This window comes from Syngnathus leptorhynchus, chromosome 5 (genome assembly GCF_054491065.1).
Source record: "Syngnathus leptorhynchus isolate UIUO chromosome 5, UIUO_Slep, whole genome shotgun sequence".
Taxonomy (NCBI): domain Eukaryota; kingdom Metazoa; phylum Chordata; class Actinopteri; order Syngnathiformes; family Syngnathidae; genus Syngnathus; species Syngnathus leptorhynchus.
In genome coordinates this window covers 8,616,924-8,761,102 of record NC_141199.1, presented here as the reverse complement: position 1 = coordinate 8,761,102, position 144,179 = coordinate 8,616,924, and the positions used below count along the sequence as shown (strand labels likewise).

Sequence of the window (144,179 nt, the reverse complement as noted above, 5' to 3'; positions counted from 1 at the left end):
CGCACCGTCAGTTTGAATGGGTTGGTGAGACAGAGCTTGGCACCGATAAATGACACCCCTGCTCTTGGGAAGGGGAATGTACAAAAGTTGCAATGTCACCGTGATTTTTGTCCTCGAAGGAGAGCACGAGTCTGCTGACACGATATGTTCATTCCAACCCCATCTCCGTACATACAACAGCTCTTGAGTCTTCCTCACTTAAGAATGGGCAATTACGCAAGAAATTTGTGGTCATTGCACATAAATGACATTTGTCTCGTTTTTTTAATTGGCTGGAGACCATTGTGACATTGTTTCAGATTAAGAAGAGATAATATACTATATTTGTGTTATAAGAGTACAAAGAAACAATTTATGAAATCAATGTGTTTCATCCCAAGTAAAGTTTTGTGAGGTTAAGGTCAAGGATCATTTTCCACATGAAATGCGCCCAAATGAACTTAAACTGGATTCTTTTAATCAGAACATGTGCCATTATAATTAGGAAAACATGGCTACAGTGTGCATCAATTTCCTACAATTTGAAGTGTGCTAAATCCTATTAGTCAGCTAGTTGAGACTCCCAAATGATTATCAGGGTTAATCCCCCCGGCTCTCTTCCCTGCACCATGCAGGAATGTTGCCTGGATGAGGACTACATTTGCCAATTACGTGTTTGAAAAATTGTTGCGGGAAGAGTTGAAAAAGTCGCCATATATTGCAACATTGGCATTATTTTGGCAACATTTAAGAAACAAGTTTACAATTTATTTTGACTTCATAGAGACTGCAATGTGGCCAACGAGTCATTATTTTTTTTTTGCCCAGGTCCGGTCCAGAGGGATCATGTTGGTGTGATTTTGGATTGAAGTCAGGGCAGCCCACCAACGTCAAAACAGCAGATAATACATTTTGGGAAGTGAATGATGTTCAAGCCTCCGGCAGACGTCTAGAGATAACAGAATATATGCCAAGGTCCAGTGAAGTTGTTCTGACAGCTGCTGTTGCTGGAAAACATTACAAAATACTACTTATGTTGTTCTCTGTTTGTCACCAGTTTGTTTTCGTCCTCTGATTTTGTTGGCAGGCTTGGCAAGGTGGAAAAAAAAAAAAGTGCAAATGTTTGTCTGTTTTGCGGTTTAAAAAAGAAGAGAATTTTGACGCATAGCCATTTTAGAATAATAAACACATGATAATTGGAAACCAATATGGGCAGAAAACAAACAACATCCTTTTTTTTCCCGCAATACCAATTACACGTAATAAAATAAATAATGATTCTTGGCTTTCAAGTGAGTGGCAATTCAGTATTTTTTTTTCCAATTAATTTGAACCATACTAGCCAGAATCAAGGTTGTTATAGTAAACAACTTAATGAATTTCCGAAAATTAAAATTGAAAAAATATTTTCATTAAGGGAGTGCGAAAATATAAAAGCAATTAGAACTTCAAGTTCAAATCAAAGAAGTCAAAATGAAAGAAAAAAATAATTATCACTAAAAATACTAAGCTATTATAACCCTAGTCAGAATAAAGTCCTTTTGTGATTCTCAGTGCTTGTGGCTTTTCATACAATGTACTGCATATATTCAACCTAACAAATCAAAAAATATCATTATTTATGAACACAAAATAGAAAGATGTTTCATGAGCTCACCTTCTAAGGGGCAGTAGCGAGTGACCTTTTCTGGCATTAACTGGCCCTCTTTGTGTCTGCAGTAGACCTCTGCAATCTGCTGCCTGCAGTCTTTGCTTTTGGCCCTGGACAGAGCTGAGATGGCTTCCTTCCCACTGATTTCGCACTCGGGTGGTTGGTCATAGGTCACCTCCAGGGGCGCTGCAGTCGCCTGCCTTCTGTGCGGGTGCTGATGCCTGTGCTGGGCCTGGTGAGAGGCGCGATGGCGCGACCCTCCTGCAGCCGCACCTTGACCGGCCGGGCGTGAGTTGTTGGCGACCGCCAGCGGCTGGTGGCTTAAAGGTAGCACTTCATTGGAGCTGCGAACCAAGTTGGGGGAGTTGTCACGCCAGACTTGCTGCTGGCCATGAGCCTTCTCCTGCAGATGCTCTCGCTGCTGCCTCCTGCCGGTTTGCCGATGCGGCTGCGAGCGTGCGCCAAAGTTGCTATTGTCTATGTTATCAAAGTCTTTTGGTACAGAGTTCTCATTATTACTGTCCACTTTGCTTTTCTCCTTTGGACGATGGGAGTAGTATCCATCCTGTAAAGAGTAGAGAGAGGAATGCTTGTTAAATGCTGAGGGATTTTAAAAGCGGAGCCACGCTATTAAGAAAAACACAAGATGAGAAGCGAGCGAGCGTGGAGCATATCATACTTTGCTTTAACAATCAATGTGGCATGTTTGAGTGGGCAACAAAATGCGCTGAACTGTGTGGCATGAAATTAAGTATTGAGGTATTGAGTGGGAGGACTACAAGGTGCAACTTGACTGGAGGTGACACAGGGATGTGAGGGCTCTGTTGCTCCGTGCCATCATCAGATTAGCCCGGTTTCAATTAAATTCTCCCTCAAATGGCCCCAGCTCATCGTAAACAGATTACCCAAAGGGGATAAAGGGCCGGCGTATGACTGTGAGTTTGTGTGGCTGTTAATGCTCGAGCGTGTGTGCATGCATGTGTACAATTCTTTTCACTTGGAGACTCAGAATAAGAAGGAACTGTAGTGTGGCATGTGACAAGAAAGGCTTCGTATGAGATTGTGTGCGTGTGTGACTGAACCAACAGTTTATCTTTGAAGCAGAAGAAGCTGAATGGAGTGAGGGGGGGGGGGCAATGGAGAGTGCACGAAGTGTAAAAAAAAAAAAAGTGCAATGAGCAAATGTGGGGAATGGATCGTGAGGCGATGGAGCGCTGATATTAGGGAAGCAGCAAAATGTACTGTCATGCATCAGATGCAAAAGAAAGAAAGCTGCCTTGCTGCACACCTTGCAAGACGCATTGGGGAGAGGTGGAGGGGGGGTGGGGGGGCGAGAAAATAGGGAGTATGGGAGGTGGAACAGCAAACAGCAGCTGGGGAAAGATAGAGCCCACAACAACAAGGCTCCCTGATGTGCTTCAGCATTTACAAGACAGAAAAGAGGCGCCAAAAGAGGTGGGGGGAAAACAGCTATGTACAACAGAAGGGAAGCGGGAGAGCTGAACACAAGGGCGTTCGTTGAATTAGCTGCTATTCACGCTAGCAGGCGAGGATGGAAATGTCTTTGGACTATGAACGCTGTTTTTCTCAGGCTTTTTACCCTGAAACCAGACACATTGTCATCAACCTTTCCTTTATGCGAGCACCTTCCATGAACACAATTACACAGTTGACGCACTGTCCCACTCAGTGAAAGAATGAGAACAGAACACAAAAAGGGCAAGGAATCCTGAAGTGGAACAGCGTGACACTGTACATCAACATACATAAATAATTTGTAGGGTTTTTTTTTTTTTTTAATCGTAGATCCAGTCCTTCCGCATGAATTTTACCCTTTCATAAACAGGGATGGGAAAACCTTTGTGGAAGTAATAACGAATAAAAAAAAGAAGATCCCTTTAAGCTGCTTTTTCCAGCAGACCTGTCACAATCCAATACACCTTTGAGCTTTTACCTGTCATCTCCCCCCCCTTTCTTTTCACCTTCACTTGCTCCAATTCTTTTTTTCACGCATTTCTTCACACAATCAAGATCCAGCCCCTCTGCTCCTCTGCTTTACATTTCTTCCCCTTTGCTTAGCTTCACACCTCTTTTTCTATACCCAGGATTATTTCACACCTTCCTCCCCGTTCCATTACCCCTCCCCATTCCTATGTAAGACTTTGTTTCCTTCACTATTCCAGTTCAAAACATCAGGTTGTCGGACAGAAGGTGGTAATCCCTCGTGTAACAGCTGCTTATGATCACCTAAAAAGAAATACGGGCCTGAGAAGAAAATACATAAGAGGCTGATCTAAGCATTTTTAGTCGTGAAACCTTTGTTTAGCTGACAACATTATAAAAACCTAAACCAAACATTTATTGGGTTGCATTCACAATGTCGATCTTGATTGAAGTCATATTATAGATCATATCACGGTGATTGATTTGTTTTTATTGTAAACAGAAAGATCCAGATGTAGACGGTACTGTATAATGTTCTGAATGATCTGCCAGTATGGAGCATGCGGTCAACACTTTCAACTCTCGGCTCTGTCCTTTCTGCATGTTCTTGCTTCTGTGTTGTTGGAAATTGTGAAACAAATGTGAATGCTTGGTTGTCTTTGTGTCATGTGATTAACCGCTGACCGGTCCGGGCTGGATCGCAATACTTTGCCAAAGTTAACTGGAATAGGCTTCAACTCACTCGTGATGCAGAACACGATAAGTCGTGGAAAAATGTTGATCCAAAGTCTTTAACTGATTTCATCACGGGATCATGACTCGTTGCAATTAATTGACATGGATCAGATGAGACCAGCCTCAAGTATGTTGGAAGGAGAAGAAAGGGGACAGCTCTCTAGATGAACTATCTCCATACTGTGCTCCTTCCACCATTCCTCCTCCTCTTCGGGACTTGGTTGGCAATGTTGCTTTTTAATCTCATGCTGTAAGATGGAAGCTGTGGGGCAAAGAATTAATAGTTGGACTGGAGATGGGGCAAGGATGGATTGCTACAGGGAATTTTTTTTTATTTGCTGAATGCATTGGAACCGCAACCGAGAATTGCCTGGCATGCGTTCCAGCGTTCACACAAACAATGCAGAGGAGTGAGGAAATAGCAAAAGAGGAAAACATGAATATTATCCATCACTGGTAGGCACACTGAGAGAATGGGAGAGTGCTCCAGCCTCCCCTCTGGGAATGGTTTAGTCCATTCCTCACATACAGAGCTGGCCAATACTTCTGACTTTTCCTCATTTCCTCTGCCACAGGGGAAAATATTTCACCTGTCCCCCTTCCTTTCTTTCTTTCCCTTTGCACTTTTCTTTTTGGTTCACCCAATCTCCTGTGTGGCTAAGGGAAAGGAACTTATCTTTCTTCCCGCACCTGTCATTCTCCTCCCCTGGCCTTCGTATCATCTCTTGCTCTAAGGGAGGAAGGAATCTGCAATCCCCTCCTCCTGAATGTCTTTTTGACTTCCAGGGACAGCAAGGTAGCAGCGCATCAGTCCAACCACGCCCACCTAGCGAGATTCCTTTTAACCAAGCCATCATGTGGGCCAGCGCTATGGCGACACAAGCAAGCAGCCGTGCAGACAGCCGCAAACATATTGCGAAGTTCATTACTAAACGCATTTGGCCGTGCTATGCATATTAGTGAGGACACGGGAGTTGGATCACCTCAGATGCGTTCTGGCCTGAACGTGCTTGCCATATGGCTAACGAGCTCAGATTAATTACCTGGAGTTAATCTCTGAGCAAGATGCAGAGTCTTGTATGACACTGGAGCCTGATACACAAACACCCCTCAGTTCACAGCTGTTCTTCCACCATAAGAAAGTGCAAAGCGAATGGAATGGAGGAGGGCTGGGGGATTCTGCTCTGGGAGATGAAAACTCATTATTTTGTGTATATTTTAAACATTAGCGCTAAAATGTTTAACCATTACATTGTAATACTGCAGAACACTAAGATGAATCTCGCATACCTTCTGCAGTATGATGAAAGAGAAAATGTTTATGCTACATTGAGGTTTCAAGCAGCTACCTTTGTTTTATTCTGCCCCCCCCCCACGCAATCAAATCCGTACAGAGGCTAAAAGTGAAAGAATGCTGGTCACATGTAAGCATGTGTAGATGTAGTATGATTAGCAACAGCTCTGAATCAACGATTGACGTTAGGTATGCACAGAAGCCTCTCAAGAAGTCAAAGGGACCTTTTCGTGGTTGTGAAAATGCAGAGAAGAGCTAAAAGGAACATCTATCATTGCCATAGCAATTCCCCTTATAAATGTGCACTTTACTTATGTTTATTTATTTATTCCTTATTTATCTTGTCGCTCGATTGTGATAGCACACCAAAGTCTTTTTCTACGAAATAAATTAATGTATGTAAATGTTCATTTTTGCACAAAGTATTTATTATCAATTTTGAATGCTACTCAGCATCATCAGAGCACATATAGATCAACAAATATTCATTCTCACACTTGCCAATGGGCAATTTATCTATAGTCAGGGGATGCAGTAGGAATTTTATTTTTCTATCTTAATAAAGAAATACTTTTTGCTCTTCATTTGCTTTTCGCACATTTTTATGCTGCACTTACAACCTTGACCATTACATTTCTTACTAGCGGTTGCTGCAAGCACGGCATATCTTGCTAATTTATCTATCGCAATTAATACAATGTTGCCTTGAATGAGAGCAGCAGATAATGCTTGAAATATAAATGAACCATTTAATGGACCTAATTTAATTCAAGTTCTGCTCAGCTGTGGAAAGGAACGTGATTAAATTGAATGTTTCAGTGGGAATGTTGTGCTGGGGAAAAAATAGTAAATGAGTTGATGTCAAGATTATCCTTTTAAAGAACTTTACGCTAATCTTGATTGAGGTGAAATCGAGTTAAAGGACAACCTGAAATGACCTCAAAGGTTTCAAGAAAGCATATGTACCAACGACCCACACTCAACAATGAGCTCAAATCCCCAGAGCATGTGGAAAAAGTGAAGCCGGCCTGCCTAAGCCTCACGAGGTTTGGTTTGCTTCTCCTCCATTAAAAAAAAAGAAAAAAAGAATGCTCTGCACCCCGGTGGCTTACACAGATGGATCACTAAACCACACATTTACAGTCACACTTTTCTTCTCTTTCTACTGAACAAACCAACCTGTTTGCACACTCACATACTGCTTACCAATGGGACTCAATCATCCTGCAGTCTGTGTGTGTGTGTGTGTGTGTGTGTGTGTGTGTGTGTGTGTGTGTGTGTGTGTGTGTGTGTGTGTGTGTGTGTGTGTGTGTGTGTGTGTGTGTGTGCATGAGTGTGTGTGCATGAGAGAGAGAAAAGGGGAGGACGAGAAAATACTGTCATACTGTAGTAAATGGTAGACAGGTTCGGTGTCTCGAATGACACAATATCAGCCAGTATGGTTGTTATTATCAGACTAAATGGCTATTATCAGTTGTCAATAATTTTAGATACTGCTTACTTCCCCTGCTAATAGGCTCGATATTACTTCCGAGGGAGAGATAATCATGAGAAAATCAAAGTAGAATATAGTCGGCCTTTTGTGGTTGATAGATGACAGACTATATCAAATAACACATTTTTCCACAGGAGACTGCTGTCACTATTGCTTCGTGAGGTAAATGTTGAGTCTTAAAGCCATGACAGTTTTATGACATCAACCATCCATCCATCCACCATCCGTCTCTCCGTCCAACCGTCCGCCCATCTGCCTGTCTGTCCGTCCATCGATCCATATTTCATATTATAAATGAACAATTTTAGGAAAATGTATTTTTTCTGTTCTATATTGCAATTCCAATTCCATTTTCGACTTTCTTCAACTCAAGCTTTAGTGTAATAATCACTACAGTGACATATTAGCACGCTTGCTCCATTTTGCTGCTCTTATTTCTTATTTGTCTATTTATTTATTGTTTATTTCGATCTCTTTGTGTGTCTTAACATGTGAAGAAATTGACAATAAAGCGGACTTTGACTTTTTGACATTGATTTACAAACATGACATAAAACGACATCAAAATTTGCATTCTGATAATGCAAGGACGCTAAAACTCTGCGAGGGAGACGCTCCTTTTTTTAAGGTTTTTAAAATGGTTCAATAAAGAAAGAACTAATGCACTACTTGCTCAAGGGGCATTTAACATCTCTCAAATCAGCCATGACAAAAGGCAACGTTTTAAATTGACAGTACCCACATACCGTATACCCAACTACCTGGTCAAATTTCCATTTTCTGCTTTTACACCTAAAACTTTTTTTTTAGTATACTCTACTTTTTTCCTACCACGGAAGTTTCCAAATTGCAAGAGGAATGAAAATCACTTAGTTGCATACAATATATGATGTCTATATTGCTGAAAGGCACGAAAGAGAAACCATGGAAAGACACTAGCGGCCCTCATGCTGGGTGCCTTTACCACTTCACTGATATAGGGTGTGAATAGTCCCCCCCAAACTTTACAGCTCCAGATTTGAATGGGCCCCATCAGGCGATTGCTAAGCCATATCTCACAAAGACATGGAAATTCCGTTGCACGCCTTATCTTACATCTCCCTGTTCAGCCATGAAATGACACCCTTATTTAATCAATTGTGAATCATGAAATTTTGCACAAGAGCCTCCTTTTCTTTGCGTTTGACAGTGATTGAACTGCACAGCCATGCAATTCCATTCACCACGGCGATGAGAAGAAAAGACGGGGGGGGGGGGGTGTCTCTTTGCCAGCAGTTTATGAGAGGACAAGATGAAGGCGATTTGCCTGTGACACCACACATCCCCATTTTAGTGGCACCGCTGCATGGACATGCTGCACGGATTCTGTAGATCTGGGCAGTCACAAGTGTTGGAGGTGTATGGTTTTATGTCTGTGTCTGAGTACTCGCAGATGATGAGACAGTCACAAAAACTTTTACAAAGGCCCCCTGAAAAGGTGAAGCATAGCAGCGAAACATATTGGGGTGAACGTGATAAGTGGAAAAGGGTGAAGGGGCCATGAGAAACAGTAGCAGAGCTGTAGACCAGAGTAGTGGAGGAGGAGATGGGAGAGATTGGGGGTGGAATGGGAAAGCCTCCCCCTTTCGTCCTTTTGTGTTGCATGAATGGGCCGGTGGGAACAACATGTGAATGTATGGTCTGCACTGGGAGTGTTTAGAGAATATCGTTGGTTTTCTAGGCTGCCTTCGGAATCTGCCTTGTTACATAACAGGGACCCGGGTGTTGCACTAACCCACAGATCAGCGGTCCACCTTGAGTGTGCAACATTCGTTTAGCGGATTTCGTATTTTCTTCAACGCTGATAGTATTGATGAGATGACTGCACTTCATGATTACTTGACTGCAATGAAGGGTTGGATGGCTCATAATTTGTTTCAGTTGAATGTGGCGAAAACTGAGGCATCAACTTTTACATCCTGTTCAGAAATCTTTTATAAATGCAAATAATTTGCGCAGCACATATTGAGAATCCCTCCAGTCATATTCGATTAAGCCCATCATTTCAGGAAGACATTAAAATTATAACACGTTTTGGTTTGTTCAACCTCACTTTTAATTAGTTTTTTTTTTGTTTTTTTTACTTTGGTCCATATTATCACACAAACAGAAATGATCATTTATTCTTTTGTCTCAACAAATATTGACCATTGCAATTTTTCTGCTATCTTAACAAAACTTACACCATTCAGTCATCCTTGCACTGTCTACCAGTTCTTTTTAGATTTAGTACAAAAGTAAAAAATCACTTACTTCAATGGTTACTCTCCGTCATACTTGGTAGATTCGATGTCATTTTATTGTCATGCTAGGTCACTATGGTTTGCTGACTACCTCTGACTTACTGTCTCTCGCCCAAGATTAAGAAAGCAAATGTAATAGAGCCTTGCACTGCATTGTCCCCAAACTGTGAAATGCCAATAGTTCTCGTTTTTTGTAAACGCTTTCTTTATAGACATGTTTGCTGACTGCATATTTATATAGTGACAGAGTGTATACGAACAGCATATAGAATTGCAAATTATATAGTATTACTGTATACTGCTGTATGTAAATTACCAACAGGAAGAGGTGATGGATGGTAGGTAGGACTGAATGAAAAGCAGGCATCAAAAAGGGCTACATACTAGCACGCCAACTGAAAAGCATTTTAGGCTCGCCCACCCACATATTATACCCAGCTGCTAGTTAAGAAAGGAATTCTTGTAGAATAAGCAATTTCCAAATTGTGCTGTTCAATGTTGCTTGGGTAGGTCTATAATTTTGTCACCGATCCCCTGATTTTCATTGTATTGACGAAATGTATTGTGTGGGGGGGATGATTACCAAGGATTAGTATGGGTGTCCACTTCTAGGAGTCATGGATGCATTCATGCATGATGCATGACAGTCCAACAGAGAGATCCTTGAGGGCTCCAGTGATTTCCAGGGCAAATATTATAAATCTGCTCACAATCTTCTTCTAATCACTCGTTGTTAAGCAAACAGAAATGTTTTAGGCTGCGTATCAGGTTTGTGTAGCTTTTGGAGACAATTGTTGATGTCAGCAGAAAACACTGGAAGGGCAAATATGTCAGCTGCATAATAAATGTTTATTGACACATGAGAATGGATAGATGGACTATCTGCAATCAAACCTGAAATTTCCTGCAACACTTTTAGTAACACTATGGCCAATTGCTCAAAAAAATCAATGCGGGCAGATGTTGCAATGGTGTAAAACTGCATGGCATAGCCTTTATGGGTTTTCTATTGTGCGGTATGTATAGTGTAGTCGAGTGCAGCCACTTTGTTTCCTTCACCTAGTAACAACACGCTACCCATCATCATGATCATTGCATGCAGTGGAAACTAAAAAAATTGCAGTCCATCATACACAGAAACATATTCATCATTTGTCATCAAGTGGCACAGGACGTATAAACATTGGTCTCCTGGCAACCAACAAAGGTCCTCAATAAACCCTCAGGCTTCAATCACCAAGAATTCTTATGTGAACAGTTCACTCAAAGAAGTCTCACAAATGGCTTGAATAAAAGTAGGTGGCAGAAAGAATTTGCTATTTGTAAAAAAAGGGGTGACTGCACTTCCAGTAACTCTTACTCATACCAAACATTCACACGGTGATCAGAACGAATCAACAAGTTCGGTAACATTTCCAGTTAATCAGCTCAAACCCTAAAAGGAATCCACCAACAAGTGCAAGACTCTTTTGATTGATTACGCTAATCCCACATCAGAACAGCATGGAACCCCAACAAAATCCCAACAAATCTTTTCATGATTACATGAAAAGCTTTTTGTTAGCAGCAGGACTGCAAGTTGTAACACAATGTGGTCAAATTACAATGTTGACCTCCCACATTTCTACCCTTGAAGAGGACCCTAATCTCCTAATACTCTTAACTACCTGGATGGCATCAAAGTATCTGGACTTGTGTTGACGCATCAGCAACATTTTGAGCTTTCATGTCCTGTGTATCAGCAGATGTGCACACGAACTAACAAGGACCAACCTGAAGGAGAAGTCAGGGAGTCTATTGCAGACAATCATGTCTGTAATTTGTCCTCAGGAAAAGAAACGCCAAGACAAAGAATAGCCCTGAAAGGCCACTCATCCATTTCTATGTTTGCAGTTTTTGCGTGTACATACTTGGCAGGATTATTCCTTGACTTATTACCAAGCGCCACATGCAGATTTTGTATTTGGCAATCGACTGAATTGGACCGATGACCTTCCCCCTCATGAACACAATGTACAAAGGTGTAAAACAGCAATGATGCACTTTTAGAGTCGAAACAGACACACAGCAGAAACAAAGACAAACACTATCTCTTTCCTGCCAGTCTTGCTTGCTCGCCTTAAATGTCCTCTGCACACTACCAAAGGCTAACTGCTGGAGGAAAGAGCCAATTTGTAAACGATTTAACCTTTAATGGAGAAAATACACCGAGTCCCTTTGGATGTGATGCCAGAGACGCAAAATAAGAATTACTGCTATAATTTACATATCATTTAAAAGCAGTGTCCACTTATCTCCGTTCTTCATGTTTTGATGTTATTTGTCTGCTGTATGTAGTATGTCTGTGTTTGTGCTCGCTGATGGATTCATTCTCAAGAACAAATGTGTGTGTCTGTATGTGCGTGTGTGTTTGCGGTCTTCAAAACAACCTAGTGCCAGGGCTTAGCTGATAGGCTAATTAAGCTCACCACAGGGAATAAATGTTTCCTCTCAGCCTGCCATTTGTCACACCTGGCATGGAAATGTCACGAGGAAAAGAAACACAGTCGTGCATGCAAACACCGCCTGCACGGTTAGAAATGCTGAGGTAACAGCACCATGTAAAAGAGCGTCTTTCTATGGTGAATGTATTATGAGTAGTCATGTCATGAAAAACTAGAAGCATCATATTATTTTGGCATGCTCACAACGAATGGGGATATACAAATTTGGAATTGGGAGGTTCAATTTATTTATAAAAAAAAAAAAAATGCTCCTTGTGAGTTTCTGAAAGGTTTTTTAATGTACTTGAAATTAAAACAGATACAAGTACTTTTAAGAAAGTGCTTTTACAACACAAGAATTTGCAAATACAGCCCAGAAGTGTTTTCCTTAATGTTTTTATAATCGAGAGAAGACACAATTGAAATTGCCATTAAATTTCAATCAACTGCCAAGTCCTATCTTGCATACTTGGGCATTGGCTACAATCAAATGTAGGTTTGATGCTGAAGAAAAAAATATTGGTTTAATTTGCTAGTGCTTGTTGCTTTAACATCGGTGTGCCGTATTGTCACCACATCAGTCTGTCAAGTCTCCTTTAATGTGCCGCGTTTGCTCTGACCTACTTCTCTTTCTAACAAACTCACACAACAAACGTGCATGCTGCTTCACACTGAGGCCTGCTGTTCATTATAGGGCATGACAGTTTCAATGGCGTGCAGCCCCCCCCAAGTCATTGTAGTACTATCACTCGACAGAACCAGTACAAACCTGTCCTGTAGCACAGTGACACCCTGAAAAGCACATTGCCACATTGTTTGAAGTTCAGAAAGAGATTTAAGGGTAGCGTAATGAATGATGACAGTATTTATGTCAAACCTCACCTTGCTGACTCAATGTTTTGTGGGGAGTGGGAGGGGGATTGCGACCATCTCGTGTTGAATTGAAACTAATGACCTGCTGTTGTTGTCATTTTGCAGTGTGAGGCTCTGCAAGAAACAAATATTGCTTGGGCCAGACCACGCAGTGTGCATGAGTGCTGAAGATTGGCATGTCCATGCTTGGAGTTAATGTACTTTTATTTATCTTGTGTGAAATGTGATTTTGTTATTTGAAATAACAAACTATGTGTACAAGCAGTCAATATTGGTTCAGGTCAAAATTCAGGTTTCTGAAACATTTCAAATCATCTTTGCTTGTGTATTTTAGGGTTGCTCACCACAATCTGCACGTACAAGTAGTTCCGGTACTCAAAAGATCAAGATTCCTTGTGGATAGAGCGTGCGCAAATGAATGTTAGCTTCAAAGGAGGTATTACGATATGCGTTTATATGACCATTGATCACATGGTCAGTTAGAAAACGAGTAACCCAGGGATCTTCTTTTTGCGGCATTTACATGGTCTTGCGCAACCATAATATTTCCAACATTATGTTTTTTGAAAGGTCTATTGACTGTTTGTAAACATAGTCACAGTCTTATCAATGCAGAACGCTTTTTCGGTTAATACTGGTGAAATCCAAGTGGCTTATTGTCTTGGCATCGAAATAGTCAGGTCAAAGCCTGTGAACAAGTCAGTAATGCTTAATTAAGGATACTTCATCTAAGCAGTACTTCCATGCATCAATTTCAAGAGAAGGGCAAATATTGATCATGTACTTAAAGTAACCTGGCAACTGAAACTTTGTCAAAGTTGCCCTATCAGTCTTTCTTCTCTCTTGTTTGTCTTGTGTCAATATGTCATCTCATCATCTTTAAATAACATCAGGTAGAATGCGTCTTTTTCTTCCTCCCGCTCCCCCTCACTGTTCACCTCCATCTCTTCCCTCCACTATGTTGACAATCCACATGTCGATGTCATTTGTTCTAATACACTCTACAAGCAGTCTGACAGTGAGCGTATGCTGTGGTATTGCCCAACACAGCAGAAACATGTCGGCCCCATATGGAGCTTCCCTACAGGGCAAATTGATATGGGACAGCGGGTGAAAGTCTGTAAGCATGTTGGCGGCTCTTAAAGTGCTGCAGAACAGGAGGATGAGAAAACCTTAAGTTGCTTCAATTGAAAGGTGCTACTACTTTTTGAGCCAGCACCGGTGTATTTAATAATTCATACACATCAATCCTAAGAGGTACATTATGTAATGTATGTCTGCCTCACAATTTTGGGGTTCAAGTCCCGCTCTGTGCCGCTTGCGAGCTTCTTAAGGATAAGCGGCTCAGAAAATGGATGGATGGATATAGTTTATTGTTGGGTCTGTTTACATTGTTGTAAGAATGCATTGCATCAGTTGTTTCCAATATTACTGGAATTGAAACAGCTGCAATGAAATTTTGCATATACTATTATTAAGCCAATATCTTGGCCCTTTTGCCTCCACGCAGGACTTTTTGATAATATTACAAGCACAGTTAGTATTTTGCTCCTCTTTTTTTGGGAAAAATAGTTGCCAGAAAGGGTAGTTAAGTCATCAGCCAATACAGCGAAAATAAATAGCTTGGCAACACTGCAGGTATAAGTCGTAGATCTTGCCCACGACCTTCGCTTGTACTAGCGACCTCACGTGCACAACTTTCAAAATAAAAGCATCACATAATTTATGTTTTATTGAGACTTCATGGTCACTGTGAGGGCCTATCAAAGATTATGGGCTGATGGGATGTCTCATTAGAGCTGTACCTTGTGCAGGTCTACACAACTGAATACAAATACTCCATATAGGTGTTTTTCCACATTCTGTTTTGCAAGGCATAGAAAATCTCCTTAATAGAACAGTTTCTGATATACTAGTACATCCCTTAATGGCTCTAGACAGTCTATGTACCAAATAAGTGACCAAGTAGTGAGTGTATACTCTAATAGTTAACAATTACAAGTACCAACTTGTTCTTGTTAAAGACCAATGTTCCGAGCACCAGTGATTTATAAAAAACGAGAGAGACATAGCAATCAGACAGTAGTTGATCTTGTGCCTCTTAATCTCGCCTCCTCTGGCTCAGCCTAACTGACATTTCCTTAATTCATTCCTCTCAGGATTCTCGCATTTTAATTAGGCCACTCCAAATCTCCTCCCATACAGCTTTTTTTTCTTATTTTTTATCCTGCATATTTGTCATTTGCCTCCTTCGTCTTTCATTGTCACGACTTTCCTTTTTTCTCTCATTCAGCGGGTTATCTCGCAAATAACGTACAGTAAAAAAAATACCACTACTGCCTGCCCTACACGGTGCAGAGGTAAATAAATCATTGAACTGTGACATTTAAAAAATGAAGAATTTTTGGTTTGTGGTGATGGAAAATACTGGCAATAGAAAAACATTGTCACCTTTAAGATATGCAGTTAATGTATGCATTTGTTGTGTATGTATGGGTGTTCAAAAGTACATTTTTACATATTAGCTCTTCTGAGTGTGTTTTGGACTGCCTCATACAGATTTAGTCTGTAACCTGTCTGCCCCTGAGTATTCCTTGCTTATCTCCAGCTTCAATGGAAACATGAGGAAATTACTTTTTATAAAGTGTCTGACAAAGCCAAATCTTTTCTATGCTTTCCTTTGGAACAGCAGGAGCTTTAATTATGACCCAAGTGCTTTGCGAAAAGGATCCAAGACAACTGAGGTAGCACCTTTGAGGTTACAATTTATTTTTACAATGCATCTGCGTAATAGCAGGAGTGGTTCCGTGTATTGTTGAAAGTTTTGTATTTTGGATGTGTGTGTCACACCAATGGCTGGAGTCTAACTTTAAGGCCCATAAAGAGAATTCTTGGCAAAGTGTATACACAGTGCAAAAGAGAAATGGTTGAACTAAAATCTGAATGTATTAAATTTTGCTTTTGTGAAAATTGGCTTTCCTGAATTTCACAACAAAGGTAAGAAGAGATTACAAAATGGATAATTGTATGGCTGAAGTAAACACAATTTGCTTTTTTTGTTACGCTATTGAAATAAATGTCAGTTATTTCTATTTTTAATTTACATATAATTAAAGTCAGTTATTTATACTTTAATTTTTTTCAAACATAATTTAGGACCAGAAGTAGAAGTTGTGTTTTTTACGATGTAGTTTATGTATTGTGGCCATTGAGATTTGGCTATCTTGATTGGATTCCCCAGTAGAATGTCATCAGGATGAATGTCATCAGTATTGTGACTTTACAGGATTGGTCCACCAATGAGATATTAATATAATAATTTATTAACATAAAATTTGGTATTATTTTAATGGGCAAAAAGAAGACGGAAGGAAATGAACACCAAAGACGTGTGTGAGGGAAAAGGGGGGTGACCACTGTGACTAGCCAATGTACAAATGAAAAGAGGCAGGTCTTGGATTTTTCTTGTGGATCTGCAGATTTCACGTTGTTCTTGTAAATGATGAACAACAACAGCGAGTCGTATCAGCGCTGACTACTTTCTACCCAATAAAGCTAGTGTGTTTGAGGAGACAAATCCTGATCATGACAAAACGTCCGTAGCCCAAAAAGGCAGTATAATTTATTTTGGGATCCGTGCTGGAAAGAGAAAAAACAATCAAACGGCCAGCAGGCTGCATGTGACTGTGAATTTACACAGGCTAGCAAAGTAAAGACAGGCTAATAAAGTTAAATGTCAATACAACTGCATTTACCTTTGCTGGAATATCTCTAAACTGTGTTCATGTTGACATGCTCATATGTACGTATATGTTTTATGTAGAATACACCTTTGATGTGAATAGATTTTTGGGGGGGATTCAAGCTTTACTGTCTCTTTTGTTGTTTCCTTGGTTTCTGAAAACCATTTTTCTTTATGCAAAATTAGGATTTTATTCTCATAGTGTAATAGTCTTTGTTTCTTTTGAATGTGGCCCTAAATAGCCCTCACAAGCCCTAAAAAACAGCACTTTACTGATTAAGTGATCATCCATTTTCTCCAAAGTTTTGCAAGGTAATAGACCACACTGCTCTTAAATGGGGCATTTTAAACGAAGGTGTCATAATGCTGTATCTTTATAATTTCGCAATCACGTTTACAAAAGTATTTGGATTCACACTAAAACAGAGCCTAATATTTTGATGCTGTGGGCAGTACTCAGCAAAGCGATCTAATTATAGTCATTCTGTGGATGCTGAAGAATCCTTTGATCAAATCCAAGCAGGATGAGCTCCACCTCGGTCCCCAATGGAGAAGGAGCTTTGCAAAACTAACCACCCCTCACACAATCAGCAACACAGAGTACATTTGAAAGAAAGAAGAAAAAAAAAGCATTGCAAGCATTTCTGAGACACATTAGGGTGTCAGAGGTGAGCGGAAGGTGATATCAAATAGATTCATGGGGGGGGAATGATGTGATTGAATTGAAAACAGTAGCAGTTATGACCTCAATTTACTAATTTACCTCATTTGGTTTTACTTTTGTGGTTCTGTTAGTGTTTAATGAAACCAACAGGAAATAACAAAACACTTGGGAAGACCCCGGTTTCATCAATCAGAGCACAAATACACGCGGACGTTCTTCCTGCCTGAAATAGCCTATATGTTCCTTTCCTGTTATCCAGGGGATGATGTAAACCCATATCCTCTCTCTTACAATTGTACATCTGTACACAAAATTGAGATGAACATGATGACTTTGCCACTGATGCACATCTCTTAAACAATCATAGTTGGGGTGAGACGATTATTTCCCATTATGCTTTATTTTTCCATAACACAGCATCACTTAATACGTCAGTCGCGCTTTATTTAGATTTTATTGTTACCATTCATATCTCACCATAAGGCTGAAAGAAAAAAAACAACAGAATAATAATCCTTGTTCCGAATGTCCCTTTTGCCGATAATGGCTGGAAAAATTGATTGTGATTCCGATTTTTCTGTTGTGGCATGACTGTGCGGCAGTAAACAAAGCCTGTTAAAGACAAGCTTAGCTTGGCTGGATGAAGATGATTTCAAAGAATTTAAATCTAAACCTCAAGATCATCAAACACCGCTGGGATGTACTACAATAGAAATTGTGAGCTAGAATCAGACACCTCTGACACATTCTTCTGGCTGACAAACATTCTCTTTTAAAAAATTATCCATCTTGTAGAAAGTCGTACAAAATGTTGATGGTTTTTCAGCGTAAGATAAATGTATCCCTCCATTGTTTCATCAATTTGAGTTTTCTACCACAAACTATTACAGCGTTGCTTTGTTGACTCTGAATCATAAGAATGGATTTGACTTAGGCAACATAGCTACAAGGCCAAATGATTTCTAATCCATGACCTTCTGCAAAAGATAAGTAGGAAAAAGTCGGCTCAGGCTTCCTTACTCTGAAGGCTGAGCTCCAGTCTTGTAGTCTCATGTGCTTGAGGGTTTGCCTAAGCGTCTCCTCTGCAACTCTGGGATCATGCTCCAGAATTGCATTGAGAAACGACTCCGTCCAATGTGTGCGGTAATTATGTGGTTAGCCTTAGCGAGTGGTAAGGACTAGCTTATTGGTGCAGCTGATACTTTTGGTACTGGCCCGCTAAGTGGTGCAATGTGTGACAAACCAAAATCATTCAGGAGCATAACAGCCTGCCTCTGTTGAGGGGCTGTGAGACACACAGAGTCCCTTCTGTGAGCTGGTGGGTGTGATGCAATGAGGTGGACTACCTTGCCCACGGTTGAGGTCACATTGTGAAGGTAAAGCGTGCCTTGTGTACTTGGGTCTGGGTGTGTCATTGGGTGTTATTAAACCCCGGAGTGATGCACGGTAAAGAAGGCAAAAATGATGAATTTTCTGCATACCAATTTGGTCACAGTGCAGTTTATGAAAATGTGTAGCCGAGCTCAAATATTCTGCCTTATGTTGGGCAACCTCTTAAATCTAAAGCCCTTAAGGTTGTGCAATCTGTAAATTAACAATATATTTCTTTTTTGGAGGGGAGAGGTCATGAAAGAGTTAACTGCGGGCTATATATATATAGTTCCAAAAACAAGAGGCAAGTGAAAATGACGAGAACATTTGCAGCAAAACTGAATCATGAGATGACACAAACAAAAAAAACCTGTCTAATAAATTCCCTGCACACTTATTCAATCTTTATGATGCCTTAATTTTTGATCCTGCAACATATTCATTTATCAATCTAACTCGGAAAATAATCAAAATCCGAACAAATCTGAAAAAAATTAAATGAATTCCATTTAACTTGAAAACTTTTTCATTTTATAATTTAATAGAGCATGCATTGACACGACACACACGGAAACCACATCTAAACAAAACCAACCAGCTATTTGTTGCTGCGTGTGTTCTGTGCTCAAAGAATGTTGACTGTATTTCATCTCATACAAACCATAACGGAGCATGCTAAAAAGGACATTCAGCAACCATTGAGATTCCACGGGAAACTTGCCAATAGCCAGAATGAATCAGAACACATCCCTCTGAGTGGGGATTAGTGATTTCATCCCAATTTTAGGCTACAATTGTCCTAAAGATAGAAATATGAACAACTCAGTTTGTCACTTCTGTCTTATTAATTGGGGAATGCATATGCAAAGCAAAAGAAAACTTCTCTCAGCTATAATATTGCAGTTCGAGCAGGCTACGTGCAGATGTTGCCGGTCATAAAAGGAGCAGTTAGCCCATCCTGCAGCATCAATCTGACAAGATGTGCCAACAGAAAAGCCTTTGAGGCCCGTGAGAGCAAGAGCAGGACGCTGGAACGAGCAGTGAAGCTCGAGGTGGCCCAGCAGGTGCCGTATGCACACAGCTGGACAGCGATCAAAAAGTTACTCGTGGATTAATGTACCGCTTCAAAATGAGCACATTGTAGCGGTAATAAATGGATGCCAAACAAACCTATGTCTTACCCTTCACCCATACTACATATGTTACACAAACAAACACACAGCTGCACACTATATTAGCAGCTGCTGTCGAGGGTCAAAGACAGTACACGTCATGCACAATGTGTCCCCATGCTCCCAAGGGAACATGAACATCATCACAATTGATTTCCACACATCTCCATCTTTGGTGTTCTTGTTAAAGGGTGAAAGGTATGACTTTATTCCCATCATGTTAGTTTTGTGCACTTTCAGTGGCGCTGCTTTATACTTGAAAGAAAAATAATCAATCTTAACTTTTTGATACACAACCACGGATCCTAATCCCATCTGACTTCATGTGAATGCCGCCAGCAAATAAGAGAATGAAGTTGAAGTATGCTTCTTTTAAATCAATATTCTTCTTAACATTGTGGTCACATTATATGTAAAGTTTCAAGATGCTGATAAACAATGGCAGTTAGTGATGCAATTAATTAATTCAATTTAAATAAATACACTTAAATTTAACATAAACATAAATATTTATGTTATTATGAACATGTATTTAATTATGCACATACAATGCATAAATGATAAATTGAGGTCTCTGTCAATGAAACCACCAAAAAGAGAGTGTCCACAACACATTCACATATCAGGAACAGATCATTAGAGGAATGCTGTCTTCCATGTAAAGTCAAGGAGAACAGAAGCCCAAACAGAGTACAGCATACTTACATAAACTATTTTTTTGGAAATGAATCAAAAATTGATTCAAAGAAATTAGCTTGGAAAAAGAGTACCCTGCACATTTTCAACCCAAATTATCTTGAGAACCCAGTAAAAGGATATGAAGAAATACTACAATTATTATTTTTTAAATCACAAGACAGTTTGAGTACCAATATGGAGACGAGAATGCGTACTCTCCATAACCTAAAAGATATTGGAGTCATCGTTCTAATATTTGTAGAAAGTGAACTGGGCATGAGTAGCGGTCTCCACATAAACTTTATTGACAAATGACGGCGGTTTGTCCCACATTAAGCAACGTTTTGGCATTAAGCATTTTAGACTGCCCCCAAAAATATTGACAAATAAAACATTGTAAATTAGGCACTCTTGAGTCAAAAATGAGGTTCCAATAAATAAACTAGCATACGTTTTACATTTATATTTTTCGAGTAACTGCTACTTGCCTAGCAGTCACAAGTAAGAAATGAAATATTTTTAGCTTAACATACGATATGAAAGAAAAGGAAATGGGAAAAAAATGAAAGTCGGAAAGGGAATTCATTTGAAGGCAATAATGAACCTCACGCTCGTTAATCTTCATTGCCGCCAGTGGACATAATACCATTGTAAATACTGTCCTATTCCTTTGATTATTCAACTCACCTTGGAGCAACTCACACCAGGAAAATAGTTACTTAGTCATTAGACTGCCTTTCTATTGCCATTAAACAGCACTCATTTGTGTCTTTTAAGCAAATAGACTGAGTGCTAAGTAAGCAGACGTGTCCTGGCTGATTTATAATTGCTTCCACCAAATCTCTTCAGCAGTTTTCAGCAAAGCATAACCATCCACGTAAGCACAGTTAAGTAGAAAACAAAGATCTGTTTTTGAAGGAGTTGTGCAGGACTGACAAAGACATATTCATCGGCTCTGAGTAAACTAAGCGTTCTACAAAATATTGTCGTAGGCCAAAAGCTAAACAGATTTGCCTCCCAGGAGTTAAATGGAAACCCGAGGACAAAGAGAGTAGTCAGAGCCTCTGACTACCAACCCGAAAAAAAAAGTAGTGTTCTTTGTTTCGGGTCACACATAGACACACGTGCCAGTCTGCGGGCTTGAAATCTAGTTTGACATGCATTTGCTTTCCCTTAACTTCTGTCTCTGTTTACATCTCAGTCTGGGTTTCTGAAAGTCAATTAGAATCTGCTTTCATTATTTCTCTTCTTGTGTTTTCTTACATCCACTATGTTGTTTGAATGGGCTCACATTCTTTCACATGCATAACTAGGGGCGCCATAAGAGGGAGGGGGGGGGGGATGAATGAATTTCTAGAGGTTCATGACCAAGAAAATAGTAATTGCGATTCTGCGTTGAAGTGGTGGGCCCCAAAGTTTTTTGTTTTTTTTTTATTCACAGGGTGCCAAATCTCTGGCGGCAATCTCTGTCCATAACTGCGCTTTTACTTTTTTCTCTTCTGGAACTCAATAAAACTGCTACATTCACAAAGACCTTTTTATACCTGTGTGGGTAAACTTCATAAAATTATGGAAAATGGCTTACATTTAAATAGCATATTTCTTTCTTCTAAGCACTGAATAAAGCGTGTGCTGCCTCGTTCATTGAAAAATGACAGGAAAGAAACTTTTAGGTGATTTCCATTCATCTAGCAAGGTCTCAAACTTATGAATGATGCCAGTCGTATTTCATCACCTCCATGTTGTTTGACTCCATCTTGGAGAGATTGTATTTCACTTGATCTTTGTTCTTACAATTTCATAAAACCCATTTAGCAGTGGTGTGCTGTTACGGCCTTCAAAGACTTCTCTGCAGGCTCAAACACTATCAGAAGCACACATTTCAACGACAATAAAATGATAATGATTAATTTCCAACAGTCTTTTTGTCTTTATTTCATAGCGTGTGTCTTGGCCTCGCGGCTTGCAGTCGTTTGTGTGTTACTTTGTTTTTTTCAATCATATTCCAGCATCGACGTGTTGCCACGCACATATTATTTTGCCCAACGCCTTCAAAAATCTCTAAATAGATTTTGAGCTGTTATATTGTAATGCGGATGTTTGGAGTTATTTAGAGGCGATCTCGTAGAAGACAAAGACAATTGTGGTTTTTGCTTTAGTAATAATAGTCCTCAAATCTGTGAGACGCCTCTATCCCTTCTTGCCATATATTGTTTGTTTCATAGCATTTTTTGGATAATCTTATTAAAAGGTGGATTGCATCACTTACTCACCTCGGTAAAAATATCTGGCCGCTACTGTGAATTAGGCATCAGTCACGTGATTGAAAAATGATCAGTCCAGATTGTACCTTGCTTCTTGCCCTAAGCAAGATGGCACAAGCTTAAGGCTAAACCCCATGCAACCAACAACAGCGTTAAGGAAAGCAACGATAAACATAAGAAAGGTACATGTTTAGTGTGGAAGATCAAGTAATAGTTTCTCCATGATGATCCCGTTTACTTCTTTTCCCAGCCTCTCCTCAGTATTTTCCCAGACTAATTTCGATATCCCTTTAAGGCATGGGGTTCATTGTAATGGAACATCAATGTGAGGGATGGAAGGATTCATTTGAGAGGAGCTGCTAGTGAGCAAGCAGCCACAGAAAAGGAAAAGAGGAAGGAAATTGGAATAAAATAAGTGCAACGAAAGCAATTGAGGAGAGAGAATCGAGCAGGTCAAGTCAAGCGGCGACGTGTGACAGTGTATGCCGAGCGTTGCTGATGTGATGGCATGAAGATGATGATGATGATGCTGTTGATGACGACGGTGTTGATGATTCACCGCTGCGAGGAATTCAACAAAAAAGAATATATTATGATTATGGGGCGCTCAATTACAGTGCAATTTCTCCCCGGCAGCGACAACCTCTGCAGGGCTCCTCATTGAAGCTGATTTGGGAGGCCTGTGGCGTCTGGAGCACCACTGAGCGACTCTGCGGCGCAGCGAGACGTCCCCACTTGAGATAGAAGGAGAAGGGAGATGTGGGTTGGGAAGAGGGGTGAACGGATGAGTGGTGGCGTGCAGTTATGAAGAGGGTGAGGAAGTAGTCAAAGCGATGGACGCCGGTGTGGATGCATGCGAGTGCACTTGAAGACAAGCGAGTACAGAGCGGACAGAGCGCAAACACCTGTTTTGTAATGAGCAGGAGCTTGCTGCTTGGTCTTGGTGATGCCGTATGAATACTGAAGAGCTACTATTCATGTGGTGGGGAGTCTTCAACAATTGTATTTACTCTCAAAGTGTCTGAGTGGGTTTATGGTGAACGAGTGAAGAGGAAAAGTCCAATGTGTTGGTTTTTGAATGATCTTTTGGAAATATTGTGAGTGGCTGGATGGAAACTGGATGCCACGTAATAACGTGTGTGTGTATCTTCAGTGGTCAGATTCAAACATCATGTGTACCTTGGCCCTGAGGCAAAAACAGCCTTGGCTGAACTGCTTCACTGACCTCAATGGTATTCGAGTAGACAGAATGACCTTCACCTCGATTATCTCGTTGTATGGTCATCTTGTGAGGGGTAATATTGTGGATGTTCTTTCCATTGCCAGGCCAAGGGCACATTCATATATTTGGGATCTCTTCTTTAGTTTATGAAACCAACACGTGATGTAAGTGATATTAGGTTGGGGCAAAAGAAAAGACCCTCTGAATAGATCTAATGGAAGCTGGAGTTGAAATAACGTGTGGTGTCCAGGCATGCGAGAGCCTAATCTGCATATACGAGTTTAACGGCAGTTTCGAATGTCGGTTGTGTCCGTAGACATGTCGGTCATGGCCAAGCAGATGTAGGTGAGATATTGAAAGGACAGAGACCAATCAGGCGAAAACAAGCACCACTTGAGTGCACAACGCTTCATTAGTGATGCTTGAAATCTGTCTGCGTTATGTATACAAAGCCGCCCGTAGATTCGGACCCAGAGAGCGTTGTCAATCAACTCAGCACGTCGTCGGTGTTGAATAAAACATCAGTAGATCATATAGTTTACAAAGCTGTTCCGATGAATATGTTGAATAACTTGCCATGTCAGTCACGTTTAACGGTGACCTTAAAATACCCCAGTGTGAGTGGTACAATTCAGTTCAAGGTTTCGAAAAGAGAACAAAATAAACGTGGAGGTCAGCCAGCATTTTGCGTTCTTTCTTCTTGGCATGTGGATGTCTATTTAAAAAAAGACCGGTTTATTTTGAGCAGAGTGTTTTTGTGGTCTTCTCGTTCTGTTTCTATTGTCACAGACAAGTGGTAATTTTTTAACATTTGGCAATGGTAACACAAAAATATTTCCCTGAATCAAATTATTCTACTTGGTAGAAAGATTTATTGGTCCCCTGGACACCCTTAGTTGGGGTTACATGCGTCACAGCTCAATGCAGAAAGAAAAAAGAGGGAGGGAAATTATAACGGAAGTGCTTTTTGTTTCCGGAATTTTTAAAACCTATGTTGAAATATGTAAGTTCAACCATGCGGACCTATAATTGTGACGTAATTGCAAGGGTGGGAACATTTGAAGCAGCCAGAGGATTTAGGGGTGAAACAGCTTTGCTTCTGTTCAGGATTCAGGCCCTAAATTGGAATTGGACTATTATGAAATTGTTGCTATTGGCTGCGGTCACTGCAAGGTCAGATTTCCCCCACTGTAAAGCAATTACTGGTTTGCGTTAACAAAACAAAAGTTACGTTTATGGTTTCATTAATATTCCTTTTGAATTATTCATGATACATTAGGGCATGCCAGCTTCTTGAGTATCATGTTAAGATTACCAACGAGAGGTGAAATAAAATACATGACTGTGATGTGCAACGATTAATCGATTAATCCTCAACTAATCAGTTATCAAATTAATTGATCATTACAATAGTGAACATTTTTTTCTATTTTTGTTCATCAGAAATGCAAGTAAACCTTTCTAGATGATAAACCTGGAAAAAAACTTTTTTAAAATCTAAAATTGTCCATTGTTCAACATTTCAGAATTTATCTATTTGTTGAATCAATAAAAAAATGATAAACAAATTTACTTATTTAGAGAAAAAATGATCATTATTTTTGCCTTTTTTTGCCTGACTTGTTTTGGGCAAACTGCTAAGTAAATCGTGATTTAATTTTTGTGCATTTTCTGCTTTCCCAATCTAAAATAATATCCTGTTTTTGAATAAAAGGATGGAAATGAAAACATGCTTTTTTTTCACTTGATTCATTGATTACTCGACATAAGTGACAGATTAATCGATGATTACAAAAAGCATTAGTAACAATCCTAACCTGATTCATTTGTTCTGGGTTTATTTCAACAGAGGTTTTCTGTCCTATTACACAATCTTTGCCTCAAATGCTTTTCACTAACAGGTCTTCAAACCAAACCAGGTTTCTGTGAGGATTACTCAGGATTTGAGTCAATGTTGGATTTTTAGAAGGGATGAGACATTTATCTTTTTTTTTTTTCTGCCATCTAGCCTCTCTTTGCCCATCTTGTTCTCTCTTTCTTTCCTCTCTCACTCCTTCTCTTAATCACAGATAGATTTAAGTCTTCTGGCCTGTTGGTATTCATCTCCAGTGGTGAGGAGATGATGAAAAAAGGAAGAATAGAAGTGTCACTGTCTCTACTTGCTCCACTGGACTAGGACGACAATAAGGCATTAAATGAAACAGTCCCTACCGCCTCACCATGACATATCGTCACTGACTTCACATTACTATCAGTCCTTTTATTCTTTCCGACGCCATGTTTTAATGGAGTCCAAAAATGCACGGAGATTAGAGTATGATGTCGAAAAGAAGATAGCAACAAAGTGGCTCATGCTCAGTGCCATTATTAGCGTGTGTGGGTGGGATTACATGTCCTTGTGAATTTCCGTGTTATACGTGGATCAGCATGTTGCATGTCAATGTAGTCGCACTGCAGAAAAGTAGGCTGGCTACCGCAAACGCTTCCTCAACAAAAGGCTGTCAAGTGATTTTCAGCGTGATGCGGCCATTACAGATGAGAGATAAACATATTCCTTACTGTCTAATGATGCTAACAGAAGGCTGTTTGTGGGGAATGCTTTGGGGGACAGCGACTACAATAGAGATACGGTGATAAAAGATGAAATATTAGCTCCAAAGGAATATTACAGTCTGCAAAAAGATGTTAACATGGTGCCACATCTCTTCTAAGAACTTCACATGGAATGTTTTTTAGAACAAGACGTCAGAACTGCAAGAAGTAACCACTGCAGAACTTGGTATAAATTGTTAAAAATATCTGGCTTAATCCTAAATACTCATTGAGTGTAGTTGTATTTAATATTTTGTGTTCTGTGATTTAATAATCAGCGTCAGTTTGGATGCTTGCTATCAAGTCTGCTTGACTCGTTGGCCACTGAAAACGTGGTTTGATTTCAACTCCAGTTATTATGTTTTTAGAATTTAGTTTGGAATATGTCAATAACTAATAAATACTAGAAGGCAATTATGAAAAGCAATTGAAATAAATATGTCTAAAATATGCCCCATCCGAAAATGTTGCGTCCACATCTGTCTGAGCAAAATCAACCTGGGCACCAGATTTCAAAAAGCTAGGAAACCTACCCTCCCTATCCAAACACCCCTCCCTCCCACCCACTCACCCTTTCCTCCTCGTCTTCATATCTTTCGCTTTGTCTCTCACGGGGTTGTCCGCTAAGCCTCTTACCTACGGGATTATTGGCAACACTACGCATTATACAGCTTCATTCATCTGGATGATGTGTTATTAATGTGTTGGGAATGAAACCATCTGTAACAGCTGCAGAAGATGATGGGAGGAAGGGGGGGGGGATGATTGAGGGGGGGGTGGCACAGTGGTACCTTGCAATAGTTGGATAGATGGCCTCAGTTGTGGCGATTGATTCTTCTAGATTATAGGGTATCATACTAAACACACACACATGCACTTGTACCATCTGGGCCCATGGAAATGGAGTCTAAAAAAACAAAAGTTGTTAATTTGCATTGAGGTGCTCGTCAATCTCGGTGAATGAAAACTCTGTAATCTCATAGGTGGTAACAAGATTGTATCTTCAATCTAGTGGTTTGGTTTTGTCATTTTCTATCAGTGTTGAGGGGAAGCGCAAAATATATATATTTATATATATATATATATAGAGAGAGAGAGAGAGAGAGAGAGAGAGAGAGAGAGAGAGAGAGAGAGAGAGAGAGAGAGAGAGAGAGAGAGAGAGAGAGAGAGAGAGAGAGAGAGAGAGAGAGAGAGAGAGAGAGAGAGAGAGAGAGAGAGAGAGAGAGAGAGAGAGAGAGAGAGAGAGAGAGAGAGAGAGAGAGAGAGAGAGAGGCTAAGATGATTGATGGATGGATATTTCTACAAATACAAACAATTATAATGTATGTCTAATATGTGTTGATTTTAATTACTTCTGTGTGTCAAATACATTAAAAGTTACCCAAAAAGGTGGTAGTGTATTGTACAACAATAAAAAAAATTATATATATATATATATATATATATATATATATATATATATATATATATATATATATATATATATATATATATATATAATTCTTCACTCTTCAGCAGCAGGAAGAAGAGGTCACTGAGGGATTTGACAACCAAATGAAATCCAAAGACCCAAGCTTATTTTATAGTGGCAACAAGTGTGCAACAGCATTGATTTGGCAAGTTAAAGTGCATGACAGCAAGAAATAAATAAACAAAACTGCACCTTTCAGTTGGACAAATGTGACACTTGTCTCCACATTGCTCAACTTAATGATCCAGTAACCATGTAACCTGTCAAACATGATACTCATGAACCTTTACCCATACGCTCATCTACTAAGTGAGAGTCAACAGAGCTGACATGGCAGGGGTAAGTCATGCCAGTAGGTTTTCTATTCCCGCTTGTGTGTAGTATTTCTAACATCCTGACACCTGTTGATCAGTTGAATTCGTCAGCAAAGAAGCCGAAGAGGACCCTTAGACATGGATAGCGTACTGAAGATGACCGAAGACAGAACTTTCAGCACCGGTGCTCCAAGGAGTGTTTCACAAGTTAGTGTTTGAGCTGCTATGGATACGCAAACTTTCAGTCTGCACACTATAAATAGTTGAAAGTTTTAAAATTCCATGACAGCGCTATATGTCAAATCAGCTCCAAACTCGATTTTCTCAAGATATATCATAATAATAAAAAAAAAGGGTTTTCCCAGTGCGGGATTTGAAGTGTGATGGTGTCATGTGTACAAATTACACTTCAACATCAAAGTGTCTGAGCTTTTCGATTTGCCTCTTTCAAGTCTGAGGTGCATCCCACTTCCCTCAGATCTGAGTACGCTTCCTCCTCCATTTGAGACTTAACGGCATTTGCTAAAGAGGCTCAAAGACCCAAGATGGAGTGACGGACAGATCAGCAGGCTGCACTTTGCTTTTTCTTCATTAAAGGTTTCACGGAGAAGCACGTTATTGATGTAACCATTGTGATGTTTGATTTTTTTTTTTTTTTAACCACTCAGTGCATCCACAGAGTGTCTTTGGCTTGTAATTGCGTGTGTTTGGAAGTCCGTATAAAGCAGAATAGCTCAAATTGCAGCAACATTTACTTCCATGGTGGTGACAATTTAAAAGTCAATAACCACTTCTAAAATGGCCACGCTATGATATGCAACACTGACAGTGATTGGCACTTGAAATGGGCTGGAAAGAAATACAATTGTGTGAGAGACACAACCATGTGGTTTTGCTACTTCTTCATGTCAAAAACACATGCTATTAAGCATCACACAGTGACTGGCTTCAAATAAACTTCAAGATAATGTGACTGATTTCAACTATGTTTGAAGGTTATTTTAAACAAGCTAAATAATTAGATGCAATAAATTTAATTCATGCAGAAAAAAAATGGACTACCAAAAGTAAAAAGAGATTTTTGTATGTCGTTAGCCCAATTAGTCTTGATTGTATCAAGATAAATAAGAGCAGGCATATTAGGGGTTGTTTGTTGAAGATGCTTACTTGGAATAAAAATGTATCACTGCAACTGTGCATGTACGTTTTTGCCTTGTTGGAATGAAATAACTATGCCACATTTCAGAGCAGCGTGTGAATTCAACAGGCATTGCATGTAGGGCTGCAACTTTCGATTATTTTGTCAATTAATCGATGAATCGAATAAAAACATGTTTTCATTTGTATCCCCTTATTCAAAAATAGGAAATCATTTTAAAGTGATATTGCAAAACTGTTGATTTTTGGTTTACCCCCAAAAAGCAAGTGTTTTATTTGAATTCAACATAAAGATAGTCAGTCAGCTTTCATGGAGGATGGCAACAATCGGAACATACTTAAATTTGACAAGCTGAAATTCTGAGCATTCAGCCAATATTACATTTGAAAAGAAGTAAATGATTAATCATTTATCAAAAATCATTACTGATTAGTAATCACTTAGTTGTTGATTAATTGATGTACTAATTGCATCTATTTGTGCTGTATATCATCCAGCGATCCACTTTTATCCGTGTGCACTGTCCAGAGACATGAACATGTAAAGTCCTATCTTGAGGTTTGGTATACATCAGTCAATCACATACCCAGGCAGACAATCATTGACATGATTACCTACATTATGGGAATCCGTCCCATGTCGGGTCCCTCTCAGTCATCTACGACACTATTAGTGACCTTGCACATTAGAGATTAAACAGCATTCTACGTATAGCTCTTAAATATAATGGCTGAAATGATTCTGATTTTATTTCGCTACATTTCCTATTAACAATCAAGGAAGAAACAGGTCCCAGTTGATTGATTAACTTTGATCTAATTAATAGGGTAGAGTTCAGGACAGCAAATGTCTCTATCCAAGTCTTTATTGACCATGAACACCATTTGTCATAGTGTAATTGCAATAATTGTTAGCATGTGGACATCATAATAAGATTATCTGTGGTATATGCTAGCAAACTATCATGCAAACATGTGGAGACAGCACGGGGAAACATGACGTGTAAACCACTTTTCCCATGGGAAAGATTTGGGAATAGTTTGTGCATTAATGGAGACGGAAAAGATGTACAAAGAAGGAAATGTTACATGCTATACTATGACTAACAGGGAAAGTCTTAACAACGTGGACACCACTGGAAATATCCTGACTCTCTCCAGATGTGAAACTTACTCAGCCTCCTGCTGAAAGCAGATTGTTCAAAATTTGGAAGGTTCACATTTCCTAATGTCAAAGTCTAGATAAAAGACTCAACAATGACAATAATGTGATGCCATGTTTCGTTCTGAATTGATTTACAGAAAACAAAACACGGGGTGTCATCCGACTCGGCAAAGAGTAACCAAGGTTCACGGATAAAGAATATAGAAAAATATATGGAGAGTAAACGAAGACTAAGAAAAGAAAATACCTCCAGACACTTGCATCACTTCCCACAAGACCAAACAACCACTAATGACAAGTTTCTCTCCTACCATCTGGAATCAAACATCCAATATATTATTTTGTTCCAGCATAAGTTGCCACATCAAAATCCCGTGATTGTCATATCGTGGCTTCTGGCTTCTTCTACTGCGGATGAGAAGTGCTGCTGTCCTTTCAATCAGCTATTGTTTCTCACCGAGCGTCATTTGCCGTTTATATGTCACCCTTAAAGCAGAACTCTGCTTTGCCAAACCACATTCTCGAACACACACCACACACAATAGTGGGTAGGCAAAACTAAAAAAACAAGTACAGTTAAAAGCAGTGATTATCCAATCAAAGGGAGGCATGCATCTCGAAGACATGAATTGAATATGTCCAATGCAGGAACCAGAGTTGGACAATCATGACAGGACATTTAAATGACCGGTGGACGCTCATTAAGCTTGTCTTCAGTATCTCAAGGAAATGACTTGCAGAGAAAGCGTACATTAAAAAAAAAAAAACAATTATTCTATTTATTTTATTTTAAACAACCACAAATGAAGGCATTGGTGGAGGTCATGAATTTACGACAAAGCTAAAACAAAGCCAAGAGTTACTCAGAGCATTTTACTGTGTAATTTCATCACAGATAAGTAACGCTTCCTTGGTATAACGGTATTGTTAAGATCCCGGCAGGTGGGATGAACATGCCCACCAGAAGGAGCGACTGTCTCGGTACGGAGGGGACAGATGATACGGTGCATGGCTCAGAGGAACCGACTGTGTACGAAGGCCACAGTTTCTCATAACCCACCCTAGTTGTCTACAGGTCGTACACAGTCTGAAGAGGAGGCTGGCAGTTTTATGAAGGGAAAATGCTGCGTGAATGCCAGACACAACTGCGTCTAATTCCTCCAGGGCAGCCTAAAGTCCCGTGAGACCGCGTGAAAGAGAAGTTCCAGGATTTAACGTCAGCCATCAGGCAGTAAAAATGAACACGCTGAGCCCGAGTGCTGCTCAAATGCAAAGCTGCTCACCATACCACCTCAAGGGCACGAGGACCCAGTAAGCTCAGTGTACAAATAAATATTTGTATTATTTATCTCAGAAGCTAAGGCACCGAAACAGCTCCTTATGCTGATATTCCTCACTGATGTAACTGTTCTACACACTTTTTAGGTGTTCCTTTGGTTCACAATCATATTGATTATTGTTCTTCAAGTTTCCACAAGTCTCTGCCTCTACAATTTGGCTTCTGCACAACCAATGAAATCTCTTCATCACAAGCCCTAAAAGACAATGAAACATTTTTTTTTTTTAAGTTTTAGTGTTGAACAATATCTATCGTGGTTTCAGATTACAGTGATCTGGAGCTCCTCTTAATATGTGGTGTCCTTAAAATTCGGTTTAGCTGTATGAAGGGGATCGATACATTCCATCATTCACTTTTCCACCAATAAATATTTACAGATCAATACCTCTGTTGCGTGTTATATGATTTGTATTTTTATTACCGTTATCCTTTTTTTTCTGTCATAGAGACTTGATGTCTAGTGTGACGAGCTTTCTTCCAAGTTTTTTTTTCTGCTCCCAGCCCTGCTTTCTACTCAATAAAGACTTTTACTTTTCAACATCTATGTCTTGTCTGCTTCTGGGTCCATTTCCTGCACCCAAACTTGACAATCTCTCTGAACACATCACTCAAACATAACCATGACTATTTTGAAAATGAACAGTTTACAGACAACACTCACATTTTAATTGATACATCGACACCCAAATCAACTTCTACCATTCATGACAAGATGTTAAATTTGAGGCTGTGTTATTTGCCATCTTCTGATCTTACAGAGAGGCATTGGTGATGCCATGCCGTCAGTGTGGTGAGTTCACATTACATCCACAGCTTTGGCATTTGCATTTGCAGTCGGGAGTTCGAGCGTTGCGATGTGCCTGCTGTCCTCAGCATCAGAGGAGCCAAGTGTGTGTGACTGCAGGCATGCTGTTATTTGCCTCGCGGGCAAAACAACAAATAATAAACGTGCAGTGTGAGGCCCGGTCGTGCGCTCATCTTCTACACCGGAGGATAAGGCGACCAAGCCAGCTGCGTCTATCACGGCCACACGGTTGGTCCAACGCGGGGATATAACATGTGGCTTACCGGCTGCTGTATGTGGCGAGAGGTTCCTCTTTCGGGAGGGGGAAGATGCTCCCGCCGCTGCCTCTGCATCCCGTGCTGGAAATCGCTGCCAGCGGCTTTGTTGCCCGCGACCCGGTCCCTCTTCTCCCGCACGTTGGAGCCTCCGTCACCCCGGCTGTCTTCACCGGAGTCGAGGCTGCTGAAGTTCCACACGATCAGCGTCTGCACCAGCAGCACCGTGAGGGCTACGATGAGGGCGGACCGAGACCGGCGGGCCAGCCTGCGAGCACACGCGCCGCCAACCATCTTCGCAGCGGGCAGCGCAGAGCTGGAAGAGCGGCGGTGTGTGCACTGTGCAGCGAGGTTGGAGACTGGGGGAAGCTGTGCAACTACGAGGGAGGGGGGAGATGGAGGCGAGTAGGCGGAGGGTAGGCGGGAGGAAGGAAGAGCCGCGCGACCGTGGAGGCTGGAGGAAGAGCAGTATCGACAGGAGAAGGACAGGGCCACCGTGTGGTGGAACCCGATGCGAGGGCCGAGCACAGAAATGCTCCTCGATGTTGCTGCACCACTCATACTCCTGTATTTGTGCATTGTCGAGGATGTTCAAAGTACTCTGTGATCTGTTTCTTCTTCTTCGAAAGAAAGAAATCTATACAGTGAAGGTTCAGTTTTCGAAGACAATCCGTTCCAGAAGGCTGTTCGAGAACGGAATCATTCGAATTCTGAATTATGTTTTCCCATGACAAATAATGGAAAAAAATGTTTAATATTCCAAGCAACAACAAAAAAAACCGTCATTTTTTCATTTGCGCATTTTGGTCCGATCGCGCAACTGCAGCGCACTGCCAAACGCGCAACCGTAGCGCGTCGCCGACCACGCAACTGCACAGCGCTGGTCGCATTATTGTGACAGAGCGGTCGCTGAAATTTAGAAAATATCTTTAAAGTCCTGATGTACTTTCCAAAATTTAAGTGGACCTCAGTGCGCAGAAAGTTTAATTTTATCCGATCGCGCAACTGCAGCGCACCGCCGAACGCGCCACCGTAGCGCGTCGCCGACCACGCAACTGAACCGCGCTGGTCGCATTATAGTGATAGAGCGGCTGCTGAAATTAAAAAAAAAATATTTTTTTAAAGTCTTAATGGACTTTCCAAAATTTAAGTGGACCACAGTGCGCGGGGACCTTAATTTGCGCAATCGCACGCAGCGCGCGGGCCGGGCGCTCACTGTCGCATTGCTTTAGGAGCGTCTTTGTGTTTTAGGATGGCTTTACTGCTCCCGCTTGCTTCATTTGGAGGCATGATTAGACTCAGAGTCGCAAGAATGTAATAACAAACGGAGTCAGTTGGCATTCGAGTCCTCTCGGATCATCTCGCGAGGTTCGACAATCGAATTCCGTCCGAAATCCGAAGCAAGATAAATCGAATATTCTGTTCGAATACCGAATTGTTCGAGAACCGGGACGTTCAAAAACCGAGGCTCCGCTGTATATATAATATAGATATTAGTGTTGTGCACACATTTGCCGCATTTGTTCTAATTCGTGGACTCAGATGTGATGGTGTGACTTGTTGTTAGTTCTCATCTTCTGACAGTTTACAGACCAGCTTGTGGGGAAAGTGCCAGTTTCAGCGAAAATGTGTTTCCGAGGAGGAGAAGCAGCCTGTCACGCAGTTACGATAGCAATCATAGGGAATTTGATCACTTTTTGGATTCTGCCTGAGCGAGAGAAGACACCAACTCCCATTAGATTTGTTCCAAGTAACAAAGAGAATGACACGAGAGGATTGGTTTAAAACTGGACCAAAACAACAACTTGGAAGACCCCATTGGGATCTGCCGTTGGACAGTGTATGGCAAGGGATCATGGAGATGAAAAAAAAATAGTGTACATTATAAATTAGTTCCTAGCAGAAGCACTCCCTCACATTCTTTGTCCAAATTTTTCAAGTGGTCAATGTCCTCCAGAGATACGTGTCCTGGCCTTCTGAAGTGTGTCTTATCATTTGTTTTTGCTCATTTGCAGATAGATGTGGTTGGTTTGCACACACACGGTGAGAAAACTATGTTGTCACTGTCAGACACTTCACCATTTCTTTGCCTTATGTTCTCTTCAGCTCACGTCCGATTCTGCTTTTTGTAAACAGATTAAGTCTATGAAATAACGTAACTTTTTTTTTTGTTACCCATGCTTCTGTTTCTAATGCTTTTGCTGCTCAATATAGATTCAAAATGGTCTTCAGAGTGTCAGCTGTGTCATAAGGGAAGATCATAAATCAGTTCCTGAGCATCTCAAAAGGCAGACAATATGCAAAGAGCAAAAAGAAAATTAAAGTGACATTTAGGTTTCTATTTTTGTGCCTTGTACAAATTTTGCGGCAAGTGAGGTCGAACTATGTGTCAGGTCGGCATAGACTAAGTTTGGCTACTTTCACAGATGCAAGCAGCTTCGCACAATTAAAAATGGCATGTTGTGGGTGTTAAAACTTGACTCACTGCCAATCAAAGCGGCTCTCATTACCTTCAAATGCAGCCTGCGAGAGGCGTGCAGTCCTTAACATGGCGGAAGAAAAACTGATGAGACAAGTGTGCTTATAAGGAACTGCAAACAAACTTCCATAGGCGGATAATGTTGAAAGGAGATTTTAAAAATGTCATGAAGATGATAAAACTAATGCATTCAATCAATTGATTTCTACAAGAATTTAGACAGTTTAAATACGATGACATTCACGAGTCTGCGTGCGCCTTGATCAAATTCACCAAAATCCCATTACATTGTCAAAACATTGACATGGTGCCAGCCAATTCGAGGTTCAGACAACTTTGTGCCACCAAATTGCAACGCTAGGTAGATGCCGGGACACACCGCATGGCGCGGTGTGACCAACCAAATTTCCAAACAAGCAAACTGAGGCTTATGTTGGTACGAAAAGCAAGTCGCATCAGTTTTCACACTCGGGCGGAGTTGTGCTGCCTGAATGTAAACTCCCTAGTCTTTTTTTTTTTTTTTTCAAGGTTATTCTGTGGGGGTATCACTTCAATCATAACATCCAAACTGAAGAGACTTAGATCAAGTCAATCTTATCCAAATATACAGACTTGGTAGCTGATATTATTTTAAGGGTAGACATTCAGGACTTCATTTTTTTTATGGTGCAGGCATTTTCTTACTTTGCTTTTGACATAATCAACAGAGAGGAAAAAGAATGTTGGTGGAAGGTCCAAAGAAAACTGAGGGTGGAACCCAAGGAAAATTGATAGATTCAGATTTTAATAATAGACTATGTTTCGGCTCTAGCATGTCAAGCATTTGATTGAGAGTCGATTATATAGTGCATTTGAAAGCCATAAAAAGAAGCGAGCGTTGGAATTGCACTGCTGTGGTGTTTGTCCTTTGCAAGTGCTTTTGACTGTCTCACACACACTAACATATCTTCAAGAGCCCAAAACGGTAGCCACCCTAGCGATCCTCCTTGACATGCCAACCTTGTGTTGCTAAACTGACAAGGAGGACATTCTTGACATTTTCAGACAGAAGCAGAGCCAGACATTTTTCAGTGGGATGACACCACAATCGCAGTTCTTGAGAATTTTAGACCTCGCTTTTTTACTTAGAACTGCTCCTGCTTGAAAATGAGTCCCACTCCAATTCTGACTATTTAAGTGTCGCTCTTTGTCAAGTTTTGAGTCATTAATGTTTGAAATAAACACTCACACTGAAATAATTTTAGGATTTTACTTGCAGCAACAATGATTAACTCGGTGCTATACCTACATGAAAGAACAGACAATGCACCAAAGAGGCTGCGTATCTGACACGCCATTGATATTTGATAAACCTTTCAATGAAAATGCTCAGGCTTTGTTCTTCAAGGAAAATCTGGTGATGGAGGCCCAGAGAAAATACAAGTACAACAAACAGGATGGAAGACATCGAAGGAAACAATACACACCACAAAATGAAAGAACTGTGAGATGGAAAAACAACACACAGAAAATAAGCTGAAGCACACTAATGGGTCTACTAAAATAGTGACAGACGCAAGTTCATCCATCCACCTATCTCAGGGACAGTTTCGTAGTAGCGACAGCGTGGCAACTGATGCTGATAACCATTCGAGTTGACCATGTCACTCACTCTGAGACCAACTGATGTACTTGCTGGAATTCAACCAAGCATGTGATGTAGACTCACAAACAACTTGCATGTTATGTATGCAGAGGAACGATCGATAACGTAGACGTAGAAAGTGGAATGCAATGAACCGGTTGGTGCAGTGTGCTTGGGACAAGAAAGGGCAGAAGGCAGTAGCACAACATGACTGTTGAAGCCTGAGACGTCCCACTGATGCATTGGATGGGTTCATGTTATGGGTCAGCCCGCTGAGTGGAGTGGACGAGCACACCGAGAGGCACAGCGGCAGACTGTTGGCCTTGACAGCCACACCTCACAGCTCATCGGCAAGTTCTGATCATTTCAATAGGGTGTGTTGGACAAGGAGGACATGTAAAAAGGTTTGGACACTGCCGTGGTGACAGCAACCAGAGAAAGTACTGTAGTTTTTCTTACAGTACTGTTGATTAGAAATATTTGGATGGATGAATGGATGGATGGATGGATGGATGGATGGATGGATGGATGGATGGATGGATGGATGGATGGATGGATGGATGGATGGATGGATGGACGGATGGATAAAGGGATGGGTGGATAAAGGGATGGGTGGAGGGAGGGAGCAACAAAAGCCCCTAACCCAAAAGATTATTCCATAGCATTTTCCAGGCTTAATGCTTTCACTGCAGCGTGTTTGTCATGTTTGAGTGTGCTAAAGCGCCAAGTTGTTTTGGAATATGTTGCTGCAGGGGTTGCAGTGACACTCACGTTGCTGGAAAATTGTGTGGCTCATGAGAACAAGGAGTTGCTTTTTAGTAGGTTTAGTCAAGTGTGAATGCTCATTAGAACAAGCCCAAAAAAAGACTGAAAGGGGCTTTTCCTAAGTAGCCTCTGGCAAATGGAGTTCTCACATGTTCTAAATTTTGGACGTCATGGAGAGGAGGAACAAACAAGTCCCAAACCGCCTTTTTTGTTTGTTATCGTGCTGTTTTGATTATTTACTTGATGTGTCTCTCAGACACGATGCTTTCTTAAACTAGGCTATTTGAAGGTGGGTTTTCCTCCACTCACATTGTAATGCTCCTGATTCACAATAACATATTTGGAGCTGAATATTTTATGCGATTTCAGAACATATCACTGAGCATTGTGACTTGCAGATTCACAATCTTCAGCTATGACTTTGTCCTATTTTGACATTAAGCTGCATGTGTTTTCCTGCTAGGGCCGACTGTAACAAAACATCGAAAGAGAATGTATTTTCTACCAACCTGTTTTTAAAGAGTAGCTTGACTGAAATCTTGGCTAGTCAATGTAATGTTTTGAATTGGCAGCGCAGCTTGTGAGTGGTTAGCAGTTCCCACGTTTGAGGTTTGAATCTTGTCGTGCGCACTGTGAGGAGTCATGTTCTACTTGTGTTTGCTCCCCACATTCCAAAATTACTCTCTGCATGTAATTGAAGACTCCATAGGTGAGAATGGTACTTTGTGACCAGTACGAGTCCAGAATACAGAAAAGAAACTGACCCTAATTAGGACAGCTATCAAGTTATCATGACTAGGACACATTTTCAGCAAATCATGTTTGACCACAAGATTAATAAGTTTTATTCATTATAGCTATTAAAATAATCACATTTTTGTAGGTCTATTTGAACATATTACAAACACAGTAAATATATCTAATGGTGTGTTTTATGAAATGTTTTTCTTTAACATGTTTTACTGATCTTTTAGAAATGAAAGAGAAACGTGCCGGAAGTGCTCGTTATTAGATCGGTCGATGATATCCTGCTGATTGAACGTCCAGATTCTCAGATTCAGGTGTCTCTGGCCTAAACTGGGAAAGGCTCCAAGTTACTCTTGACCCCAAGGAAAATGGTTGGATGGATGGATAATTAAGATGAACGCACGGTGGTAGGGTTGTTGGAACATCTGGTGGAACAAGTATAACCAATATAGAGGACTGGTGATGAATCCAGTGTTTCACCGAACATTGGATGTCTCTAGTTTCCAGCTTCCTAAGACTCTTTGTCGGTGGAATATTTAATCGACGAGTCTTGTAATGAAGGGAAAACATACATTGTGTGAAAATATTTGTATTTCTGATTTGCAATACAACAGCATGGCTTGCTGATGTAAAGAAAAAAATAATAAAGCCACTCCTGTAATAACAGGTTTTTGAGTTCTCTTTGTGAGCAACAGTTTAGGTTGTAGGAGGTCAGCACATAATCGTTACAGAGCCAAGAACTGTTTGTTGCCCAGCAACAAAGAAAGATGGGGCGTACACTATCAAAGATTTCTAGTTATTTTTTTCTTGTTGTTGTTATGAAATCGATTAAAAAAAAAGATTAGTGATCTTTATGTTATCTCCTCCTTAATTAACAATTACATCCTGAGAGTTGTTTGGTCCAATATATCCCCTTGCAACTGCAATTTATAATAACCGGAACATGCACGTGTTTTCATAAATGCTGTACGAACATATTATCAATACAAATTTCCTGTAGAATTTGCTGCAAAAAGACAAAGATATTTAATTTTCTGGAAATAGAGTACATTTTATTCTCAGTTATTGTTATGTTACTAGTCAAGTGCAATAGTTCCTTCATTTTTTGGATTTTCAGAAATACTAAGCCTCGATTCAGGATTTTCTGACTGGATGACTCAATATTTAAAACTCGTTTTGTCAAATCTGAAGGCCTTCCTTAGAGTACCAGGAGCTCTTACCTCTATGACTAAGGACAAACTGGCTGGTACAAAGAGATTGATTGACGAATTCAAATTATGGTTTGGCAGTGGGATTGAGGACCCAAGTGACAGGAAGCAAGCCAGGAGTCCAGTTATTGGCAATTTACAGCAAAGAGGCAAAACATAGAACTGACATAATCTTGGGTAACACAAAACATGAAACGGAATTCAAAATGATATGCCACTCAACAATGACCATGACAAATGAATGTACAACAAATGACGAATTTCGAGCTTCCCTTCAATTCTCATACTTTTGGTTGGAGAATTTACAAGGTTTTGACAACAAACATGCAATTAGAAGTAGAATTAAATCATTGTTTTGCTCCATTGTGTCTTGCACCTTTATGTGCTTGAGTCTTTGTAACAAAACCTACAATGCTCATTGTCACATTCTACAATGTAACGGAATGACGAGGGATTTTGTTTTGTATTTTGTTTGCAAAAAAAACAGCCAATAAATCTTTACCAGTATTTGAAACTTAGACAGAATAAGAACATTCGTTCACATTATGCAGCTGATGGAATTTAACTTGCCTGGCTACTTCCATTTGCCGTGTAACATGTCAGTGGTATAAGACTTTGGGGGATAAAACTCTATAATATTAATATTAATTTTCTGTGACCTTTCAGCTATTCAGTTCTTCCCAAGTCCCTGAGCAAACCCCCTACAAAGGAACAACCATTTTACAGAGCAAATCTTCTTCCATGCACCTTCATTACAGAACTGAATAATTTATTCTTTCTACACAGACATTTTGCTGACTCGATAGAAATTGAAGCTCTGCTAAATAGGTTTTGAGGATGCTCCATGTCTGACGGTATGAAAACAAATGTGTTTCAGCACTTTAACACCTGATATATTTTTTTCTAAATCGCATAGTTATGACACAGGAATAAATAAAGTTGACCCCCACTATTTACTGGGTAATGAGACCGGCCACCCTGGGAATAGCAAAAATGTGCGTATAATTGATGCTTATTGAAATTCATTGGAATGTGAATAATTCCACAGACAACACCCTATATGTGGCTTGTTTAAGGCAAGTTTCAGTCCAGAAATGTTTGGGGAGGCACTTTTTGAGACCGGCAGGCATGAAGAAAGGAGGCAGACCTTGTGTCAGTATCAGCATGTCCGGTGAGTGTGATGTGATTTATTTAAAATGTTTAGATTGATAAATATATGAGCACAATATTGCAAAATCATGCTATATGGAATATGGGTGTTGAATATTGCGAGATGTAATCCCTCTGCAAAGCTAAGAGCTTTCATTTCTGTCAAATTGAGTACAGACACTCATGTAGCTTTGCCTCTTGTCCTCCATTTGCATATTCTTTTGTTTTTCTCTACAGCTCCACAGTCTCCAAGATTAGTAAAATAAAATAGTTATACAACTGACAATTTGAGCAAAGAAAGAAAAAAGCAGCATAGAGAGATAAAGTCAAAGGTAAATGGTAGCCTGGGAAATATGCACACATTTGCAGAAGTCCAGAGAGCAGCCCGACTTTGAGCTGGGTAGAGGAAACCGACAGTATTATCTGCCGCTGCTGATTTGTCTATTTAGCAGTGACCTCTGCTCATGAAATATGCAAATAAATAAAAAGCCTAAACTGGTCACTATTAACAGAAATGCCAATCAGGAATATTTACAATAATTATACACCTTCGACATATTTGAACACATTGGTTGAATATCACATCCAACTTTTATATGCAGTGGGAGGATGGAATGGAAGGTCAAACTTAATTGCCACTCATGCTATTTTTGGCAGATGTAGTGTCGATGAATGAGAGAAAGTCCTCGCTCAATTCAGTCCAAATCAACTAATGTTTTGCATGTATTTGCTCTCAACTGCATCAGGGATTCATATGATCGGGATGCTCCTCCTCAAGATCCTCCATTGCTGATGCGCACTTGTCAGTGCCAGGATTGACCTTTTCTCCCAATAATGGAATGGAGCAGACTGCTTTGATTTGATTGTCTAGATACAAGACAGTCAGCATATGCTGAACAATCTCTTCGCAGCAGTATGTACCTGGGCAACTGTCAAACATTGCGTTATTTCAGCAAATGTGCTTGCTTTGTGCACCTGATGGAGTCAGAAATATTAAATCAATAAAGTGCTTCAATTCAAAAATAACTACTGTGCTGTAAATGCATCAGTCTCACTGTGTGGGCACTGTGATGGATGAAAACGATTATGAATGAGGCTCAAGTCTTCTGACAAAAATCAAATGAGACAATTATGGTTAAACATGTGGTTAGCACTAGTGGCAGCAAGTGGAATTTTTGCTGGGGAGCGCTATAATCCCCCCAGTCATTTGTATTTATTTATTTATTTATTTATTTATTTTTCCTTTTTATTTATTCATTTTTTTAAATTCATTTTTGTATTTTTTTTATTTATTCTTAAAGCAATAAGTTACCATAAAATTACTCCAGCTGAGGCTTGAACTCAAAATATGAATGCACCACCAATATCATTTTTATAAATATTTCACAAGATCCAAGCCTTGATTTGTTCTACCATATTAATATTTTGAGTATGGATGTTTAGAAATTCCACCCCACAATTTTTTCTGCTGCATACATTGCTGTGGTGTGATGAACCCAATTGTGCTGGTAAAAATGGCTTTAGAGAAGATGTTTTTATTTTATTTAAACTCAAATACTTTCTCATGTGGACCTTTTTAACGTAAGAAGCTTGGTCCTAAATCTGCTCCATATAAAAAAAAGTACCTAGGAGTAACTTGTGTTTGCATTTGGTGCTGTGGGCATGAATTGGATTGAAATAAATGCACATTTAACAGACTCGAGCATTCTTTGGCAGACAAGTGAAGAAAAGGAGCAAGACGTTAAGTTTATATCCAGGTGGTTCCACATTAAAGCGTATGTCTATTAAAAGATAATTGGATTGGCCCTCCAGTCACAGAAATGCAGGTGCATGTGCAGGGAAGCTTGCATTATGGAAGTGTGGTATGTCTATTATACTATTCATCTTACAATATTTTAAGGCCAATGTAGCAAAAAGTTCAAGCACCAAAAGTACAGACACCCTGCAGAGGAGTCTGGCGAGTTGCCAATGCCTCTATGTTCTTGCTTCTTTCAAAATGTTCTCCTCTCATCTCTCATTAAACCTGTCACTCATTTCACATTGCCTAATGCCACCTTTCATTTTAGCAGTCTTTTTTTAAACATAGCATAGAAATAACATTCATTTCCTGTCCGTGGAAATACCCAACTTGTTTACAAGCAAGCGTATTAAATCGGTGCCTACGTCAATGGAGGTTGTCTCCCCAGAGCCTTATTAATCAGATTCTACGCAATCTTAATTATCTTGACAGTCATGAGGTAAGAGAGGCTTGACCAGTGTGGGCGGAGGCGTTCTTACAGGGACACAATGTTGTCAAGGTCCTTCCGTCCTTTTGCCCGTAGCCTCTGGACATGACTGGCCCTGTTGTCTGAGCAGATTAGCATTTAAAGTACAGCTCAGACAGTAAGAGTATAACACACGTGCTCGCCTATGCATGAACAGCCATATGCACAGCACCACACTGGAAGGAGGATGAGAGCTGCTAGATGCCAACTGCTGCTGCTGCTGCTGCTAGGCAACAGAGGACATAAAAAGACAATTCTTGACTTTTGACAGAGTAAACCAAAACTGTGGTTTGAACTGGAAATATGTGCCGCTGCAATCTGGAAAAAAACAGCAATCCCTCTCTCTGGTCACAGCTCACTTTTTTTCTGTGTCTTGGGAACAATTTGAAGTCTTTTCAAAATGAATCCATACCAGCTGTACATGAACAACAAACATGGTGGCTCAAAGAACTAAACCATGCAGGCAATATACAACGTGATGGAGTGGGATGGCAATAGCGTGAGAACTCCAGCAGAAAAGAAAGCCTCTGAATGATCTTTACAAGATGACAGAAGATTGGCTATCATGTGGAAGTGCTTTGAGAGTAGGAAACGTCTATTCCAGAATCTGTTCTAACACAGGGTCAAGACCTGTTTATGGATGTTTTAATGTATTTTACCGTGTGTGTGTGCGTGTGTGTGTGTGTGTGTGAGCGCGTGCAGAAACATGTCGGCCTAATTAGTACTTGTTGTTTTAAGAAGTATCGACACGAGCACCATTTTGTTCCAGGATTCAATTGCCTTTAAGAGACAGCTTCAGGCATCGTCTAAAGAGACTGATGGCCAAAGAAAAAGCCTCAGTGATAAGAAACAGTGGAAATATGTCACCAGACAGGAAACTGAAGATTATGTGAGATGATGGGGGGGGGGGGGGGGGGCATCGAAGCAATTACAAGAAGAGATGGCAGTAAAGAGCATTATCTCCTTCAAGCATCTACGGAACAGTGGAGACAATAGCTGGTATTGTATTCTCTTCTCTTTGATTTTTCTGCCCTCAGCACTAACACCTGACTCCACAAACTTGCATGCACGCAGGGTGACATAACAAATTTGGTGCGCTGAAGGCAGCAGAATAGTTCAAGTGTAAAATCATGGCTTATTGTGCAATACATTTCTACTCCAGTCCAGTAGGTGGCACGGAAGTCAATTCCAAAACAGATGCTATTGGGAAAGGTGCAATGAGCATCATAAGCAGCGTTATTCGGCCATTTTGGAGACGATGGGACCACAATGTAATGTTGCGGTGTTCACTCTTAGTTATTGTCATATTTAGCCAGCTGAATTAAAATATGGTGAATTATTGCTGTGTTGGGGTGTGTGGCAACTTCCCCAACAAATGGAAAAAGAAGTTGGCAGTTTTGACATGTTTCCTGTTAACGGGGAAGATAGACAGAGGGAAGCCTTGTTTTGGAGATCACAAATTTGGCCTCAAATGGATTAGTTTTCAGCTCTAAGATGAAAAAAATAAAATCACTTTCCGTGACCTTCTGAGTGCTTTTTTAAAAACCGAGAAATGCATTTTCTTATAAAGGGCCATGTCCTCTTGTCAGTTGTTTTTGCCTTTTCACTAAACATTAAAATGTATTTTATAAACAAGAAGCGGTTAATACACATATCAAATGAATAAATAGGAATATAAAGCTGGGATAGGCTCCAGCAAGGCCGTGGGGGCAAGCGGTATAAAAAATGCATGGATGGATACTGGCTTTCCAGCGAGAGTGAACACACAGGTAAGTTCAAAGTTCAAAATGTGTCAAAACAATATTTTAAAGATAGTGCTCTCCAAGGTTGTTTGTTCTGGACGTTTTGCATTTATAGTTTTAAAACTGCTCCAAAGTGAGTAGAGATCCAAACCATTTCTAATGTGTATTTTTTGCAAGGTATTTGTCTCTAGCTTGTTCTTTAGAGTTTTTATTTTTATTTTTTAATAACAATTGTCATAGACTCTAACACAGGGGTGCTCACACTTTTTTCAGCATGAGAGCTACTTATAAAACAACCAATTCAAAATGATCTACCTACACACCACAAAAATACAAAACATATCACTATTTTCAAATTTATTACGAATTTTTTGTATGTACAATCTATGTTGATGTACCTTGCATAACTGAATAGGCCAATATTGCACAACACACACAATAAATATTGATTTTTTTTGTAATTATAGGACGATAGGCCGACAAAAAAATTGTTTAACGTCACGCTGCGATCGACCAGCACTGCCTCCCCGATCGACCAGTAGATCGCGATCGACGTAATGATCACCCCTGCTCTTGAATGATGGATGACACTATCAAGACGGGTACGATACCCAAGTTGGGTAACGCTTTTGCTTCTGCAACAGCACTCAGATTTGCGCTCAAATGTTGTTGCAAATGAAGGACAAGGCACCAATCGGTTACCACTCAACTTTTAGTCCAACAACGATACAACATGACAATGATGTGGCTACTGCATAACACACTAAAGTAGGCCGATCAGCTCCAACCTACGACACAGATCTAGTCTCTTCCTTACAAGTCAGTCTGCAATCAGATTTAGTTTGTTCCATAAGGTGGAATGACCACATGTTGTTTTCAACCGCTCTGCTGCAGGGTTATCAGACGCCAGGGCTGGAAGCTGGTCTTCTGAATACTAATCATGGTCTCTAGAGATACCTGATCCCCACAATCCTTCACTCTCCTCTTACCATCTCTTTCTTTTTCTTGTGAGGAAGAAGTGAACGCTCAGGGCTAGATGTATTAAGCAGATGTTTGGGAATTAGAGAGAACATCAAGGTTAAGAGGAAAGGTGTAAGGAAAACCCCCAGGCAATTCCGCTACCTATGTAACTATTTATGTGGAAACATATCAGCAGGGGTGCAGGTAGTGGTGTGTTGGGGGAGAGGGTGATATATATTTATATAAATACAAAGGTGAATTATCTTTGTTTACAATCTTTTTGCTGTTGCATATGTTTTTCCAAGGAGTTCACCCATCACTCACCATACAGCCATACAATCAACCGTCAAAGTTAATCCTTGATGTGTGACTACAGTCCACAAAGCTACGCCATTATATTAAATATAGAGGTTGGTTAGTCGAGGAATTGTATGAATTAATAATATTTATTGGACAATATTATATGTATTTTTCCTATGCATTTACAGTAAGAGCAATAGGGGGCAATTATATGCGGATTGTCATTATTTGCAGGGCGAGGCGGTCCCAATTTACTGTGAATAGTTGGAGTCCACTGGATAAAAAATGTATTAACTCTGAAGATAAATCAATGTTTTATTCATAAATGTATCAAATCTGTTGAGACTTATCTCCCTAAATGTCTTCTGCTATATCTCTTCAACAGTAGCCATTGTACAATTGTAGTCAATGGCACCATGTTAATGAATTTAAGTGTTTTGCTTCATTTTTGTATTCTTTGCACAATTCAAATTGGGTCTATGAATCATGCATCTAATTTTAACACAATAGGTCCAGCATTTGTAAACTGAAGTGAGCCCTTAATTGATGAAAATGAGACCTTTAGTGGTATGCAATCAATCATGTAATCATAATAGTCAACAGGATATATACTGGCCTAATACACAATATAATTACTTAACAATAGTTCATTGTTTTATGATGACAGCCTGACTTAATGAAATTTTAAAAAGCCCATCAAAGACTCAATGTTATCGATAGACAGCAAACACAACTCATTTGACAGTCAAAGAATTCTTGGAAAACCTTTTTTTTGGGGGGGGGGGGATTTCAATAAAATACCGTCTAAACGTGAAACATTACAATCTTTGTCTTTGCATGTAACCCATGGATTGTAATAATATAGCACTCTACATTTCCTGGAAAGAGGGAGTCAAGTTGAAGATAATGCAGAGAGGGATAACAGTGCAGTCACAATACTGTACTTGTGTGTGTGTGTTCATAGATAGAAATCTATATAAGACATTGCGGAGACACTACCACCCTTGCATCTGACGTGTCCAATTCTGGAGCCACAGTTCCTGCAACCTGAGAGGGATGTGGAAAATAATAGATTGTGTTTGTTACTTGAGTCAATTTCAAATGACATTGAAAAATAAATAGATAAATAAAAAAATAGATAGATGAATAAATAAATAATTCCTATTATTATTGTTGTTATTATTATTATTATGCGGGGAAAATATCTTTTCTCTTCATCCTCATATCCAGGCCACATACATTTTTGCTTCCCCGCCTCACAAAAGTTCCTCCAGGCGTTACAGACTCTCATCAGTACACCCTCGTTCCTGGAGAAAAGTTCAATCGTTGCATTTTCATTGTGGTTGCCAACACCAACCTCATGAAAGTTTAATCCACTCTCTCTCCTTTTCGTTTCCTTTCACTCGTTCCCTTTACCTGGCCTGATCTGGATGTGAATTCCCAGGTGATTTCCCCCTCCTTCAAAAAAACCACAGGCAAACAGACTTGTCAAGATTTAGTGCTCATGAGATATGATCAAAATGACTAATACTCATGTACACATGGTGAAAGTATGTTTGAATGTATGAAGATAAATTCATCATTTCAACTTGAATTGAGGCTAAGATTATCACAAAACAAACGGCCTTGGTAAAAATGTTCTAAGCCTGCATGGCAGTCATCCAGAATACTGAAAGAAAAGATTATAAATGTCAGTATCACAACATGCATAGTTGCCTGGAAGCCAGACAAGAACGTTTGCACTCAGGCCTGCTATCTTGATATTATGGTAAAAATAGAATGGAAACAAAATCAGCTTTTCCATTGCTGGTTGGCAACATGACATTTCCTCTGGAGCATCAAACCATTGCAATGTTGATGCCACTGCAGCAATTATTTAACCCACTGCTGACCACATCATTCCCAGCCTGGGGAATGCAGGGCCATTACAAAGGGGGCAGAGTGCAAGTGCTCTGCCCCTTGAAGCATGGCTCGCTGGTGGGGGGGGGGGGAAAAAGTCGTTCTCATTCAAAATCCGATTGTAAACCTTGCAGAAACACAATTGACTGCTATTGGATTAGGTTTCATTTGTAGGTTGGCTGCTGTAGCTTTTAATTTGTTATGCAAGTGACATTTTTTTAGCTTGATATTCACCAGACACTTCACTAGGTTGTCTTGCACAATCCAAATTCTATCCAATAGAGGAGGTACGTATGTCAATGATAAAGTTTCGACTGAACTGTCACAGATGCTAATTGAGCACATCCTTCTGTGGCCTACTAATATTACGTCCTGTAATTGCTATCTTGCTGATAAACAGGGCAAGTTATGTTTTGTAAATAATAATCAATAAAAAAAAAACGTATTCATTGTCGTTGGCTGACTTGAAGTTGGAGTCCTACGTGTGGTTTGTTCTACAAAATATAAACCACTTCACAAAATGTATCAACAAATCAAAACTGCAAATGGAAAGTAAGAGGAAAATCCAAGCCTTTGAGGAGAATCTAGATATAAATCCACAGGGGAATTAGAATCTTGGACTGGGGTTGGTTGAGAGAGAGTGGCACGTGTTGGAAAAAGAAAATCATAATACTAAAACGTTAAATATCTGATACAAGGGCTTCTACTTATCTTACTGTTCCTTCACTGCTTGTCCAATTTCTTGTTCACCTGTGCTCACATTCAATTTTGTTTTGCTCTCTAAGAATAAATCTTCAATTCCAAGTGTCAACAACATGATTGCTCCCCCAAAGCAGGCATTTTCATACTTCTTTGCTTCGAGTGTGAGGAATGCATAAGTACGACCGTTACTGCTCAAATATCCGCCCAAACAATGCTGGTACAGTAATTAACGTGTATGATCTAAATTCCTCTCATTCCTCTGTGTATCGAATAATTTATGCCACATACAAAAAATGAATCTTCATTTAAAGTTCATAAATAACACAAAGGTGGCACAGTAAAATTGTGGTACAGCATGTCTGCCACCCAGGGAAGTGGCGCTGGTTCAAATCTCTGTTTGAAACCACTTTCCTCCCACATCTCGAAATGATGCTTCTTTATTCTTATTCCCACATTCACACGTCGTCATTATCATTATTTAATTTGTTTTTCTCGTAGTTTGTTTTAAATTTGATCTTATTTGCGGCACATCTTAACGGTGGTTGGGCAACATCGTGCTTCCAATTATTCAGACCAGCCTCTCCAAAAAAATCAAACCAAAAAATACAATTCTCAAACCTTTTCAAGCACTGTCAATATTTCTTGTAATTTCACACTTCCAGCTACATTTCAATGAATCGCCTCAAAGTAAAATAACTGAATGCATTGGCATCAACATCTTAGACACAAGTTTGATGTGTTTCTATTATTCTAATGAGCTTCTGAAAATGAACTCGCTGTAGTCTCTAAAAGGTCACTGCTATTTTTGTGCTTTCGGGAGAAGTGACCTCTCACTAATCCTTTCTACCAGACTGCACTGGGATCAGTTGATCATTTTGGTGTGATCAGAACTGACCAGGATGAGTCTGAACTTGAAATGCTCGGACATCATGGTGGGTTATAACATGTCCTTGACATTGCGCAGAGTAGGGACTCATTGCACTCGTCAGAAAATCGCTGTGCCTACTTTTTCCTGAGGGCCTTATTGTGCGACATTGCTTGCCAAAATAATGTGTAATGTGTTGATAATCCAAAATTCAGAGCAACAAAGTGGAAAATATTATTACATAATGACTTCAAATGCCATGATATAAATAGCAAACATAGCACACAATTTGGCAAATAGATTTTTGGAAACCCAGAGTAAACATCCATTTAGTACAATTTAAACCTCCACAATGTGAGGCTTGACATCGGGTGGGTAGATACACATAATAAATATCTCAGGTTTGAGTCAATTCGTCACGGTTTACTCGCTGCTAAGTACAGAAAGTAATTTACTCCATTCACCTTTGACTCCTGTGATAAAATTGCACACAGCTTACACTTCTTGTCTTGTGCTACATCAGATGATTCGACAACAATCTAGCAGCGATGGATCCTGAAATACATTCAAATGTTGCTCTGCAGCTTGACTCAAAACTGGTGCCTGAGGCAGCAGAAGGTGGCGGTGAATCAAAACGACTCCTCTTCCCAATTTCAGCCCTCATTTGAGGCAGATATTGATAGGCAATGATGTATGTCAACTTGGCATCACGTGACCAGATTGAGGAGTACCCAGAGAGCAAAAGTGAACGACTCATCGTTCACTTCAAAGAGCCCATACATGATTGTCAATTCGTCTCTTGGCCACATTAGACAGGAACAGCAAAGAGGGACTGACAAGGAATAGTTGAAAAAAAAAAAATGAAGGGACAGCAAGAAAAGGCATTAGATCTGGACACTTCTAAACTTTATTGAAAATACAAAGGTAGAATGTAGAGGCTGAAAGGGTTGGGGAAGAGGGATCTTAGATTTATGAAGGTGACAGAGTCTCCTTGGTATTGGATGGATCAGCACCTCAAAGCAGAGGCAAGTGTTACTCATTGCCAATCGAATGAGTCGTGCACAACACTAATGTATGTTTATATATATATATTTTCAGTTTCCATTAAAGTTTCCATTAAAATGATTTAATAGTGCAAAAATTGAAATAGCTAGCATTGACAATCCTTGAACACACAATGCTCTACTCATCAGTGTGAAGTCCTTGTTTCACTTCTCTGTTCCGGCATTGTTGTGACATTTGTTTTGAGGGTGATGTTCAGGTTTGTGGGAAGTGGATGCTGAGAGACAAACGGCCCAAGGTAGGATGTTGGTAATTACATATTGATTTCTATGCTGCTGGTGGTATTCAGCCAGCTCTGTAATAGTGTGGAATGAATCACTCTCCATCTATGATGGCTAAGTATTTATTCGTTTTAATTCTCTTTGTTGGGAACTTGATTTATGCCTTTACAACCCTGGTCACGCCTCAGTACAGCTGACCCCTCCATGTTGAAGTATCAGTGGCGATTTCTCTAAGACTGCAAGGGTGGCTCAACGTCACATAAAATGAAACTCTCCGAGTTTGTAAAAAGTGCTGAAATATATTCATTACCTAAATATGCATTAGAATACCTTGCACATAATGGCAGATAACATTGTCAACTGTGTGGATATGATTTTCCAAATAGCTCCAAGAATATTTTGGGAGTTAAGATGGAGCTATGATGGCCATGTTTATATGAGACCAAATAAAAACAATAAATCAGGAGTGACAAATGCTTTTTGTGATAAGTGTTAATGTAGAGTAACTATGAATCTGATAAAACAGTATGAAGGATTCCAAAAAAAACAAAATGCATCGTTCATAGGTTTCAATAATAACAGTGGATTTATCGTTTGTTTAAGTGGGATCTTAAAGTGCCTACAAAGGTTCACAGCAAAATAACCACTTAGAATTTCTGCAAAGCTGGTAAAAATAAACTAAGGACAAAACACAAGACATGGCACTCATGTAAGCTGACAGACAACAGATGAGTCTGAATGTGTTCTATTTTAACAATGAAGCGATGTAATTTTTGTGTGTTTCCCATAACAGTTGCCATATTATTTTTTCCCATTATTTAAGTGCCTCTTGAAGTGACCCTGACACATGCCTCACTGAATTCGGCACTTAGCGTAATACACTGCTGACAAATGCCCATGGAACTATGCACTTGTCATTGCATCTTGCACTTCATTTTTATTCACTGACAACTCAGACCGCTCTACGGCCAGAGCCTCATTATTCCCTCCCATGAGAATGTGATTAAGATGCAGGCACAATAAGAAGTACCATTAATATGATATATAGTTGTCATCAGCGGTTGCTATGGCAACCTTACATTCAATACTGTGAATGCAGCTTTATATTATCTGTTGACTGTTGTGTAGTCGCTAATGTAGTGTTTCTTAACTTCTATTGAGTCAAGGCACGTATTTTATATTAGACCAATAGCACAACCAAACAAAAATGTCACAAAAAGAATTTTCAAAATACTGTTGAAATTATTTCCTCCTCAGTGAGTTTTGAAATCTGGGCTTAATTGAACACAAAACTGAGGAAGCCATAACTAATTGTGTTGTGTTAATTGCAACAGGTGGATACACAAGCAATCTGTCACTGATAAATAAACTTGAAATAAATTGTCGGTCAAAAAGATCAATTGGAGGACGTCGATTATCTCTCATGGCATTTTTTTTTTCCATATTCCATCAGCAAGTGCCCTACCTGCATGCATGTGCTGTACTTTATATGGAAAGCGCCAAAGATGGATGCAAGCCCACACGAGCTGATGCTCAACTAAAACAATGCAATGATCTCAAGGCTGACGTGGTTGCGTAAGACACTTCATTTGATACATTCACGCAGCAGCTAAAATCATTGCACTGCCTTCATTACTATACTTCAGTGGTGATATGGACAAAAAGACAACATTTAATTGGGCCAAGCTGTCAGTGAGTATAATATCTGCCTAATTCATCCTTTAACGTCTCACTTTTTACAGTTTCTCTCATCAAGCTTGTATTTCCATTGCACCTTTGCCCCCGCTGTGACCCCATCAAAGTCAAGGCGAGATTCCAGTCAGTTTCTGCTCTTTATCTTTTCACCAAAGTGAGATTAGGCAAAGCAGCCATTAGTGTTTATCAACTGCATCTCTACAACCCGACGTAGCCTAACAAATCACACCTGACGAATAGAAGGATCGGAAGTGGTTCGAATGTGTATTCCGTGAGAGGAGTGATGGATGAGAGAGTATTGTTGCATATGTGACGGCTGCTGAGATGCATTAAATACGCCATCTAAAGTGATGCCTGATCACCAAAGCAAAAAGAGGATATCCGGCAGCAGTTTCTCCAGCTGCCTATAAAGTACGAGCTTGGCATATTGTGTCAAATTTGAATGGGCCCAGAAAACCACGTTCAATCCAGAAAATCCTCACATTTGCCAAGGGAAGACGCAAATGACAAATGGGAATATATATTTCAGGAAACTCACTTGAAGATATGAGCCATTATTGTTTTTTGATATGATAATCCAACCGCTTCTCACTTCTAAATCTTGGATGGCGCAGTGATATATAATAGCTTCGCTTGGCAAGTAATGTTTGAAGTAATGAAACATGATACAAAAGAGATGCTGCATTGATTTTCATAATACAGTAATTCAGATATCGGAGGGGCCTGATAATCACACTAAATTGCCATTTCTTCTTGTTTCATTAATTCAAGCCCAATATTGTTTTCATGCTAGAATGTCTTGTTGGAAAGCAATATTCATTAGTTTTGTTTTCACAAAAGTCATTTGTTGTGGGGAATTTCCACTGATGGACGCTGCACCTCGTCATGTCACCTTTCTTTCAAATCAACTCAGCACAAACTAATCACATCTAATTCAAGAGCTGTATCAAAAATGCAGTGACTACCCCCCCCAAAAAAAAAAACCAAACATAGGTATTAAATACCTTAGATGATTTCTGTGAAAGGCATTATTATTGTCTTTGTAAAGGAAACATCTGGTTCAGTTTCAATTATGGTATAGGTTAGTGTACATCCTTAAAAATGTTGGGTCAAAACCAACCCAATTTGGGTTTAGATTGGCTCAACCTTGGTAGTTGGGCCATTAATATTTGGACAAAACAAGCATTTTTTGTCCAAAACAACCCAACAAAAAACTGTCCAAATTAGGGTTGGTCCGATTACTAACCCAGCATTTTTTAAGTGCGTACCCAATGAAGTCGCTGGTAAGCTTAAAAGAGAATGAATGTTTTCTTCATGAATGTTTTTTCGATGGAAAGGTTTTCATTTGTTCACCATAAATTGCTTTAAGCCTGACTCAATATAGCTTATGACACATTCACCTTTTCCTCACACTACTTCATCTTGACAAAAAAAGCCTCTTTTTTTGAAAACCATTCCTAATTCCCAAACGAATCCTTATTATCTGAACAGATGATGATCCGGACAAATAAAGATTAGTGCAGTGGGAGGAGGAAAAAGTTAATTATAACCAGGACAAGACAAGAAGGAAGTCATTTCTCCTGAGCTTATCTTAAGAAGCACAAGGAAACTGTTGAAATGTCAGATTAATGTCAAATATAGCTGAGTTTTATTGAGTATGGAGGAGGAAAAAGCCTGGCCAAAATGATCCTGTTTTTATTCCTTGTGTCCTGGGGATGTTGAAGCGGTATAATTTGAAAATGCAAAATGTGTTTCATTGTCCTGCAAGGAGTAAACAGTATCAGCAACAGACAGACAAATGCAATAAGTTTTATTCAAGTGCCATCTTGGAGGAATTCAGAGTGAATCTGCAGCTACAGTACATGATGCCTCCCTGGTCTTGAATAGCATCTTGTCTACCAAGCAAACAAAATAATCAACTTGGTGCCTGTCACAACACATTCTTTGACCCTGAAGGGAAATTTGACTGCCGTGCATAAATGTAGGCTACCAAAAGACAAAGTTGGACGATATTAGTTGGGATTTTTGTTGTTACTCGGTGAAAACTCTCTCATAATGAATACTAAATGTATCAGTTGTCCTTTAGCTGAGTTAGCCAACTGTGTTTCTTTTATTGTGAAAAACAAAAGCTTTGTATACTAAGTGAATGTGAGTTACAAAACAGTGGATAGAGATAGAGCCAGGAGTGTCAAACTCATTTTTGTCGCGGGCCGCAATCTTAGTTATAGTTTCCTTCAGAGGTCCATGATGACTGTCAACACCTTATATAGTCTACACAACAAATTGATTTAGTTTTGAAATCAGACACTAGTAAAAACTGTTTAAACTGATTGGTAATTAATATTTCGTTGTTGTTTTAAAGTGGACAATTTGTAATTTTAGTATGGACACATGAAGTACAACATTTTGCCTTTGCAGGCCACATAAAATGTTGTGGTGGGCCGTATCTGCCCCCCGAGCCTTGAGTTTGACACCTATGAGATAGACTGTGAGACAGTGAGGTTAGGTGGATGTGATATACAGAAAGGTATCAGAAGAAAAAGAATTGGTTAGTTATGCAATTCAGTAATGGGCTTCACATCAGCTTTACTGTAGCTTCAGTATCAAGTCTTAAGTTCTCTTTAAAAAAAAAAAAACATCACTGTTTGACAATTGAGAGGTTCAAATTTCTTCATTGTGGCACCTCCCATTATTATTGGTTTTCTTACTTGTATATTTTGCCCGTCTAGTATTTTTACCTCTGTCAACAACTTTATTTCCATCAACCCTTGTTCCCTCAGCAATAAAGGCCACAGCTCAAAACACCTGCAACGACACGTGCCCGTGCTCAGCCACATTTTTACGTGCCTGTATTTATGCGTGCTTTTGTACAAGTGGTGTGAGTTGAATTCCAAATCATCTAAACTACGTCCCCGTAGATGCTTCAGAGGTGCACCGGTGTCTCTTCATGATGATGATTTAGCAGACGAAACAAAAAATGAAATGCCAGAGTTTTGTGTCTCGTCCCTCACCCCCAGTTCAGGGTCAATACATCCCCAAAGCACTATGAAGAGCTTTACAATTAGTTGATCGAACATACCTCCAGTGAGCCATCTGCCTGGTCACACGGTGGAACTGATGTCCTCACCTGCCTAAGGCAATTAACTCTAAATACGACTCATGCCCCACAATCCTCCTCCCAGCTGAGAATAAAAAGGTAGAAAAACACTGAAGTTGAAGAGCGGGCGGGAACCCTTGACCGTGGCCTCCAGACAGTGAGGGATAATTACTTCTCTCACATTTATACCGGCATTCATGCAGAATGGTGGACGATTCTTATTGGCTGGGGAGGTTGCCAAAGGCTTGGTGCAACCACAGAGGAGAAAGTTGGGATGGAGGAAAAGCGTACGAGGGCAGCTGGTGGCGAAAACAAAGGTTAGGTGATTAATTAGAGGAACAGCTCAAGGTCAGATTTCATTGTTGGGGTGATAGGTCAAATGATTGCAGCAATGAGTGTGTCACCTGATGCATTGCACAATCATACATGGCCTTAGCTGGAGTGAAAAGATGAAGTTGTAATTCTGAGTGCTGCGGAAAGGAATCAAAAGAGGGATGAAAAGTGGAGGAACAGAGGACAAGCATGACGACAACAACAATATTCTCATCTTTGGAGTGTCTGTCTTTGGACTGACATTTCAATTAAATTGTCATCACAAGCATTGCTGACTTCATATCTCAAATTGTCTTTTTTCCACTATGGAGGACTTTGTGTTACTTGTAAAAGTGAGCAATATCTCTAACACTGCTGAAGTGGCAAAATGACGTCAGCCATTAAATATGAATACCATATTTTCCAGACTATAACCGACTACTTTTTGCAAAAGCTTTGAACCCTGCGGTTTATAGTCCAGTGTGGCTTATCTATGGATTTTTATGATATGGTATGATTTATGCATATTCTCTTATATATGAAAATTAAACATTTAAACACCTGCGGCTTATAGTCCAGTGCGTCATATATATGAGCAAAACAAGATTTTTCTCCTGTTTTAGCTTTAGGATGCGTAGATGGAAAATGATTGGACACATGCTACGGCAGGACCACAACAACGACTGCAACACAGCCATGACCTGGGCACCAGAACGAAAAAGAAGGTAGACCGAAGACCACCTGGAGGCGTACTGTCGAGAAAGAAAGGAAAGAAGCAGGATGGAAGTCATGGTCTGAAGCGAGGACTGCGGCAGCTGACCGTGACAAGTAGAAGTGCTCTCTGAAGACCTTATGTGCCACAAGGCACGAAGTGAATAGAAAGATTTAGCTGGTGCGGCTTGAGGTACATGTTGGCTGATTGTCCATTCACATAAGAATATATAGAGTAATAAATATAAATATTAAAGGTTACAAATTATTAAATAATTAATCATTATTCAAAATAAAAGTCATTGGCCTTTTCCACTCTACATCCAGATATTAGGATCAGTAGGTTTTCATCAGTGGGATTCTGTGAATGTCACTGCGGCTCCATTCTCTGGCTCCGCCATTTAAGTCGCCCCAGAACATGATGGATTTCTCAGGCCACACCTCACAATTCCTAGAAATGTTTTTTCCATTTGCAGCCTAATATGACCACATCTTTCCAAAGTTACATTACTGTTTCAAAGCGATTATTGACACCGTCATTCTGCTTCTCTCCTAATAGTACGCTGTATTTCACAAGTATCATTTTATGTTGTGCGCTCCAATGTTTGTTCATTGAAGGAAAACGATAGAAGGCCTCATAATGTTCACTTTTCTGCGGGCAGATCATTTACAATGGTAGGAAGTTCTCAATCTTCGAAGCAGATGGCCTACTATATCAGGATGCATGCTGTGGTTTTGCCCTTGACATGCCTCCCAAACAGAAACCTTTCAGTAACTATTATTTGGATGTAAACATGGACATGGGTATAATCATAAATCCACTTTTTTCGGCGTTACTGTGTTCATCTTTATTGCCATAGTAAATTAACACGTTTTCATTTTCTTCAACTTTTTCTGAAACCCCATTGCAGCGCAGATAAAATGCCATTCCCTCCTGCTTATCAATTATTATTATTCCATGTTGGCTTAAAAAGCAGAAGAAAGAGCAGCTATGTCAATTCTCATTAATTCTCCCGTGAATTAAAGCTAGCATAGATGATAGGAAATTAATGTCTGCAATGAGAAACCTAAATTATTCAACAGTAACAGGGTAATGTTGGAGAATCTCTATGCCGGTTACTCTCCAATCATTGGGAGCTTCTCCCCTCCCTTTCCTTTGCTTTTTAATATTGCATGTTTTCAAAACCCTGCTTGATGCAGGCCTATTATCCCCACTATAATCCCAGCATACATTTAGTTATGCTGAATTTGTCATTTGTACATAATTATTTTACCAACTTTGCAGAAGTACAAAATAATTGTATTCATTCCTGGTCAGCAGCCAATCACAGGACACGTAGATAGACAACTATTCGTACTCACACGCACACCTACGGGTAATTTGAAGTGGTCAATTGGCCTACCATTCATGTCTTTGGTGAAACTGGAGCACCAGGAGGAAAATCAATGCAGGGATGGGGAGAACATACAAACTGCACACAGGAAGGCTGGTGTCTCAATTGAACCTTAAGAACTGTAAAGCAGACGTGCGACACCGCGCTGCCCTACAAAATATCTATCCATCCATCCATCAATTTTCGGGACTTGGTTGCAGTTCCGAAAATATACATATAGATATTTTTTACAACCTGTATTGCATATGCCAGAACACCACTGCAGGAGATGAACGTCGCACAAAGAACACCATTTAATCCAGGGATTCCTGTTGTGCCTTTAATGTTGAAGGCTATGGCAGGCTCCATCACAAAGTTTCACTTTTCATCTATTCTGGCGTGACCCGCAGCTTTCAGAAATGTCACTGGCCATTTCCCGTTCAGTTGACCATGATTGTATATCTACTAATTGGTAAAGTTCCGACTGATATCTATCACTAATGAGATTGCTCTTTGAAAGCACTCTGGAGATACAAGAAAGAAGTCAGGGAAATATTACAAATTACCTGAATGCATAATTCTTTGTGAAGTTGCAGGATGCAGCTTGATCTCACTTTTACATCAGAAAAACCTCTGGCTTTTTCAAATTAATTAATATGCCCCTTGAATTTGTATTCTGAGACTGCTGTGGACTGAGCAGGATCTTAAAACCTTTTGTGTGCATCCTGCCTCACACATGATTTAATACCCAGACCTTTTTCCTCATCTCCATATCCACGACATCGGTCCGGCCTGCTGTAGATAACCTTATGTCCCCTAATTAGTAGGACAGCTGTGTCTCCCTTGGCCTCATTGACACAGCAGCACATAGCAACATACGCTTGCCCCCCTGAGACCATGGCCAACCATCACTGTCATAAATCCACGGGGTGCAAAGGCTGGCAGCCAGGACTGGCCAACTAATCACTCAGACAAGTAGTGCTGGGTATAGAGGTGACCCAAAATGACTGGCTTGGGAAACACAGAGATACGTTAAAAGATACAGAGTTTGCAGTCTCACCATATCATTGATACAAAATACATGAATTGGTTTTGGCTTCTAAACTTAACGATGTTGCCTGACAGTTCATGAATTATGTTACCGAGTGTTAAATATCATATTAAATATCATGATTTGATGTGTTTACAATCAAACAGGTTGCCCCCCGTGAACTCAAAGAGAACATCTGGAGCAGTAAATCGGTTTACAAAAAAACTTTGCTTACTGCAACAGTTTTTTTTATTGTATATTATTCAATTACATATTAATTAAAATTATTATACTAAATAAATAAATAAATAAATAAATAAATAAATAAATAAATAAATATTATTCAAAGCACTTATTTTTATCGTGGGGAATATTTGCAGTCAGAGAACACACCGGTTCCAGTTTGAGGATCACTTGTATTGGATCGATTAAATCAGCAAACATGAAATGTGATGTCTTCTATGCTGCCTCTTTGGGTGATCAAAATGGGCGAATGCTTTTGTGTTGTCCGTCTTTGGTTGGTTGATTCGGAGACAAAGCATTTCCTTTGAGCCATAGTATAACATCAATAACTGTATGTGAGAACTTCAGTCTTGAAAGTACTATTTAATTGATAGGATTGGACTGAGGGTATTTGTTTACGCATTGTTGGCTACATTTATAATGATTCCATTCAAAAGGAAAGCATCAACAGAATAAAACACCATCACAAATGATAGAGACGACTGCTCCATTGTGTTTGCATATACAGACAGTACTTTTCAGAATAGACTAAATTCTTAAACATCAGGAACGTACACATTTATATAAAAAATGGATTAGAGATGAATTCTGAGTCATTCTTACAGCCAATCTTACTGATGAGGTCACTTTTGAAAGAATTACTATAACATACATACACACATATAAATAAAACAAATCAAATAAAAGACCACTGGGGTCAAAAATTTTGCTCGCGTGCAATTCCAAGCAATTCTTATGATTTGATTTTTTTGAAGATACAAAACATTCACCGAAATGGTTTCTCAGTAAAGTGTACACTCGTGGTTTTTATTGAGAGGGATCCAGATCCAGAACTTTCCTGTACGATTCATTTATAAGCAGGTGAATATATTAAACAACTCCGGTTTCCATTAGGCATGTAATCCAGCAAATTGTTTATCGACCCATATCTCAGCACTGGCACTCCTTGATTAATGATCTTATTAGAGTGGGAGGAGCAGTGTGAGGTGGAAAGATGACAGCCCATTTCAAAAGCAGCGCTATCCATTAACATACATTACTTCTTCAAAGAAATCCTTTGCACCACTGGCGCCCCCTGATCATCCCCGTTTCCACGCCGTGTTTAAAATAGCATATTATAATGCATGGTAGTGAACACATAATACACAAATGCAGTACTGACTTTAAAATATTTTATGCACTTGGGTAAATAATTGAAAGGTACATCATGCTTGACATTCTGACTGGGGTCAGAAGAAGAAGACTTTTTAACAACACAGGTAGAATCACGGACAATTTAAGATTCTAATTCCACTCCTTCTCAAATAAAGAGCCTCACTTCACGGTCACGAATAAAAAGCTCCATTCTATAAAGCGGCATTTATAAAACTGAGGAGCATACTGAAAATGCTTTTGTCCATTGCATTACATGTTTATCTGATTAGCGTTCATAATAGCATTGAATCTAAATTGTAACTTTTTTTTGCACTTCTGCCATGATACGGGTGACATTTAAAATCCAGCCACTGTCTGGTGTCGTTGCACGAAGAACATTTGTGGTGGAGTCATTCCACACCCCATAATCACAGAATAGGCCTGCTAGTTGCATTCCTGAAACAATGGCAGTGAGCTCACTGGAGGTCAAAGTGACCTTTGACTGGATATGATGTGACACCTGTCTCATTCTCATCTGCTTGAGAACGCGCACTTGAGTATGTGCTCATATGTCACGTGTGTGAGATGGAGGGTGAGAAGAAGAGAGAGAGCAGCATTCACACCTCACCAAACAAACGACTGATCATTCAGGAGTAGGAGAAAAAATTAACTAATCAGCCTCTCCAGTGGTGGAATCTCACCCAATTTATTTTCAAGCTAACAGGCGCTGGTTAATGAGCTGAAGCAAAGCATCCCCCCCTCTCCCCTCTCTCTCTTTTCTCTTCCTGTCCTCCTGTTGTTCCACCGGTGCTTCTTCAGTCTAAACCAATTACTTCTCAGCGCATCTGCTCGTGTGCACAAATCACTGTTGTGTGTCCAGTCAGACACCTTCATAGCTCAGCTCACATTGGGGGGGAAAAAAAAAATGGCAGCCTGAAGAAGAAAAACTTTGATGTTCATGGAAGAAAAAAAAATGTATTTACATTGTGTTTATAGTTTTAATGGCGCATATATGCGGCCAGGAGAGAGTTGACTATTGATTTGTGCATCTCAGTAACTTTCCTTGTGGCAGTTATGAAAGAATTAGAGGGCGTCCTCTGATTATGATGTAGATTTGTTTCTTCATAATCGGAATTTTTATGCTAGTCACAATTACGCATGAGTAAAGACAAAATTAGAGTGAAGAGTTTTATCAAAACAGTCTTAGGCCAGTCTAAGTTTGTGAAACGGTAAATACAGTGAGCCTTCTTCACATGGCTTACATGACTGCACAAATAAACTCATTGGCCACCATTTGTTACCTCACTGTGTCATGTCATGGCCCTCATGAACTAATGATCTCATGTCCTCTAAATCGCCCAAGGGTCCAAGTAGTTCCGGTAAAATTACAAGTGCTCAGAACCTTGGCTGAACTTGACTAGAATTACCTGCTTTTGCCAAGGATCAATTGCATTGCTGAATTTGTTTTTAGAACACATACCCACTGTAAAACCAAACAGGAGCATTTTAGGTCTCCAGGATGATATGGAGCATTCTGGTTCTACCTCAGACGTAGGACCAGGCTAAAGTTGTGACCTCGACATTTAAAGACATACTGCTGTAAAACAAATACTCCTTGACCTCTTTCATTTAAGTGAATTTCATAGCTAAGCAGGTGCCGAAGCTTTAAAATGCCACACACCAAACAAATTTCAATGTAAGCCATCATTACTATCAAATATAAATACTAGTAGGTTCAAATCATTGTCTCAAAGACATGGAACAATGAATGGCTGACCTTTTGGGAAGATGCTGTTAAAAACTTCTTGCTCAGTTCTCAGAGCAGCGGTGCAGAACAGATATAAGTACAGGTATTGGAAATTGAAAAATGAAAGGGATTGTGTACCTTTGAGAGTCTCATTTTGCATTTGCCAGTTCTATATATTGTAAACTGGTCATGTGATTATGAAGCGGTAATTTAATTGAAGAAGAAGAATTCAATTGTTCAGCATTATGCTTATAAAAATGGCTGACAAAACAATATTTAATATTCATGCACAAATGAAAATGATACACAATAGAAAAAGTGTTGGGTTTTTTTAAATAAAAAGCTGTAATTTAATTATTTGGATCTTGGCTTGTATCAAAAATGAGTAAAATACTTTGATACTGTATATTCTGCATGACACAAAACAGTAAACTACTTTAAATGGCTTTATATGCTTTCATGGTTGCCTCCAACTTCTAACCTCTCCAAAGTTTGGACAATTATTGTTATTTACGCATTTTCAACAAAATCGGTGGAAAAGGTCACACTTGGATGCCCAGAGGTAGAAACAACAATCACTCACAAGCTTTCAGTCATTCCTCCTTATGTAATGCCATGTTGTGGCTAAATGGTTTTGAAAGAAAATATCCTTTTAGACACTGAGAAACATTCTGATGAAATCACAATTTAAATCGTAGGAAAGTTTTCTTTTTTTCTGTCTTCATTGGTGCGGGCGGGCGGGCCTTTGCGCTCTGTTTATCCCAAACTTCTTTCGCTCATGCTTGGAGGCAATTGGGGAAAAAAAAACATTTGGCTTACCAAAATCTGTTTATCCCAAACTTCTTTCTCTCATGTTTTTCTTAGAGGCAAATGGGGGAGAAAAAAACATTTGGTTTACCAAAATCCCGCAGTTCTCTGGGAGCTGTCCTGTATGTCCTCCAGAAATTGTCCTTAGTCAGTGTTGAATTTTTGCCTCATTTTCTAATAGGGGTTGTTAACTTATTTTGTAAATATGCTTGCGGTCACAAGACTGTTAAAAATGAAGAATATTACTTGGCACATAACCTGTCAAGTAACTACAGGTTATTTTCAGAAGGTGATAGTTTAACCCAGAAGCAAATTTAATCTCTTGCCATTATATCCTAGAGAAAAAAAATATCATAAATCTAAACAAACTGCAGCTCTATTTCTCAGAGCAGTGACAGGTGTCGTCAAAAGTACGACAAAAATAACATTTCTTCCCATGATATTTCTTGATAGAGGATATCATAAATTGATTTCATCATTTCAGCCACAGTTGATGTTTACAGTACAAACCACACACCTCATTCTAAGTGAACAAAACAGACAAGCACAGTCAACCGCATCAGAATCGAGTCCTATCAATTTGTCTTCCACTTCCAGGCCTTCAAAAGAAATATGATGCAAGGCTGCTTGGAGGGAAGCGCCTATTTATTTCCCCGGTGTCCATGTTGTGGGAAAAATCAATACAAGTGTCCATTCTGGATTCATCTATATTCTACTGTGTGAAAAGAATGCCCTCACAGGGGGGGGGGGGGCAGATGAGTGGGTGGATTGAGGGGAAGGGGTGAGGCAAGTTCAGCGGTAGGGAGGCGTACAGAAAAGGGGAAAGTACATTTAAAACAGAGAGGTCAAAAAGTTAGAAACTTTTATGTGCACTCACGCAAGGTGGAGAAACTCTCTCTGCTCTGCTTCCCTTTCAGAGAGTGACTCTGTGTTGAACTGTTCCAAAGTAGAGTGCTTTCAAAGTAAGCCATCAGGAGTCTCCTTCGAAACAAATAAAACGGTGTTGATTCGAATGCTTTCAACATTACCTGCAAGTTGCATGTGCTTGCACACACGGGTAACATAACAAGCACATCAGCTGTCATTGAGTGGCTCATTAATCTGACAGGCGTTGGCCTCTCAGGGCAGGCCGAAACGTCACCGCCCTCTCTCTCCTGTCGTGGCATGATGGATCTCTCCAACACTGGCCTGCCAAGCTGCCACTCAAGTCAACCTCCCTGTGGACATCCATCAGGAAACACTTGCTAAGCATACTGTTGATCTTATTTGCAAAGAGTCACCATCAAGGCTCCATGTGCACACTCGGGTCTCACCTTTTTAAATTTTTTAAGCCCTTTGTCTTTCACACATGCCTGTTGGCATATTACTAATTCGGTGTCCTGTAAGCTTCATTAAAGTTACAAATGATAATCAGCATTTATTATTGCTGCAGTGATTCCTAACTGGAGTAAGGTGTACTCCAAGCGGTACATAAGCACATTGCAGGGGGTATGGAGAAATATTGAATCATTTATTTTCCAGATCACTCACATGTGGCCAAAATCACCACAGCCACGTCCAAGCGTCAACTCAAATGGCTCATTAAAATGCAAATGATACTGTGAATAGTATCATTTAAAAAAATGCCATTGTGGGTCTGAATTATTCTTGTTCAGTGTTTTGTTCCTAATATTATAAGCTTCAATGGCTAGTTTCAAAGAGACTTGTCAAAAGAGCTCCATTTTTATCAGTTTCTGCACATACTGAAAAACAAAGTTTTATTCTTATGATTCTTTCTTATTTTTTTTTATTTAAACATTTATTTTTTAGGTAACATTTCCTAATTTTATGTTTCGAGTTTAAAAAGTGATGCCAAACTATCAAATAATCAAATTAAGAAAACAAAATGATTTTCAATTTATAATTATTATTTTTTATAATTGATTTTAACGTATTTAGTATGTATTTATTGATTTAGACACATTCTTTATTTTTCAGGCAACATTTTATGTTTCATTAGAGTTTAAAAGATGGTGCCAAAGAATTAAATATTCAAATGAAGTAAACAAAACTTTCCATTTAGAATTTTTATACAAATACATACGCTTTTTCTTTTGGAGAATTATCAACATGTATAAGAGTGGGGTGTACTCATGGTCTAATAAAAAGTTTTGTGGGTACAAAAGTCAAAGCACATGATCAACTTTGGAGGAAATAATCTCAGACACTGGACTCCTCCATTACTTGATGGTGTCACCTAACATCAGCCTGCATCTCTCCCCTTATTGGTATCAACAAACGCCAGCTGGCTGTACCATGCAAGTCTCTCCAGTGGAGCCATTTTGACAGCCAGTCTAGCTCATGCAGCCTCGACCAGCTTGTAGCAATTTAATGGTGCCTGCTCTCATATGTAAGTCCAAGTCATGACCCAGTGACTTGGATACTCGCGAGTAGGCAGCTGTTAATAGCTTAGTGGACATTGGTAATGAGATCATCCATTTGCGACCAACTTTCCTCTCATTTACCATATCCCGGTAATGATGTCATTTGTTTAAGACGGAGCCCATGTTGTGACAAAGCAAGGTAGGAACAAGCTGTTGTCTAATGGAGTTATTTTGTCTCATGGTGTCTTAGTTCTGTTCAAGGTTGCTTCCATACAAGAAAACAGTTCCTTGATTGTTTTTGTTGGGGATTTGTATGTAAAGACAAAAGGGTCTGATCGCGAAAAAGAAAATAAGGAATTTGCAGGTTCTACATTCGGATGGGCCTGTTATTGTCTATTGTTTGCCTATGTTTGACAGAAGGCTAAAAGATGGAAGCATGAGGGGTGAAGAAAAGCTAAGACCACTCTAAGCTTCCAAAAGCCCACCGGGTTATGTGCTATACACTCAACTCGGGGTGAGCTGAGCAGGCTCAGAGATGCGAGGATACAATGGAGATGTCTTTGGAGATTGGGGAGAAAAAAAAATATATATGAAAAGTTGAGCAAACTTTTTTGCTAAGAGTGACACAAACACCTCAGTTAGACACCACTGATTAGCACAAGTTCAAGTCAGGAGAGAGGAAGGAAATCTGCAACATCACCTGCTGTTATGTTCCAACAAAACACAGCATAAACATAATTTTAATGGCTTGCTGACTGCTGATTTGAACAATATTGTGACATCTTTGATTGCCTCAAATTGCAGCAGCCAACCACTGCGGAACATAAAATATACAATTTTAAATACATGATGTACAAAGACATTAAGTCAAAAAAAATATAGTGCCTAAATTTAAGAGAGAGATTTTTAATGGGTGATTTTGGGCTGGGGGGGGATGTAATACACCGACACGTGTTATACACAGGATTTTACAGAATTAATTAAGGGACATATCCTCCCTGGGTGCTTAAGTCAAAAGGCACGCTGCTATGCACTTTTTGAGGCTATGCAAATTGTCCCTTAGGCATGAATGGGATAATAGGGCCCAAACTTACTTACCTTAGTCTTTATTTGAATAAGCAAGAGCTATTCAAAAGATGGTTTCAAAGCTCATCCTAATTTTGTTCTATTTGGAAGCTTTTTCTCAAGGTCCCCGATGGTAATAACTTTCCTGGAAGACTTTGTAAACTCCAAATAGATTTTGCCTGTATTTTCAGACACAGACATGGTTCTGTTTTGGTCTACTCACCACATCTCACTCCTCCTCCCATTTTTGTCAAGGTCCATTGACCATACAGATGATAGTGTACACTCCGGCACCAGTGTATCGGAACTAAGAGCTGAGGTGAGCATAGTGAAAAGGGCTATAAGATAAGACGGATATGTAGAAAGTGAGTCCTAGAACCTGTCAGCATTTTCATCACCATGATGTAAAACCCAAAATCTTTTTAGAGCAAAAAGGTCATCGATTGCAGATAACTTGCTGAATGGTGAGTTGGGATATAGTATGTCAGCTCTCCAAATCAACCAAGTCAGCTTTTAGTCTTCTGTGTATTACAAGAATAGCAAAGTTTAAGGTTTGAGCAAGATGGATTGAGGAGATATAGCTCCTGTATCCTTGTTGAGTCTTTGAGATGTGGGGGGGGATAAATTGGAGCAGGCAGTCGGAGCGGAGATCAGTGACTCTCCTGGAAAAAGGAGAAAACTATTGAGGCAAAAACGGGAACTTTGAGATGGTGTTAACATTGATCATGGGGTACTCGCTGAAATTCATATTTATGGCCAGAAGCAATTAAGTACATCACAACACTTCTTTTTGGTTTAAAGAAAAAATAGAGTCTATTTTAATTTTGTCTAGACTTTCTCGGCTGATTGGTTGGGAAAAATAAAAGTGCCTTACACTGAAACTTGAGTTGCATTTGTCCCATCTGCTTTCTGACCATGTAAATAGAAACAAATATTGAAATATTTATCTTATACAATTTGATGTGTATTATTGTTATGGGAAGTTTCATAGTTGGAATTCTGCTTCCTATTCAACAAAGTTGCACAACCTCCATACCATCTCCTCATATTGCTCATGCTTTCGAAAAACGAAACATAAAAGTGATAGCAATAAAATTTTCAATAACTGAAAGATTTTCCAACAAAGGAAATGATGTAGACATAAAACAAAACAAATATTGAATACCATTGCAGCCTATATATAGCATGTTTAGAAAAGTGTAACATCAATAGTTTTTCTTTTTAAGAGTGCAACAATATGAGTGTGAATTATTATTCTATAAAAACACCAATAGTACTGCTTTGAATCAGCCCGAATAGCTCTGGGATTACTGTCAAATATGACTATGTTACATTTGCACAAAATGATTTTGTTGTTATTAAGCCCAAAACATATGCCCTGACGTCTGCCAGCCAAATGCTCGAGCTGTGCTGAATTTGGTTGCAAAGAGCATGAGGCACCTCCTGACCACGACCTATTATGTTTGATGTGGGTACCGAATGTTCCTTACTGAAGAATCGGAATCTAAATACATGTTCCATTAAGCCACCCTATTAGATTCACTTTCATTCCATTTGATAGGGCACAGCCACCTCAGCTATAATCACATATGGCATATAGTGGTTGGGCATTCGATTTCACAAATGGGTGACATGACACACTTCTTGTACTGATATAAACGAGCAGCGAGAGTCTGCCTGGGTCATGTCTGCACACACTTAGATTGGAGTGCCCACAAAAAGCTGCCAGTAGATAATGTTACACGTCGGCCTTACCGCTACCCATCTTTGTCATCATCCTTCATGAATATTTCATCCTTTTACCCCTTTCTGGCCTTCTCATCATAATTTGCTGGTCAGATTTTGCCGCACAATATGCACTGCTGCTTCCCTGTGCTCAAATATGATGAGCTTTTTTTTTTTTTTTTTTACTGGTCATCAAGAGAGTGTGGAGTGACACGAATATTGACGTTGCAATAATGCAAATCCATCCATATATTGATCCATGATGAAAAACAATAACAAAAAAAAGGGTATTAAGATATAACTTGAAACTTGAAGTCATCATTGAGGTAACATCCTCAAAACATGATATGACATTAGCCAAAAGAAAAGCATCTATCATGAATGGATCAGCCATGACTCCTCATTCAGTGTGAAGACATGACTGGGTTAATAGACAAAAGTATTTGGTCATCATTTCTGATGTGGTTAATTCAGAGCATGCACAGAAAGAGCAAAATCTGACAATACATAAGCTAATTACAATTTAGAGAGTTTGGGAGGATATAAAAGTTTGTTTTTTTTCACCACTGAATTCTCTAATGGGACGACTAATTGAACTCATTATCTGGTTTTAAAAGATTAAAGTAATCCACATTTTGCTAGGGACCTCTTTGAAAACCCTCAAGACCAGTGAGCTCCTGTAAAACAATCTGTGAACCTTCGCACATACAACTTAATAGTGGAGTGAACCATGTTGTGAAAGCAATCCAAAAAAATGCAAGTACTAAGTGGTATCCGGAAAAAAAAATTCCAGCTAAAACACATCACCATGTTATTTATATTAAAGCACAGGAAATGATCCAATGGAAGTGATGTCCTTGATCATTGATTCTATTCCTATCTCAGCCCACGTCCATGCTGCTGTCAAAAAGCTCTTAGTAAACTGTAACACTTGTATTAAATATAGATGGACTATTAGAAGACTGCTAAGGATTTGCTAAAATGTATCGATGGCAATTAATAGCTGAAGAAAGCTCGTGTGTTTCCTAACTACGACTACATTTCATCTATGGCTGCGACTGACAATTATTTTGTCGATTAATCGATGAATCTGATAAATCTGTGTGTGTTTGCTTTACATACATAGACAGATAGGTACTTTGGCAGCTAACCTTGCAATATCAAGACTTTTTTTTTTTTTTTTTGAGGCCATCGTCTCTATTGGTGTCCTCCAGACTTGTCCACCATATTCATACTTATTATTCATCCCACGCTTGACTGTGACTTTTTAACTATGCAGTGGAGATGCAGCAAAAAGAAAGAAAGCCCTTGAAGCATGAAGTGCACATCATTTGTTTGTCATATTTACACATTCCCTTCACATGCAAGTACAGTAACACCGCAAAGTATTTTTATAGCCTTTTAAAGTATATTCGTGCTCTAATTAAACCAATAAGCCATTTATCTTTTAAAATGGAGTGTTAGTAGAAGTGAGGCTGGTTGTAATGTGTATAATATTTTGTCACCCACACAAGAAGTGTGACTAGGATTACATCGCCCCCTAGAGGCAACAAGATCAAACAGCCAAGTACATTTTCTTCCAGTTCAATTTTATAATAAATATAAAAAGAACAAATACAAACTGGTTGACAATTTGACCCCATCTACAATATTTCTTCAGTCCAATCATCAAGTCATCATTATATTCTTGAGAATACATTTCCACAATTGGATACAATTTCAAGTTTTGGCTTTTTCAATTGGCTATCAACAGGTACTAGAGTGAGGAAAAACAATCACGACTTTTCACTAGTAGGATAAACATTACATTTGAAGTCTTTTTTTTATTCTAATTTATGACCAGATGTATGAACTTCAAGAAGCTTGATTTACACTAACAGAGAACACAGTCACATTTAATCAGTCATATTAATAAATTATTAAAATCTCAATCCCAGTTAATTCCACGCATTGATCCCCCCCCCCCCCAAAAAAAAAAACACACAGAAAGAGTACAGAATATTTCTGTCAAAACTGTAATGTCTCCTAATTGTGACGATAAAGGGCCACCGGACAGGTTTTATGAACATGCAAGTTTCCACTTACGTAGTTTGCCAAGTTCCAGAATTTTTTAAGTTAGATACTTTCACAGTGTATAAATTTGCAGTACTTGCAATATTCTATTTGTAAATCGACTGAATTTAAACACAGGCAGAGCAAATAAATACAGCTAAATGGTTACACGAAAAATTAGTAAGTGGAAGAAATCATATTCATTTGTATTGCATGACAGCATGTGAAAACATTAAATTGTCATTGCGTTTGTATATTGTTACGATGGTCAATTTCATATTTTCTTTCAGTCTCCATGTATATTGGTTATTATTAATATTATTGCCATAATTATTTTTTTTTACAAATTACTGACCAATTTGGTGTGTTGAAAACATGCGGTTTGACGAAGGAATGTTAATGGCATTTCCATTTAACTTCCAACAAGAGTGTATCCAATTGAATAGTTTCACGCATCCAGAGTAAAATTTCTCGTGAAAAGTTTTCAAAAATCCCCCTTTGCAAGCCACTCACTGAATAGGAAGAGTATTTTGTGCCTTGTATTACAAAAATAGTAAGGGAGAATTTTGTGGGCTAAGCGGTCACATGACAATCAAGTTCTTAAGAAAGTTTCGCCAATTCTGGCAGACAATACGTAATAAAGTGTTTTTAAATAGCAGAAAATGAATTTGAGTTGACCTTAATTACAAGTAATTCAATTGATCACAAATGTGTAAAACAATGAATTGGGAAAAAAAAAATACTTCAGTGAATTTGAGCAATTAATGTGGGGGATTTCTTTTTGGGCTTCTTTTGAATAAATCACATTAACCTAGATAATTCACTAACATGTCAAAGAGTTGAATACGTCGATGGGAACTTGATCTTCACCTTTAGATGAAGATTTAGTGCACCCAAACTGACTTGACAAGCAATGGCCATGAGGGCACTGGGTTTTATGTCCGTCGGGCCTTCTGCCTCTTGGCCTGACGTTTGGCTTCGTCCAAGGCAGCGCTGTCGCCGCTGGCTTGGGCCATGCTCCTGACACCTTGAACACGATTCATCAGCTGCAAGAGGAAGGGAATGACCTAGAAGACAATTCCGGACAAGAGTATTTTAATGCAGTTGAGTGTGTGGTTGCTGGCGTGTGGCGCTTCACATACCTTTTCATGGTTGTATGCTGCTAACAAGAGTAGCAGAGTGAGAGGAAGAGCAATGTAGGAGCCCTGGGCGACATCTTGGTCAGGCACTTTGCGCTGCGTAAAAACACACAGATTAGGACCAAAAAATGGACGCCGCAATTATTGAAAGGCGGAGGGGGTACTAGAACGTATGGCTTACTGTTGGGTTGAAGGTGAGGGTGATATGCTTGTGGTAACCAGTGGAAGTAAAGGAGACATGAGGTAGAGTGAAGTCATACTGGGCACGGGACAGTGTGGAATACAGCATTAGAATGTAGCCCTGGAAAAAACGGGGGGAAATAGAACATTACATGATCAATCGCTGAGGGGAAAATAATCTTCCCCACACATTCTGTGACCTAGGGCTTTATCCATGAATGTTAAAAGATGAGAAGAAGATTGCCCTAAGCATCTGATATCTTGAGATGTTGAAATTGTTCTGATCAATGCCAAATATGCAATGTAACTGGGAGGCCTGGCAGGGAAAGAATTTCAATATTGGTCTGAACTAATTCTTTAAAGTTCACATTTGAGCTCCATCATTATATTACAAGACAAGAGTGTAGGATGATACCTCTCCATCTCGGTCCAGTGGGGGGAAATGGAAGAAGAGCGATTGTCCCAATGAAACGCTGTGGAGCGGGTTGTCCAAGTTGTCACTCCTGTATAGCTTTACCTGAGCAGAGGTATCGGGGGGGGGGGGGCAGTGAAAACATTGATGATCTCAAGTTTCTGCCACATAAAAAATTGTCGGGACTTTAGATAATGTTACTTTACAGATAAACTTACCGATAAAGTTGCAAGATGTTCTGGAGATGTAACGACATTCCCACTTAGGTCAAACTGGTTGATTTGTCGGAAGGCAATAATATTGACTCCTTCAACGTCGCTGCTGCCAACCTGAAAAAAAAAAAAGAATGGGCATGGTGCAGAATTTGCAGATGCCTCTTTGACTCCGACTAGAGAGAACGCCGCAAGCGATTCACATGGTGAGAGAGAATAACAGAGACTTAACAAGAATTAAGGCCTTTTCAGCCTCGCAAGAGAGAAAGAGAGATTAGCCGAGCTGCATGTCTTAAAAAAGGACAAATTACAAAGTGACAGGTTTCCAATTTGCCATGGGATTATCTACGCTTTTGTTTCGGTGTCCAGAATGGAGCCATGAGATACATCATACTCTTCTTCCCACACTATAAATTTTGTAAGGACAAAAGAAAAACTGAGATAACCTCACTCTGACCAAGTGAAAATGACTTTTCTCATATAAGGCCTGGAACATCACTTGACTGTGACAGCCCCTTCCACACCATAGTTTAGGGCAGTTGATTTTTCACTTCAAAAGAGTCGCTGCATCCCAAAAGTCATATCAGTCGAAAGAAGACTCACTAATCTCGTGGACATCTCATTTTGAATGAGGAAGTAGGTTGCGCAACGAGCTGAATACCTCAATGTGGAATCCCCGGAGGTACACTTAAAAGTCACACACACTTGCTTTCTACTCAGAATCCAGGTTTGTAAATGATTTTGCCCTTGGCGTAAAAAGTGAGTGAATCCAGCGGGTACTTTCTCGTAATGATGGGGAAAATTTGAAATAAAAAGTCATTTTGTCACCCACCTCGATAGCTCTTTGTTGTGGTAAAGCTCTCTCTATGTGGTCGTTTCCTTCGGCTCGCAGCTGAATCAGATACTTGCAACCAGGCTGTTGAGAAATCGTAAATAATGGGCTGAATAGTCAGCAGCTGATATTCCGTAGAAAGTCACTTCATTACAAACCAAAACGCAACTAGTCAACCAAGACTACAACAGTAAATAAAATTACAATGCTGATTCTTTCAGGGCTGTGACTTGATGAGTGACATATGAAGCTGGCCTTGCTGACTGGTTACAGTTCAATGTGAGCAGCTGGGTGTGAGCTGTGGTCAACACTACAAATGCTTATAAGCTTTCTTATTACTGGAATTTTGGCTTGTCACCCTAATAATATTAGTGCCTATCTGGACCCAGCTCATTGGCATCCTTACCAGCAGACCTCGAAGTCTGAAGCGACCTTCCTCATCAGTGACAGTGTCCTCGCTGTAGAGGCTACATTCTCCTTGACCCACCGCTTCCACAGCAACGTCTCTCTCCGCATCACCACTCAAAGACTGCACTGCTCCGTAGCAGCTGAGGAATATAGTTAAACATCAAATGGATTGAACGTGATCTTTTTTTTTTTTTTATCTGCTTCGTGGTGCTTTGTGAAGACAATTGGCAGTACCTATACGCAGTCTTGATTCCAATTATATCGATGCTGAGGATTTGACCCTCTTCCACAGTTATCATCTGGGATGTCGGCTCAAAGCGGTATTCTTTCATCATGGGCTTGAAGTAGTACTTACCTGGACTCTGCGGAGGATGAGTAACGTCAACATAAAATTAAAAGCAGACTACACTAAAACACAATTATTAATTTATAGTGAGGTAAAAAAAGAGGCAATTGCCCCAACCATTGATTAGCAAGAACGGATTTAAAGTAACAAACAAAATAATACCAAAACTATTAATACTGTAGACATGCAAAAAACTCTGATGGATTTATTACGATTTAGTATTCGATTATAAAACTGTACATCAGAAATGCAAAATGAGTTCCTAACCAGGTTATTGAATGTGAGGAGCCCGGTGTCCTGTGTCAAGAGGTTGGAACGAAATTGGCCGCCACTCAGCGACAGGAGGACTCCTGACAGCGGATCGCCGTCCTCTGACTTTATCTACAATACAGAGGCACAAAAAAAGAGCATGTTATGATAAAACTTCAAATGTTGCACTTGTTTGCGGCAAAACTTAGTGCATTCAAATAAAAGAATAGCTATAAGACCACCTTGAATGTGATTCCAGCCAGCGCAAAAGCCTTGAAATCTCCTTGGGTTCCCTCCACGGGACTCAGAACAAAACCCTCTTTACTGGCGCTGATGTCATACTGTCTGTCGCTGTGGAGTGGACCCACACTGCCAAGACATGTGAAGAAAAGATGTGGCATTCATAACATATTTTCTAAAAGGTTATGGCATTTGGCAAGAAAATGTCAGTATTGAAATCAGTTTACTATCAATGCTCAGATAAATGGCAAGCTTGCTTCACAAAACCATCCTGGCTACACACATACGCCAAAGTGCGACTTGACATTGTGACACCAGACAGGCAAGAGCCAAACATCTACAATTATCAAAGCCTGTAATGTCTTCTGTATGATAATCGTCAACTATGATTAAATACCGTCTTGTGAAAAAGTCGACATTTATTGAGCTTTAAATAGAGTGAAAAAGCTGACGAATTACTGAAGTCACGAAAGGTCAATAGAGAAGGCGAAATATTTGCAACTCATCTAAGAAATCATGGCTCACGTAATATAACAGAATAATTCAACCATTCCATATCAAAAGTGCCTTGAAATAATACTGTATTTTGGTGCAAGCAGTAAGTCCCCCAGAGACGAAACCTTCTGACCTAAAAATGTAACATTTGTGGGTTTCTTGTACCTGTATGCCCCATTCTCATTGGTGGCCACAGTGATGAGGGGTGCAGCAGCATCTCTTTCACTGATGGATATCTCCACACCTTGCAGCTCCGGTGACACTTTGCCCTCTAGGAAGAGCCCTGCGCGGCCTATGATGTCCACCATGCGTCCAGGACATGACTCTGCAGGACAAGAGATTTAAATGAGGAGTTAGAAATGTGACAGTAAAAAAAAAAAAATAAACAAACAAATGCTTCTTGTGATTCTTTTTTGTTTCAACACATCAGTATGACCAAACCTTCGTATACATGACGAAAATGATCTTGGGGTGCGGGTATGGGGGTAACAGTCCATCTTGTACCTCAAATTCTACTTTTTTTGAAAGCATCAAAGAAAGTGTGACTGACGTGGTGTCAATCATGTGTCGTGACTTGATATTACTGGTGATGTTATTTTATTGTGTCTTCTCTGTGACCACTGTGCCATTTCATAATCAAGTTATCAATCGCAATTTTGAAGAATGTCTCTCTTGCACGTTTTAGTGAGCTTTGGTCAGCAACTCGGGTGGAAATGGGGTGAAGTGAGGTTACATTCAAATCTTGTTGCCAATTTACATAACAAACTTGGCCTTCAACGTTTACTGCAGTACAATTTTGAGAGTAGAAAATTCACAGTATTAAAAATAATAACCCAAACACATTTGTGGGTCGGCGTTTATTTGATTAGAATGATCAAGAACCATACCTCCTGTGATGGTGGCCTCCACTTCAGGGGGATAAAAGAGCAGCTCCTTGGAGGAGGGAGTCACCGTAATTTTTTCTCCAGCCCTGCAAAGTACCGTCAATATTAATCATTGAGTCAAGGGTTAACACTGCTCAGTTTGTTTTAATATAAAAAGGTTTTTTGTATTCGCAAGAAAAAAAAGCTCTCATCCACATTTTACATGAACAAAAAATGAGCAGCAGCATTTAAGAATGAGTATACACAATAAAGCAATAGCTTCTTTAAAACAACGCAAAATCAGCTATTTCAATAGATAATTTTCTAATACTGAAAAGAGACACTTGAAGGTTAGAGGCAGGCTAGTGGAGCAATCGTCAATTAATTTAATGGGACAAGGAACAACATAAATGTTTAAACCAAATGACCTGGCCCAGTAGGAGAACTCATAATGGAAGGGGCCTGTCAGCTCATCAGCCTTTTCTTGTATGGGAGGACTATCATCCTTGGCAGGCCCTTCCTCTTCAGCGGCTCGTCGTTCTCGTTCTTGGCGTCGCAACTGTATCTCCTGCAGCTGCTGCTCTTGCCACTGCTCCTCCAGACTCCGCAGGGGCCCAAGAACCAGGGCTGGCTCACTTTCAATGGATGATCTGACGGGCAAGGGTAAGACAGCAAAAAATAAGATGGATATTGTAACAAGCAGCTAAGACCGCATCATTCAGCCGATGTGTATAATATTATGACTGAGGCAAGTCATTTAGGGAGCCTGGTTGAGCGGCCTCAGTATTGGATCTCTCCTTTTTGCAGGTGATGTGTTACTGTTGTCTTATTAGAGTTGTGATATCCAATTCTCACTGGAGCAGTTGGAATGAAAATTAGCACCTCCAAATCTGAGACTATGGTCCATGGACATAAAAAGGTGTAATGCCCTCTCCGGGTGAAAGGATGACTCTCCCACTGATTCAGGATTCTTACTTGATGGTGACTGTGACATCTAGGATCTTGTCGGTGGTGATGAGTCCGGTCATGTGATGGCGCACTGCGGTAAGAGTCAGGATGCTGGGTGCTGAGCTGTTAAGACAATGGACCATACCTCATGACCGAAGTGAAAGGACGTAGACGGAGTCTCGGTAGTTCTACTTACGTATCATAGATGTAAATATCTTGCTCAAACTGGTGGCAGGAGCGGGGGGTGACTTTGTACACGCCTGGATAAGACATTTTTAGAAGGATTACTCCAAATCGGTAAATCACATTAGTCTTGAATGGTTTCATTTTTTATTTCACAGATTGATAATTTATACTGTGTATTTGTGTTGAAGATAATGAAGCTAACCGGGTTTGGAGAGGCAAAAACGATTGACTCCCTTGGAGAGATTGTAAATGCCCACATTCTCAGGTTTGCTGCCATCCTGAAAGAACTCCTGGACACAAATAAACAGGGACTGTAAGATGTCATCACATAGGCCCACTGTGAGTTAGTAGTTACTGACCAAAGTGATGGCATGGGAGAGGGAGCAGCGTAGGATGTAGCCAATCTGTCGGAACTCCACCCCTAAAATGTCAGCGTCCACGACCTCGACTTCCATGGATTTATGTTTCCAACACCATTCCTCGTGAGAGATGCTTACTAAGGCATGTAAAATAAAGATTAAGAGTCATATAACAGAGAATGTTACAAGTGCATGGGAGGTGCACAAGTCCAAAAGATGAGTCAAGTGTGGAGAGCAATTCAGCCGTATTTCCGTTAAGCAGTGTCGTTAAGTTATCATCTCTTGTTTACATTAAAGTTCAGACTGCGTCGTGATGTCACACTATTTAATTAGGTACTACATCTACTGTCACAGCACTTATGGCTTTGTGTGAGGCTGGTTATAGTGCCTGACCTTTATATTTCCCAGGTAGAACATTGTCAAAAGAGAAGCTGAGGATGTCACCGCTTCCTGTCAAAGACATCGTCCTTCTCTCTCCTTGGCGGCTTACTGGTTGGAGTGTCACTGACAGGTCATCACAAGATGCTGCAGTTCAAACAAGAGAGTATGTTAGTGGACGGGGGATCAATATATAGCAATAGCAAAGATTTTTAAGAGGCAGACTTTACCTAAACAGTAGACCTTTCCAGAGATAGATGCCATAAATTGGGTAAAAAGCAGGTCTGTGAGGGGCTGGTCCACTACTGAGAACTCCAGAGCCTGAGGCTGCAGGGCCAGGCCCGCTTTTACATCAACCTCAGGGAGAGACACCTACACACACACACACACACACACACACAGTGGGCTTGATAGCATGCACAAGGTCTGTTTTCATAACTGTGGGCGATGATATGGGATTTTGCCACTGGGATTTCTTAATAAAATGCACTGTACGTAGTATGAATGCTAAAAATAATCACCCTTCCTTGGTTAAGTCACCTTATTCTGGTGAAGGTGTTTGTGTGTTTCAATAATTTCAGCTCTCTGGGGCTTTATGTCCCGGACATAATCATTCATGACAAGTTCTGGGTGAGTGACTACATAAAACACTGCTCAAAAGAACCCAGTTTTAGGTTTCCCTCCTTTAACAAACCTGATTCAAATGATCAGGATCATTACCAGGCAGGAAGAGTTGCCTGAGCTATTGGGAGAGGGAAGTCTGGCCATCTCTACTTAAGCTGCTACCCCCACAATCTAACCCAGGATAATGAGAATAAAATGAATTGGAAGGGAATTCCACTTAAAAATTCAAACTGTCATACTTGGACACTGTAGTCTCCAGGTTTCGCCTGAAAGCAGAAGGCTCCCTGGGTGTCTGAGTCTGTGGTCCGGCCTGAGGTCTTGTCTTGGCCCTGGTGTGTCAGGGTGACCTTGTAGCGACCTTGCTTCATGCCCTCGGGCAGGCGGCTGATGGAGATCATTCCACAAACGCTGAACCTGCATCAGAACAACGCAGCTCCTTAGTGTATCATTGTCAATAAACTGTATACTGAGCACCAACAAAACAGTAGATGTACAATATAATACATATATTAAATAGGAAGTTGCCAGCTATCACAAAAAAATGCTCTCTTTCAGCTAGTAGCTGTCGTTAAATCAACCAGACGTACCCCGCTGTGATGATGTCAGGAAGTTGTGGCGTGTTGGGGGCAATTTTCACCGTTACTGGCTCAAAGAACATGAGATCCTTGTGGACACGGATGGTGTAAGTACCGGCTGTCATGTTCTCCAGCCTGTAAGAACCATCCTCTTTGCTGACAACTATGAGAAGACATGGGCAAAGAAAGCCACAGCGTAAAATAGTCACGTAAATGTCATGAAGACAAATTAAGCATGTCGTCATCTCATAGGCTTACCTTTAATCTGATTGTTGATGGAAACTGCCGCATTAGATACACCTTCCCCATCAACACTATTCAGGACCCGACCAGTCACAGAAAAACCCATGACACGAAAGATGGGCTGCGGATGATCATTGAAGACAATAAAGGCCTAACGTTGGCTGAATTGAATACATTTGAGCGTTAACATGACACTGAAAGAAAATATGTCTTTGTACCTCAAGTGTCAAACTGTTGTGCTCGACCTTGAAATTCATTCTGGAAGGTGCAACATCAAAAGTGATCCGGTCCCCTCTGTAAAAGGGCACCTGAGGAAAAACGGTCTTAATCAGTGAAAATCTGTTTTAGAAGTAAAATGCTTTGACTGGGATTGGTTTTCTCAAAAGGTTTACCACGGTGTACTCCCCACTCGATAGTGAGGGGAAGAGAAAAGTACCATCCTCCCTGGAGATGGCACTACACAGGTAGATGAGGGCGCTGTCCCCAGAGTCTGCACCCTCCACTGGAGAAAGGTTGCAGCCTTTCACATTCTGTGAATCACCACAAAAATGCTGTTTCAATGAACTTTGTGACTGCCATTTTATTCATGACGTGACCATGATCGATTTACCTCTCTTTTGACTATGGCCGAGTAAAGCAGGAAGGTAACATCTTTCATGGGCTCCCCGTCACTGCGGACTTCGCCCGAGACGTCGTAGCCGCCGACCACCAGATCGTCAGCGGCCGGCGCATTGGCAGTGGAGATGTGCACCGTTGTGGAGCTCTGCAAAAAGACGGCAAAAGTTGCAATGAAGTATAATGTATGTATTATGAAACAAAGTAAGGCAATACTTAACCCTTTTTTTGCATGCTAAAAGGGGATCAAGCCTATTCTGTTGGCAGTTCCCGTCTTTGGAATGACCTCACGCTAACATTAGACAAACTAGATGTACTGCTTTGCATAGTTGTTGCTGAAAGAGTTTTGTGTGTTTGCATCCCTCTATAAATATGACGCTAAAGTGAAAACACCTAACTGCTTTTTTTGCTTATATCATAATGGCAGTAAAGTTATTTTCTGGAGCTACTGACCTTCTCCAGAATCCAGGAAGGATGGGAAGCAACAATGTCATATGTACCAGGGAGCACTTTGTGAAAGTTATACCTGCAATATAAGAATTAACACAAGAAAGACAGGTTTGATTTTGTTAGTTCGGGATGTGCAAACTCCAACATACTATTTTACAAGGATGCCTTTTTGCTCTGTTGATTAATGCAGTTTGTTCTTTAGAAATATGAATAAAATAAATAAAACAAGATGCCAGCGGGGTAACTAGTTAGCCTCAAGGACAACAAGGGAGAAGCCCACAGGTCTGTTATGTAGCTCATCACTTAATGGGACATGTTATTTAGTAATAAGAATTCAAACTGAACAATTTATTTAAACTTAAAATGGTAATGTTTCTTAATGAACCAAATATTTTGTTTAGTTTGAAAATAAAAAAAATTGTTCAGTTTTTTTTTGTACAGGTGTAATTCTAATACTGCAATACCATAATATTTTTGCTCACAGTTAATATACGATCAGAATCTGTTATTGGCCCATCCCGACTGTAAAAAAACAATTGACTAATCAAAAATGTTGACGCTACGTACGCTCCTCCATGCTGGGTGATAGCAGTCTGGAGTTTCTCATCAGTTCCAGCTCTGCTCAATTTAACTTCTACTCCAGTTGGACCAAGCAGATGGCCTTTACTCAAAACCTGTGCAATGTAAAGAACAGAGAAAGTAAAACATCCGCAGGACCCGTTTCACCTACTAATTCAAAGATAATGCTTTCACATAAAGACTTCAATGATCATTGTTTATGTTTATTTTCCCAATAATTATTAGTATTTTTTTTGGGCAATTATTAGGACAAACAGGTAAACCAACCAAATAAATACATACATTTCAATAAATAATTCAATCAAATTAAAATAGAATCCTCACCATTCCTGTGATTGAAAAACCAGTAAAAACGAAGTTGATGTCTTCTTCTTTTTTACATATGTCAGTGACGCCATCGACATGGAGATCTACACTGGTAGGCTCTGGTCAATGTAAAAAAATATATATTAAAAAATAATAATAAAGACAGAAATTGACTATGTAGTAATTATCTGCCTAAATAACTAGCAATGCATAACTTACCAAAGCTCCACCCAAGCGGTGGTTCAATTTTCAAAACAAAATCGCCCTTTGAAGAACAAATCAAACGTGTGCATGAGTATTATCAACAAATAATATCGGCGGATAGATACCCTTGTGTGTATTTCCTACCTTGTCATATAGAGGTATCGTAAAGTAGCCATTATTTGGTGCACAATCGGTGTGGTATTTCAAGGAGCCTTGTTTGGTGTAGAGTTTAATCTGTTAATTAAAAAAAAAAACGTTAAAATACTGTAAAGATTTGACTTGTGTGAACGTGGCAGTCAGTTAGGAACAGTTAATGTCACTAATTAGCCCAACAGATTATTTTAAAGAGGCTGTGAATGAGCAGGTCGGGATTAACGCTAGTGTGCTCTGCTCCACGTCCTCCTCCTACACAGATAAATCGGAGTGTCAAAAACTACGATCTACTGCACTATTGGACTACTTTGTAAATTGACGCTTGCAAGTGGCTTAATAGCTTCAAGAAACATTTTCACTCACCTCGATCAATGAGTAATTGATTTCAACGTCGGACTTCACAAACCCCCCACATGCAACCACTATTTCATCAGAGGACGCGGTCAAAAACTGAGAATATGTGATCCAAAATAAGACCCAAATAGTACTTAGATCGGCCCGAATCGTGATTCTGAGCATTTTTGCTGGATTTATCCTCTATCGCTCCGTCTAACCGTGAAACTGCACGCTGCTTCCGGTTCCGTACCAGCTGACTCACTGACAATCTACTCAAAAGTTGTAACAGCAGCGCCTTCTGCTGGCGTGGAGGCCATAAAAAAAGTCATCTTCAAACCCAAACAGGACACCGGACCATGTGAACATATTTTAAAGGTTTATTTTCCCTTTAAAGTCACAGCACCCCGTAGTGTAAAAATAACGTTTAAGATTTTGAAACACTACATAAAAAAAATATATATATACAGTATACAAACAGCTTCGCATTGTGTTGTAAATGTATCGGTTTTTGCATAACTACAATGCAAAAATAATGTTATTATCCAGTACTTAGCCTTAATCCATATAAAGTGCACAATACAGTACAAAGAGGAGGTTAATAAAAAACTGGTGTTTGTAGTGAAGTCCTTCTCAGAAGGAAAAAAATAAAAGTTAAATGGAAAAAAAACACAACAAATTATTTTTTTTGCTCATACACAGTAAAAATAAAAGTTAATAAGAGTATAATATATTAAAAGAAACAGTTTGATTCCATCCAACTGTTGCTTGCTTGTCCAGTGTAGTGTTGGTTTGTTATTCCCTAACTCCTAAATCCTGTTTCACACATTTGTGAAACTGTCTGGAGGTGAATGTGCCAGGAACAGCCCTTCTGGAAAATTGCTGGAGAAGCTGGTATGGTAACTGGGACTGCTTCTGCTGGACCGCCGCTGACTTCTGGATCCCGGCGATGTGACAGCAGAGAGTTTCTGGGCCTGGCACAGTTTCTGGATCAGGAAATGCTTGTCTCGACCCTCCTGAATAACCAAGTTACACACACACACAGAAAGTGTATTCCAGTTAAGCCTTTGACAGTTCAACATGGGAGCCGAATAAAAAGCTGCATCAAAAACCTGAAATCGCAGAGATGATATTCAGCTCGGTTCTTGACAATATGTGCACAATAACTACCATTTGCCGCACTGACTCACATGGTCACAGTATGTTTGTGGCTTTTCTCAGTATGGATTAGAATGCGTCAATATAGAAAACAACAGCATGATTCAATGAATCTCTCGCTAAAAATCCCAGCCTCTCTGTCTGTAAAGTTGACCAAAGAAGGTGAAATTGCACCAAGACTGACAGCGTTTAAAAGATTCATAATACCCACCATTACGAGCTGTTCCCGAAGTTGTTTGATCACCCTCTTGTGTGCTCCAGCTAGTGCGATCACGTAAAACATGGCCAAACTACAGCACAGGAGAGAAGATCTTAAATCATCACCATTATATCAATTCTAAATTTCTTATCAATAATCTCGAAGTGTCACATACCATGTAACAACAAAGAAGGACACAGCAAAAGCCTCGGATGAGATAGTGAAGAAGAGAGTTTGGACTCCACTGGGGAGCTGGGTGACGGCAGTTGGCAGAACCTCCCAGGAGGTGGTGTAATTCACAAATGGGCCACACGCCTGGGAACAGTTTATTCTGCATAGACAGCGGTTGGTTGGATGCATGAATATGTTCACAAATAATAAGAAGCAACCTTTATGTCATTCATACTGTTTAAATATAGATTTTTTAAAATATTGTGTTTGTATATATTACAGAATTCAACTATTTGTACCATACATCGTTTTCTTTTGACCAATCGAGTGACATTTCTGTCATGGTACTAAAACAGCAATAGATCGGAGACAAAAAAATGCAAATATAACATTACTTACTGTGCTACACTAACAATAACAGGCACGCAAGCCAAACTCAAGCCAATAAGTAGCACACCCAGGAAGAAAAAGTTGGAACTTGAAGCTCTGAATGGACGTGTGGCCGGACGGCAGTTTTTAATAAGTGACACCTAGTAAACAATAAAAAATAATCATCACAACATGAAAACAGAACTTCTACTCTGGTTTATGTTGGGGAGAAAATAATATTGCAATAAATTACCTTTTTGATGTAAAAAATAAAAAAGTACTTTATGGTGCAGATGGCAGGAAGCATCGGGGAGTAGAATGCACCGATCCAGCAGATTGTCTGGCCGTAGACAATCTCAAGAACATTCTGAGGGATAGCAAACTCCTGCTGACCCCACCACTTAGCAAGGCCACAGTGGCAGTACTTGACTATCAGCCTGCTCAAAGGAAGAAAAGGACATTGTGAGGCTTTAAAGGCAAACCATATGTGATAAGAAAATGCGGAACATACTGGAATTAATAGAGTAGAACCCAAACTGAGGCAATGTCATTGAGTCTGATTTGGACCTACTTTCGAGGAAACTCCACAAAGATGGTGACTGCCACAATGATAATAAAATCAAAGATGGTGAGTTTGTACATTTCCTGGCCAACACGTGTCTCCCAACACTGTCGGAGGACATCATATTACATTTTGGGCACAGTGATAATTGCATCCCGTTCACATATGCTACACGTCAAGGTTTGGAAATGAAGTGACTTACTGAGTAGAGCAAATGGTTATAGCCGCAGATGCATGGTTCCTTTTTACATTTGGTGATCTGAGACCAGAGTGAGAAGAGCAAAACTCCAATGCTGGTCAGTCGCATGAATACACATCTGGATATTTTAAAAAGAAAGAAAATGAAGAAGTGAAACCACTTTGTCTCACAGGCATGTCACTAGATCACACTTTGGTAAGCAAAGTAAGAAATGTAAATGACATCACATTTGCCAGGTCTCTGGTCACAACTAATCGCGGCTCACTAGTTTTCTGAAGCTGAATGACCTTTGCTGCTTAACTCATATTCCACAAGCGCGATATTAAAGATTATTGTAAAGAACATTTTGTGGTTGACTTCCCTTTTAAGTATCACTGTCACTGACACATACATTCTATTGTAATGACATGACATTGAATGCACCTTATGAGAGTAAACCGAATCTCGAAAGCAGGCGAATAGTCCTCAAAGTTGATGATGACTGAGAAGACGAGGGGAGTGATGAAGTTGGCTAAAGTGATAACGATTGATGGCAGATACTCATGGATGAGATCCACAATAAAATTGTCCTGCAAAACAGGAAAACGCACTCAGAATGGCTTGATACGCAAACAGCTTTTATGTTTATGCATTTACCTTGACCTCGTTCCTCTGGGCTTCCTGGGAGAAAATGGTGGCAACGTAAATGCTGTAGAAGCAACCAGCTAATACAGCAATGACAAACAAGTTGAGGATGAACCGTATGAGATAAATGCGACATTTCTCTTTGCGGGTCCGATCTGCTATTTTCTGTTTGATCCTTTCTTCCTCCAAATCAGTCTAAAAGGTAAAACAAAACAAAAATGGGAGTATAGGTTCAGAACATAATTCAGGAAGAAGAAAATGTCTTGGAAAATTCACATTTTCACATTACCCTAAGTTCATAAAGCAAACTGCTTCTTTTGAGCTTTGCTGCATTGCCATTGGTGATGCAGAAGTCCCAACCAGCAAATATCTTGTTGCAAAAACTCTGGAAACGGTCTTCATCCTGAATCAGGTTACGTTTGAAACCAGTAGCAGACCTGTGAAAAGAAGGCCTCTGTTGTCAGCAACACCCAAAGCATTTCAAAATAACACTTTAAAGCACCTTTTAACAATCCAGATGAGACTGAGGAAGAGGTAGGCAACAGTGACCAGCAGGTAGGCGAGAGGCAAATTATAGGTGGTCCTGGGGAAGTGGATTTTGTCCACTTTGTAGTAGCCATAAAACAGATAGGTCTGCTCAAGAAAACCCTAGAGAAAACGTACACAAGTTGAGAGAAGAACCAACCATACCGTGTTATTGTTTGCCGCAGATAGAAATACTTACTCCGCCAGACAAGAGATCTGTGATGTGCTCGTGAAAAATGACAAGACCTCGGCGAGCACTACTTGGATAAACACTGCAAATACTACCTGTTGTCAATCAAGGGCAAAAAAAAAAACCACAAGTGCTTACTTATTTCCAGGGAGACAAAGTGATGAATGTGCTCTCAAAGAACCGTTTTCAGACCATCATCCAGGTTGTAGGTGATGTTCCCTGAGGCGTGAGGAGCAATGATGATGGGTAACAAGACGAAGCTGAACATGAGGGTGAAGATGATCAGGTTGAGCATGACAAGAAAGCGTAGGAAGGAAAAATAGGAAAGAATGCCCGTGCCAAACATTCCTAAATAAACGAGACAGAAAAACAACAATTGTCATAATATATCTCACCAGGCATATTTTTTTTTTAGATATTTGGATATGACATCACATTGCAACATCTCCCTCACCCTCTATCAGATGGATGTCGCCCCTCCAGAGTTGCAGGGCGGTCAGCCACTCGTGGACACCATCGAGCAGCCTGCGGAGATACCTGTGGGTGCTTTGCCTCCATTGTGTCCAGCTACTGAGTTCTGCATCCTCTTGTAGGCGTAACGCTCTGACACCAAGCACAGTTACTACATTAGGATGTGTGCTGGGATATTTATTTTGATTGCACAACTACGTTAAGGAAAAACAGATCTTACTTATCTCTGCGTTTCTCAGCCATGGTCTTGGCAAGCTCTCTGGTTGGTTTCTGCTCCAGTTGGTTCTTATGTTTCTCATCTTGTCTATTCAAAAAACTCAGCGCCCATTTCCCACTACCGTGTGAGCCAGTACGACCTTGAGAGCTGCTCCTTCTCTTGGGGCCCGTATGGGATGCCTTCCTGCGGTACAGCAAGGACTGGTAGCTGGGGAGCTGGTCGAGCAGGGGGTTACTGGTGACTTTTCCACTTCGATCGGTGTAAAAGACTGCAAAAGGATGAAAGATAAAAACGAGGATGTGAATGACGTGCTGACGCTTGGTTAGATGAAATCATCTTAACACAACATTATTTTTGGAGCATTTGAAAAGTATAAAAATCAAACGAAACATTAAATACAGTCATATAAATCCAGCCTTCCATCCATTTCTTGACTGCTTATATAAAAATATGACAATTATTATTATAACGTGATCATTGTTAAATCCGTAAAGCTTGTTAGACAGATGGCTGAATATCATAACAATATTTAAAAAGGGGGAAAACCGGCACAGTAGACATGAGACCTTTAGTAATATTTAAAACACGACTTCATTGCTTCAGCGATGTCGAGCGAGTATTTCAAACACATTAATTTAATATTTTAATGAAATGAAGACTTTGTATTCGAGTAACAGAACTTGTTTAACAAATCTACCAGTTTTTAGGCACCTCATTGCAAGAGGCAGACACAAATAAGCGAACAAAACATTCTTACTTTTTCCCCACTAGTCAACTCGTGAACCCGAAAAAAAAAGTTAACTGCATCTAATCGTGTGTTCTTTCGTGTGTACTCGAAAAATTAATACGTGTTTGTTTTTTTCGAGACGAATTCATCTCAGTTCAGCTCTACACACCGCATTAGCTGGTTTTAATAGAGTGAAGATGGCGACAGATATAGGTAGACACACATAATGCGAAAATAGTTTTACCTGAATCAGCATCCATCGCGCTCTTTTCAAGTGTAGAAAAGCGAAAATTTATTGAACAGTATTGTTTTTGGACAACTATACAGCTGTTAGTTTCAACTGCTGTTCGTAGTTGACGCTTCAGTGGTCAGGTTGAAAATATTTTCATTGGGGCTGGAACCGACAACTTCCTGAACTCTCCAACACTCCCATGAATGTTTATTTTGTGCAGATTTCATTTTTTGTTGCAATTTTTTTTTTCAATGCGACTTCATCCATCAGATTAAGAAAAGATGGCAATAGCGGTATAAAAAAAGAAATGACAAAAAAACCCGCAGTATTGGTCCAAACCTTGCGCACTACATTTCCCACAATGCAGTGGAAAGAAATTACACAAAAAGTTACGTTCATTGAAAAAAATGCAAGTCCATGCAGTTATTGCCAACTCTGAATGGAACTTTCAGACATCATTTTACCAATTTATTATATTTGTTTGTACATCTTGTTTTTTTTGTGGATATTAGTAATAACTCTGTAATGGATCTTACGTTACACAACAACTCTTGTTTTGGATCTCAAATGTGCAAATCTACATTGTACTGTGACCTACCTGCATTGTAGCCAATTTTAGGATGATTTTCAAGTGAAAAAAAAATACTAACATCACATTTCACAGAAGTGGTGGACAGTGTGGTACACGTCACCTCTGATATTCAAATCAAATTGTTCATTCAAATTTGGTCCCAATAAATGACAGCAGCTTTTGCCATTTTATAATATTTTTTATTATTTGTGCATGTGTAAGATCAGCACTGTGTACAATAAACAGGGACACCTGCTGCAAGGTCCTAATAAAGATGTTAAAATAAAGTATACCTTTGGAATTCATTATTTGTTTACAATAGACATTGTTCACCTGAGACCCACCTGGTCTATTCCCAGGCAGTGGACTTTTACCTTTATGACCACCACACACTTCCTGGTTACTCACCTTTTGTGATGGTTATCAACTTGTTACCGGAGTCTCAAGTCTCTTTTGTCTTTTAGTCAGATTAGAATGGAATCCTAGCTCTTTTGTTTTAGGTTTTTTTTTTTTCCAATCAGGCTTTACCTCTAACGGATTTATTTACATTTCCAAACAACAGGTAAACCGGTCTTATAGTTATGCAGAGTATGTATGCATGTCTAAGCCTTATCCTGCTAATTATGTCTTATATATACTACATTTTTGTTTTTAATTGAGAAAAAAAAGCTTATAATACAAAAACCTATAAATCAATACTCTTTTGTATTAATGGCAGCTGGTGGATACACAGGTTTCAGCCATCTAATGGAAAAGCAAGTAATTACTTTACCTTCCATTATATGTACATCCCTAGCATTTATAGATGAATAAAGATAAACAAGTAATTTGGAAAAAAATAACTTTGACACATATTAAGGGAAATTAGATGCTATAGTGATCCTGATTATCTCTCACGGTATACTAAGGTGCGTTATTGTGAACCTGTTTTATAAATTAATGATGAGTCGATGGGGATGGGGCAGGCAGATTAAATGACGTACTTCTCTCGCAAAATGTGAGCGTCGCTTCAAACTTGCAACTTAACCTTGTATGGTCGTAGTCTAAAAAGCAAACAACCCAAGACACAATGTTTTAAGACTATTCTGCTTTATATTTAAACAGGACTGGAAACGAATTTAATACATACTCTATCATTGGGTGGAAAGGATCAGCAGTTTGTAGACCCTGATGTCAAGTTACAGCAATGGAGGACTTTTCAATCCTGCCTACCATGACAGCGAAACTTTGGAAATTGATAGGTATGTGGTCATATAAAATGCAGTATCGTTCCATTGTCTCTGTCAACATTCACTATTTTACTTTGGTTCGCCAATATTTGCGACGACAGCAACGTGATGATGTGATATTTGCACATGATACAGTAACTGGGTGTGCTCAAAGGTTCTTTAAGAGGAGGTTGGAATTTACCCTGGCTCAATAAAACACTTTTCTTTGAAAACCTGAAGCTCTCTGGGCTCTGGGAAATTGTCAATTTGTGATACAGTATGTTTCTGAAAGTGGATCATTGTGCTGTACTTAACCTTTTAACCTGAATGCAGTTTTATCTAAGTGACCTGATTCCAGATAGTCATTATTACATCATGAACTTTAATTTCAATTGTCATCCTTGAACTGAACTATCTCCTGTACTAAGCTCAACCTCAACACTGTTCTTTTGCTTTCAACTATTTCTTTGTTTTTCAGATGCTTATATTTTAGAGGCTTGTTAGCTAAAGCCTTGTGAATTGTATAGCACAACCTTTTGAATATAAACATATTCGCTGTCATATTCAGGTCCTCCAGAAGACCACAGAACACTAACCCTTATGTCAGAGAAGAACGGGACTGGTGGAAGGACAGAGAGGACATGCATGGCTCAGAGTTTGGTCAAAGCAGTGATGCTATAGTGAGACTGCCCTGGGTTGGCAGGCAGGAGCAGGGCTGGAGGGGAGCTGAAAGTATTCCTATGGAACTCCAGTCAAGACGCCCACAAAGATCTGTATTCCAGCATGACGTCAGTAAGTGAAGCTATAACGTGCCAACAACACACAATCTTATATTATAATTGTATAATCTAATGTTATACCAACTCACTTATTGTAATACAGACCACAGTCCATTCCAAATCGAGCATGACTCTCAATATGATCACTCGCTACCTATCCGACCTCCGTCTGCATCATCAGGTAAAGATTAAGCCAAATTAAGCTAACAACCATCCATGTATTTTCTGAACTGCTTCTCCTCACGAGTAATTCTCTCAAAAGACACACAAACACACTATAGGGAAGTAATTAAACTATTTACTATATGATGCTTTTCACAGATCAAGATGACAAATACTTCACACGATAAGAATAATAACAATAATTATGAAATGCCACACATACAAATATAAAAAAAGTGCAAGCTAGAAATTTCTTGTGCCATGCATAAATTGACAAACATACCTGTGGAAGCTGGAGAAGTCAGGTTAGGGATTTAGTACATCCCTTTGAATGCCATGCAATGAATGTAACAAAGCAAAAAATGGCGTTTGAAAGTAGTTTTAGTCTAGCAGTATTGCATTGTTACATTCCATTATTCATTTTTATCGACAGGCATTGTAGTACTTTTTTTTAAAATTTTGCTTCCAGGCACAATGACTATGAGATGGAGGGGAGTCGGATTAAGGATGAACATGTTTTCCAATCAGGATCCTGCTCATCTGGCATTCACAGAGGAGGCCATCAAAACTGAGATGGAAAATGGTAAGACTCAGGGATATTTAGAATTATAATTTATAGTTCAGATCCCCTTGGAGTGATCAGTCACACACCTCATACTATTCTTTTAAAATGGTAACTTCATGATTTACATAAACAAGGCTGTCTTTTCTTGTGTCATAGAGGAGAAGAGTCTGGTCAAAGAACTTGTTGACTTGTCAACACGAGACAGAATTAAGGCCATACGAGACCTTCCGATGAGCTTTGAGGAGAAAAAACATATAAGGTGACTTAACCGGCTCCTATTCAACATGTACAATTCAATACATTGTACTTCACCGGGGTTGCCTTGTAACCCAAGATCTAAACAGAAACGAATTAGCCAGCTGATAACAGAGTCATGCCAAACAATGTTTTGATTGACCTTCACAGGAGTGAAGTGCTGGCAATTGAGTCTAAGTCTCGTCGGTTCACTTGTTGTACAGACTGTTCGGAGAGAGCAGCGCTGGTGAGATCGTAATTCTGTATCGCATCGACCCCTTATCATCTTGAAACCTGCCTTTTGATTATTTGCATCGCCTTTTGTGTGATATACTTTATGTTCTTGCAGTTTTTTCGTAGGTGCGGCTACAGTATCAGGTCAGCCAGGCAGACCTTAGAACTATGGCAAGGCATCATGAAAGAGATAGGGGGCAGGTTCGGCACCAGCGTGCTCACCTACTTTCTATTTCTCAAGTGGTTGCTCATATTCAACATATTCTCCTTCCTGGTTAACTTTGGTTTCATCACCATCCCGCTACTGGTTTATGATATCTCCCCCAACTTCCCTCCTAATGTCAGCTTCAGAGGACTGGAGATTCTAACTGGAGCTGTAAGTGTCGGAGTAACTTTATTTCAAAGCAGATTATAATGTATTGTTCATTAACACCGATTTTAATCATCAACTAACTCAAATTGAATTATTATCAAAATAATTTACATTGCGATCAGAGGACTGTTCATGTGTTTGAACTCTATCAGGGTTACTTCAATTCCACTCTCATGTACTACGGTGGGTACAGCAATGAAACCCTTGTGGAGCTGGTGGACTACAACATCCAGCTAGCCTACTTTTTCACAATTGCCATTTACATGGTATTATGCGGCATTGCGCTAATCACAAGGTGAGTCTAGTTTGCATAGCTTAATTTGAAACATTTGAGGGTTTACAGAACATACACACCTCAATACTATAAATGTTTCTTTTTTTTTCTTTTTTTTTCTCCGACAGTATGGCAAACTCTTTCAAAACAAACTACATGCTTGCGGATCAAGTTTCCAACAGTGCATGGCAGCTTTTGTGCAGTTGGGATTTTAACATCACCAATGAGAAAGCAGTGAGACAGCGCAAGAACAACCTAAGAGTCCAGCTGAAGGTGAATGCGGCTTCATAAACAGTCTCAATATGAGAACATACTAGTATATGGTGTATTTACCATACAAATGAACCAACTGGGATGTTTCTTGAATCAATCTGGGAAATTTGATCAATCAATCCAACCATCTGTCCGTCCATCCATTCAGCCATCCATCCAGACATCCATCCTTCATATACTTACACATTCACATCCAGTATGTCATACAATATATTTAGTTCATGTAATAAAATGCGGATTACCAAACACAAATCTGATGATGTCAGACCATGAAACATGTGAGACTGCTTTCAATTGTTGGTCTGTTGACCATTCTCTTGATTTAAAATTCACCTTCTCCCTTTTGCTACTTAATAGAATCAGTCCATGTCTCAATGTCTTTTGTACTCATGTTCATCTCACGTATCCTTCCAGGAGTCAATGTCAGAGAAGGCCCAAAGAGATCTGTTAACCGTCGGTGAAAAGCTCCAGCACGTTGGGATTCATCTTGGCTCGTGGCTTCTCTCCACCGGTCTGGCTGTTGGCTGTGCCGCCAGTATTTATTTTCTCTGCCAGTATGAAGATCAGGTACTCAAATCAAATGATAGGAAAAACGTGGTTAATGGAAAGAGACATAAGATGTTGAGTATCATTTTATATTCCTGGGATAGGTAAATGATTAACTTTCATGGCAAAAACAGAAAAGGAATCATTCCAGCAAAAGTAGATTAAGAACACATCTAGGCGATGTGTTTTTTCCGTCCATTTGTTAATCAGTACATTGGTTCCTGGCAAATAAAATCAAAATAATAATAAAATGAAAATAATGCATAGGATTTCTGTGAATGACATATTGTTAGACAAAGACTACTTATGTGCCCTCCCCCTTTTGCAGAACATGACAGATGCTTCAAACTGGTCGCTGCTTCAAGAAGCAGAAACTCTCCTTGTCCCCTTTGTGGTCTCCTTGATGAACCTGGTAGTCCCACTCTTCTACTCTTTCTTCAATAAGTTTGAGCAATATTCCAGTCAACGCAGACAGATCTACACTCTGTTGCTCAGGTTTGATGGGAGCCTTTGTTTTTGTTTTTTCTTGATGTTTGCAAATTAGAACAATTGTCATCTTACCCTGTATTGTTATATTCGTTTGGATATTTATTTTTACATCAGTGAAATTGAACTCAACTTTCCCCAAAAATGTGATTAGCCACAGTTAATTCATGTTTTCCAAAGGTAGCCAAGTACGTTTTCCACTTTGGGATCAAGCTAACAGTATATTATACGCTGAATTAATCTTGAATAATAATGTGAGTATCTAGGCAAAATAAGAATTGAGAAAAGGGTAGAGTAGATTTTCACGAATTAAGGCATGACATGTTTTGACATGTCCTCTTCTGTTTTCTGTACACATATGCAGTTGTCTTTGTGCTTCCTACTTCCAGGAACGTTTTACTCAAGATGTTTATTCTGGGTGTTTTATGCTACTACTGGATGAATGTGGTGGCTCGGAAGTTTTCGGTATGTTGAGCATCAAACTTTTAAGCATTAATTGTACATCTTCTCTGAACTGTTTGATGATTTTTTTTCCACAGTGTTGGGAGTCCATGGTTGGACAGGCATTGTACCGCTTGGTCATCTTTGACTTTTTCTTCCTCATGTTGGGATCCTTCTTTGGAGAGTTTCTCAGCAAGTTAGTAATGCAGTCTTGGAAATGTTTCAATTTCACCTCAGATGGAAGTTTTTTTGAGTTCTGTGATCTGTGGCAGTTGCATAGGAAGAAAATTCCTACCACGTCTTGGAGTTCCAGAGTTTGACGTTGCCAGAAATGTCCTTGAACTCATCTATGCACAGACTCTAGTCTGGTAAAACACTTTATTGTAAATAATGAAGCATTTTTTTTAAGATCATATTAATATTTATAAAGAGCCCATTATTGCTGTTCTCCACGTTGCAGGATCGGAATCTACTTCTCGCCACTGTTGCCTGCCATTCAGATTATCAAGTTTTTCATCTTATTTTTTATAAAAAAGGTAAATATGAATCCAGAAGCCCCCCCTCCCTCCTCATGCTTTTCTAGACGGTGTTTCTTTCCTTTGTCTTATCTTATTGCATGTTCAAAGCGTGTTCTCTATGAGCAAAAACGCATTTTGTTGTGAGGTCATCTAATAGCTCACAATAAATGAACTCAGGCGGATCAGTAATTGGACCCTGGTTGACTGCGGCATTGCTGAATCTTTTATGCACATTGTGAATGGCTATTCAAACCTCTGAATATGAAGGTCCCTCTTGTTTTCCATTACAGCGTGAAAATGAAATTGATGGTATTATGATATGTACAATATTCAGCATGTGTTTGTCCCCAGGTCAGCCTAACTCACAATTGTCAGCCTCCACGGCGGACAGGCAGGGCAGCTCAGATGCAAACCATCTTCATTGCTCTCCTCTTCTTCCCCTTCTTTGTGGGAGCCCTGTCAATGGTTGCATACACTGCATGGCGGTATGGTCCATTTACAGCAGACCCTTAAAATCCAATGGAAATTGAGTCCACATTTATGATAAGTGAAAATGATTATTTTTCTAAAAACAGTTCCTTTCATTTCATTTTCTGTGTAGACTAACTCCGTCTCAGCAGTGTGGTCCTTTCCGTGGTCTAAATAACACCTTTAGTGTGGTTGGAATCTGGATTGATGGCATGGAAAACATCCCTGGTTCTCAAGGTGCCATCTGGATCTATGAAAATGTCATCAAAAGTGAAATTGTTTACTTCCTCGCCACACTCATCATCTTGTGAGTGCATGACAATTGCACAATGTGTGTGTGTTTCTAATGTATTTGACTGCTGTGTCGTTCTTGTCAGAATCATCATATATATCTTCTGGCAAGTGTCTCAGGGCCGCAAGCACCTTATTGGTCAACTGAGACAGCAAATCGCAAATGTGAGTGTGTGCTAAACGTTCATGTGAGTGTGTTATTTGCCATTTTTTTGCCTTAAAACTAAACCCTAAACCTCACCAGGAGGGAAAAGACAAGTCCTTTTTGTTGGAGAAACTACAGTACCTCCAGAAATCTCATCCAATTAAGAAACACAAACAGAAGAATCCAAAGCAGGTACATTCCATACATGATCATATGCTCACCTCACTTTCTTTCTTTAAATACTGTACCTGTGTGGTTTTTTGTATTTCAGCACCCTAATCGGCGCATAGGTGATAGTTCAACGGGTGGTCAGTCCCACTCAACTTTACTTATGCGCCAACGAGTTGAGCAAGAAGAGAGGCGCTTCCCAAAAACGGATTATCATCAAATGGATGAGCGTCACCAATTATATCAGTCGTCCTTCACACTCGGGATGCCCGACAAGTACCGGGGCGAGGATAATGACAGAGATGTATTCTACAGTAGAGCAGAGTTTCCTGAAAACCATCATGACAGATCAATGAATGTAATTCAGGCAAGACAAAAACATAAAGCAGATGTCGCCCCAGAAATAGATGGCTCGTCATCTTTCATGTCCAACGCAATGATACAAGCAAGACAAAGAGCAGAAAGAAATGAGGGTCTTCATTGGGACCCTGCTCGCCCTCCTAATCTACCTCCTGCTAGTTCCAGTGCTCTCATACAAGCTATGTTAGCTCGGCAACAAGACCAGAATGAGTATGATGACGGCTACTAATCCAAAGGTTTCAATATTTCATACTGAAATGCAAATAAGACGTCGTTCCCGGAATGTACTGCGTCGTGAAAATTATTTTTTTTTCAACAAAATCTATGCACAAATTTATACAAACTGTGAGTGCAAATATGATTCTATATATACAGTGGTGTGAAAAACCTGATTTTTTTTTGTTTTGTTTTTGTGTGGCTTTCACATTTAAACGTTTCCTACCATCTACTGCCCCCCAACCCGCCTCCCGATATATGCTTGGACCCTTGAGGTGCCTGGCCAGATAATAGACTTTCGGGTATTTTCTGATTATTATTTTTGTGTGTGTGTGTGTGTGTGTGTGTGTGTGTGTGTGTATGTGTGTGTGTGTGTGTGTGTGTGTGTGTGTGTGTGTGTGTGTGTGTGTGTGTGGGGAGTTTCCTTATTCCCACCCATCCCCTGTAAGGTATGAAGAATGATTTTCATCTGTTTTATGAAGGGGTTGTAGAAAAAAAAAAAAAATAAATAAATAAATATATATATATATATATATATGTATATATATGTATATATACATTTTATTTTTTATTTTTTTGTGGACATATGTCCATTTGAGGCAAGACAAAGTAAAATATTTGTCATCGGGCAACCAGATTCCCATTGCACCTTGTAGAAAAATACCAAATATGCACTAGAATGCACATGCTTTACAACAGCAATGTTATGTCTTTAGGCATAAGATTAGCTGGAAGCATTTCTAAAGCTTTAATCATGAACTGAAAATCATTGTAAATCTTGTTATACATTTACATTGATGAATTGTTTACAATGGAAGAAACATGTTCAGTAAGGCTAAAAGCGTCCGCAACCTTCACTGGAAACATGGGAATATACCGCACAACTTTCTGTTCTTTCTGGATTACTTTATACTGTACGACTTTCTTCAACATGTACATTTTATAAAACATCTGTCAATATTTTTTTGTTCTCCGCTGGTTTGTTCAACATCTCCCACTTCCAGGGACTAGATTCAATTAAGGCAGTGTCTAAAAGTCTAGCTTGAAGTGCTTGTTGGTGTTCCTATCTCACCTTGAAGACCACCAGGCCTCATCCATCCTCCAAGCAGCCTTAAATAAAGATGTCATGTGAATTTCAACACTGCTCCTCCCCCAGTGAGACCCGAATGTCACTCAGGTCTAACGAGTCTGCAGGTATGGGTGTTTTTCTTCCACTCTTTGGGGTCCGGCTGGAATAAACCTCGACAGACTTCGAAATAGAGTGCACGGACGGTTCTTGGAAATATTCAAAAGCCTCTCTTGCGTGTTCCTCCCGAATGCTTTGCTCAAAGGTTTTGCGTTTGTGCCTGAACTCGATGACAGTCTTTGTGTAAGAGTTGAGTGTGGTGACCGATGCTCCCATGCAGCAGGTGAAGGACGCCCAGGCCATACTAATTTAGATGAGACACACACATACACACACAAAGAGCGTTAGTTACCTGCAACTCATATTCAGTTTTAATCTTTGGGGGGAAAAAAGTGGCGACTGCTCAGAATGCAAATGGCAATTTGATATTCTCCTCCCAATATTGTCACAGTCTGTTTGCCTAGATTAGTGACAATCCCTTTAAGTCCCTCTTCTCTCCTTAAGTAAAAGCGGGTCGTGGATGAGATCAGACAATCAAATCATCATCTCGTGTACCGATCGCTTAGGTTGGTTTCATGCCCCTCAAAGGTTAAGAATAGTTTAGGCTCACAGATGAATTTTTCACACTCTGTATGAATTGTAAAAGGCGTGAAATATCATCCCCTTATGCAATCCCAATCACGCATGTATCAAGGCTTTGGCACCAAAGCCTAATCTTGCACAACATGAGAGCTTTTTTTATTTTTTTTTATTTTACGTGACAGTGATTCTGGGGAGAGGTGAGAGTAGAGCAGAGACACAATTTGAAGTGGCTGCATAGATTTTTAAGATTCCCTCAGTGTTGTATTTTATTTGAAGGGGTTTGTTATTGTAGAGAAGAAATCCAAAGATGCAGTCATACCAGAAAGACCAACCATAGTCCCAGTTATAAGGCCTCCAATCAGGAGGTCCCAGACTGACAGTGACCTGGAAGACCTGTGTGTACATCACGTGAGCCACCATGCCCAGAAGACCTGCAATCAAAGGGAGAAGGTTAGAAACAGTCAATCATTTTGAACTTTTTTACAACTTCAGTCATGAACACGACTTAGATATGTAAAAATGTTCCACAATTCAACCTTAGGCAGAGCTTTTTTTTGACGTTCACAGATTTGGGTGGAGAAAAAAAACACTCATGTGCAGTTGTAGACATTAGAAAAGAACACGATATTGTTCACATTGTTAAATTTGGTGTATCAACAGTTGCAAATAGATGCATGGTGACAACCTGAGAGCACAGTGAAGACAGCAGCGAATGCATTGAGCTTAAGTCCGTCAATGACGTTGCTGGAATGGACAAGGTCCAAACACATGAGGCTGAAGCCCACCAGCAGCAGAACTATGTACAGCATCTCCGATACCAGCGACAGCCACAACATCCCTGTGAAACAAGACACAATCAACAATGGACATGCTCATATTTGATATTATCAATCAGAATTGGCAGCGAGGACGACAATCCAGTTTTTTCAAACCCCATTTTCATGATTGTATTTTCGATTTGAATATTGTACTGAATTTATATCACTTAACCGAGGTTGAACCTCTTTCATTTCAAATGAAGTTAAGACAAATGAAATGTATCATTATTGACAACTGCTGTATTTTTTGTTTATTTAATCACACTGACAATTAGAATCCAGACATTTCTTGAGATCAATCCACATGCACAATAATTCATTGTTTTATCTTTGTTTTGTTTTCCTTTGCAAAACAGCAAACAGAATATTGGAAAGGGGAAATTGCATTCATCAGGAATAAAGGACATGATGTGCCTCAAGCGAGACATTATTTACTCAAAGCTTAACAAGTACAGACTGTCTTTTGTCTCCGACATCTCAAATGAAGCCTAGCCTACAGTTAGTTTTGTCCTATTTTAGTCAGTCTATCAGTGACTCAAAATTAGATCATCATTTGCCTTCCATTAAAATAGACTGCAAAAAAATATTCATAGAAATTAAACATGGTTGCTGCAACCAATCAATTGAAACAATTTCAAAACTCAAGAAAAAAAGGAAAAGAAAAAAATCCTGCCCACAGGTAGACATCTGTAGGAAAGTTAGCATTTTAGGGACAAATGAGCCAAAACATTTTACCATGTAATATTTGAAAATACATGATTTAAAAAAAACTCACCTTTTTCTGACGGAGGAGCCAAATCAATGAAGCTGCGACATCTCTCACCTAGGGGACCACGAAGAATAACGCAATTAACTTTTGACTTTTTAATGATCAAATTCGAAAAGAAAACCCCCAAAATTAAAAGGTAATTAAACAAACGCTTTGCATCAATAAATCAAGACAAAATGAAGAAAACCAGAGATGTCTCATCTTTTAAATATCATTTGTGGAAAAGGAACACTTTAATCAGGTAGACGGCTGGCAACATCTGTTTTGAGGAAAAACTCATCAAGGCCGCTGTTACATAATCCTTATTAACTCAAGCTGTCTCAGCTCCCCCCTTCATCGTACACCCACTTGATGAGATAGACATGTCCGAGCGATGCCCTCAGGAATAATTTCAATTAATGTGTTGTTTTGGTTGCTGAAGTCCAGCACAGGTCTAAACTATGTTACAGATGGTTTTCAACCAGATTTTGAAGCAATGCGCCGAGTAATCTGGCCAGAGAGCAGCTTTGACCTTGTTTGCCATGACCTCTGAATGCACACATTATCTTCACACTCATCTTCCCTCTTGTTCTTTAAGAACTTGACCTCTAAATGCTCTCTCAGCTATTTTTCATACTGTCTTGTGTGACAAATAGTTGAGCGTCTTCATTCCAGTGCTGTCACCCTTAATGGAAATCATTTTGAATTTTATAGTGGAAAAATATGATGATGTGTATCCTTTAGTTATTAAATACAAAACCTACATATTCAACATAAAAACAATTTAAGTGAAATAGCTACAATACACTTGCAGAGATGAGAAATGAGAATTAATACAATCTTACAAAAATAACAATAACTCTCAGTTGCAATCTACACAACTTTAACAATAAGACAGAAATTTTTTTAACTACTATCAACTAGTATCCTTAACCTTAAGAGGTCATTGTGTGCCGCATGAAATGAACCTATTTCACCAAATTGTGACATATTGATTGACATCCACCTGTTTCCATTCATACAACATAATACTTTCAAAGTATTATGCTCAAGGCCCAAATATCACACTGTGTAAAATTTTGAGTAAACTAAAACAAAATCCACACAAGTGACTATTCAAACTTTTTGTGACTTTTGTCTGTTGGTTTGTTGTGAGATATTTTCAAATTAAAATGGGTGCCTTTGCTCAATTACAGTTGGGGAAACTGAACTACAGTGTAACTAAATATATTGCATTTCTGAAACAGCTCATGAGTGTTTAAACTTCCGTTGTGTTCAGTGTCTAAGACGACAGAATATTGAACAGTGATGGGTAGTACAGATAGTCAAGGGGTCAGGCCCGCAAATATTGAAAATTGACGATTGACTCCCATTGTAATAATTTGGGCTTTGGGGATTTTTTTTTTTTCAGCAAAACCAAAACATTCTTCAAAAACGCTGAACATTTAATATGTTTACCACTAAAAAACGGGGGTAAAATCCCAGCAAAATAAAAAAAAGTCTCTCAGCTAAAGTCCATCAGTGACAAATTGACGGACCTGCACTATTGCAAATAAACCAGTGACTTCACCGCTTCAACTTGACATGTTTGAAGAAACACTGACATGTAAACAGCATGTCAAGCACTGAACTTATTATTAAATAAATGTATATAGGCCTTCAGGAAAATGATACCTACCCACCAACCAAAATGAAGCCCCCCCCCAAAAAAAAAATATTGCAGAAAAATAAAAACTGCATTCTTAGACATTGTGATAGAAAACTATGGGAATATTGTCGAGACAGTAATAATCATTTATATTTGTTAGTCTGGACTTTATTTTAAAATTTTACTTGACTTTAATTTTGACATATATTATATGATATAGTTGTTTTTTTTTTGCCACATCTGATAACAATGGTTTCATAAATAGATATGGTTATGTTTGGGGTGGGCATGCAAGGCAAGTCCCTCCAACTTTGACACACGCGCACGCACACACCTGGTTGATCTTACTTTCATCGTGGATGTTCTCCTCACACGAGAACCAGATCCCAGTGTGGAATTGTCGGAAGAGGAAGCGGTCGTCCCCGGTTTCCCAGCTGTAGACCACTTTGTTGGGGTCGGTCTCATTGACGCCGTAATCGATGCACTGGTGGGTCCGCAGTTTGCTGCACTTGGGTTTGGGTACCCTTTGCGTCCCGACGCACCAGTAAGTGGTGATGAAAGCCGTGATGGCGAAGAGCAAGGCAAAGAAGTTCAAGCTCACTGACAGAAGAGTCCTGCATCTGCGAGTTGTCTTCATTGTCTAGATACAAGTGAAAAAGAATATCCTAAATGCATGAAATAGTAAGAGCGCAAACGTTCCACTGCTTCCAAAAGTATCCATTTAGCATTCCCGTCACTCTGGCAGCATTACGGCGCCTCTATTTGACGCTCGCTGCATCTGATAGGATTTGACTGCTGCTTGCATCCACTGTGGGATTTTCTTATCACCCGCACACGTTTGCGTCATGAGGATGTCTGCCCTCCCTTTTCGATGTGACCTCATCAAGCGTCATAGTAAACTTAGGACACTAAAAGTTCATTTTGGTGTGCGCGTGCGTGCGTGCGTGAGCAATTTTGGAGCAGATAGGATCGTTATTTGATTTTTCTCATTTGGCATTTTTAATTTTTCACAGTCAAATATTTTGCAAATGTAAAAGCCGGGTGCCCCTAGTCGACTTGATGCTATAATCCATCCATCCATCCATCCATCCATCCATCCATCCATCCATCCATCCATCCATCCATCCATCCATCCATCCATCCATCCATCCATCCATCCATCCATCCATCCATCCATCCATCCATCCATCCATCCATCCATCCTCTCCCCGAAGTCTTCAGGCAGTAGTCAGGGTACTGTATGCACCGATATGAAAATTTCTGGAAAAAAACTACCTGCCATAATAGCATAACTATTTTACAAATCTTTCGAAAGTTGTTTGTACAATTTACTTTTTTATTTCATGATTTTCAACATGAAGTATAATTCATCTCTTTGTGCCTTGAGTACAATATGTATCGAGAAGTCAGAAATCAACCAGTTAGTGGCTAAACGTTAGGACCAAAATAGTAACACACTAATTTTACTACATAAAAAAATGGGCTCTGCTATTTTGTAATTTTTTTTATAAATCAGTAAATTTGATTGCAAAGTTTCCTCCATACCTCCCACTACAGTTGTGAAGACCTTGACACCACAGTATTGCTTGACAGTCCTAGCTGCTAATAATATGAGAGCTATTTTGAGTTAAGCCGATTCATGAACATTATTTTCAAAGTGTGATGGCAAATATACTGGTCCAAAATGCATGGTCCACAATTTTCCATGGAATGATAATTTGAGCTTCCGTGCACAAGCAACGTTTACAACCGCACATAAAATGAGGGGAGAGAGACCTGACATCTCTCAGCAGCATGTCTTGATCTTCTACCCCCAGGGGCTAAGCTGCCCTCGAACGAGATTCTGACTGGTCAAATCAGGCACCAATATGTTCCAAATGTTAAATAACATGCTACTGAAAATTTAACTTGATTGGAACCTTGGCTTTTGGAAAAACCTGCATCAGAAGATGCAATCAATCTCATGCTGTGATGAACTGGCAACAGGTTCAGGCTGCTTTATACCAAAAGTCTGCTTACCCCTAACAACAACAGTGATAATAATAGTAAGAATAATAATCATAATAATAAGGGCAGCCCGGTGGGTGTGTACATGAAGCATTTTTATTCCGATCAAGTTTTTAATCCAAATAAATAAATATCATTTAAATATACAGTTTCTTTGGATCCAGCACATTAGTATTAATCTATATGCTAGGACGCATTCCATAAAGACTTCTTGCGTAATTCATCAAGAAGCTATATGAGAACTGATCCGTTTGAATTGATGGGAAATAGTAAAAACACACATTTCCTCAAAGCTTTGCCTAAGCCTGTAGGTCACGTGGGCATGAGCATCATGAATGATCATGAAAGAAAAAAAAAAGTGGTCAGAAAGGCATTGTAATGCTCTTTTGTACTTAATGACAGCGCAACTGCTGTCTTTGCATGCATCAACATCCCAGCAGGAACAAACAGATTAAAAATACTGGAGAGGGTTGGAGGATGTGATTACTATCCCTTGAGAGGATGATGTACAAAATGTTCCCAAATTCTGTAAATTCAATATGGTACTGCATTGCTCTAGGTTGAAAAATGGCAGCTTTAGGTATTCATGTCAAATGAGATTAAGCGTGGGAACATTGAAAGTTTTTATTTGGCTTTGAATACTTTAGGAGCATATGCGGATGCAGAGTGAAACGTTTTAGACCTAAGCTTTTGATAGATACAACCTTCATTTGTATTTCTGTGGCAACTCGCCCTCAAAAGCTGCTAAGAGTAGAATTTTGCGCCAAACAGATAGCCCTTGAGGATTAGTCTTTATAATCTGTGGTTCACTGATCCTCGAAATCATACTGTCTGGGTGCTGGCAAATCAGCTTACAGTGACAGTAGATGGTGTGTGAGTGGTTTTATGGTTGCGGCAGCGTGCCGACACAAAGAAGAATGTCACAGTCGTTTAAGTCATTGGGAGCTCTTCGGCCACCCGACTGGCGAATGGGAGAATTTATTGTGGAATTCTGCTGTGCAGATAATTAGTTGATTTTTATTTATTTTTTTAATATCAATGCATTTTCATAGTTATGAGATATTTAATACTTGTAGTAAGCATTCATTGAAAGGACTACTTACACACCTCAGGAGTTAGCAATCAACATGACCTCGAAAATCACACCATCCACTTCCTCCAACACGTTCATACCTAGAAGCAGGAATAAATCAAAATAAAAAGCAATGATTACAACTGTGAAGAATTAAAAGATTTATTCATTCATAAATCTTCTGTACCTCTTATCCTCACCAGGGTCGCGGCCGTGCTGGAGTCGATCCCAGCAGTCTTTGGGCAGTAGGCGGGGGGACACCCTGAACCGGTCGGCAGCCAATCATAGGGGACATATAGACGAACAACCTTTCACACTTAAAAATCACATCGAAGGAACAATTCGGAAGGTCAATCGGCCTACAATGCATGATTTGGGAAAGTGGGAGGAAATGCAACCCTGCACCTCTGAATTGTGAGGAAGTTGTGCAACAATGTGTTACATGGGTGCTGCCTCCAAAAGAATTGATATCTCTTTTGAAATGAAAGAGAGAATCAGACTCATCCAAGTAAATGAGTTTGATTCCAAAGATATCGGTGCACCAACCGGAAGCAATATATCAAATGGTAAAGAAGAACACGTGAATGGTCAACAAGATTCTAAATCAATGCAAGTGTTTATCATCCAAAACACGACATGGTAATCATCATTTCCTTGCAACAGTAATCTGTTGAGATTTTCTTAGAAAACACTCAAAGGTAATCCACTGTGCACTTTTGCCCCCGTTGAAATACAGAAGCAGTGCAATGAGTCTGATCAACATTTAAGAAGGACAGTTTACATGTACATACATTACAATTTATTTAAGACATTAATTACATTTTCTACACTTCATTTCTTTTGTGTCAGAAAAAGCAAACATTTATTTGCATTAAGCAGCACATTTATGTACCGCAACAGACATACTTATGGCAAAAACAAACATACTATTATTATTTGAATCACTTTGCAGGTGAAAGGTCATATCAAATATAAAATAGAAAGGGAGAATTTTCTATTTGCACACCGGAAAGGTCACACATGAGTCGGGACAGAGAAAATACAAGTGAACATTTGGAGGCAGACACTCTGAACTGGAATGTGTCGTCGATTCTTTGTGTTCTTGCCCCAATGGTGAGGTGGACTCTTGACAGCTCTATGCAGAACTGGACACAGCCAGTTTTTTCAAGTGGTCCATGAAGACCTGTAGGCTGACGTCATCGGTGAGGATTGGCGCTCCCGTCTCCTGTAGTTGCACACCAAACAAAGATGATGAAAACCGAGATGAGGGTGCACCGCCCCCCTCAACTCACACTATCCAATTTCATTTATGACTATAATCCCTGAATCTCTTTAATCAATTTAAGTGGATTCGTCACAAAGATTCATTTATACGAATGCTCTCGGGAAAAAAAAAAAAAAAAAAAAAAATCGCAATCTCAGTCCGCCATTGGCATATTCACCCCATCTTTTTTGATTTGGCAAATTGAAGATTAGTTCTATTTCCATCTATCCATGCCTCTATCCATTTTCAACACCCTGTTCAGCGTCACGGGGGGGTGCTGGAGCCTATCTCAGCTGACTTTGGGTAAAAGGCAGACTACCCCGAACTGGTCGCAAGCCAGATCCACATATACGGATCCATCCACAGTGCCTTCTTTCACTTTTCCCAATGCTTCATTTAGGATAAGCAGTAAGGTTTTCCCATGATATGCGTGGGTTCACAGTAATTACAAAATAATAAAATTCAATAAAAAGTAAAGAGTACCTGTCCCCAGGCGTAGAGGTTGTTGTGAGTCTGAGAAGGGTTGACCTTTGAAAGCAGGAATCGGGCCTGTGAACCTCCATGTTCTGTATCGACATAGCGCGGCATGGGAAAGCGCGTCTGGAGGATCTCCTGCGCGTCATCCAAAGGTGCCTGAAGCAGCTGTTTGAAATTTTCATACTCTGTCATTTCCTGGTATCCTGCCTTTCGCCACTGAGCTATGGTCTGGGGACAAAATCCACATGACATGCTATATTTAGTGACAAATGTCAGGCAACACATATAAAATCACCTGTCCAAATCAGAGACACTTTGAAATCAACTAAATAAAAAAAGCCACCTTAATAATTTTGTATGTCTATTGGAATAAATTCAAGCTGAAGAACGCATTCATCCAAATACCTCGCCGTGGAAGATAACAAGCTGGAAAAAGGTGTCCATGAGCAAGATTCGATCTGGAAGGATGCTGCTGCTGTCCAGGAGTACAGGCTGGGGGGGGGGGGGGGGGGGGGGGAAAGTGTCGTTATGTTTTTTTTCTTTTTTCATTGATAAAGATGAAAAGCCTAAAGTGCACAAGACTGACCTCTGGTGGGCCATGAAAGGAGTACGAGTAAAGAATGGGCTGGATCATGATGAGCGACTGTGTCAGGTCCTGCCTGACAAAGTGGTGCCTGTAATAGGACGACTCATCTGGGCTGTTGTTGAACACTTGCAGGAAGGGCGACCTCCGCAGGTGGAACATAAACTGCAAGTCAGAGACAAGACATGGTTAAATGTCATTTCGGAATTACGATCAATTTCCTGCATTTTTTTCAAGATGCACATTGGAGCTTGTAGGTGCTCTTAAGGTACCTGAGGGTAAAGTGACAGGGACTCTGACAGCTTGAAGGATGTAGGATCATCTTTATTGAATTGGCCAAACTTTTGGCACTGCAAAGACATGACAACATACATGAAAACCATATTTCACACAGATTTTTTCGAATAAGAGATTAACAGTGCAGTGGGACACTCACCAGGCGAATTAGCTGCCTGTCAAGCCAACGCAGGACATCAGGTCCCTCCTCCGACTCCGCTCGGAAGACTCCCAGACGAGCCATGAGCACAGCAGCTGCCTCTTGATCAAATGATGACTCGATATGTTGAATTTGAGACTGTGCATCTGCCCAGCTTGGGACACAAATTACAAAAGGGACACTGTAGGTACAGTTGAATACAGGTGTTGTGCAGGTTAGGCCTGTCACAAAGGCACATTTTTGATGAGGAGATATATTTTTCATCAGAAACGATTGTATAGTTGATTATGCCATGAATTGTCAATTGTATTTCAGCATAATTAGAGTACATCGTTTTAAGTGCAACTCCATTCTTAAGAATTGAAATGTAAAATACTCAAAGTATGCTAATAAAAATCACAGCTAAACAAGAACATAGAACTACATACATGCAGTGAGAGTAAAATGTGATCGCCGTCCGAATGTCCTCTTTCACTTGTGTGCAAGGCTAAAAAGGCTGATTGAGAAATAAGAATTGCATTTTTTTTTTTTATTCCTACCGCTGCAGCATTTATCTAAATGCTGGTTTCTCATCAGGGTTTAATATTAAGCTAATGATACGCTGGCAGAGGATTGTCTGTCACACCCACACAGTGATAAATAGTGTTCTTACTTCCTGGCAATTGTGGTGACACGTATCCTCTTCTGAGTGTTGGAGTGCTGGTACTGGGTTACAAATTGGACTGCCCCTCGGCCACCTTGCGGGATCGGTGCGTTGTGCTGCATCGACAAAGCAAATGAGATAAGTGAAAGTATAGCTCATTTCCTGTACTCTGCTCCCTATTCTAAGACACACAAAAAAAGCACACAAGTATACAATTGCAAGATAACTTAATGTGATGTTCTATTTACTCGATCAGGACAAACGAACGTTTCTGAGCCTGAGGCTAAAGTAAATATGTTCTACCTGATTCACGACTTCAAAATAAATGCCCAAAGTTGTGGAGGGATTGAGACTGCACACTTTCCACTGGCTGGTGCCACCGACGCCCATCTCCTACACAAAACAAGAACTTGTTAAGAATGACAGCCATCCATCCCCCTGCAAACAACATCAAGAGAATACAATGCCTTACATTCTCTGATACACAGGAGCCCTTTGAGTTGAGCGATACGCAAGGTCCAATGGCCCCGCAAACCTTCAGTTCTCGTGAAGTCTGCGGAGACAAAGACGTACTTGTTCAGCTTTGAAATACATGATCATGGAAACATCATTATGATTCATTTCAACATTGCTCGCAGCGATAGAGTGATTTGTCAACGTATTTTACCTTGACCTCCATAATGCCTCCAAAAGCCATGCGGAAGTCGCCATTATAATCTTTGTTGAAAACTCTCTGGAAGGTTTGCTTGAACAATGAGGTATTGAAGGAGTCTCCCATCACTATGTGTCCCCTGAGAATAAGCAGAGACCATGCTCATATTTGCCCTCTTTATACATTTGAAAGGGCCAGACTAACAGTAAGTACTGTTATGTGTAGTGCAGATTATGAAAGCATCGTGTTTCATTCAATTTTTACATTAATTGTGTAAGCTACCAATGCGGCAGACTACAAAGAGCTCGGCTGATTGCAAAGGTTAAGGTGGAAAATCAAAAACTTGAAGCCTACTACCATCAGCAAAACTAAATTATTGCCAAAAAACTGAATAGGAGAAAATGGATTTCAGGATTTCCCTTGGCATATTTTAGAGAGTGCAGCTCTGGTAACTAAGTAATTCAGTGTTATATAAATTGTGTCAATTATCTTGGTGGAAAAAAAAAAAAGACTTTGCACAAGTATCCACAGTCAATAAGTTCCTGAAATACATCTATTTCTTTATCTTGTGCTTGGATTGGTCATGGGTTCATATGAACTCACTCATCGTCGATCGGGCCGATTATGTAAAGTATACTGATAAGATTCAAGTAACACTATGTCTCTGCATTCACAAAATTATTCTTAGAATCTTTATAATAATGGATTGCAAAAGAAAGATAGTCTAGAATTCCTGTCTGTTAGCGTAACGCTGTGTACGCAATACTCAAATAAACAATCCCACACCCTCAAGTGTTTGGCTGTCAGCCGCTGACGTACCCAGTGAGATTTGATAAACACTTCATTTCCAGCAGCCCAGTCTGGTCCAACGCACAGGCATAAATATCAACACTGTGGCCGTTTACTGCTGATCGGTTGGCCAAGGCTTCATAGTACTGCATGATCAAATAAAAAGAACATGAAGGCAGTGAGAGTATTATTTACTTTACAATATTTAGTCCAAAGGAGGTTATCGCTGAACAACATGTATTTCTCTCACCTTTGTAGCCTTCTTCAAGTGGCGAGCGTTATCCTTCTGGATGTCATGCCAAGAGCGGATGGGGGTTTTCAACTCTTCTCCCACAACCATTCCGGGGCCTTGAGTTGGGGGCCCTCCAATGAACAGCATCACACGAGCACCCGTATTGGGGAATGTGCCCTGAAAGATTGTTAAAGACTCAGATGCAATAACCAAACCAAACACAACAGTGAATAATGTTCTGTTAACACCGAGTGCAACTATTCATCGACAACTACATTTATTTTGAAACGCGACTATGTACTTTGCAGCCCCAAATTGTCTTTTAGCGACCCTAAAATTTTCATTGGAAGCGGCATGATGAGAGACGGGATTCCCGTTGATACCAATGTGAATGTCGATGCTGAAAGCGAGGGCTTTCGGGAAACCGGTTTAAGCTAAAGCAGCCCTCAGTAAAATGGGAAGTTACAAAAAACACGCACTTGCATGTTAAATTCGGGTCAAGTCAGATTGAATAAAAGGAGAGCTCATGCTGGAGATTTTTTGCCTTGCTGCTTCTCAAGTGTAAGAGTAACATGCCTCCGGACAAACAATTCAGTCTGAAGTCGATGACAAAACCAAATTTAATCTTATCAGGCCTCTTTGCTTGGCTACAGGAGAGCGGTTGGTTGCACTTGCGTTGCATAAGCATACAGATTACGGGATAATGACGTTTAAGGGGAAAAGACAGAAGGCAAACAGAACTGGCCTTTGAGCTACAGAATTACATGTACGAACTCAGCACGAGATAAAGATTCTGCAGAGTGCATCGCAGCAACATGTGGATGAATCATCACAAAGTTCATAGTACGTGGCCATTCCTTAAAAATAAACCGTTCATTTGGCATATCAAGTGTGATCACTATCTTCTTTGACTCCAGCTGAAAATAAGGCACTTTATTATCTGGGAAAGGTTTGTACGCTTAAGAAAATACATGTCATGAAGCTTTTTTTGGTCAGTATGTTATGTATTGCATTAATATTCAAATGGTGGCTTTGGTAATTCGGACGTTTTACCTCCAGGAGACCAACAGCAACGGACAGCGCAACCCCAGTAGATCGGAGAGGCCTTTTACCCTGAGGAACGGGCCAGGGGTCTCGCTGAAGCTCGCCCAGTAAATCGGTCAGATTCATATCAACTTTGTGCACAGGCTGAAGGAACCTGAATAGGGACGATTGGACACGAGTTATTAAAAAAAAATAATGATGTGACTTTTAGAAAAAGCTGCCTTTCACAAACAAAAATCATCATACGTGTTGCTACTTCTTACCTGCAAGAGGCTGCAGCCTCTTGAGGTGCAGGAGGGCGTCCTGGCTGTCCTGGGGTAGAAGGCTTTGTCAAGCCCAACATCTCCTGAAGGGAGAAAAAAAAAAAAAAAAAAGACATTTTGCTGATTTTGTCGTTTAGTGAGCCTCCTAATTTATCATCTCTCTCTTAACCCCACCCACCTGAATCTGTTTGGAGGTGAGATCCTTGGTGCCCCTGAACACGTAGCTCTTGGAGATCATCTCACAACTGAGCTCATGAACCTGCACCATGCGTCCAAAAGTGATCAGGCCCACTAAAGCATTGGGAGGCAGAAGACTGAGGGACATCTGAAGGGACTCCTTCAAAGCCTGAAGGTCCTCTTCTTCCAAGCATGTGTCTACTACATAGAGGAAGATCAGTGGAGCTGAGGGACCACGCTGAAAAGCAAAGGAAATTGCGCAAGATTCAGTGTCGTTTCAGTGTATGTGATATGCTAATGTCGAAAATAGTGTTTCCGTGGTACACAATGTTCTATCCCCCGGTCCATGCCTGAGGCTGTAGTACAAACATGTCCATGCCTGAGGTTGTAGGACAAACATGTGTTGTATGTACCTGTACTATGTACTCAATTGTGGAAAACTGGGGCATGAGTTCAGCTGGTTGGTTCACTTCTGATATCCCCGCATAAGAGGGAGGGAACTGCAAACACACCAAAGGGTACATCATCAACTAGGAACTAGGAAGACATTGCCTCAAAACATACTGTCGCCATCAGTACTTACTGGATTTCTCTGGAAGCAGAAGTTGCAGGCCCAAATCTTTGCTCTGAAGTCAACTTGACTGTAAAGGATGGATAGAAAGAAATGTTTGTTTCGGAAAAACAGGAGGGGCAATGGGTCACACTTTTTCTGGCCAAATTGGACAATAACCTTTATTGCTGCCAGATACTGATGACTAATTACGGCAAAAATATCATGTTTTATAACAAAAGCCAAAAATGAAACCAGTAACCATAGAAGTTTTACACGCCACATCTACTCTGCAAAACATGACACTATCCATGTTTCAGTTGTCACACTGTATTTGACAAGCGTTAACAAGCTGACAGACGGAATTTGCTTTGACTATTTGTAAATTAATTATGTAACTCAACTTCAAGGTTTAACGTTTAGGAACGCTCCAAAAAATTAACTGCTGTCGTGCATGATGTCAAGTCAGCACACAGCTTATCTCAGGAGACCGTGAAGTGCTTTTCTTTGTTTTGTGACACTTATTCCAAATGTCTCACCAAGTAAAATTTAACAAAAGAACACGATATACAGTACAGCTGACAAATATACATGAAAAAAAAAAACAAAAAACCACACACACACATTCAATAATTTGCATTTAGGGCCTAATACTACCGATGGCATGTCTATTACTTACTCTGGTGTGGTATGTTTCTTTAATAGCAAATCAAAAAAGGTAATCAAATTAACAGTTAAAATACAACACTGCATGTGTACTCACCACAGAGGATTGAGCACCGCCCTGCAATTGGCTCGGCTACACATGACAGGCTCATATTGGACCGGTGGTAGGTCAGGCCTCTCCTTGAGCGGCGTGAAGAGGCACGAGACTGGCACCACAAGCCTGGTTGCTTCGAGTCGGCTGGAGGGCCAAAAGTTCCAACTGAATCTCACCCCATCCCTGTCCTCATTCTGTTGGATGAATTCCTGGTAGGTGGCCATCAGCAAGCTTCAGCAGAGAAAAGAGTCAACAGATGAGAATAGGAGCAAACCTGCTACTGAGGTTATCTCGTCTTAAACCAAGAGTAACAGCGTGTTTAAATAACATTTCGGTTAGTAATTTGAAAGTATGACGTACAAATATGTCCCGGAGAAACCTGTTTTGCTTATTATGACAATTGAGTGAGTCATTTTTAGTAATGTTTTACGCCACCTTTGCTTTTACGTGTTAGTGAGATTACGCCTAGAGCAAACAAACAAACCTTCTATTGTGCCAGACTACATAATGTTGTTTGCAGGCCAATTGAGGAAGAGTATATAAAAAAAACAAAAGCAATTATTTTTTTGTGTTGCCATAACAGTCACTGTTATTTTATTCCCAGGGCTTTACTAAACTTGGCACATTGGATATAAACGTCTTCTCAAAAATATCAATTGTGTGTGCTTAAAAATGAAATAAATGTCAAAACTACATTTTCTTCCCAATACTAGCCCATTCATTTCTCTGGATTTGCGCTGCCTATGGAAATTGCCAATATAAGTCTTGAACTTATTGGAACTTGAACGTAATGGTCAAATTTACACATTCTAACAAATTCTTAAACCTTGACACATATACTTTGCCATGAAGCAGAAAAGGGGGAATGCTTTTCCAAAATTACAATACGGTCTAAACTCTGTATTATAGACACATTCGATGCCACGTAATGTAGGGGTCGCCATCAACGTACTCAAATATGTGACACAACGCTTCGCCTTCTATTTAAAACAAAAATACAAAAGTAAACAAGACAGTTGAAGGCTTATTGTAAAGGATATACCCAGAATGAGTCATGTATAAGAAAACAAATAAACAAGAAAACTAAGATTTCATGTATAGCCCTATTTGCTAGCTAACGAAATTTAGCATGGACAAGCCCTCTAATCCCTCGTGGATGAAATTCCTACCTTTAATATCGGAGTGAAGTGCGTTTCAAATAGGTTCAGTGATTTTTTTACAAAAACAAATCCAACATCAGAAGCTTAAAAAAAATGGTAGACAGGCAAAACGACAGACAAGTAACTACTCTCGATCAGCCGGCTTGTGCTCGCTGTTAAGTGACGTGGTACTCCAAATATCGACGGTTCTGATTGGTTCTAATCACTATGACGCAAAAAGGGCGTATCCGCACGGAACAGGAAGTTGCCGTCCACACAAGGATGCGGCATTTCCTTTCTATATGAAAGTCGGAATTACTACCACTCAGTTCATTCAGCAATACTGTGATGTATTTAAAAGAACGTCCCACTCTTGCTTTCAGGATAAATATTTAAAAGTATATCATTTTGCACGTTCTGTTTAGGTAACATCAATCTGGACACACAATGGAAGTTTCACAATTTATCTGTCTCATTAGTTTGTGCTTTTTTTGCGTTACCTTTAAGTAATAATACTTAAATAATGTTTCTGAATATTCCCGCAATTGTACAGTATTTGTTGTTGTTGCATTTTGTCGTTGTTCTTGTCATAGAAATTTTTTTTTTGCACAATCCTGTTGCAGTTTTTCGAAATCGTGAATATAATACAGATGGCACATGTACTAGATGGTTTTAAGAGTATGTTGTTCATTTATTTACTTTTAATAGGACGAAGCAAAAGGAAATGTTATCAAATTTGCACGTTGGGATTAAAAAAAAAATCAGTACGTTAGATGGCGCTGCGACTACTACTTTCTTTTTCATGATGCTCAGCCAGAGAGAGAGAGAGAGAGAGAGAGAGAGAGAGAGAGAGAGAGAGAGAGAGAGAGAGAGAGAGAGAGAGAGAGAGAGAGAGAGAGAGAGAGAGAGAGAGAGAGAGACTGAGTAGACATTATACTGACGTTGACCACAGACTCTCCTCCCCGGCTCTCGTTGTGTGAGCAAGTGTGACCCTGAAGCCTCACCGACTATTTCTCACGTTCTCTCGAACAGTAGTTGGAATCAGAATATCAAAAGGCTTTCGTTCGAACCAAGCCCACCTCGACCATGGGGATGTTGCAGTGACAGCAGAGCGTCCTCCCAGCACTCAGCCGGCATCATCAGCTGTTGCGCCTGCAGAGTGTGGTGAGCAGCAGCAGACCTGTCGAGAGCAAAGGCGGCGGCGGTGAAGAACTATGCCACGGATGTTTAGACGATAACCTTTAGTCACGAGTCAGTGGGAGAGCGGATGCGAGCAAAGACTACCAGCAACCTTCTGAGTATTTTCCGCCCATTGTCGGTACCGGAGGCGCTGTGCCAATGGAGAAAGCGACTCCACCGCCCCAGCCTCAGGTGCAGCTGTCGATCGCCAAGACCGACAGTCCGGCGGACGATGTTTCCGGCTTGTCCGATGAAGACCTGTTTAAGTGGACCAAGGAAGACCTGGTGAGGCGTCTGAGACGCTCCGAGGCCGACAAGATGAGCGTGATTCTGGACCACGGAAATCTCATCCGAGAGGTCAATCGCAGCTTACAGTTGCACTTGAACGAGATCAGGGGACTGAAGGTGAGGGGGCGAGCATTTCGTGAGGGATGATCTCATGGAGCAGTAGTATATTGGAGTGCACCTGAGTGCGCGCACAGTAGTGGGCGTGATGGGCTGCAAACATTGGGTCAGACTCGAGGTTATCCTGAAGTTCATTGTGTGGGCCTGATCTGGTTCCTTACGCAGATGGCATGGAGCCTACAAATAGTGCACCTTGGCATTGGGCCTACTCACTCTCTGGCTTGTCGGTAAAGTTTTATTTTATGTCTATTATAGTGAGAGCGGCATGGTGGTGGTTATTACATCCACAGTTAGAATTAAGGATCTGGCATTCTTTCTGTGCTTGTGAGCATTGTCTCTGGGTACTCCGGCTTCTTCCGACATTCTTAAAACATACCTGTTTGTTTCAGTGAAGATTCTAATTTGTCTTTAGGTGTGTGAATGGTGAGTGTGAATGGGATAGGCTCCATTTAATTTACAACCCTGACAGGAATAAGCAGTGTCAGAAATATTTATATTTATTATTTAAATATAGAAATATTATATATATATATTTATATTTATATATTTATATATTTATTATATTATATATTTATATAATTATTATTATTATTATCATTATTATTATTATTATTATTATTATTATATTTAATTTCCAGATTACTAGATTAAAAGTGGTTAAATTGACGTTGAAGCAGAAAGCCGGCCCGGTGTAGCATCACATAAAAATCGTTTGCCTTTCCAGGAGACCTTGTCACCTCTGCACCCGTTCAAGCTAACTAATTACAATGGAAAGAACTGGAGGCTATAGGAAAGCGAGAGAGCAGGAGAGGACGGATTGAGGAGGGTTAAATTGTTGCACAAAGAGGATTGAAGGGGAATCTTTGCTAGAGGTGAGAAGGTTAATTTTAAAAGTATAGCGCTAAGGTTAGATGTTGCCCCATCCCATTTTTAAATCAGGGTGAGGCTCTTACAGAGCTTTTCTGATGTACTGTATAATAAATGCCACATGTTGAGTCAGTGCATTGCCGGGGAAGACAGGAAGAATTAAGGTTTCATTTCAATGTCATTTCATTTTGCAGTGGTTAATATAGCAAAGAGCGATGCAAGGGAATATTACATTGGAAATCACTGTAGCACTGCACTCTGACAGTGAAAATTAATCTGACATTGTATCAAAACACAAACACATTTCTGACGTCTTCTGTCTCTTATTAGCATCGACAATGCTGCCGGTCCTTGGGCCGAAGGATCGCGTCAATGAATCTGCCTTCCTCACGTGTTTCTATTTCTCCCTGTCAGGACATCAATCAAAAACTGCAGGAAGACAACCGTGAACTGCGAGACTTGTGCTGCTTCCTGGATGATGATCGCCAAAAAGGAAAGCGTGTGTCCAGGGAGTGGCAGCGCCTTGGCCGATACAGCTCTAGCATTATGCGCAAAGAGGTGACCCTCTATCTCCAAAAACTCAAGGAATTAGAGCTTCGACAGGAGGAGGTCATCCGTGAGAACCTGGAGCTGAAAGAGCTCTGTCTCCTCCTGGATGAGGACAAAGGAATAGTTGGTGGAGGTGGGGGGACGGGTGGGAGTGTCGGAATGGGCGTGGGGTCTCGAAACTCCATAGACAGCCAGAACAGTTTGCTGCTGGTTCCTGGGCAGGGTCTTCTAATGAGGGATGTTGGTGATGGGAGCAGCACCTCTAGTGCAGGGAGTGCTGACAGCTCAGATCACCATCAGCATAAGCAAACACACCTAGCTGTGGGAGTGAGCGGCATTGGAAATTCCAGGGAAAAAGGGAGTCCCGAGCTGGCCCATAAACCTAGATGTAGCAGCATCAGTGCCATAGGAGGAGGAATGATCGACAGGGAGGTGTCTAGCCCCGAGCATCCGGCCGGGCGCAACCGGAGTACAAGCCTGGAGTACCCGTACACTCTCCCCCAGCTCTGCCGACCACGTTGCGGCTCCATATCAGTGCCTGACCACAGCCGGGTCATGCGAGGCTTGAGCCCTGAGAAATACGGAAGGAACGTAGGACGAAGTAGTCCAGAGCAGCACCCAAAGCACTACAGCTCTGACCTTCTTTTAGGCCAGAGGCAGCACTACCTGGGCCAAGGTGGCAGCGGTGACCTCTATCAGAGGCACCACCGGAGCAGCATTAGCAGTACGGGTTGTGAGAGCCCCGAGCATCGCCATGCACATTTAGGGACGGCTGAGCACCTTGAAAAAAGTTGTATCGTCCAAGGGGGCAGTCCTGAGACTCATAGGCACCAATACAGTCTGAGTCCCGACCATGGGAAATTTGGCAGCCCCATTAGAGACGCGCAAAGGAGGTCGGCTGGAGACGAGCTGTCACCACATCATCGGAGCATCTATAACGGGATGAACGGTACGTTTTTAATGCGTGTGAATGAATCCTTTGAATATCATGTAATGCATTGTAATTTTGTTGTACAACCTCACAAATGCTGTGTCAGTCTGATTAGCAGATTAGGTTGACGGTAGCTCGACATAAGTAAAAAAAATCCAAGTGGAATTCCTGAAGTTAATTTAATAATGAACACATGATTGAACAGTATAACACATGAACCGTGATGCAGAAGTGTGATTTAGGGGGAAATTTCTTTTTGTGAAAAAGGCCTAATGTTAGAATTACAGAAAGCACAAACATGCTGCAATTTAAGGCGATCAGATCGTGTGATGGATAACAAAAATAGCCGAGCAAATTGGCCGCTGTTAAAATACCCCACAGCGGCCTGTAATCATTTCTGGAGTCCGGGGGAAAAAAAGGTGCTGAGTGGCATAGAACTGGCCGACACTAAAGGTTGTCCCAAGGTGAAATGTGTGCTTTTCCTTTGCCCCCAGAAAAAAAAAAAAAATGCAGAGAACATATAAACCCCCAACCAAAACAAAACACAATGTCATGGAAGATGATTTGTAGAAACATATTTGTACTTCTTTTATATTTCACTATGACGCTTTAACTTGCACAGTGGAAATGTCGTTCTTTGGCGGGGGAGGGGACAAGACCCATTTGGGTCTCAAAACTGTATTATAAATCATCTGCTGTTTCTACTCTCACCATTATAGCTATCTTATTTGAGTGCCCTGATGTTATAACATTCAAACCATAAATTGCTTTGTATTTATTCTGAATGATTTTGCATTAGAGATGATTGTCTGATACAGTTGAAAACATTTCTCCCCTTGTCATTTTGCAATCTCTTGGGATTGCAGCGGATTATTGTAAAGACACACATAACTTTTCATTTGGGTCATCTTTCTGTTTCTTCTTTTAGCTTATGGCAGAAGTGCACTCCGTAATGCTTTATCGTGATACGTTATCTCATTCTTGAAGATTCTTGCTTACAAAGGGCGTTTCGGTATTACTTCTTAATTGTAAAATTGAAGTGCACGGGGCACTCTCTGGATTTCAGGATTGGTGATTTGCCAAGTGGTAAAGCAGTTGAGAATCTAGCTCAGAGAGAAACGTGCGCAGCAAATACTGTTTATCCAGGTCCATATGGACTTCATTAAGCCTTCTAGCATGAGTTAGTCATTACAGTGGGACGAGTTGTGATAAAGTCATAATGTACTATGGCTATTCGTCAGTCGCTCTGGTGGCTTATCTACCAAGAGCATTGTCCCTCTGGGATTCCTCTGTCGCCACTGGCCTGACAAAGACACAGCAGCAGCAGACTATAATATTTTCCTTTTGTTTGTGACGTACAGCCCTGACTAAAAAAAAAAAAAAAAAAAAAAAAAAAAAAAAAAAAAAACCGATGATGATTGAACTACCCCAGTCAACCCCTCCATTGTTGGTTTTTAGGTCAAAACTTGAAGCAACAGTTCAAGTGAAAATAAACACTTTGAAAGCGAAATTTGACAAATAAATAAATAAAGGGTCGTCTATTAAATATTGCCGTGTCCATGTCGGTGTGTGTCATCCCCTGACCCACTCTTGCATGTTCTTTTTTTGGATGAAGGAATTTAATTCCTATGATGTTGTAGTACATTCCACTTTCTGGGATTATCCCGTAAGCTCTTTGCACAGTATTATTTCAATTTTTATGAACTTGTGTGTGCGTGCTTGTGTTTGTGACATGGCTGTTTCTCTAGCTGTGTTTTTGTTGTTGACAAATGAAAGTCTCATGTTCATGTGGCATTCAAGAGGGCACAAATTTAAGCCTTTTAAATTCGGGACAAAAACAACACTCTGACTTCTGCTCTGCTGTTATATCTTCTGTGAGCCGTATCACACATTATTTGTGATATATTTTTTTGCAATAAAAATAATGGAATTCCCCCCCCCAAATCACTAAAAACACCACTTATGATTAGTAAACATGAAGGATAATCCTGCTCTCTCATTGGAACACAAGAGACACTCAATTAATGAGGCTTCTGAGGATTTGAGAATTACTAAAGAAGTACATATTAAAAAAAAGTGCATGTCCTGAAGTTAGGAATCATAAAACCCAATGTGCACTGAATAACATGAAAATGTGAACGTGTGATATTAGCACATAAGTAACATGCCTCACTTTAAAAATATAACATTTTGTATTTTAAATTATTCTTCCCTCTATAAATAATCATCCATTAACTGTCCCAAATGGTTTTATCTTTTAACCGCAGAGGGTCTCTTTCATAAGTGAAGAAACTTAATCATATTTTCTGCTTCAGCAATCACAAGTTCCACATTAGCTTAAACTGTTGAGATGATCAGTGCAGAAAAAAAAAACGTTTGTGGGAAAGAAACTGGAACAAATCCTTGCCTTTTGTGAGGCAGTGAGTGCTGATAGGATGCACAAATGAGTTTGAAGGACATTATTCACTTAGACCAAATTAAGAAATGTAACATGATTGGAATTTGTAATTATCTATATTTTGCAGGTCATTTTTTGTTTGATCACTTACTTGATCATTTAAAGTTATTTTCCCCAATGGAGTACTATTTACAGTTGTTGGCTCTTTGTACAAGATTCTACTAAGCTTTAAGTGAGCTCAGTCATGAGTCAGCCCAGGAATGGGCGTATGTGGGAATTGTTCTTCCTCCCCAAAAGAAAAATATATTTTCTGTGCTCGCTTATCACTCACATTGAGTCAAAAAATGTTTCTTTTGTGCTTCATAGACGGTTCAATTATGTGCAACGGTTTTTCAAGCAAAAAAAAAATCAGTTTCTTGTAATTAAAAGGCCCTGACATGAAATTGGTTTTGCATCCCTAAGCCTGACTAAGTCCCTAAAGTTGTGAGAATGAGCCATGTTTGCCTTGGCTATGGCTGTTTGTATCAACACAGCTCAAACAGCACTCTCAAATGGGCTCTTATAGCAGATCGGTTTGTGATGTCACTAACCCCGCCTCTTTCGGTTTGTGATGCCACTAACTCTGCCTGCACTTTGTCCTCATAATTTTTGCTCTGCCCCCCCCCCGCCAAAGTTTCTATAGGAACAGCCTTTTTCTCCCTACACCTGAGTCACTGAACTTTCTTTATGCAACAAATATGTCTAAACCACTCCGGAAACTTGTGTTAGTTTGTGGCAAACATATTACCGACGACTGCTTAACGTGGATTAGCATCTTTCACTTATTTCGAAAATTTTGCGAAAAAAAACAACAAGTTTTGATGTCATACTAGGGTGCCCAAAGTATGGTTGTTATGATTGCTTCAAAGCCCATGTCGGGGCTCCTTTAACACTGCTAATTCCCATATGTTTGTTAGTGGGCAGGATTATGCAAAGGCATAGGGCAACAGATATTCAGGATTTCACATTTTTTTCTTCTTCTCATTCATGTTTTGAAAAAAAAATTATTAGTGATTTTTATTTATTTTTTTAAATAAACTGTTTTAACAGAATTTCCCTTCTGGAGATCAATAAGGAGATTCAATAGCTTTTCATTTTATTATCCATATTATCAATACTGTGTCTTGACGACATAATACGCTTGTCGCAGTATTAGTTTAACCTTGTCAAATGTGTTGTAAAATGAAATGATTGCTTTTGGTCTTAGTTAAAATTCAACCTTTTCGCCCTAAGCATTTCTCTCCTTGTTCTTTTTCTGTCTTCTTTCCATCGTAATCGGTTTGCCATGTTAAAAACAGCTGTTGGACAGAGATTTTTTTTTTTTTACAATAATTGCAAATGATTACAAAGCACTCTTTCTGGAGGATGTACTGATTGGCAGGCTGAGGCAGGGAAAGAGGATTGAATATGTATTTGAGTGGATTACTGGCTACCCCCCTCCCCTGCCCACCCATTCCGTCCATCTTTCCGCCTTCTTCACTATCTCTTTCTTCTTCCTACTCCACTCTGTCCATTTCCTCTCCAAGATAAATTCTGGAGTGTCACATCCTTAGCGACTCATGAAGAAACCCAAATGTTTGTCACAGCTGCTCGTATGAAAGGATTTATGGAAACATTTGGCTGCTGTAACTCTAATGGATTCGTATTATTAGCAGAAAGCCTCATCTGGATAGCTACTATGTCAGCCTTGCCGTTCACGATGCTTTGAATTCGAAACAGTAGGATGATATTGTCTAAATTGTTTAATCAGGCATATAAAGTTGTGTTTTTATTGCCGATGGTTCTATTTAAAACATATCCACACAGTCTGCACAGTCTTTCCCTTTTAAATTCAATGCGTACTCCCTTTGCATGCAGTAAAGAGAGAGCTTAGCTTCTCAAGGTGGATGTCTTTCTAAATGTTACTTTTAACAGCTACCTTGGCATTTGAATTTGTAATGACACCTGAGATGAATTATCCCCACCAACCTTGGCCGTCCGCCATTAAAGCAGCCATTAGCCAAGGAGTGCATGATTAGGCGTTTTGTTAACTACTTTGGATGCAGATAATTGTCATTTTAAATCGAGATGCAGCTAGCTTGGTCTCCGTAATGCGCTTCCTGGATGGTACCACCAGTGTTACGTTGTTTCTTGACTGCATAGTAAATACAAATTCCAGACAGCAGCAGTGGCAACTGCGATCAAAGCGTTAAAAGCCCCATAGCAAGAAAGCAAATGTTTTTTTTTATTCATCATGGAGGACATTCAGAACATTATGTTTTCCATTCAAGAACTTCAAAATAAATACATTGAGACTGGCTGTTTGCAGCACAGTGTCGGAGCATCCCATTGGATTGTAAAGATTCGATGGGTGTCGAGAATAAACAATCCATTCATAATTTATGCCCTCATTAAGAATAGAATGACTCTTCCAAATTTTCTGGCTATTGTAGTAGCTGTGAGCATCAGCGAGCAGACATCTTTTCGTGTACTAGCATCACTCCAGCACAAACCCCTGAGGTATGTGGCAACTGTTCCACAGTAACCCCAGTCATCCGGTAGACACGCAAACTCAGTGGACTGGAGAAGGGTCTTTGTCCTTTTGAGATAGTGCCACTGGGGATATGGCTCAGTGAGCTGAAAGAAAATTAGCTTGCGAGGCCAGGTAATTAACTGGAAGTTTAGACATAGCCGTCATTTAGCAGGGGCACGACTTGGCCGGAAGGCAAACTGTCTGTCTGTCCTAACATCACCAGCAGTAACCGTATTTGTGTGTGTGTACCACGTTTAGTTGAGTGCCGTCTTGAGAGCTTTCACTCGAGAGGTATCTGATGATCAGATTCAGTGAGAGTGCAGAGTTGAGTGCTGATTTTATTCTGCACACTATGTTAATTTTCAGCAGCATAGCAGCTTTTAATTTGAAACTAGACTTGTTTTTGATTTTCTTGAGATATAAACATAAATATCCATCTGTTCCTCCACCTATATGACCTGTCTTCATTAATAACATGGAGGGCGGATTGCATTCATAGAGAGGCCAGGTGACCTTAGACCCAACCACAGACACCCATATGGCACCGATATAGACAAAAAAACAAAAAAAAGTACAACTAAGGCAGTGGTTCTTGTATTTGTGAAACTTCAATCCATTGTTATGTAGCCAAGTGCATTTAGACCTAATATTAATACTAGAACAATGCAGTAGGAGTACAAACTCTTCACCTTCCCTATGGCATGGCCTGAATCATGGTTTATTCATTAACAGAGTTGTCTGTTGCTCATGTGTTAAGATTAAAATAAATAAATGAATAAAGCACTAGTTTATCCTCGCCAATATCTGCTTAAATATTTAATCTCTGCCAATATAACGGACAACATAGTCTGTGTTGAACTTTGTGGTTAATGTAAATCTTGAAAACACACACACATTTGCTTTTGTGACGCATATCGCAATAAATCTCGCAAAGTATTTAGTTTTAGTGTCCACCTTGCTTCATCTGTTTTGTTCGAGTATACTTGCAGAGCACGCATCACAACAAATTGCTGATGTTATTCTCTAAGGTAAAATTCCACTCGTTGAAACACTAAACAGCAATTGAAAAGGCTTAGAAAATACAGAATTGTGCTGTATTCAAATTATAAGAGTTAACAGTTGCAAGAGAATGTTTTTTTTTATTTTTTTAAATATGTCTATGTTTGCTTGCTTCCTTAAAAAAACAAAGGCAAAAGGACTGCACACGCATAACACACACAATGTTCTCAGGCTTGATCAGCCAACGGGGCTCCAATTATCCAGCTCTACTTCAGTGAGCTTCATGCTCTTAACTCTCTACAGTCTATTTCTACTTCACTGAGAGACACAACAGAAGAGTAAACATTATTATAACGGATAATGTCCTTTTATTTTGCTATGATGATTGTTTCTATTTTGTTGATTCAACATAAGGTTTCACTTAGTTTTTTTTAACGATTTACTAAATATTACAACAAAGCAATAAACTATAATTTGTCTAATTTAAACTTTATATCAGTAAGTATATATATTAATCCCATGGAGCTTTTAAAGATATTAATCTTTTTTGTAAAAATGCCATGCCCTCAATATTATTTGCATGAACTCCGTAGCAGTCTGATTGGGCATTGCCTTTGACAACTCCTTCAGTTCCTCACATGGCTCCTTCAAAAAATTAATTGCCCTGACTTCCAGTATGGGGCCGCTTAATTGGGCTGATTTAGCACCGTTCTGTTGTGCAGCAGTCCCCGATCTTTTTTGCACCGAGTGCTGCTTCCACATAAGGACATATTTAGACAGACTGTTCAAGCCGGTGCTCAGTGAAACTGTGATGCCCGCGAAGCCTGCCCTCTTGTCGACGGCCTCTCTGCGTTTACCCAGCGTCACCGCCAGTGAGTGTTGCTGTTTGCAGAGGGCCTTTCTTGTGTGACTCATGCTGGACTGTGGGCAAACCAGCCAAGTCAAGCCAATCACAAAAATGATTGTCCATACTATGCAATGTGCTGCTAGGGCCAATTTCAAAATAAAAGTAAAGCTATACTGCACATGGACAATCAATTGCCCATATATATATTTTTTTTTTTCTCCAGGATCAGACTCTTTGACTTATAAATGACACATACAGTTGTTCATTGGGTAATAATAATTGGGCCCTCCATGCATTTCTTGTGCCCTCTTAAAGACTGCTCACCAGCAATAGGTGTGGCGGCTGGCTTGACTTTGACTTTTCAACTAAAGGCTGTCCTGAATGCAGTCAAGCTGACTGGGCTGCATTATGTAAATGTGCAGTGACAGAGTCAAATCTGCTGTGCAAATATTTCCAGCTCATATGCACTTACCTACACATCACTTATATGTGCATCGATAAATAAACAATATGCCTCCATAATTATAACATATTGCTGAACAGGATAAGCGGTGTTGAAAATGGATGGATGGATATTCATAAATATATTCAAATGCAAGTTATTCTTCGAGACATTAATGAGCACATATTGTAGAAGTAACTTAATTCATACAAATTGCAACGTTTCAATTTCTGTGTGTTTTGGTGACTTTAAAGTCTCAATATTATACTTTCGGGAATTGTTCTCCATGGCCAAGATTTGCCGAAGAATGCTAAGGCAAGTATCTGTCGTACCAGCCAGGCAGTACACCAGACTGACTGACAGATTGATGGACTGACTGACGTCTAGTCAAACGCAAGGTCACTGATCCATCCTGCATCTCCATGGGTTTTCCTGTCCGGCCTGCATGAATAATTTATGCAGTACTTTTTCAGAGATCTGAGAAGAGTGGTCATGTGAAATTACCTTGCATTGATCCTGTAAATTGAGAGAATAGCTGAGAGTACGGGTGACAGATAAAAAGAGAATTGAGAGATGAGCGGCACATATTAGACCTGCTTCATGTGTTTACTGACTTGATGTAGACATCAATAACAACTTGATTTCCAAGTTTGACAAACGATTCTCATACGTCAGTCCCCATTCATTCATCACCACTTCTCATTCATTTCATTCTTTTTACTTTGATCAAACAATAAAAGTCCTTTTTTTTTCGGGTGAATGCCTTTGATGAATTGTTAAATTATAGCGTAGGCCAATACACTATGATCCTTGACTACCAAGTAAACAGTAAGTCACCTTCCAAGTTAATCCCGTGTATCTTTTTGTAGAGGAATTTAGAGGGCTATGCTGAGAGGGAGCTTAAGGTTCGTATTATTCTGGGGTAATCATGTTATCTATACACTTGGGCTCTGACCGACACTGAAACCCTTTCCCTTGACACATCTGTCACATCCCATTAAATCTAATTTTGCCATTGACATCCTGCCAAAAGCTGAATCCACTTGTTCAAGAAAATAAATCATTTACTAACTCTCCTTGCCCATATATGTTGGTTGATAAAAGGCATACGTCATTAATTTTTTTTTAGCAGATTTCAATCTTGTGACGTGACCGGTGACAGCGAAATAACTTTGAGCCAATGTTCCTCCAAGTCAAGTCTGAGGCTGCATTCCAGTAAAATAGGAAATTAAATTTATCCCACTAAGACTGTACCTGATACAGTGGCAGGTAAAAAAAAAATCAATGCGCCGTCTGCCAAATCCCCAAACATGCAAGAGGAGGCTTGGACCAGCACGAAAATTAAGATGCAGCAGTTCTTTTTTTTTTTTGTCCAACCACATGTGCGCTGGTTACAAAAATAGAACCCTTGACCAATTTTCATAAAACCATGATGAGGCGGGAATGTTTTGGCATGATTCTGACTGATGTACCTTTGAGTTCATCTTTAACTCGCTCACTAACACAAGCACAATTTTTTAAATTAATTTGTGTTATGATTTATTATGAGTACATATTTTTTGTGTTTTGTTGTTTATTTTATCTGTACCCTGTAAGAAGTCTTCCACTTCCCTTTTTTTGTCCAACACTAGAATTAGCATGTAAACATCAATTTATGAACATTTTGATAACTCTGCATTTACTTCTTAATTTCTAAACACACTATCTGCTCTGACCACATAATAAATCTTGAACACCTGCATTTATTTTTCTTTATGTAATGATTCCATGAATCAAATAAGAAAACATAGAAGCATTGATGTATGCTGATGTCTCCCATCATTCATAAGCTTTAGTCATTCATAGTAAGTGCATTGATGTCATTGTTGGGATTGCTTTATTGATCTAGCAGACCACCTCAGTCATAGATCTACTCAGCAATATGCATCATACCAAAACCGAACACACTCATTTAATGTACCTACAGTAGATTTTGCCTGCACGTGTGTGTGTGCATGCTAGGATGAAGCATGTCGATGTGTGCGCACGCCTTTCTAACCAGATTTAAATTTATTGTCTTAATTTCACTATTGAATCTCATTTTATTTTGTGTCTGTATGTATTAATTTTCTGTGAATGAACAATGGTGTACGCTACACAAATAAAACCATCTTGCCTTGTCCTAAAATCGCTCCTCTTTCCAAATGTAGGCCCCTGACCTTTTCTCCGCCCTTGCGAAGATCAACAAACGGATGGAAAAGTTCAGTCAGGAGTATTGAAGGTGGCTTGAGGAATCTTTAGCAAACTATGCGGTCACAAGAGTGCAATGAATCTTTAATGGGAGATGTTAGTGAACCAAGGAGTGAATGTTTGATGAAAACATGATTAAAGACTCACACAGAGATCAAGAGAGAGCAAGAATTTAACATATTGTTTTCTGAAGGGCAACCAACGGCAAAGAGGGACTTGAAAAAAATTCAAGTTTGGGGTCAGAGCCTGGAAATATTTTGCATGGTGGCCAGGGTGCGAGCAGAGGTGATTTGGGGGTGACATATCTTGCATAATGTATGAAACAGGATAACAATATGAAATAATTAATGCACCGATACTCAATAACTTCACATTGTTTATAATTCAAGCAGGTGTGGAAATAATTCCATACACATTCATTGTAGTATGACTTACTTGCAGTTAAGGCCAAGTTGAATACAAGATTCCCAGCCTTCTGTATTACTACTATTTTGAAAGTACACTTTTAGTTAAGCAACACAATTTTGATTTTGAGTGCAAATTCAGCGTATTGTCCGCAGGGCTGGAGTTTTCTTTCTTTTGGGATATACGGCACCCTTCATGCAGAGCAGATGTGAAACTGTTAACGAAAACAGGGCCCTCAGTGGTTTGTGTGCTGGTGAAAAAAGGTTTCCATGATGTTTTGTGGCTCTTGAGAACCAATTCGCCCCTCAAATATTAAATGAACAATGGTTGGCGGTTGTGAAACTGAATAATGTCACTTCAGCAACCTATCATGATCGGCAAAATGATCAAATATGAATTGCCAAGTGAGGCAGGACATGGTAAATAATATGCCAACCTTGTATTAGCTGTACACGTTGACTTATTTTTATTGCAATTTCCGTTTCCTGCATAGAGTGCATTCAAGTACATCCCAGACTTCCTGTTCCACATGGATACATTATTACTAACAGGATATCTGATTGCAACCTCAAACTGAGATGGTATTTGTGTGTGTGTGTGTGTGTGTGTGTGTGTGTGTGTGTGTGTGTGTGTGTGTGTGTGTGTGCACTCATCGATTTTGAGGATGCACTTCAGTATTTTCTCCCTCAAACACTGAACTGCGAATGCCATACTACCACCTTAAATCTTTTAATTGATATTTTAAAAATTCTGTTTGTGCACAAAATAAAGAAAATGTGATGGCAGACATAATTAATTGCTTTGACCTAATACATTTTAATCATCTCCCAGTTTGAGCCGAAATGCTTCCACATCAAAGAGTTGTGTTCTTGTCAAAACAGCAAAGAAAGGTATTCCAGTTGGTACATTCAGGTTTCATGTTGTAATTATATCTGTCATGTTCTATAACAAACAAACGCATCAAAAGTACATCCCTTTACACTGGTGGCCCAACATCTCTGCGTTTTATTTATGAGGTATTTTGCTTTTTATGGCACTTCAAGCATATGCCATCTATAAATCATGAGATTAATGAGGCGTTACTCCCATGTCAAGGAAACATTCATGAACCTATTTTTTTTTTCTTCCGTCACTTCTCCCCTCTTGTTCCCTCTGCTGTCTTCTTCCCCTTTTCTTTTATCACAGCTTTGATATCAGCCGGCTGCTGCACCAACAACTGCAGAAATGTCAAGCTATGGGACAGGTAAGAACTTTCCTCTCTGTCCCCCTTCTTGATAATGTCCTTTGCATGAATCAGAGAAGAAGAAGAATGGCAAATGAAGGTCACTTACTGGTTAGGGTCCATAATCCTGTAATTAGATGCAATTCCTTTAACTGCTTTCTTCAAAACTATTCAAATTGAACTGAGGCCTTGCGGTGCTTTGCATTAATACTGACTTTGCCCGCTGCAAGTGGATCAAATGTCACCTTACTTTTAAAATAGGTTTTCTTAGTGATAATCTCTATGATAGGGTGTTTAAAGTAACCTGGTTTATTTATTCCAAATTCTTTTTAACCAGGTATAATCACAGCACGATGACATAGTTGGAGGTGACTCTATCCTGTCTTTATGTACCATATTTGATATTTTCAATCAGATCTCAGTGAATGGCAGGGTTAGATGGCTGTGTTAATATTTAATGACTGCGAGACAATAAGGCATATTCTCCCTGAAAGGCTGAAAGGCCCCTCTGGCCCCTCCTATCTCACAAAAGCACCCACACATGGCCGTGTATAATTACAGACACACATTCCTTTTCACTCTCTTTATGCAATAGAACAAGCACATGATCCTGCATCTTTTGCATCTTGCTTAAAAATATCAGTTACTTGGCTACGGAAAAGAAGAATGTGTTCTTGAGGAGAAAAGATGATTTTTTTTTGAACTCACAAAAGCATCAAAATTGAAGCTACCTGCAAGCTGTTCCTTAGCTCTGGTGCAGGCTGGAGCAGGAGGATCAATCTCTGACAAACTAAAAAAAAGAAACAAAGCATTTTTGCCATGCTATATATTCTTTTGCTTCTATTGATATCCAGTTTTTATTTGTCTATTTTCCCGAAACTATCATTTATATATCCACAGATATGGCAAGCCTTAAAGCAATGCCTTAAAAAAGTGTTACCACCAAAATCCTGCCATATGATGGCATTAAAATGATCTGACAAGAAGATGGTTTGTCTTGCTGTAAAAAAACAACAACTTTAGAATCATTTCATATTGTGTTTTCTTCTGTTTTGGTAGACTGGGCGTTAATTTTTGTGCAAGTGCAAGTCGAGTCCAGAGTGTTTGGGGCTGTGCTGCGTTCATCCAGGGCGTCCTGTCACATGACACTGCCTTGCTCTCGACGCACTTGCTAATTTGATGAAAGAAAGTAGTAGTCTGTGCTTGGCCTAAAAGCGACACATCATCATTTACGTGCTGTGGCAATGGCCCCTGGTGTTGTGCATTCTCCTCCGCTGTTACACTGCCAAGGCTTCCCCAAATACTTGACCCCCCCCCATATTGATATTTCAACAGATAACCATTGAAATCAATTGCTTGGCATGTCGCTGCTCACAGTACTGAAGAAAAGAGTTGAAATACACCGTAACATTCCGAGTGTTCGCTCCAAGTACCACGAAAGTGATGTATTTCATACAGTAGTTCTACTTGCCTAAATAACTTGCAAGTGTGAGTCCCATACGAAAGTTAAAAAATTTAGCAATGGTATTTTGCTCCGAGTGAAAACAAATTTTATGACACTAATTTTGATGCCTTAATTGGAATTTACTTTCAGACCATGATGTATGTTACTCATAAGCAGGTTGGCAAAATACGAAAGGACCAAAGAATATGTGCATATAGCTTTTCCATACTGTTACAACTATTCAAGTAACATATCTTTTTATCTCAATTGATTACCGTAAAATTATTAAGTAGCTCTCACAGTGTACAAGGTTGGATATGATAGACTAAAAGTTTCCCATGCAAAATTACAGTCAGTGGAGCATAATGAAATAAAATGTATAAAGATAATCATGTTCAGTTCTGACTGACACTGTTAATTTATTTCTATATTTATTATTGTGGTTGCACAACTTTGTTTTCCTGTATTTTGGTTACCATGTTTTCCAGTAATTTATAAAACTGTGGTTTAATCTGATTATTAATATTGATTGCTGGTGTAAACAACTCATATTGATTGTTGGTAATTGTGGATTGTCAAAAAGACAAAAACAGTAATTAACGAAATGTCTTCATATGATCTGCAAATGTATAAATCATCATGTGGATGCTTTATATTTCTATATCCCCTTTCAATATCAGTCAAATAATACATCTTTCTGCCATTCCTCTTCAATTATTGTCCAGCTTTGATGCCTCATCTTGACCTGATTGTCGCCAGCCTGGCTCCTTGGAAGCAAAAAGATCACAGTGGTAGAGCCACGTTCTTGATAGCTGCAAAAGGATTCTGTCCAAGGCACCAGATGGTCTGATGTCCATCCACGACCTCATTCATGTCTACAGCGCCTGAAAACAGCCTGCCTTCATCTTCTCATCTCCACTACGCTATTGAGCACTTTGGGGAGTTGTGTTTATAAAACTATGCTGCAGATAAAATGACTAGGATGGAGGTCTCTCCCTGCCAATCCAAGAGAGAAGTCAGAGAGATGCATGCATGCTGGAAGATTTGAATGACTCTACTGTGTTATATACTGTGTTTAATGAGAATTTGGAAGGATGTTGTACAGAAAGTTCAACTCTAGATGTTCAAAATGGACTATTTTCCTGCAATATGAACATCACTGTGCCTGCACAACCTCCATGTGGTGGAGGATACAACCGCAGTGAATCAACAGAAAGCTTGTCCTAGTGCAACACAACATTTGTGTTTTGCTTTTGGGTTTGTCTTTTATTTCCATTCAAAATAAACAAGAGTCAAATGTAAAACCTTGTCGTGTAACCGCCAAATTCTGACAACTTCATGATGAATTGTTTTTATAATTCCAAAGCCTATTTTTATGTGCAAAATCGTACTAAATTCTCAGACGAACTGGCTCGTGTGCGTGTTGCCTTCCATCTGTTTACAAACACAACTCATTGATGGAGAAGCACATCATTCACCATCCCATGTTTTTCTTTTCCCTTTACCTTCGGAAGGTTTCTGATTCCATTAGTCTCCCTTCTCCCTTTAATATTTTTTTGAAATTGTGGAATTAAGAGTTGTGTAATCTGATGTTTAGCAATGTCTACCGTCACCATTTTGTTCTTGTCGTTCTTGTTAAACCTAACGTGTTGGGGGGGGGAACAAATCTAGATATTCAAGCAAAGACAACATATTTTCCTGTGTCTTAAACAAAGAAGAAAGTTGTAGTCGTACAAAATGCAATGTCCAGGTGTCATTTTATTTTGTATTAACATCTCCGATAAAGCACCTAGATTGAAGCGAAGATGTTTTGTTTTTTTTTCTCTCTTTTTTATAAGAAAACAAAGTCCAAGTTATTGTAGATTATTGGATTAGTTTTCTATATATATATATATATCAATGTATATGAATATATTATGACCATTATTTTTGACTTCCAGGTATTAGAACTATATATCAAAATGTATAGGATATATATCAAATAATAAAAAGATTTCTGTATTTAAAAGTACATTTGTGCAATTCTTTCAGTTTGCCAGGATGCATAATTTATGTGAATGCTAAGATATTTTAGTTTTTTTTTAATATATTTTAAATATTTTTACGAAATTCATATAAATCCAAAAGGGGAATCCACAGAATATCTAAAGTTTAATTTCAGCTGTTTGAATGTACTATATTATTCATGGTGTTTCAATGTACGGTAAATATGATCTCATCATCTGAACCAGTTTGATCCTACCAAGTGGAAAACAACACAGTCGGCCGGATTTCCTCTGAAATAATGGAACTCAAGATTCCCTTCCTGTGTGGCTATCACCTTCCATTACATCCTGTCGAAACAATTGGCGCTTACCATCTGTATCCTGGGATATCTGATGCAAAGTTCATACACTGGCCACTTCATTAGGAGGATTGATCAAATATAATGCAATGCAACACAAAAACAGTAATGCTATCATTTATAAGTGTGGTTATAGCCGGAATGGAAAGTTCGTATGTACATATAATGATAATAATCCTTAAAACAGAAGCTGGGGATGTTTATATATTTATCAGCATTCAGAATGATTCTTTGAAGGAAGGGGTTTATATGAGAGGAAGTATTTTTTTTTTGTTTAAGAGGAAGACACAATCCGGTAACAAATCGAGGAACAACTTTTATTAGTGGGAGTGAGCAGGTATTTTTGTTGTTTTGGCGTGTTAATGATGTGGCTATTTGGCCTTTGAATGCAGCTTGCGATGCATAGTGAGGATTTTTGTCTTTTATGAATTAAGTCACTTGCTACGTAACTATGGTGCTGTAAAAATAATAAGGCCAAGGGTTTAAAAATGTAAGATTTAAATAGAGGACACATCGGGCCACACTCGTTACCAGAGCTGGAAGGAATTGCTCTGTTTTGTTTTTCCCCAATGTAAAACTAATACTTTATTTAAAAATCATAAAAAATGAATTTACCATGAATTAATTTGCTTTGAAATGTGATATGTAATTTATTAAAACCTAAATCTGATCACATCATAATTTATATGGTGTTTTGGGATTGTCACTAGTGTGGTGGAACCTATACAAACCCCAATTTCATTTAAATTGGGACGTTTTGTGAAATGTATACAACAATGCAGGACAATGATTTGCAAGTATTTTCTACCTAATCTCACTTCAATATTTTACAAAAACAAGATATTTGATATTCAAACTGATGAACGGGATTTTTTTTCTCCATCAACTAGTGAGAATGACACACTTTTTGGAGAATTTGTAAATGGCATTTTGGATCAGAACAAATATTAAATGTATAAGCCCCTGTTAACTTTTTTTTTCTCACCAAAATTTTATTTAGTTGGATAAGCAATTGTCAGAACTGCGTGTCCATCCATGATGTGTGGCTACATTCTTTCTTTTGTATGTACTGTTCAATAAGCAATCATTTTAAATCCCTCCATGCGTAACTATCCACACAGCATTACAGGTATTTGTTTTGTGGATTTGCTGTGTTAAATGTGTGTAAGTGAGCAGCCAGCAGTGTGTTTGTTTTTGGGTGTGTGTGCATGCATCGGCACTGATCCGCTTTGGTGCATTGCAGCATGTTTTGCATCACGAGGTCGCCGTCGTCGCTGAGCAGGGCACTCCTCCAAGGTCACAGCAGGTCAATCCTCCCCATCTGCATTGCCAGCCATTGCGAGGTTAAATCCAAAACACCCTCCCAAATCTCAACAGGACATCAGTGAGGCATAGAGCAAGAGGAAAGTATAATCTGACTAGTCACAATTGTGTATGCACTCAAAAATAAGGCACATTATCGACAGGCATGACGACCAATATAGTAAAAAAATCTCAAGAAACACACATGACAGTATGTATAACTATATTCATATACGACTTTCTACCAAACTGGTAAAGTTCTGTGTTGACATCCAACTCAATTGTGGAGTAAGTGACCCGTTTCCAAATCATAAGACAGTAGGGACACTCAAATTCTCAGTTTCCACTACTTGAGTGGAGTTGAACATTCATGAAAACAAAAAAAAAGGAAAACTGGAGTACTTCTATTTAGCTTAGATAACATAGCAGACATACACCCCACCCTCTCCTCTGCAAATAAAACCCCCAAAACATGTCGGTGTAAAAATTCACGAGATACTGCAAAGGGACAAGTCCTAACTTCAAGACACAGTCCAATCTTTTTCAGTCATTGTGAAAAAAATCTGGATTCATAGATGATGATGGATGATTTTATGGAATCTAGGCATAAAGTAGAATTTTTGCCATCATATTTGAGCCAATAATCTGTCACTGTGATAGATGTGTACAAAATGGAATCTTGGGTGAACTCTACTTTCTACCTTTATTACTCACTGAAATGTGGTGAACAGCAGCTTTGAATTTGCGCCAGCATTTCTCCCTTTTCGTGACACTGCAGGTACATAAGGTCGACAACAAATCTGAACTCAAAATTTCAAATTGTTTCAATTGATTTTCTACATAAAAGCAAAACATTTGACAGTGTTTACTTCAGGAAATGTACCAAAGTCTTATCATGCGCCAGCTAACTGTCAAATGTCTCTCATATAACTTTGTTTATTTGTTGGAGAGGAAACCTCCTGATTTGCTTCAAATTTGGCTTTTAACTCAATTCACTTGTATCTCAAATTGTGAGACGTGATGATGGGCGTATACTGCAGTGTTCCAGGGTCAGCTCCAAGATTTTTTTTCTCTCCAGGGTCTAAAGGGGGACTTGACAGATACAAAGTGGGGTTGAGAGAATAATTTATAAATATATTCTAGAATATCAAATCAAATGGTGGGGGGTCTTATCGACACAGGCTACGCAACCCCCCAGCCCAGTGTAGCGCCATCCCTGTGGTGTTCAGTGCCACCATCCAGCAGTGACAGATGTAAAGCTTGTAAAGATGTAAAGTGACTTCAATCAATCAATCAATCAATCAATCAATCAATCAATCAATCAATCAATCAATCAATCAATCAATCAATGAACAGAGCAAATGCTTGGAACTTGGAATCCTCTTAGTGTTGGTGGACTTCAAAGGTACCACGCAATGACCTATTGTAAAAGGTTTCAGATAGCTTTACAGATTCTTTTTATTTTTAACTCAACAGTGGCTATTCAATTGGTTACACTGCATGTCACAATTGTTATTAATAATTAAATTAAATTGATGAAATTAAATGTTTTTGACGTCAAGTCGATTTATTTACATCTGTATCAATTCAATTCAATTATTTCTCTCACTGTCTTGTCCTGTGTAAACAATTGTAATGTCCAAGGGATAATAGTAGTATAGAATATAATCCATGCATGACCAGCCAGCATTTCACTAGTAATAGGAAAAAAACCACCCATTACATAAGATATTGTCTCTGCAATGTGACTTTGTGTATTTGGGTGGCTTTTGTTATGCTACAGTGACTTGAATAAATGCATCCATGTGTGACATTCACGCAAGATATTATTGTTTTCTACGTAGATCCATGACTCATAAAAGGCGAGTTTAGCCAATAAAAAAACTTCTATGACACAAGCTGAATGAGTGTGACGACAATGTGAATTTTAGACATGCCGTGTCTTCTAAGTAGCATCAACAAACAAGTTTAAATCCTCATTCTAAGTAGGTCACACTCAGAAGCTAAGAGAATCACATCAGTGCGACATGCTTCTCATTTTAATATTATACAAGTTAATTACATTGGCTAATGACTTCACAGACTAAGGCTAATGGCCAACAGAGATAAACGATCTCTCATTAGCCTCTTTCACATATCTCGGTTGAAATGAAAGACATATTAAAGCAACTTTTCCCACTTTATTGGAGGTACACTTGTCACATTGATGTGACTCCTATGAGAAAAATTAGATTGAAGTTTTTTTTCAATCTTCTTATGTGAGTCGGGTGCTCTGAATGAAAACCAATACCAACACATCCAAATGTGTGCAATGGAGGTGATGAGGGAAGCGGCAACTACAACCTTATATTATTTCAGTTGTGTGTGTACACGTCCAGGAATGTTGATGTGCGAGCTGATATGTAGTGGCAGCAGTGGAAATAGTCAGAGATGGAGTCGGAACTGAACTCAAACTCTGGACTGATTAGTGGAGACAAGCCAGACGATGAGATGCCAAACCTTTGAAACTACTCCAAAGCCTATGATTCATTTTGCTTCTTTTCTTTGTGGTTTTCTTTTCTCTTAGTTTTATTTGAAGTGGTGAAGCGCAGCAAATTCGTCTTCTCTTCCAAGGGTAGGAGACTTTACAGTAGTAATCTTGACCAGCCATTTGACAAATTTGGTTGCAAAGATTGAACTAAAATGCAGGTGGATAAAGTTTTGGGAAAATTCAAGGGGATCATCCAGCCATGATAGTTGATTTCTCACTAACCGGTTTAGTTGATGTATTTTTTTGAGCAGGAAATTGAAAAGATTTCATTTTCTATTTAATCCATTTCTGCATTCAAAATCATTGTAAATACTTCGCTAATAATTTCTTGAATAACTTATCGCTGCCACTCCAGCATTATGAACACTCACTGTTATTAGTTTTCATTTTAAAGAGTAATAAAGCCTACAATATGAACTTTTTAATATGTAAATGACATATGACATACCACAATAAATAATACTATAATTTCTGTTTAAAAAAAATCATCTTGAAGTCAATGTTAAATTTCCAATTTTGTTTTCATTCAAAGCCTAGCCTGATCTGTGACTCCAAACAGTAACTGGTGTGTTACAAAAGGAAAAAAAATGTCAGGATGCTGTAAGTAGAGGCTGACATGTGAGGAGCTTTGGGACAACATCCTGACAGCCAGAAACGAACCGGAACAAGCGCACTGTTGCCCAGCTGGCTTCGGCCTCATTAGAATCAAAAGTAGTTTGATGTGCCTATGTGAGCGTGTGTGTGTGTGTGTGTGTGTGTGTGTGTGTGTGTGTGTGTGTGTTTGCACTAGCTGCGAGGCCCATTGGGCAAAAGCAGATGCTTCATCCTTACACTCAAATTTCCCCAACGGACTGTGTTCTCTGCACGTATATGGATTATGTTTTTTTACATTGTCTCCTTGTCTTTGAACCTTCTAAATACGCTTTCCAAACATTTCTTTGGGTGCATCTAAATATCCAGAAAGAAAAGAAAAATCTGAACACTATTTATCCTGCCCTCCAAATATGTTGAATATCCTAAGACGGTAAGCTCAACCACTTCCACTCATCAAGACTCTGAAGGCCAGGTTTAATCACATGGGAAAGGGTGAAACTGGAAGAATACAAACCACATTGTATAATCAGTCATATGAACTAAATGAATTAAATCGATATGAAAACTCAATCATACCTTTAACATTCACAATATGAAATATGTATCATGTCACTGTAACAAATGCACTGTTATCTTATGAATCACTGTATAGTAAACACAATTAATTGTATTTGTCTGTTTAAACTATGAATTAGTGAATCATTATTAATTTATTTATTACACATGAACACATTGACTACGGTCACAATAGGGCAACAGGAACGTTAGCCAGGAAACTCAATGCTAACCAACATGACCTTAGTTTTTCCAACACATCGTCTAACATCACAGAAAACTATAATTTCAGAACTCAATAGATGTATTTCGATACATAATAACCTAAAACGATGCCTTGTATAACACAAACTATAGGCAGTAGTTTGTTAGTGTAGTTGCAGCCTCCAAATAAAATTTGGTGGAAAACTGTTTATTTCAAATTGTTTATTCCTACAAGGAGCACACCACGCATTCCTGCTCTCAGCTTGAATAAACACTGCATGCAAATTCCACGGCTGCTTCGCAATGCCATAGCATGCCAAGCTTTTCCAAGTTCATCTGTGTTTGCCATGCGTGCTCACAGCAAAGTCTCGTTCACTGACCCCTTGATAATATGCTTGACAATCCCTGCTCTCGTATGCTCATTATTTTCAAAAACGCCACATTATTCACTCATTGCAGTGTATCACCGGCATTGTTACTTTTATTCTAATACGGGTCATCTGATAAGAGTATCAGTTGTTTGCTTTATCCTGGCATGCAAACTGAAAAAAAACATATTATGACTACAGACAGTGCAGTGTGTTGTGACAGGACCTGGTCTTTTTGTGGAACAATGCAGGGAAGTAGTCTATTTCAGACATACAGTAATTTACAGATTTTTTTTTTTGTGTGTCTAAGGTCTTGTCTTTCCTTGTGAGACCATCCATCCATTCATTTTCTTTCTCATTTATCTTCGATACAGCTTGTCCTTGTGGTCTTTGGGTGAGCTGGAACTTATCAAAGGTGGTTTTGGGAGAGAAGTGATGTACAACCTGGATTGGTTACCAGAATAAATGGCTGCTTGTCTAAATGGGCCCTGTGATTGACTGGCAACGTGTCTATAGTGTACTCACCCAAATTCTGCTGGAGAAGGTTTCACCTCAGCTGTAATCCTAGAACGGTTAAGCGGTATAGAAAATGGTAAGATGTCCAATCATTAGTAATTGAATAGCAAGAAGCGCATATACACACATCAGTGTGTTGGCCCTGCCCCAAGACTCCATTACGTCTGATACACATTTAGAATGAATGAGATACAGAACAAACAGGATCAACGTACAATGAGTGTTTGTATTGTCCATTGTCTTTTTAATATAAAGTAAACATCCCCGGGATGGTTTCTCATCAATGATATTGGTTTCTCTGAGACACATTGATTACATTAAAAATATCCGTTGTGTCTACTATGTGTCCTCATGAGGGTCACAGGAGAGCTCATCTGAGTCCATTCTATTTGACTAAGGAGGCAGGGAGCATCTCGTACGAGTCGACGGCCAATCGCCAGCAAATGTATTTGACATATTCGTTGAAAATGATTCGGCCAACAATTTTTTTGAAAGAACACGAGATGGATGCAATGTTCTTGTTTGGATCCAATACTGATGGCAGATTTTAGGCTGAGATTATAGAGATGCTTTCTTTCGTTTCAATTTCTTTCTTAAGGGTCACAAAAGTGGGCCAAGCTGCTCTTAAAGTGCCCACCCGGGTAGGGGCTTTATCACACCACCCGCAGACCTGTAAAATGACATAATTTTCTCCCTTTCCACTATACTTAAACTTGTCTTATTTGGGGCATATTATTTATTATGGTACACTCACTGCATACGTTAGAGCGTTCAAAAGTGCACTGCCTGGTTCTTTGAATTTAAAAATTGTCATTGTCAACAATTTGCTCATGTTGCATTTGTATTAGTACTATTCATCTTATGCTATATATTTTATTTATTGTAATCCCTCAAGAGAAAATCAATTTACACACTGCTCCATATGTTGTAATAAATAAATAAATGAATAAATGAATAAATAAAAAAAGAAAAAAAGAAAAGAATAAAAGAATAAATAAAAAAATGAATAAATGAATAAATGAATAAATAAATGAATAAATAAATAAATAAATAAATAAATAAATACATAAATAAATAAATAAAGAAAGAAAGAAAGAAAGAAAGAAAGAAAGAAAGAAAGAAAGAAAGAAAGAAAGAAAGAAAGAAAGAAAGAAAGAAAGAAAGAAAATTGGCAAACAGATAAAGAGACATCACCAGTTCATATTACAGTATATACTTCACCTGGTGTCAAGAGATTGCTTGTCCTGAGTAATTACAAAACATCCGAATATCAGTCTGACATGTTATGAAATCCATCTGTCTGCTCACATTTTGTTCAAATGTCCCCTTCAGTTCTGAGCCCACAAGGGTGAACTTTAGGCAAATGAAGACCGAGCTGTAGTGTTTTGCACTAATATACAACAAAGCTTGTCTTGAGGAATGTCAGGTTTTGTTTAGCTCACAAGGTATCCTGGAGGAGAAGATGTACGGCAATAGTTGCTGCATGGCTGCAGGCAAGAGAGCTCTCCACTTTCTGCTAATGTTGCTTCAAATACAAATTACTTTACAAACTGACAAAAAGTGGTGCTTGAGATAATATTGAGAGTAATAAGACACCCCCCCCCTCTCGAATAAGCAAATAGGTTGAATGAATAAGGTCTACCCTCATTGTGTGCTTTGTACATTTGTGTCATGTTAGACCTTTATGCTTGAGCCCATCATGATGAATGTCACCTAATGAGACAGGGATAAAAAAAAAATCAAGTTTGATGGACCTGCTGCCTATGACTACAGTGCAGTAGTTTTCAATACTGATTGGAAAGTTAAAAAAAAAAGGGTGTGAAAATGAGTGACAGAGTAGAACAGTGATGCATTTTTTTTTCTTAATGACTAAGCACTTTCCTCTGTCATAGTGAAAGAAAACTTGCCAGTGTAAAGGGAACAACAACCGCAGCAGTAACCAAAGTGTGGCCAGAATCTCTAATGAGATGTCTCGAGAGATAATTGATGCTACTCCTAAATGTGCTTACCATGGACCTGGTACACTTGCATTTAATGATAATTAAAGATTCAAAAGCAATGCATTTTACATTACAAAAACACAAGAGACAAGTGCATAACAAGAAGGGAAAACAGCCATGGCTGGATCGTTTTTTTTAGTTTGTCTACAATAACAGATTAAAATGCAATCGAGCAGTCATTATACAGTAATGACATTTGAATCAATTACAGCATTAATTATTAGTATTATTTTTTTTTCCCTCTTCAAAAACTCTTCTACCATTGTCTGGATGATGACATCATACATTACAAATACAGTTTTAGTAATTTGGAGCTTACCCTGTATTGCATGCCAGGCAATCACAGGGCACAATGTGGACACAAACATTTCACTTAACTTTATTGGCTTCAATTCACTTTAATTCAAGGAATGGAATAAGTAATAATAATAATAACAATAATAATAATATCAAGTATGTAAATACGGGTATGCAAACAAGTATGCCAGGGCCTGGATTTGAAACCCTACTTTAGAAGGCTGAGGCGGATGTGCTCAGCACTCTCTTCACACAAAGTCAAACAAGGAGAAGAGACGTTGCACAAGGAGAAGATGCACAGGCGGAAGTGAGAGTAAAGATGCCATAACAATCAGCACCCTACAGACAGATGCATGCTACCTTGCACTGTGGGGGAACAGCGATGACATCAAAAACAGCAGGAGCCGCTTATTGACTGACTGAATAGGGATGGGTAGACCGTGCAGCAATAGGTGTATAAAGTGACAATGTGTTACAGAATATTTGAATACTTTTTGATATGAAGGGAACCCTGCCTTGCTAAATCAACACAACTCATGAATGTTCTTTCCCATATTATGTTATATGACCTATTTGTATGTAGGACGACATTAGATGCTTCTACAACCATGAATATAATTTCCGAGCAAATTAACAAATGAGTCCAAATTACTCTAGTGACCTGTCTGAGCTCACTTTTTGAGAGATAATTCCCTTTATGTAATTGTCTTAATGTGATTAATAGACAGAAGTGTCAGAGGGGTGACTTTTGTTAACCTTTCATGGGTGTGTTTCCCTCTAGATTAGCTTTAAGAGGCTCGACTATTGTCTGCTTCACCACCGTGACTAATAATCTGTTAGATTGATACATTTGGATGACGTATTGGTTCTTTCAAAGGAAGGGGAAAGAAACTCCATGCAGTCAATCCCATTTCCCAGTAAGCACATGAAAATAGCATAGTCAGTTTATAGTACTCAAGAGAATGTTTGGGAAGTTTGGTGTGATATGAACAAAATGAAGACCTTTCTAAGACATACGACACAGTGTCCATGTTCAAAGAAAACTTTTGGAAAGATTTGCCTCCCAGCTCCAATAAAAACTTGAAAGGTAGCAAGATTTGAGCAAATCCATTGAGACTTTGGTTTAATGAGCGTCGAGTGTGTTACATGAATCTGCCAGGTGTCTTCTAAAGTTGAGAAGTTTTACGGCACTGTTTTGCTATAAAATGGCAAACTCTGCTTTATAATTGAATCCTGTAGGATGAATAAAGACTTTACGATGGTTGTTAACCAGTCATCAAAAGACAACACACATCAAAACAACACTTTATCTCTATCTTTATTGACAAAACCATGATCCATGTTTCTCAATCAAATTAAAGGCAAACACAGACAAGGTAATTAGTGGGGCTGCAGTTCTCGAGTTAAGGAGAAATTAGGTTAGGGTTAGGCCACTGGGCTGGAGGAACTCTTTGGTCTCGCTATCTGGTAAGACAACCATCCATGAGCTGGATGGTTCCTCCATGTGGCCCCTCTCATGTTCACATATACAGTAATAGACTCAACAAGATAAACATGAGAGGGACCACGTTGAGGAACGAGTTGTTGCTGATTCGTGCGGGAGAACTTTCACATTGGTACGCTTTATGGATATTATTTCCAGATAATAATAATAAAAATAATAAGAATTGCTCTTCTACTATGAATCCCACTAGTACGTTTTGTGTTTAGGTAGTGTCATTTTGTCATGTTTATTTAATTTCAAGGTCTTTTTTATCCTTTAAATGTCTGCCTCATGTCAAGTAGTTGACTGAAATGGGAGATTTGTATATTGTAGAAATGTAATGAATGTAAATATGCAGAATGGTTTTGTTTTTAATTATACTGGATCTACCTCATATGCCGACGTCCGACCTCTTGTCTGATTTGTGTAATTTCTTCATCTTCATGAAAATCTGCAATACACACATTTTTTTTACAAAAACCTTACGGAGCTTCGTACACGGTCTGCATATGGATACCCATCACAGCTTTTGTGAACTGACATGCACACTCTGATGCTTTCTTTTCCTTGGACCGTTCGTACGGAGGCCGCAACGCATCCGTTCAGCAGTCGGTGTGAATTAGGTGTAAGTCAACTGGTCATCCTCTGGGGTCAGGGCTGACACACTTCTCCCACAGCCTGAGAGTGATTTCCCTTGTGGACTGTTATTCAGCTGCCTTTCTGAGCGCACAACAGTGCGCACACACACACACACACACACACACACACACACACACACACACACACACACACACACACACACACACACACACACACACACACACACACACACACACACACACACACACACACACGCACACACATATACAGTCTGCACCTGCAGGTCATTTTTACAACACCGTATACTGTAACTGTATAGTTGGTTTCACTATTCAGATTTCAACAGGTTGGATTACTAAAAAGGTGAAACACCAGATAATAATAATATCTTTAGCTTTAGGATAGCTAGTTTGACAATGGATTTTTGTGTGGGATGAAAATTACTCATGTCTGGACAAATCCATACAATGCAGACCTGCATGATGAGCCAGTTGTCAAAACACCAATGGCCTCATGTACACAGCATACGGGCTAAAATCGAGAAAACGTGGCACGCACAAAAAAATCCAGATGCATGAATCTGTCTGTACGCATAAATCCAGGCACATTCCTTTCAAACATCTCAATCAATGTGGAATTGTTGGCTTACCAGACTTCTCCCTCTCTATGTTCCCATATAAATATGCTAATTAGTATAAACAAGGCCTGTCAGTGGGAATGAATGATCACTGCATGATCAGATAACCAGATTATCGAGTCATGAGGCACAAGTGAAATGAGGAACTTTATAAATGTGAGCTCGAGAAGCTGGTAAATGAAGGTGAGGCCTAAAAATAACCAGATTGTTTTTGTGCTGTCCACACAACAAGCCCAAAATGAACATGACAAAAAAAAATGTCTGTCCGTCGTTCCTCAACCCCAAAACAAGTGTTCACAACTCAAGGCAATTTAGTTTTCAATCAACCCTATTTGTCATGTGGAAGGAAGCTGGAAAAACTCCCACAACCATGGAGAACATGGTAAATCTACACAGGAAAGCCGGAGTTCGTATTTTAAATCCCCAATCGCTCAACTGTGTAGTGGATAGGCTTAAACAGCAAGCCACCATGTTGATGCTTTTCTAATATGACTTCTTTCAGTTCCTTAGTGTTCCAGGTCAGCTTTTCAATTATATAAAAAAAGTTCGCTCTAACCAAGCTCTCACGACATACAACTGCATTTAAATGGCATAAAAACTCTGAAGTTATACACTCAGTTATAAACACACCGTGACACACTCACAAAATCAGTTCAAGTGATAAATGAAACACAATTGTGGGCAATACTGAATCTGAAAAAAAAAAAAAAGAATATGAAAATGTTACCACCATGTCAGTTAGAGGTCAATAAGAGACTTTCTGTTATAATAAACATATTCCCAGAGGGAATAAAGTTTAGGATTTGCTAATATATTATCCAAACACTTTGTCAGATGTAGGCTACACAGAATTACACAGCTGAACTAAAATAAACATAGAAAGTCAGATGACACAAGCAAAAAGTAAACAAATACAGTATATTCCTTACTGCTGGGAATTTTATGAAATCATTGTAAGCACACATATGTGATGAGTCAATACCGTCCTGACAGGAGGGAAATACAGTATGTGCAGTAAACGGAGGAAAAATCTTTAGATGAGTGGGTGGAAAGAGTTTTCTCCAAGCAAAAGGTGAAGACAAGGGATAATAAGCGTTTGAATTTTTATTAGTTTCTCACATACAGTTCAAAGATAGTGTCACAACATGCAACCTAGAGCCTCCCGCCGGATCAGTGAGGAGATGACAAGTGACGCAGGATGCTTCAAAAATCCCACTCACCATGACTCATCTCTGACTGCCCCTAAGGCTTGGAAGACTGTCACTCAAAGTGCTTTCCAATCAATTCAACCTCTGCAGAGAGTTGATTATTGTTTTAATGAGAGAGCCCTGATTGATTACCATTAGTTTATCACAGGCCTGAATGCTACAGGGATTTGGTTTAATTTTCTTGGTATCCATTTAACCCAAAAGATAGGCCATAAGATGCCACTTATTGGTAAGTCATTGCTAGCGTCAATGAATTGGAGTAATATGATTACCTCTGGTGGTAATAATGGTTGCTAAGCAATGTGCTATATAATGTCATTTGATTGTGCAAGGGAAAGCAAATTGAAGTTTCTTTGTTACCCCTAAGTGTCTCAAGCACAGCACATGGGGCCTTGAGCTCACGCTTTTATATAGCGTACAGCTTATGCAATCCCGTTTTCAATTTAACTTTAATTATTTGACATCCAATCACAATAAAATGATACTGCTG

At 39.5% G+C, this 144,179-nt stretch overlaps 7 protein-coding genes and 1 long non-coding RNA gene across 10 annotated transcripts in view; 2 read left to right on the top strand and 6 right to left on the bottom strand.

The window, feature by feature from the left end:
• The window catches only part of xylt1 (xylosyltransferase I), a 61,327-nt gene extending 28,050 nt beyond the window's left edge, over window positions 1-33,277 (bottom strand). Inside the window, exons 1-2 of the mRNA XM_085911971.1 lie at window positions 32,957-33,277; window positions 1,637-2,195 (exon numbers count right to left, since the gene is read on the bottom strand). Of these exons, the coding sequence (XP_085768097.1) occupies window positions 1,637-2,195; window positions 32,957-33,241 (844 nt within the window). The 5' untranslated portion in view covers window positions 33,242-33,277. The remainder of the gene's footprint in view (window positions 1-1,636; window positions 2,196-32,956) is intronic.
• Window positions 33,278-54,561: 21,284 nt separating this feature from the next.
• On the bottom strand, window positions 54,562-64,299 carry LOC147056708 (uncharacterized). Of its 2 annotated transcripts, XR_015066093.1 has the most exons (5): window positions 64,112-64,299; window positions 63,961-64,019; window positions 55,908-56,025; window positions 55,709-55,811; window positions 54,562-55,434 (listed from the first exon to the last, which is right to left on the bottom strand). It is a non-coding gene; the product is annotated as an uncharacterized LOC147056708 (long non-coding RNA). The 2 variants fall into 2 exon arrangements; XR_015066092.1 differs by having other exon boundaries at window positions 63,961-64,299.
• A 5,304-nt stretch (window positions 64,300-69,603) lies between these two features.
• On the bottom strand, window positions 69,604-81,934 carry nomo (nodal modulator). The gene is made up of 31 exons (XM_085912024.1): window positions 81,648-81,934; window positions 81,276-81,365; window positions 81,147-81,192; window positions 80,946-81,046; window positions 80,610-80,716; window positions 80,046-80,118; window positions 79,588-79,740; window positions 79,370-79,507; window positions 79,196-79,285; window positions 78,993-79,098; window positions 78,747-78,897; window positions 78,399-78,573; window positions 77,766-77,907; window positions 77,551-77,682; window positions 77,158-77,294; window positions 77,001-77,088; window positions 76,809-76,872; window positions 76,640-76,735; window positions 76,093-76,314; window positions 75,689-75,771; window positions 74,967-75,126; window positions 74,309-74,435; window positions 74,085-74,198; window positions 73,706-73,833; window positions 73,470-73,611; window positions 73,064-73,147; window positions 72,238-72,348; window positions 72,023-72,124; window positions 71,609-71,728; window positions 71,431-71,523; window positions 69,604-71,355 (listed from the first exon to the last, which is right to left on the bottom strand). Exons 1-31 carry the CDS (start codon window positions 81,801-81,803, stop codon window positions 71,224-71,226), a joined length of 3,663 nt encoding a protein of 1,220 aa, XP_085768150.1. The 5' UTR covers window positions 81,804-81,934; the 3' UTR covers window positions 69,604-71,223.
• A 49-nt stretch (window positions 81,935-81,983) lies between these two features.
• On the bottom strand, window positions 81,984-87,425 carry tmc7 (transmembrane channel like 7). Its single transcript, XM_085912025.1, has 16 exons — window positions 87,274-87,425; window positions 86,306-86,570; window positions 86,069-86,217; window positions 85,807-85,962; window positions 85,624-85,709; window positions 85,402-85,547; window positions 85,189-85,336; window positions 84,912-85,094; window positions 84,699-84,844; window positions 84,279-84,393; window positions 84,086-84,183; window positions 83,768-83,951; window positions 83,545-83,675; window positions 83,150-83,305; window positions 82,987-83,065; window positions 81,984-82,633 (listed from the first exon to the last, which is right to left on the bottom strand). Exons 1-16 carry the CDS (start codon window positions 87,287-87,289, stop codon window positions 82,439-82,441), a joined length of 2,253 nt encoding a protein of 750 aa, XP_085768151.1. The 5' UTR covers window positions 87,290-87,425; the 3' UTR covers window positions 81,984-82,438.
• Window positions 87,426-89,002: 1,577 nt separating this feature from the next.
• tmc5 (transmembrane channel like 5) lies at window positions 89,003-95,586 on the top strand. 2 transcript variants are annotated; one of them, XM_085912679.1, is made up of 20 exons: window positions 89,003-89,073; window positions 89,609-89,832; window positions 89,923-90,000; window positions 90,451-90,564; window positions 90,703-90,805; window positions 90,952-91,027; window positions 91,130-91,390; window positions 91,540-91,682; window positions 91,790-91,934; window positions 92,349-92,501; window positions 92,809-92,975; window positions 93,356-93,431; window positions 93,506-93,603; window positions 93,680-93,775; window positions 93,868-93,943; window positions 94,277-94,410; window positions 94,527-94,700; window positions 94,771-94,849; window positions 94,929-95,021; window positions 95,101-95,586. In XM_085912679.1, the coding sequence occupies exons 1-20, from the start codon at window positions 89,003-89,005 to the stop codon at window positions 95,584-95,586; spliced, it is 2,847 nt and encodes a 948-aa protein (XP_085768805.1). The 2 variants fall into 2 exon arrangements, with proteins under 2 accessions (XP_085768805.1, XP_085768807.1); XM_085912681.1 differs by having other exon boundaries at window positions 89,609-89,836; window positions 89,930-90,000.
• Window positions 95,587-96,431: 845 nt separating this feature from the next.
• LOC147056704 (germ cell-specific gene 1-like protein) lies at window positions 96,432-101,132 on the bottom strand. Its single transcript, XM_085912289.1, has 5 exons — window positions 100,844-101,132; window positions 98,875-98,922; window positions 97,967-98,119; window positions 97,601-97,712; window positions 96,432-97,003 (listed from the first exon to the last, which is right to left on the bottom strand). Exons 1-5 carry the CDS (start codon window positions 101,130-101,132, stop codon window positions 96,709-96,711), a joined length of 897 nt encoding a protein of 298 aa, XP_085768415.1. The 3' UTR covers window positions 96,432-96,708.
• A 3,062-nt stretch (window positions 101,133-104,194) lies between these two features.
• On the bottom strand, window positions 104,195-112,800 carry sec23b (SEC23 homolog B, coat complex II component). Its single transcript, XM_085912593.1, has 19 exons — window positions 112,614-112,800; window positions 111,448-111,675; window positions 110,718-110,775; window positions 110,548-110,634; window positions 110,136-110,372; window positions 109,958-110,040; window positions 109,704-109,848; window positions 108,669-108,827; window positions 108,449-108,564; window positions 107,645-107,768; window positions 107,450-107,530; window positions 107,281-107,370; window positions 106,987-107,093; window positions 106,335-106,488; window positions 106,171-106,248; window positions 105,902-106,063; window positions 105,721-105,807; window positions 105,322-105,543; window positions 104,195-104,799 (listed from the first exon to the last, which is right to left on the bottom strand). The coding sequence occupies exons 2-19, from the start codon at window positions 111,666-111,668 to the stop codon at window positions 104,710-104,712; spliced, it is 2,301 nt and encodes a 766-aa protein (XP_085768719.1). The 5' UTR covers window positions 111,669-111,675; window positions 112,614-112,800; the 3' UTR covers window positions 104,195-104,709.
• Window positions 112,801-113,717: 917 nt separating this feature from the next.
• On the top strand, window positions 113,718-130,985 carry ccdc85al (coiled-coil domain containing 85A, like). The gene is made up of 4 exons (XM_085912291.1): window positions 113,718-114,167; window positions 115,449-116,532; window positions 127,571-127,628; window positions 129,777-130,985. Exons 1-4 carry the CDS (start codon window positions 113,922-113,924, stop codon window positions 129,793-129,795), a joined length of 1,407 nt encoding a protein of 468 aa, XP_085768417.1. The 5' UTR covers window positions 113,718-113,921; the 3' UTR covers window positions 129,796-130,985.
• Window positions 130,986-144,179: the final 13,194 nt, after the last annotated feature.

What these genes read in the sequence shown, in the direction of transcription:
- tmc5 (XM_085912679.1), top strand. Translation starts at nt 89,003, where the DNA reads ATGTCAAGTTACAGCAATGGAGGACTTTTCAATCCTGCCTACCATGAC. An exon ending in GGCATTGCGCTAATCACAAG is followed by an intron (nt 91,683 to 91,789) that starts GTGAGTCTAGTT and finishes TTTCTCCGACAG; the next exon opens with TATGGCAAACTCTTTCAAAA. An exon ending in TGGTGGCTCGGAAGTTTTCG is followed by an intron (nt 93,432 to 93,505) that starts GTATGTTGAGCA and finishes TTTTTTCCACAG; the next exon opens with TGTTGGGAGTCCATGGTTGG.
- ccdc85al (XM_085912291.1), top strand. Translation starts at nt 113,922, where the DNA reads ATGGAGAAAGCGACTCCACCGCCCCAGCCTCAGGTGCAGCTGTCGATC. An exon ending in ACGAGATCAGGGGACTGAAG is followed by an intron (nt 114,168 to 115,448) that starts GTGAGGGGGCGA and finishes TCTCCCTGTCAG; the next exon opens with GACATCAATCAAAAACTGCA. An exon ending in CATCTATAACGGGATGAACG is followed by an intron (nt 116,533 to 127,570) that starts GTACGTTTTTAA and finishes CTTTTATCACAG; the next exon opens with CTTTGATATCAGCCGGCTGC.
- tmc7 (XM_085912025.1), bottom strand. An exon ending in CTCATCTGGATTGTTAAAAG is followed by an intron (nt 85,337 to 85,401) that starts GTGCTTTAAAGT and finishes TTCTTTTCACAG; the next exon opens with GTCTGCTACTGGTTTCAAAC. An exon ending in CCCAGAGGAACGAGGTCAAG is followed by an intron (nt 84,845 to 84,911) that starts GTAAATGCATAA and finishes CCTGTTTTGCAG; the next exon opens with GACAATTTTATTGTGGATCT.
- nomo (XM_085912024.1), bottom strand. Translation starts at nt 81,803, where the DNA reads ATGCTCAGAATCACGATTCGGGCCGATCTAAGTACTATTTGGGTCTTA. An exon ending in GTTTTTCAATCACAGGAATG is followed by an intron (nt 80,717 to 80,945) that starts GTGAGGATTCTA and finishes TACATTGCACAG; the next exon opens with GTTTTGAGTAAAGGCCATCT. An exon ending in TTTTTGCCTCTCCAAACCCG is followed by an intron (nt 76,873 to 77,000) that starts GTTAGCTTCATT and finishes TGTCTTATCCAG; the next exon opens with GCGTGTACAAAGTCACCCCC.
- sec23b (XM_085912593.1), bottom strand. Translation starts at nt 111,668, where the DNA reads ATGGCCACCTACCAGGAATTCATCCAACAGAATGAGGACAGGGATGGG. An exon ending in TCACCTCCAAACAGATTCAG is followed by an intron (nt 110,041 to 110,135) that starts GTGGGTGGGGTT and finishes TTCTCCCTTCAG; the next exon opens with GAGATGTTGGGCTTGACAAA. An exon ending in GTCACCACAATTGCCAGGAA is followed by an intron (nt 106,489 to 106,986) that starts GTAAGAACACTA and finishes TTGTGTCCCAAG; the next exon opens with CTGGGCAGATGCACAGTCTC.
- LOC147056704 (XM_085912289.1), bottom strand. Translation starts at nt 101,132, where the DNA reads ATGAAGACAACTCGCAGATGCAGGACTCTTCTGTCAGTGAGCTTGAAC. An exon ending in GGAGAACATCCACGATGAAA is followed by an intron (nt 98,923 to 100,843) that starts GTAAGATCAACC and finishes GTGGTCCCCTAG; the next exon opens with GTGAGAGATGTCGCAGCTTC. An exon ending in GACTATGGTTGGTCTTTCTG is followed by an intron (nt 97,004 to 97,600) that starts GTATGACTGCAT and finishes CATCTAAATTAG; the next exon opens with TATGGCCTGGGCGTCCTTCA.